General features: G+C 42.9%; 1 protein-coding gene and 2 long non-coding RNA genes across 6 annotated transcripts; 2 read left to right on the top strand and 1 right to left on the bottom strand.

Annotated features, from left to right (window-relative positions):
* Positions 1-13,607: 13,607 nt before the first annotated feature.
* Positions 13,608-31,517, top strand: LOC125367192. The gene is made up of 3 exons (XR_007214005.1): positions 13,608-13,739; positions 26,620-26,626; positions 31,507-31,517. It is a non-coding gene; the product is annotated as an uncharacterized LOC125367192 (long non-coding RNA).
* A 34,443-nt stretch (positions 31,518-65,960) lies between these two features.
* Positions 65,961-126,437, top strand: Larp4b (La ribonucleoprotein 4B). 4 transcript variants are annotated; one of them, XM_048367444.1, is made up of 18 exons: positions 65,961-66,270; positions 87,432-87,551; positions 89,216-89,275; positions 102,021-102,168; positions 102,383-102,523; positions 106,873-106,954; positions 108,826-108,962; positions 110,836-110,939; positions 113,406-113,516; positions 114,519-114,572; positions 114,662-114,871; positions 115,297-115,403; positions 115,834-116,085; positions 119,983-120,028; positions 122,817-122,978; positions 123,811-123,935; positions 124,198-124,306; positions 126,097-126,437. In XM_048367444.1, the coding sequence occupies exons 2-18, from the start codon at positions 87,471-87,473 to the stop codon at positions 126,397-126,399; spliced, it is 2,232 nt and encodes a 743-aa protein (XP_048223401.1). In that variant the 5' UTR covers positions 65,961-66,270; positions 87,432-87,470; the 3' UTR covers positions 126,400-126,437. The 4 variants fall into 4 exon arrangements, with proteins under 4 accessions (XP_048223401.1, XP_048223400.1, XP_048223399.1 ...); XM_048367443.1 differs by having other exon boundaries at positions 66,000-66,033; positions 87,463-87,551; XM_048367441.1 differs by lacking the exons at positions 65,961-66,270; positions 87,432-87,551; positions 89,216-89,275 and adding an exon at positions 92,242-96,232.
* LOC125366751 lies at positions 85,887-96,580 on the bottom strand. The gene is made up of 3 exons (XR_007213966.1): positions 96,404-96,580; positions 94,344-94,352; positions 85,887-85,904 (listed from the first exon to the last, which is right to left on the bottom strand). It is a non-coding gene; the product is annotated as an uncharacterized LOC125366751 (long non-coding RNA).
* Positions 126,438-126,773: the final 336 nt, after the last annotated feature.

Genomic DNA, 126,773 nt, shown 5'->3' with positions numbered 1-126,773 from the left:
ATATCTTCTCTTGTGAAGTCTCTCTTTAGCTCTTTTGCCCATTTCCTAATAGGTTTATTGGGCTTGGAGGGGCTTAGTTTTTTGAGTTCTCTGTAGATGACAGATATCAGGCCTTTGTCTGTTGCTGTGCTGGTAAATATCCTTTCCCATATCGTTGGCTGTCTTTCTATTTTGGTGGCTATGACCTTAGCTGTGCAGAAACTTTTTAATTTGTAGTAGTCCCATTTGTTGAGTCTTTCCCCTATTTGTTGTGCGCCTGGGACTCTATTCAGGAAGTTCCTTCCTGTGCCTATAAGTTCTAGTGTCTTTCCTACTCTGTCCTTCAGTAGTTTCAAGGATTCAGGTCTGATGTTGAGGTCCTTGATCCATTTTGAGTTGATCTTGGTGCATGGTGATAGGCTTGGGTCTACTTTGAGTTTTCTGCATATGGCTGCCCAGTTCTCCCAGCACCAGTAGTTGAAGAGGCTATGTTTATTCCATTGTATGTCTTTAGCTCCTTTGTCGAATATCAGTTGGCTGTAAGAGTGCGGTTTTATTTCTGGGTCTTCAATTCTAATCCACTGGTCTTCCGATCTGTTTTTATACCAATACCATGCTGTTTTTGTTATGATGGCCTTGTAGTAGAGCTTGAAGTCTGGTATGGTGATACCTCCTGCACTATGTTTTTTGCCTAGAATTGCTTTGGCTATTCTAGGTTTTTTGCTGTTCCATATGAACTTATGGATTGGTTTCTCTATTTCAGTGAAGAATGTGGCTGGGATTTTGATAGGTATTGCATTGAATTTGTATAACAATTTGGGCAGTATGGCCATTTTCACTATATTGATTCTGCCTACCCATGAGCATGGGAGGTCTTTCCATCTCCTTGTGTCTTCTTTGATTTCCCTTATTAGATTTTTGTAGTTTTCATTGAATAGGTCCGTCACGTCCTTGGTTAAGTTGATCCCTAGGTACTTTATTCTTTTTTTGGCTACTGTAAATGGAATCGTTTCCATAATTTCCTTTTCTGTTTGTCTATTGCTGGTGTACAGAAAAGCTGCTGACTTTTGTGGATTGATTTTGTATCCTGCTACTTTGCCAAATTGGTTTATTAGATGTAGGAGTTTGGGTACTGAGTTTTTTGGGTCCTTGAGATATAAGATCATGTCGTCTGCGAATAGGGATAACTTGATTTCTTCCTTGCCGATGTGGATCCCTTTGATGTCCTCCTCTTGCCTTATTGCTATGGCTAGGGATTCCAGTACTATGTTGAACAGAAGTGGGGAGAGTGGGCATCCTTGTCTTGTTCCTGTGTTTAGGGGGAATGATTTAAGTTTCTCTCCATTTAATATGATATTAGCAGTTGGTCTGTTGTATATGGCTTTTATTGTTTTGAGGAATGTTCCATCTATTCCTGTTCTCTCCAAAGCTTTTAATAGGTATGGATGTTGTATTTTGTCAAAGGCTTTTTGGGCATCGACTGAGATAACAATGTGATTCTTGATTTTAGTTCTGTTTATGTGGTGAATTACATTGATTGATTTACGGATGTTGAACCATCCTTGTGACTGAGGGATGAAGCCTACTTGGTCATGATGTATGATATTCTTGATCACTTTCTGGATCCTGTTAGCTAATATTTTATTGAGGAGCTTTGCATCTGTGTTCATTAGTGATATTGGTCTGTAGTTCTCTTTTTTTGTTGGATCTTTGCCTGGTTTGGGGATGAGTATGATATTAGCTTCGTAGAATGAGTTCGGGATTTTTCCCTCCGTTTCTATTTCGCGGAAGAGTTTGAGGAGTATTGGAATTAGCTCCTCACTAAAGGTTTTGTAGAATTCATTGGTGAATCCATCTGGGCCTGGGCTTTTCTTAGTAGGGAGGTTCTTGATTACCTCCTGTATCTCACCGTAAGTTATTGGTTTATTTAGTTGATTTATTTCTTCTTGGTTCAGTTTGGGCAGTTTGTACTTCTCTAAGAATTGATCCATTTCTGTAAAATTATTGTTTTTTGTTGAGTAGAGGTTTTGGAAATAGCTCCTTATGATTGTTTGAATATCGTGTGTATTTGTTGTAATTTTTCCTGTGGAGTCCCTGATTTTACGTATATGAGTCTCTTCTCTTCTTTTTTTTGTGAGTCTTGCAAGGGGTCTGTCAATTTTGTTTATTTTTTCAAAGAACCAGCTTTTAGTCTTATTTATTTGTTGAATGGTCTTTCTATTTTCAATCAGATTTATCTCTTCTTTAATCTTTGTAATCTCTCCCCTCCTAGTCATTTTAGATTCTGTCATTTCTTGTTTCTCCAGTTGTTTTAGTTTCATCGTGAGGGTATTCACCTGCTCTGCTTCCATTCTTTTAATGTGGGTACTGAGTGCAATGATCTTGCCCCTCAGTACTGCCTTAGCTGTGTCCCATAGGTTTCTTTGTGATGTGTTTTCTTTGTCATTGTGGTTTATGAATTCGTTGATTTCATCTTTAATTTGATCTGTGGCCCAAGTGTTGGATAGCAGCGTGGGGTTTAGCCTCCAAGAGTGTGTATAGGCTCTGTGGTATCCTTTGTTGTTGAGGGTTACCTTTAATCCACTGTGATCAGATATAATACATGGGATGATGTCAATTCTTTTGTATTTGCTGAGGTTCTTTGTGTGGGCTATGACGTGGTCTATTTTGGAATATGATCCATGGGCTGCTGAAAAGAAGGTGTATTGGGTCTCTGTAGGGTGGAAGGTTCTATATAGGTCTGTTAGATCCATTTGGGCAATGGTGTTATTTAGGTCCTCAGCTCCCTTACTAATCCTCTGGGTGTTGGATCTGTCTCTTGGAGAGAGAGGAGTATTAAAGTCACCCACTATGATTGTGTTTGCATCTATCTTGCTCTGTAATTCTGTGAGAATTTGCTTGACATATGTCGGGCCTCTTTTGTTCGGTGAGTATACATTTATCACCGTGATGTCTTGATTCTGGATTTTTCCTTGTATCAATATGTAGTGTCCTTCTTTGTCTTTTTGAGTGGACTTTAAAGAGAAATCCAGCTTGTCTGAGATCAGGATGGCTACACCTGCCGTTTTGGTGGGTGCATTTGCTTGGTAGATCTTGCTCCATCCTTTCATTCGAAGCCTGTTTTTGTCCCTTGCTGTAAGGTGGGTCTCTTGTAGACAACAGATGTCAACTTTTTGCTTGCGGATCCATTCTGCCAGTCTGCTCCTCTTGATCGGGGAGTTTAAGCCATTTATATTTAAAGAGATCAAGGATAAGGGTGTTTTTTCTCCTTCCATTTTCTTGTTGGGCTGTTTTTTCCTGTTGTTTTTTTTTTTTCTTCTTGTCTTTAGTGAGCTTGTGTTTCTGCTGGACTTTGGCTATTGAAGTTTCTTTCTGAATCTGTCTGTGTGTCTTTTACGATCTCTGTTGGGTGGGCTTCCCCTCTTAATATTCGCTGTAGGGCTGGTTTTTTATTCACATACTCCTTTAGCTCCTCTTTGGTGTGGAAAGATCTGGTTCTCCCTTCGAATGTGAACTCCAGTTTCGCTGGATATTTGATCCGAGGTTGTAAATTGTTATTCTGAAGTACTTGGATGGTGTTCTTCCACTCACTTCGAGCTTGGTAAGTTTGTGTGGATAAGTCGGATGTTATTCGAATCCTCTTCCCATTGAAAAAAGTTTCCTTCTTCGCTTTGGCTGAATTCAGAATTTGCTCTTTAATCTTGAGGTCTGTAGTCTTGAATATTATGTGCCTTGGGGTGGTTTTCCTGGGGTCTGGCCTGCCAGGTGTCCTATAGGCTTCGGTTACCTGGATGGGGTCCCCTGTGAGATTGGGGAAGTTTTCTGCAATAACTTTATTGAGAACATGATTAAGCCCTCTGCTCTGATATTCGGCTCCTTCTTCTATTCCAATTATACGCAGATTATATCTCTTGTCTTTGTCCATTAGTTCCTGGAGTAATCTTCCCTGAAGCTTCACCTTTTCTTGGAGTGTGGTCATTTTCTGGTTGTTGTCAGCTGCTTCATCGTCCAGGCGAGAGATTCTGGATTCCATATGGTCCACTCTTTGTGTTATGGTTTCAATTGCGGAGTTTATGGATGTCAGAGAGCTATTCATGGTTGTCATATCAGCTCTGATCGTGGAAATTTCTTCCTTTAAAGAGTTGTATTTTAAATCTATTTTTTCATGCATTTCAATTCTCAGGGTGTGGAGATTTTCTTTAAAGGCGGCTTGCATTGTATCCATTTTTGCTTCCATTTCTTTAAACGAGGCTTGCATTGTATCCAGTTTTGCTTCCATTTCTTTCTTGGCTTCCTGGGTGTCCTTCCAGATTTCCGCTCTAAACTCCTGGAATTGTTTTCTGATTTCATTTCTGACGGTTTCGATCATTCCTGTTAACATGTCCTCATTTGCTTTTTTATTCTCCATCTCCTCTCCAGTCGTGCTGCTTTTTGGAGCTGGCGAGTTGGCTTGTCCTTTGATGAACTGAGTTATGTTTCTTTGTGATTTGCGCATCTGGAAGTCTGTGTAGTTCTTCCCTCCCTTCTGTGTAGGCGTGTCTGCGTCAGCAGGTGCTGTCGCTGTGGCCCCGCCCACTAGTGCAGGGCACGCCTATCAGAGCGGGCGCTTTCGCCGGGGCCCCGCCCTCCTGTGCACTGTGAGTCCCCTACAACAGGCACTTAAGTGGGGTCTGCCTCCCAGAGCGAGCCCTGGGTTGTTGGGTTGTGCTTGCGCCCTCCCCCGAGTCCGTTGGGGGGGGGGAAGCAGTATGTGTGGGGCCCAGTGGGATCGACTGTCCGGGTGTGGCTTGGCACCCTCAGACCTCGCCTCCGCTTCGAGGAGGGGGAACGAGATCAGGCTCAGGTGACCCTGCTGGGCTGGTATTGCCCACCAGCGCCTGTGATTTTAGTTGTAAGAGTCCGCAAGGTCTAGGCGCCTCGGGTGGGGCTTGCCCTGCCGGCCGTCCCTGGCCCTTGTTGGGAAGGGGACGGGGCCGGTTCTGCCAGTTCAGGAACCTTTGGGGGCTTGGGGCTGTTCCGCCCTTCCCCTGCTAGACTGGCTTCCCAGTGCCTGCTGGGAGCTTCCCGCCTGATTTGGGGAATCTTTGTTCCCACGGGAGTGGGGAGGGGGAGGGAGGGAGATATATCGTCTTTGTCGGGCTTGGGTCTCCCGTTGGGGGAAGGGATTATGGGGGACTCACTTTTGCTGCTTTGTGTGCGTGTCCCGCACCGCCGTTGGCCCTTCAGGGGTTGGCGAAGTGTCGTGGTGGCTCCCCCGTTCCCTCTTTCTGCCGCGCTGGGTTCCCTTGTCCGAATCCGGTGTGGACCCGAACTTCTCGTCGCTGCTGGGTGTGTCTTGGTCCGCACCCTGCTTTGTGTCCGTGGGGTCTCCCGCTATATGGATTCTGCGCTCCTGGCAACCTGTCTGCCGATCGCCGGGTTTCCCTTTCCCAGCCTGACCCTGTTTGGGCCAGGGCCGGCTGGTGGGGGGAGGGTGCCCCGATTAATCTCCGGCTCCGTGTAGGTTTTCGGTTCTTCTTTTTTGCTCCTTTTTGTTTTCCTGCGTTTCTCCACTGCTTCTGGATGCTGGTTTTGCTGGGTTCTTGGTGGAGTGTTGGGTGTTGGAGTTCCCAGCTCGCTATTCAGTTGGTGCGAGTCGGGGTGCCTCCCTATTGTCTCGGCGCCATCTTTCTCCTCCCTCTGCAATGTCTGAAGGATTTCTAACTACCAGTGTAATCCACATATGTCAGTGCTATATATCTCAGAATCAAAACCTACTACCTCCTACTCTTCCTAAGTGAGCTGTACTGTTGGACAGAGCAGGCCACACCTTAATCCCACTGAGACTCCAGAACAGGATGGGGGCACCAAGCCAAGATTAGGGCTAACCACCTGAAGTGGATGGTGATGCAGAGAAGTTGGACAGGCATCTAGGGGTGATCAGGAGCCTAAGATGGGCCCAGAGAAGTACAAAATTCTGAGAACAGAGCAGAGAAGGAGAAGCTGATGTGATACAAAGATTAGAGGCTGGCTTCTTATCCAGCCTTCCAAGGACACAGCTGTAAGTGGCAGACAAGACTAGGCCCAGCTGAGGCCTGTTGTCCTTTCTATTATCTCATAAATGCAATCATTCATATACACAGTAGGCATGGGAGGTACAGAATTCTCATGCGGCTCTATAACATTTCAATAGCTGTGACTGTCTTCGGTTTGTGCAATGCCATTGAGGTCTACTTTTTCACATAGAGCACTCATTAAAAGCAACAAAAAAAATAACCTCGACGAAGAGAAAGTATATTGATATTAATGTCAGAAGTCCTATGAACAAACAACTGACACATCTTAATACTTTTACTATTTTCTCAAGAATTCAAACATATTTGCTTAAAGAACCTAAAATTTGGGCTGGGAATGTGGCTTAGCAGTAGAGTGCTAGCATGGATGAAGCCTTGTGTTTGATTCCTCAGCACCACATAAACAGAAAAAGCCCAAAGTGGTGCTGTGTCTCAAGAGGTAGAATGAGAGCTTTGAGCAAAAAGAAGCCAGAGAAAGTGCTTAAGCTCTGAGTCCAAGCCCCAGGACTGGCAAAAGAAAAAAAAGAACTTTTGTGACAGAAACTCCAAACTCAGGGTCCAGCTGAATCACGTCACTTAATTCCTTTGAGCTTGTTTCCGCTTGCAAAATGGAGGAAATTGTATTTACCCCCAATGGATTGTTTGTGTCACCTAAGAAAGATATGAATGCAAAAAAAAAAAAGGTACAAGTAACTGGTACTGGTGCTGCTGGCTCACACCTGTCATCCTAGCTACTCAGGAGGCTGAGATCTGAGAATTGCAGTTCAAAGCCAGCCAGTTCAGGAAAGTGTGTGAGAACTCTTAACTCCAATTAACCACCAGAAATCTGGAAGTGGCTCAAGTGGTTGAGGGCTAGTCTTGAGCTAATTAGCTCAGGGACAGCACCCAGGCCCAAGAGTTCAAGTCCCGTGGCCAACAACAACAAAAAGTGTTTGTGACACTTAGGGGAAACTGAATAAAGTCTCCAACTTTCCTTGTTTTAAGTCACTAGTTCTGGAGGTCATGCAGTTGACCAATATATTAGCCTACCAATAGCTTTTCTGTAAGTAGCACCTTTGATATGTGGGTCATAATAATAATGGCTCAGTTGCCTTTCAGAGACTTAAAAGCCACTTTGGATGAACTCACTGATTGGTTACTTGGGCTTTCTCAAGTGTTCATTGATGACCCTTTGATGTCAGGCAGCTACAGTTTCCCTCCTCACATCCATCATAATGACAGTATTTTCAGAATGTATCCTATGAAGAGACATGAAGATTATTTATGTATGGACAACCAATTGTTTTAGTTGGACTCACTGTTGACTGTGCTTTAAATTACCCTCCCAACCCCTGTCTTGGGTGAGATGGTTTTGAGATTTGGGTCTCTCATCTTCTTACCCTTGGCACTTTATGAATAAGACTTTTTTTTGGCAGTCCTGAGGCTTGGACTCAGGGCCTGAGCACTGTCCCTTGCTTCTTTTTGCTCAAGTCTAGCACGTTACCACTTGAGCCACAGCGCCATTTCTGGCCTTTTCTGTTTATGTGGTGCTGAGGAATCGAATCCAGGGCTTCATGTACGCAAGGCAAGCATTCTACCACTATGTCTTATTCCCAGCCCCTGAATAAGATTTTTGAAGGGCAAAATCATTTCAATAACTAGCATGCTATACATCAGCCAAAACAGGTCTTGTTCAGTAACACATGGGCATTTAGAGCCTAATTTATTTGCTAACTTTTCCATAACTAGTGCATGACAAGAGACATAAAATACCACTTGTCTGTGTATCAGTGAGCATGAAGTTAGAAAAGAATGGATGGGAAAATGAGACTGTTTAGTAGGAGCTATCTGCTTTTAAGTTGTTTAGCTATGCCTAGGATGCTTACGAATGCATGACTTTTCCATGATGCCAGAGATATAGCACCAATGATGACCTGCATGTTGGTGAAAATTACTTCTTTTCTCTCTTCTGCTTGTGTTTCTCCAGCTCTGTAGTAGCTTCTTGTGGGTAGCTGTGTGATACGAAATAATGAGAATGAGTTTTGGCATGAATTTTGTCTCTGGGGAAACCAACTTGTCAAGGGCCCTTTTTAAGGAGAGCTGGAGAAGCCACCTGCAACAGAAGCCAAATGACCAGTTCAGTATCATGATGTGCAAATCTCCAGTTACCAAGACTGAGCATGTGTGCCCTATGACAGAGAAGTGAGCTCTGACTAGAGTGAAGAACATTCTTGAGTGTCTTCTAAGCTTTTGCCTACACTTCATGGTAAAACCCCTTATTTTTCATCCTTACGTTGTGGGGTTGGTCTTGTGTTTTGCTTTCATATTGCTGTAATTCTGACCGATGAAAAGTATACTTTGTGGTAGAGTCTGTGCCAAGAAAATGTGACCAGACTTTTTCTCCTAAAAGGAGCCTTTGTGTAAGGATTAGCCATAGGTAGCTGTCCAGTCTTAGAAGTTGGAAGGAATGGCCCACATTGCCTGTAAGTCATTTACTAAGTCTTCTTAGCAATATTTTACTTACGTCTTTACTTAGGTCTTCTTGTGTTCTGACACTTCATTCAGCATAAATGAGACACTTCTTTGTAAAACCTAAGTGTTCTCGTCTGTATATGTCTTATTTCTAGAAGACACAGCCAGCTTCTTCAAGGTCAGGGATGGGGTCTGTAGCCATTATTGCAGTGAGCATTATGTACAACAACTGTAGGACTCTATTGACTGAAAGCTGGGGTGAGTAAATTCCTGGTGCAGTTGGTACTAGAACATCTGGAATCTGTGGTCTCTATCTTCTTCAGGTTGTCTTATGAATTAACAATGCTGTTGAACCCCCTGTGCACAGTTCTGAAATAAGTCAGAACTCCAAACTACGACAGGAAAAAACCCAAGAGCCCACCAGCTTAAAGCCAGCCAGGACCTATTCCCGGAAGGGTGCCCTGACCATGAGGCATTCTTGCCTCTAGTCCTCTGAAGGGAGGGAGGTGTGGGGGGGCTCCAGTTTAGGGGCTGCAGCTTGAATCCTTTGAGGTAGACTCCTCAGATGGGCTACATTCAGTAAAGTGTCAATCCAGCACCTTTCATACTGAAGTAAAAACTGCAGACCCAGAACCTTTGGAACAGCACAGATGACCAGGTATGCATACCCCAAGCAGTCAAGATCTACTCAGCAGTGTTGCTTCTGACTCTTGACCCTAAATTAAGGTTTCAACTTCTGGGCAAGGGGCCATAAGCTGAGTCTGCACAATGTAGGCCTGCATATGTATGCATCCTTCAGTATCAAGGTAATTGGTTATGAAAAGAATTCACTGAAGGATAAAGAGGTGAAAGATTTACTCATCATAGTTTTCTTTTAATGTGATACTGAAAATTCAAGTTAAGAGGAATTTCGCCTGAATGACACTACTTAGTGGTAAGATTTCATTTATGTAAACACCAGCTTTGCATGTATCAGCCCAGTTCTGTGAGTCTTGTTGAATCAGTGTAGCTACCAGACAGATAGGATCTTAATTTCATTCAGGTTTGCATTCCAAAGGGAAGTTACTGAAAGTACCCTGGTTTGTGGAAGGCAGTAATGGCATTAGGGCCACTGCCAAAAGTAGCAGCCTAATATTCTCTTAAAAATTGTATAATAATTTAAGAGAGTATGAGCTACCATTTTTGAGACCTGGATTCACCCCCATGTGACCCTGGAGAATGTTTTCACCTTTACCAAACCTCTATTTCTTCATGCATAAATTGGAAGTAATAATAATATGTTGAGAATGAACAGGGTTACAATAACGCTAAACTAATAAATGTCAGGAGTTTGTTACATGCCTGTTATACAGTAAATGTGCAAAAGTTCCATATTATTAGTGTATTATATATTTATTATCTAGGTTCTTGTGAAGTACTTGATTACAGTTGTATTCCCTCTCTGGTCTTGTTTTGTTCATTAGATCCTCACTTAAATGTTAATCATTGCAGTGTAGAACATCTACTACATGCCAGGCAACCATTTTGTTTCATTGAGGTGGGCACAATTGCTTCTATTTTGTAGACAGGAAGGCTGATTTTGGAGAGGCAAGTATCTTGCTCACTGTCATATCACTAGTGAGTAGGACAGCTGGAGATTGTCTCCAGATCATTGAATTACAAAGCTACTTTTTACTACTATATGGCCTTCCAGGAAAGACTTGATTCTTGACCCCTTTGGCATTACTACCCTTGTTTGGTATTCAAATGGTAGTGTATGATGGATTGCACTTGGGGGGTCACATGTGTAAATAATCTCACTGCACTAAATGTTTCACTAAAGTGGGATTGTACATATAGTTAAGGAACTATGTACTATATGACAGTGCAGTTCGTGTCATTAAAACATGATATACAGCCAGGAGCTGGTGGCTCACACTCCTGGCTACTTAGGAGGCTGATAGCTGAGGATTATGGTTTAAAACTAGCCTGGACAGGAAACTCTGTCTCTTATCTCCAATAAACCCCCAGAAAACTGGAAGTAGACCTGTGGCTCAAAGTGGTAGAGTGCTAGCCTTGAGCAAAAGAGCTCAGGGACAGTACCCAGGCCCTGAGTTCAAGCCCTACAACTGACAAAACAAAAAAACAAAACACAAAACATGACATGCAAGTGGAATCATTGCTACCTGTGCCAAACTTCTCTCTGCCTTTGCTCGGACCATTAGCTGTTGATAGGGGGGTTTCTATGGGTTAATTACATCATCAATATATTATGTATCCTATTATATCAACATACTATTACAAACATTCTTTTCATTTTCATTTCCCTAAATAAAGGATAAATAAAGATTTCGAATCTCAATATCTGTGTTTGCATGATCAGTTTCCAAATAGCTACAGGTAGAATTTCTTAAGATTAGAATCCTGTGCATACCTAAAATTGAGACTCAAGATTTGTGAAGACAGATTTCATGTTGTAACAGATATCTGAATTCTTGGTATTCATGGAAGCTGGTTATACAGCCAGTTGTCATGTATATCCCCCAAGGTAAAACAGAAAAAAATTATTTTGAAAATGTGATACTATTGTCACAAGTTTAGAATTTGATTAGGAAACTCTTCATGAGAAAATGATAATGTTTTGGCTTTTTTTTTTTTTTCCTGGTCCTGGGTCTTGAACCCTGGGCCTTGGCGCTGTCCCTGAGCTCCTCTTGCTCAAAGTTAGCACTCTACCACTTGAGCCACAGCTCCACTTCTGGCTTTTTCTGTGAATAGCTGAAGATAAGAGTCTCATGGACTTCCCTGCTTAGTCTGGCTTTGAACAACAATCCTCAGATCTCACTCTCCTGAGTAGCTAAGATTATAGGTGGGAACCACAGGTGGCTGGCATTATTTTGGCAATTTTTGATTCCTTGTAAGGGAACATTTAAGTTTAATTCTCCTCCTGCCACTGACTCTCAGAATACCAGTAAGTCACAGTAAGTGCCTTCATCACAGGTTTTTGTTTTTGTTTGTTTGTGGCATTAGTGACTGAAGCCAAGGCCTCCTGCTTGAGAAACCCTCAGGATTTTTAAAAATTAAAAACGTTACATTTGCGTATCAGAATTTGCTTACCAGTCTGGATCCTTTAAGTTTTGCTCTGGTAGGTAACGGACAATCCACAAATCTCAGCATCATGCTACTTTTTAAGGCCCACTGCTGTGGACTGAATTATGTCCTCTTTAAATACTTTGAAGCCCTGACTCCCAATAGGAAGGTATTTGAAGATAGGGTCTTTGGAAGGTAGTTAGGTTTTGAAGAGATCATTTGTCAGGGCCCTCATTCTGAGATTAGTGCCAGGTGTTAGTGGCTTATACCCTGTAGTCTTGGCTACTTGGGATGCTGAAATTGGGAGAATTTGAGGACAGCCTGGCAGAAAATTGTTAGACACCCCTCACTTCTCCATCAAAAGGTTGACACATTGCTTGCATGCCTGTTGTCTTAACTGTAATGGAAAGGTTGGAAACGGGTAGATCATAGCCAAGCATGTACTTGGGAAGAAGTGAGATCCTGTCCAAAATAACTAGCACAAAAAGGTCTGAAGGCACGGCTCAGGAGTAGAGCTCCTGTTTACCAAGGACAAGACCCTGAGTTCAAATCCTAGTGTAATCTACATGTGTATACTATGTAATAGTAGCAGCCCCAAACTGAATTTGACTAGCACATATACTAGGATTTGCTCCTACCTTACTGTTCAGAGCTTCAAATTATTTCTGTGCTACTCACAAGAACAAACTGTGAAGTAGGAAAGTTCTATTTCTTTCACATAGTCAGCTAGGAATCCAGACCAATCTCATACTGGAAACAATGTTAGGTGCCCAAAATAATTTTAGAACATGGTGTGAGATTATCTAAAGGATATGCAGAAATAACTTTGCAGTAGATGTACAAAAGGAAGGTGATACTAAGACACAGGGAAAAGAGAGCAATGTGAGTGGAGTGGTCCATATAAAAGCTAAGGAAGTGCTATCTTAGAATATGTGAGGTGCTGGATTCCAGTCCCAGCATTGCGAGAAAGAAGAAAAAAATGGAAAAAGGCATAGAGTACCAAGGAGGGCTGGGAATATGGCCTAGAGGCAAGAGTGCTTGTCTCGTATACATGAAGCCCTAGGTTCAATTCCTCAGCACCACATATATAGAAAATGGCCAGAAGTGGTGCTGTGGCTCAAGTGGCAGAGTGCTAGCCTTGAGCAAAAAGGAAGCCAGTGACAGTGCTCAGGCTCTGAGTTCAAGACCCAGGACTGGCCAAAAAAAAAAAAAAAAGTACCAAGGATCATAGACAAACACGAGAAACTGGAAGGGACATGGAGGGACTTTTGCAGATTTTTCAGAAAGGAGGCCATTGATTTTTACACTTTCAGGCTCCTAAACTGGATAGTGAGCTTCTATTGCTTTAAGCCAGCTCATTTTTTTTCTTATATTTTGTTATAGAAACTCTAGGAAACAAAACATGAATATATGAAAACATTAGGGTTTTTTGTTGTTGTTGTTGCCAGTCGTGGGGCTTGAACTCAGGGCCTGAGCACTGTCCCTGGCTTCTTTTTGCTCAAGGCTAGCACTCTACCTCTTGAGCCACAGTGCCACTTCCGGCCTTTTCTGATTATGTGGTGCTGAGGAATCAAACCCAGGGCTTCATGTATAGAGGCAAGCACTCTACCACTAGGCCATATTCCCAGCCCCCATTAGGATTCTTTTTTTACTTTGTTCTCAAATGCTTTGTAAATACCTTTTGCTATCATTTAATGAACAAAGTATGAAGTACAAAATAAAACATAGCATGTATTTTTAGAGCATGCTTCATTTTCTACCTAGTTACTGGTAGCTCATGCTTGTAATCCCAGCTACTCGGGAGCCTGAGATCTGAAGACCCAGGTTCAAAGGAAAGTCTGTGATACTCTTACCTCCAATTAACCACCAGAAAACCTGAACTGACACTGTGGCTCAGGGTGGTAGAGCTCTAGTCTTGACCAGAAGAGCTCAGGAACAGCACCCAGGGCCCTGAGTTCAGGCCCCATGACCCACAATTCATCAATCAATAAAAGCTCAGGGACAGGGCCTAGGTCCTGAGTTCAAGCCCCAGGACTGGCAAAAAGAAAGAAATTCCTCGAAGAGTAACAACAGAAACACTAGCTAAACATATGAAAGCAACATTACACTTTCTCTAATCGTGGTGGAAACACCAGGTATTGTGGTGCACATGGGAAATGGTGGCAGAAATCACGTGTCTTTATTCTAACCGTCCTCTTACAAACTGTTAAATTTCTCGTTGTAGAAGTATTTAAGACTCTTTCATACACTGTTGTTTGTGATGCCCTATGTTTTACTTACAAAATAACAGAAATTAAAGGAGGGCATGAAGATACATCTGTGAACCCAGTTCTTGAACTTTGTGGCTACACAGCAAGACTTTGTCTCAAAACACCAAATTATAATAGTAATAATAACCATACTAGAAAGTAAATGAAAATTTACCTCTAAGTGGGTCTACCTGATCTCATCTGCCTAAAAGCTGACATCTGGGCTGGGAATATGGCCTAGTGGCAAGAGAGCTTGCCTCGTATACATGAAGCCCTGGGTTCAATTCCCCAGTACCACATATATGAAAAACGGCCAGAAGTGGCGCTGTGGCTCAAGTGGCAGAGTGCTAGCCTTGAGCAAAAGGAAGCCAGGGACAGTGCTCAGGCCCTGAGTCCAAGGCCCAGGACTCGCAAAAATAAATAAATAAGTAAGTAAATAAATAAATAAATAAAATAAAATAAAAGCTGACATCTAACAATACATAGTGGAATTTAAATTCCTGAAAGAACTTAGGTTTTTATTTTTTTATTATTATTATTTTTTTTTTGGCCAGTCCTGGGCCTTGGACTCAGGGCCTGAGCACTGTCCCTGGCTTCTTTTTGCTCAAGGCTAGCACTCTGCCACTTGAGCCACAGCGCCACTTCTGGCCATTTTCTGTATATTTGGTGCTGGGGAATCGAACCCAGGGCCTCATGAATATGAGGCAGGCACTCTAGCCACTAGGCCATATCCCCAGCCCAGAACTTAGGTTTTTAAAAAAATAGGTGTAAATAAAAATATCAATTTTTTAGCGTATTTACTTTATAAAAGATCAGCTTTGGAGGACTGTAATGATTTCAAAGAGTTGAAAGTTTAAAAAACACAGATAGTGCCATTAGAAGTCGCTGAAGATGTGAAACACACTTCACTGTCCCAAGGTCCTGCCTATTGTTGTGAGAGGAGGCAGTAGGTGGTGCCTTGGGGCAGGTGATTCACAGTTTACTGTGCCAGAAAATGAGATCTCAGATCAGCTGAGTGGTTCTGAACCAGAGAAAACACTAGTTAAGGGGCTGGGAATATGGCTTAGTGGTAGAGTGCTTGCCTCGTATACATGAAGCCCTGGGTTTGATTCCTCAGCACCACATATATAGAAAACGGCCAGAAGGGGCGCTGTAGATCAAGTGGTAGAGTACTAGCTAGCCTTGGGCAAAAAGAAGCCAGGGACAGTGCTCAGGGCCGTGAGTTCAAGCCCCAGGACAGGCAAAAAAAAAAAAAAAGTAAAAAGAAAGCACTAATTAGGCCCAAGTCCCAGATAGACAATCTTTACATGGAGTTTCCACCTTCAACTTAACAATACCTCTTGAGTAATTGATATTTACCAGTCTCACAGGAGTTTAAGAAGTAAATGTGATGTTATTCTAATACCCTACTATTGATCTATGAACTAAAGGTCATGACTCCTTTTCATAAGTACCTGCCAGCAGTAGGCCACTTTCATGCATGGCAGAATCTTTTCAGAGCCTTAAAATTAAATGACAGACCTAGATTCTCCTAGTCTCAGCCCACAGCTCTTGAGCTTCTGTTTGCTCTCTATTTTATTCTTTACCATACTCCCTTGACTCAATTATATCTACCTAGCAACACATCTAAGCTGTGTTGAGTGTATACCCAAATTATTTGTCACTCAGTGGAGATGCCTCAGAGTTATTACTTTATTAAATGTTAGAAAACATTTATTTCCTTTAGTCTAAAGCCTTGTATGTGAAAATCTTATCAAGGGGCTGTGTGCTAGTTGCTAAAGAAAGAGCAGGTACATGAAATTCTAGGAGTATACCCTATGAGTATTCAGTACGTTGTAACTCTAATACATATTTATTAGATTCCAACTGTGTGATAGGCACTGTTCTAAGCACTTAGAAGACATCAATAAATGAAACAGGACAAAATTATTCCTGCCCTCAGAGCATTCATTCCAATAGGACACCACAGGTAGCTGCTAATAATTCAATGAAGTCTGGAGAATTAAGTAAAAATAGTACATAAATTGGCAATGTATTATAATCCATTTGTATTTAATGAATTTGTTCTTTTCCTAACTGCTGACCATAAAGGTAATTTAACTATAAAAATAATTTGTGTATATTTCTAGTTTAAGTGTCAATCTACAAATTATTTTTTTTATTTTTTTTGTGCAAGTCCCGGGGCTTGGATTCAGGACCTGAGCACTGTCCCTAGCTTCCCTTTTGCTCAAGGCTAGCACTCTGCCACTTGAGCCACAGCACTACTTTTGGCTTTTTCTGTTTGTGTCTTGTTGAGGAATCAACCCAGGCCTTCATGCATGCTAAGCCACATTCCCAGCCCCACATAGTTTTAGCTGTGTAGATTAGTTGTGACTAAGACCAGGGGCCAAAGAAACACATTGGCACTGGGATTAGAGATGGCCAAGCCCACATTCCTAGTCAAGGAATGGTGCTAGATCCTTGGTCTTCAGACTCCTGGTCTTGCCCCACCTTCCATAGCTATTTTCCCAGTTGTTCTGACAAATCATACCTGTTCCCAAACCCTTTAATGACAGGTTAAGAGAGTTAAGCATTTGCATAACAGCAGCAACAATAATAGCTAACATTTGTGGAATATATGCTGCATACCAAGTTACATTCTAAGCATTTTTGTACATTAACTCAGTCTTCACAACCACCCTTCAGATATATGTTAATGGGATAATTTGTAGTTGACATAAACTATAACTTTTTGTGCTTTTGTAAACACCAGATTATAGTTGTAGCTTTATGGCTACAACTGAGAAATCAAACTAGTGTCCTATCGGCGTTCCAATGCTCTAAGATATAAATAAATAAATCAGGAGTAATACTGACCATTTATGGGGAATAGCATGTGGGCCTGGCATTTTGCTTCACATAAATTATTTCTAATTCCTCACAGAAAGGCATCAAAAGACATTTATTATTCCTGATTTTTTTGAGTCCTTTTGCTCAAGGCTAGTACTCTACCAATTTGAGCCACAACTCCACTTCTGGCTTTTCTGGTGGTTAATTGGAGATAAGAGTCTCATGGGGACTTTTCTGCCCCAACTGGATTTGAACCTTGATCCTCAGATCTCAGCCTCCTGAGTAGCTAAGATTATAGGTGTGAACCACCGATGTACGACTTTATTCATGATTTATAGATAAAAAAACCAACACCTCTCCCCCCCAAGGAAGCAACCTATTTGAGACACACTTGTTCAAAGGGGCTGAGGTCATAGAACCTCACCATCTGTGAATAAAACAAAGACACTTTCTTGTGATGAGGCTCCCTAGGAAGTGCTATTTTAGGAAGCTCACAGTAGAAACAGTTAATGGGGGAAGAGGAAAACCCCACAGGGAAAGCAACTAAGAGAAAGAAAACAAAATCCTACAAACCCCCAGCATCCAATCAGCATTGGATCTCCTGGGCCGTGCCCTGGTAGAAGCTGCTGCTTGGTTCTGTGCTGAGTCATTCCTCCTGGGATCTTGACCAGGCTGCTCCCTCCCATTGACTAAACCTCTGTGGCTTTGTTTGGTTGAATCAATGTGGTGTTTGCCATTCTAAACCAGCTCTTCCAGACCTTTACAGAGAAGGTGTTGTGTTTCATTAGCCTTATGGAACCACCCTCTTTCCCCATATTCTCTGACTTTTAAACTCTTATTTATTTGTTATCCTAATCTTTAGTTCTTTGAGATCTGTGGAATTTATTTGATGTGTGAGTCAAGGTTGGTTCATCCTTTGAAGTCTTGAAGGTCTTCACAGTACCAGTGGCTACCAGAAGCCTGAGTTTGTTCCAATTCCCAGAGACTATTTGGAATACTCATCCTTTCTTAAACTAAACTCCACCTAACTTCCAGAAATAGACCATATTTAAGGGGACTAGAAATATATTATTATACTCAATATGAGTAATAGGCCACAAATCCTGGACAATTATATTTTTGAAGCTCTACAAGGTAGGAGATTCCTTGAAATCATCGAATTTTTTGTTGTTATTGTTGGTCTTGGGGCTTGAACTCGGAGCCTGGATATTGTTCCTGAGCATTTCTGTTCAAGGCTAGTGTTCTGCCACTTTGAGCCACAGCTCTACTTCCAGTTTTCTGGTGGTTAATTTAAGATAAAAGTCTCATGGACTTTCCTGTCTGGGATGGCTTTGAACCGAATGAAATCCTCAGCTCTCAGCCTCCTGAGAAGCTAGAATTACAGGCGTGAGCCAGTAGTGTCTGTTACAGCAAGCATTGTGTTATATATGAGCATTAAGCGTAGACCCTAGTCCACATAACTTCTGATAATTCTTGGCTATAATAGCAATACCATTTTATTTAAAATTTGGCTAATTAAAAAATATGTCTGTGACTAGAACACGAAGAACTGTCTTTAAAGAAAAAAAAAAGCAACCTAAAACAGATGACGTTCAGATGCTTAAGTAAGGTTTGAATGATTGGCACAGTGAAGTAGCAGTGGGGCCCGACTTGCCCAGAGCAAGGAAAGTCCTGTACAGTCCTGTGTTTATCAGTTCTCTGCCCTGGTCCTAGGCCCATGAAATCGGAAGGTTCCCATGCTCCAGAATCTGTGCTTATTTCATGAAAACCCTTCCAGGTTGGACTGTAATGTGCTTATTTAACCCTGCTACTGGACCATGAAGCAGCCCGGACCTCCTATGTGATCTTTGAGACAGTTGGCCCTCAACACATGGTGAATAAGTGAGACCATCAATCAGACAATTGCCCTTTGACTTTCACCTATGGGGCTCCTCTGTTAGCACTGTACAACCTCCTGTGTAGCAGCAGAATCACTGTTGGTAAGGACTGTCAGCTCAAAGGGGAAATCCAGTGCTTTCAACACCAACCTATCAAAGCTGCGCTCAATGGATTGCTTGACGTATCACTCCAGGAGGCCCAATGCAGCCAAGAAACGAGTTCCAGAAACAGAACATTAGAAAGAATAGTCAAGTGTTCAAACCCCAAGACAGTGCTCAGGCTATGAGAAGAGAAAAGAAGGCAAAGACTAGTGGTGGAGTCTCTGTTCTTTCCCAGTTGTGATTCTCTAACTTTTGTCATTTATGTATTTACTAAGATATGAGTGAGGCACAGGATAGTTGATATTTTCAAATAGCTGCTTTCTAGCACATGTTCCCCTCATATAAGTCAAAGAGCTTATGCAGAAACAGAATTGCTGATTACCTTGAAATCGCTGAATACTCCTGCCTCACTTGCTCACTGAGGCTGTGACTGACTTTGAATTCTTTGGCTTTCCTTAGCTTTTAAATCTAGCCTCCCTTCTTTTTCCCTTTAGTACTGGGATCTATGTTACTCGAACTGATCTTAAAATCTTGGGCTTAAAAGACTCTCTTGCTTTAACATCTTGAGTAGCTGGGACTTCCTGGCATGAGCTACTGCACCTAGGTCTTTCTTTGGCTCTTAAACAAGTGGCCATTTACATCTTTTCAATCACCTACCCTTTTGAGGCTATAGCTAGTTATAAACTCTGTCCCACCACAATGAAAACAAGCTCATTTCTCTCTATGTTTTTGCAGACGATCTCAGAGGTTCACAGACACTACCTTTTTATCTGACTCCCTAAAACCTCCTCATTTGGGGGGTGTAAAAGTTCCTAAACAGTTTGGACAGTTTTTGTTTTGTTTTGTTTTGTTTTACTTATCTTATGGCAGCCTGGCTGCAGGGTGGCCTGAGGTAAGCGATTTGTGTTTCTTAATAGCTGTCTTGCTGTTGTTAGGATTACAATAATTAAACTATTTGAAGCACTTGGCACAGTTCCTGTTGCATGAAAATGCTCCTGAAAGCACTGACTGAGTATCATGGCTCAGTTCTGATTTCTTGTGTTTTTCTCTAATTCTCAGGATTTCCCAGTACTATTCCAAGTGTCATCTATTATTCTTTGGACATACCAGAAGCTTTTAACTGGGCTCTTATTGTGATAGGGAGAAAAGCTGAGCAAATGCTCAGAGCGCACATTGGAGCTTTTAGTAGTGGGAGTTCTAAAGTGGTGTTTCCTTCTTCCAGTAGGCCTTTATGGCATACCTGTTATTAACTCCTTATTATAGGGAGGGGAAGAAAAAAAGCACCTTTTTTTTTTTCTACTTGTGCAGCTTCCAGAATTTTTTCTCCAACCCAAGCACTTAAAAGTCTCATGATGTGCATTTTGCTCATGTTGTAGTGACATGTTTTATATTCCACGTATTCCAGCAGTAAAAGCGACTTCGAGATTGAATCTAAATTGAAAACAGCATTCCCAGGCTATTGTACCCAGTGATACTGACCGTACTTCAAATAACCATCATCCAGTTTTTATCACCTCAGGCTTGGCTGCAGCTACCACACTAGGAACACCTTGAGAAGGACTCAGATACTAGGGAAGCAGGACACAAGCCCCCCTGCCCCGACATCAACTATTGTCACTGTTCCTTGGCCCCTGAAGTCATGGACTTCTGCTTGTTGATGTGTCCCTCTAAGACAAACAATCCTTTTGTCACTCTGCCAGGCTGCTGCCAAGAGTGCCAATGAACAGAACTTTACATTTACAGAAAAATCATATATAATTTTTTTTCCTTCCTTCCTTCCTTCCTCCCTCTCCTTCCCTCCCTCCCTTCCTCCCATACTCCGTCCTTCCTTCTTTTTTCTGCCTCTTCCTTCCTTAGCCCAAGCTTTGGGATCTTCCTAGTCTGTCTTCCAAGTGTTGGGATAATAAGCATGTTTACCACACCCAACTTGGACACAGATTTTTTTTTTTTCTTTTTGTCAGTCATGGGGCTTGAACCCTGGGTCTGGTCACTGTCCCGAGCTCTGCAGCTCAAGGCTAGTGTTCTACCACTTGAGCCACAGCGCCACTTCTGGTTTTCTGGTGGTTAACTGGAGATAAGAATCTTATGGACTTTCCTGCCCAGGCTGGCTTTGAACTGCGATCCTCACATCTCAGTCTCCTGAGTAACTAGGACTACAGGTGTGAGCCACTGGCACCCAGTGGCACACACATCAAAGATGCTCTTAATCCCAGAACCTGTGAATGTGAACACTCCTGTTTCTATACCATGAGGAATTAAGGCTGCAGACAGAATTATGGTTCACATTTAGCAGAGAATAAGGTACTCTCCAGATGAAGCAATCAGAGGTCCTTTGTACATGGGAAGAGGGAGACAGAAGAAGATCAGGGTGATGCGGTGGGAGAATAACCCTACCTGTCATCGTTGTCTTTGAAGATGGAGGGAAAAGCAATGAGCCAAGACACGAGGTTAGTCTCTAGAAGCTAGAAAAGGCAGGGTTTCTCCCTTCACCCTCCAAAGTGAAATCTACCAACGCCTTGTTTTAATTTCAGTGTAAAGAACCATAATATAATAACTTTGTAACCTGGTTTATTGTAATTTGTTGCAGCAAACACCATTTACTGATTTAGTCAAAATGTGAGCTTATATTTATCTTTTCTTGAAAAACAGGTAAGACATGATTCATGATCTGAAAAGACATTAATAACCAATTATATAAATAGTTCACACATGCATGTGTATGCGTCTACAGGTTTATGGAAGGGTTGAACACAATAGAAAAATGAGCAAAGGCACTGTCTGAGGGCAGCTTCTTTTCATTCAATAAAGAATGATCTCAAATGATATATAGAAAATTCATGGAAATGTAGTAGTTACAAATTCCTCTCCATTGGATACTAGAGTTGGCCCCTGGCCCATCTCTCCTTGACTTTCTCTGTGGTAGAACAGACTGTAATGTGTTCTTCCCAGAAAAAAAAAAAAAAAAAAGCCTTTGCATTCTCACTGACAACTCAAACAAGAGGACAGAGTTCTTGCTGTAAGAGCCATATGCCTTCACGGTGATAAGTGAATAAATGAAGCTTGTGTATGGAAGGACGTCGGTGTCGAGCAGAGATAGGCACTGGCACTTCCTGGAAAGATTGCACCACTTGCTGGATGTGACAGCAAGTGGCAGTTCATCACATGATGATTGCACGCCTTCTTTCCTATACAGAATCCAGGCCTGTGTGTGTAGCATGAGTATAAATGGGGGACTGTTGGAGGAGGGTGACATAAGTGAGAGTAGAGAGAGGAAAAGGAGGTGATGGAAGGTGAATAGGACCAAAGTGCAGTTTTCCACCTTGAAAATAACATTGATGAAAGCCATTAAAAACTAAAAAAAAAAGAAAAAGGTGGGGGGAAGGAGGGTAAGAAACAATAATAGATGAGGTAAATTGGCTCCACATGTGAGTACTTCCTGTAAGGAAAAACCACAATGAAATCTCTTTGTCCAGTTCATATATGCTGATGTTTTAAATTAGCACATATTGGCTGTTCTTCCTAGGTTTGATTGTTATTCTTGTGGCTGTGGAGTTCTACTCATTCCTAACATATTTTTCAGTGCTTTGGTCTCTGCTAGATAAGGCAATAATACCAAGCAGATTCTTTGCCAAAAACATCAAAATTGTCACCATGGGAATGTGCACCATCCATTTTCAACTTTTAAAAACTATTTCAAAGCGGGGCTCCAGTGGCTCATGATTGTAATCCTAGTTACTCAGAAGGCTAAGATCTGAGAACCAAGATTCAGAGCCAACCCAGACAGAAGTCTGTGAGGCTCATAACCCTGCTAAACTACCAAAATGCTTGAAGTGGAGCTGTGGCTCCAGTGATAGGACAGTAGCCTTGAGCAAAAATGCTCAGGGACAGCACCCAGGCCTTGAATTCAAGCCCCAGGACTGGCACACACACACACACGTGTACCTCCTGCCACCAAGAAAGACAGTCTAGCATGTCAGCACTTAGTCTACATCTGAAGAGCCTGGTTCTTCAGAATCTTATGAGACAGAAGTAGCTATCTCATGAGAAACCTTTAAATATCTTGTCTCATACTTACCATGTATTTCTGTGGCTTCACTAAATGCTCATTGTCAAGAAAACCAAACTCTAGGATTAAAAGCTTCCTCTGACCAACTAGGACAAAGGAGATTCTGAGCAGAATCTAAGGCCTGTGGACTGGGTCAGAGTTTCCGTGTCTACTCTTAACTCTACCTTACCCCCCACCCCCCGACTGCTGTTGTGGGTAGCACATGCCCATGGTTAGAAGGGAAGTGACACTGCAGGCTGATTCTTGTCCCGGAGCAGCTCCTGGACACCTGCAGGGCTGTCCTGTTGCTCACCATTCCTGGAATGTTGTTCGGCTCTCTTGCTCTTGTCCTTCTCTGGGAGGTGCTTATTAGCAGACATCAAAAAGAGGGAGACATTGCCAATATCTCAGCAGAGTGACTCCCAGGAAGTGGAAAGAAATTAAACTGCAACTGGCATAAATGCCTTTTGTGATATGAAATGGGTGGAGGCCAGGGAGAAGACGGAAATTCCTACCTCTGCCAGTGTCTCGACCTTTCCTGCTATTGTTCATGGCACAGCCAGTCAGTAAATAGTTCCTGAGAATCCAGAAGGTAGCTAGCCCAACTAAATCAACTCAACATTTACTAAGTTCCTAAAGGTGAGCTTACTGCTAACATTTTTATCCTATTTAAAATGCCTTCAGTAAGATCATATTTGAGCCACGAGGTGAACTCATAGCTCTGCAACTCTACTTTTCCACATACCTACATATGAAAATGAATATATAGTATATCTGCTAATGCCCATATATCTTGATGTCCATTAGTAACTATATAATAAAAATAACATATACAGTGGTAGATTTTTAAAAGAAGAAACCAAACTATGTCATGAGGGTAATCTATATACCTAAATACACAAGAGAAAGCACCATGAATTTGATGAACAGTTGTAGGCAAAACATAGAGGGGCCACAGGAGGGTTCCAAGTTTGGGAACACCTGCAGTCTCCATAGCTGTATCAACAATGGACACCCCGACAGCCTCTTTGGCCTGGTCCTGTTGCACATCCTGATGCCTAGACTGTCCCTTAGCACAACTGGGAGAGATTTCTGGGTGACAGATCTAGGGATACCTAACATGTATTCAGGTGGGGGATAGTGTCACTGTAAGAGGTTCATTCACAGTGAAGTGTAGGAAGGTAGGGAATGTTGATTCCACCTTCATAACCCACCACCTACACAAGATTATCCATATTCCTCATTCTCTGACCTTGCCGGTCATCTTCCACTCATCTGTTCTCCAAATACAAACCTTGTACAAGCTTTGTCCCTTTCTTCTCTGAAGCTCCTTGGCCTTTATCTTAGGCTGGAATGATACATCCAACACTGATCAGTGGCCAAAAGGAGCAGCTGATTGTGTGGCCTTCATGGGCTAGGCCTGTAGTGTTCAGGAAGCATAGCCACATCTCACCCTAACGGGCCGCTTAAAGAGTGTAAAACATATTCATGTTATTTGGATTATGTCAAAAAGATCATATTTCAGTTATATCTGATTAAATACATTGTTAAAACTAATTTGTGCTTGTCTTTTGCTATATATTTGTGCTTACTATTTTGTTTAAACTTATGAATATGGTGAGTTACATTTCTACAATGGGTCTAAGATGCTATTTTGTTTTTGTTTTCTGACCAGGGCTAACACAATATTCTTCTAATCATGTTTTTACTCTTCCCAACTCAAAATCCACTCAGAACAAATCTAGTTACCTCACAATCTGCCCCTCATGTCATTTTGGGACCAAGTTAAAATCTTATCACACCACACAGACATCGTGTCACATCTGCTCTCTGTTTGCCTACTTGGTGTACCCTGTCCTGATGCACCTGGAGCTTAGCTTTCCCACACCCTGTTTTCTCTTCTTGGAATTTGTAGAGGAAGTTCTCCACCTATCAGTGAGCATTCTGACTCATCTTTCACCCACTCCAGCCAGCAGCTGGAAAGTGCAAACTTCTCTGTCCTGGACCTCAAGAAGCCAGATACTTTGCATATACATTTCCTTGCATTGGTCCAGTGCAAAGTATCATACTTGGTGTGTATTGTGTAGCTGCACATCTTTATTCCTTGAAGGCAGGGAATTAGATACTTCACATCATCATGCTGTACTTTCTAGGAATCCAAAGATACTGGTTGTTGGGAGAAAGTAAATGAATATGAATGATTCAACTGAAAACAAGAGGAGGAGGAAACGGAAAGAAGGAGAAATGTATCCATTCTAATATCCCATATTTATGCCATTACTTATTTCTGAATGAGGTATTAGCTATACACAAATGGTAAGTAGTATTATTAGGTATTTCCTACACTGTTACTTTATTCCAGTGGCTACCATACATGTATCATTCAGTCATCCATCACCAAGAGGCAAAGTAACAGATGCTGCTATCCACTATGAAGGGTTCCCAGCCCTGGTCCCAGTACCTTGACAGGATTTGGGAGCAGAAATTTTGGAAAATGACGCTTCAGGCCTCACATTTGTATAGTATGCTTACTAAGGGGGAAGGAACGGAATGTGGAGAATAAGAGAGCTGAGTATCCTAGTAGCTGTCATGCAGTAAGGAATAAGGAATAAAAATACAGAGGAGAGGTTTCCCTCCCCTTTTTTGTTGTTATCAGTTGTAGGACTTGAACTCAGGGTCTGGGCACTGTCGCTGAGCTCTACCACTTGAGCCACGGTGACACTTCTGGTTTTCTAGAGGTTAATTGGAGATACAACTCTCACAGACTTTCCTGCCCAGGCTGGCTTTGAACCTCGATCCTCAGATCTAAGCCTCCTGCACCCAGCTACTATTTAGGGTTTTTTTTTTTTTTTTTTTTTTTTTTGCCCGTCCTGGGCCTTGAACTCGGGGCCTGAGCACTGTCCCTGGCTTCTTTTTGCTCAAGGCTAGCACTCTGCCACTTGAGCCACAGCGCCACTTCTGGCCATTTTCTATATATGTGGTGCTGAGGAATTGAACCCAGGGCTTCATGTATACAAGGCAAGCACTCTTGCTACTAGGCCATATTCCCTACTATCTAGTTTTCTAAGTGCAATACATCTTACTCGATGCCACCTCTACCGTCATTCTCCCCCAGGACAGTGATTCTTAAATATGGTCCATGATGACTTCTCAGAAGCACAGTCATCAACTCATTAAATTGATCACAAATAAAAGTGTTCAGACTCAACCCCAGGTCTGCGACTTCACTTAAACAAGGAGCACTAAGAAAAAATCATTACCTGGTTGCTTAGGGCTCCTAACCAAATTACTCCCCCGCTCTTCTTGTTATATGGCTATCCACGGGCCGTGAGCTGAACAAAATCCTACTCCATGTTCACAAAGACATCCTGACCTCCTGAGCACATGTTGATCTTTAGGACCACTTGCTAGACATCTGCCCTGCTCCAGACAATTCGTGGCATGGGAGGTTTATTTCCCTATATAATCCAGTCCACTAAACCTACTCTACTCAGGCTGTCATAACAAAGTATGCTAGACTGAGCATGTTAACAGTAGAAATGAATTTGCTTATCATTCTGGAGCTTCATCATTCAAGGTGAAGGTCGGGATTGGTTTGGTTTCTTCTGAGACATTTCTTCCTAGCTCATGACCATTGTACTCTCCTATGGTTTTTTCCTCTGCCTCTAAGTCACCTTAATGTGTGTTTTTTGTTTGTTTGTTTTTACTTTTGTTTTATACCAGGGATTGAAATTAGAGCCTCACACTTATTTGCTAGGCAAGCACTTTGCCATGTAAGCCATCTTCCTAATCCTTTGCCTTGTTTGGCCTCCAACCTTAATTCGCCTGTCTCTATCACTCAAGATGTTGAGATTACAGGCATGTGCCATTATGCCCGGCCTACTCCTTTCTTTTTCTTATAGGATATAGCATACGTAGGGCAAAAACATTCTCTTTCCACATCTTGCACAATCATAGAAGTCTGACAGTCTTTCTGTTTTCTGAAATCCCAGCTGACAATGTCTATTCATTTATGGCTCATACTAATACAGATTTTTAATCAAATGATCATTCAGCCTTACCCTTACTGTTCTCTTTAGAACAAGCTTTCTAAATTTGGAGGAAGTTGATGTGATGGTAAATCTTGTCAACTTTATTTGATTGAGAAGCACTTAGAAGATTAGTAAAGCATACCTCTGAGTGTGTCTGAGGCTATTTTTGGAGAAGATTAACTAATGGGGAAAGACATGTCCTGGATATAAATGTTACCATCCCATAGGCTGGAGGCTGAGATAGAACAAAAGGGGAAAGGAGGCAGCCCACTAGCTCAGGATTTTTCTCGCTGCTCCCTGGCTGCCTTATGAGATAATATAGGCTTTGCTATCCTGCCATGCCCTCCCTGCTCTGATGATTTGAAACCTTGAGCAAATAAATCCTTCCTCACTTGATTTATTTCTGACAGTTTCTGTTTCCTTCCTTCCTCCATTCATTCATTCTTTCCTTCCTTCCTTCCTTCCTCCCCCCTCCCTCTTTCCCTCCCTCCCTTCCTTCTTCCCTTCCTCCTCCTCTCCCTCCCCCCTCCATTACAGAAACTCTACTAACACATGGGTAGTCTAAGAATTTTTCAAATCTTCAAATTTTGATCTCTTAGCAGTTTCTTCTCGAATGTATTTGTATTCTCTCACATTTTACAATAATCACCAAGGGAAAACCAGGCCATGCTTTCAACAGCTTGCTTAGAAATTTTCTCTGCTGAATTCAGCATGGTTCATTGCTTTTTCTTCATTTTTCCAACAATACGTTCATTGTTTCTGTATGAGATCTCAGCATAATCATCTGTAACATCCACATTTCTCTTGTCAGTGTCTTCAACATGATCTAAGGTTTTATTAACAGGCAACTCAAAATTTTTTCAGCTTCAGCCCATGATCTGGTTTCAAAGCCAGTCTACCTTTCATGGATTTGTTATTACAACATCTCACTTCTGGGTACCAAAATCTGTGTTAGTTAGGATTCTTCAAAGAAGCAGTAAGTAAGTATGTTGGGGGGTGGGGAGATAGGAAGATAGAAAGATAGATAGATATGTAGATATGCAGCTACAGGTTTAGACATAAAGAAGTGAAGTCCAATCTGCTGACTGAATTCCTTCTTTTTAGAGCAGAGTCTTTTATTCTGTTTCAGTCCCTCAGTTGATTGGATGAGATCCACCCAGTTATGGAGAGCATTCTGTTTTCCAAGGCCTGTCCATCTAAAATGTTAATCTCATCCAAAAATATCCTTACAGAAACATCTAGAATGTTTGACTACATATCTATCTCAGCTACACTGACCCATAAAACTAATATTTATATCCACTCTACCTCTCTTTCATTTGTTTATTCTTTTTATCATTATCACAGCTGTTTTCTTGTTAGCCCAAAAGAGAAGTAGAAAGCCAGAGGGGCAGGCTGGCCACCTCTCACTCCATTCTCTCCTCAAATGAAGGAAGTGCGACCGCAAAGACAGCAGAGAAATGTGTGATGCCTCCTTCTTTAGGTTAAATACCTTTCTTCCCAGAGATGAAAGTGTAGGACAAATTGCCTACAACTTTTTGGAATTTAGCCTCTTGAAGGTAAAATTGGCCAGGAAAGCTAACAGAAGATCAAAGTACTTTTGTTTTAGGCCCAACTAAAACAACACTCACAGTGTTAAGTCTCTGAGCAAATATTTAATGATCAGTGTTCTTTTTTTTTTTTTTTAATTGGTTGTGAGGCTTGAACTCTGGGCCTGGGCGCTGTCTCTGAGTTCTTCAGCTCAAGGCTAGCACTCTGCCACTTGAGCCACAGTGGTAGTTAATTGGAGATAAGAGTCCTTTTGTGCCCTGACTGGCTTTGAACCGTGATCCTCAGCTCTCAGCCTCCTGATTAGATAGGATGACAGGTGTGAGCCACTGGCACCTAGCCAGTATTCTTTTTTCGATCTTATAAATCTTAGGCTACTCTGTAAATTCTAAAGGCTTGGTTTGGGGGCTGTTTGGATAGTAACCCCACAAGTCTGAACTATTCTTTCTCAGTGAGTCACCAATATAATATATACATATATAAAATGTGTGACTGTACATATATATATAGTATGATATGTCTATCAATGTACTATTAGAGGCAATAAATAGGTTCTGATGCCAGCTTTATCATCATTAATTTCAGTGTCCTTGCACCTGGACTGGGGTTCATGTGGTACCTTATGCTCCAGATGAAAGTAATTCATTTACTGTTTTATTCTAGACAACTTTATTTGAGAGGGGTAGCCTGCTGATGTAGCCCAGATTGGCCTTCAACTCATGATCCTCTTGCTTCAGCCTTCTGTAAACATAAAATCAACTTCCTCCATATTACTTAATTTTGTGAAAATTACAAAGAAATGAGGTTTACTTTGACTCGTAGTTCTGAATTGATGTTGTTGGCTAATGTTTGGCAGAGAAAGTACAGGAAATTCCTGACGAGAGAGGAGTGTGTAATATATGTTTTAATATTCTAGATAAAACCTTAAAAATGAAACAACCGGCTTATTGTTCTCAGAATAATAATTGATTGATTCAGTCCTATCCTATAATTTATTGGCTTATACCCAACTGGGGCAGGTTGGAGGAACTTCTTGTTAGTGGACTTTTCACTAATAGCAGGCATTATTACACTAGAGATGACTAGTCTGAGAGTACTGCTCATTCGACAGACATCAGTGTTGACCTTGTTAAACCACTGGACTTGTTATATCATGGACCTCTATGTATTACTAGGCCCAGCATTCCAGATTAATCAGTTCCAAATGGAATCAATGAATGAATGTTGCAATTACTGTATGCCAGTCACTGTTTTTGTTCCTAAATTATTAAATAGTTAAAAACATAGTAACCATATGTGTAGATAAAATTATTAGTGTTAGTTTACAAATAAAAAAACTAGATGCACAGAATAATTGCTTAATCTGCAGCTTATTAGAAGCAGAACCAAAATTTGGATTTAGTCCAGATGCCAGAGTTTATCACTGCAAGGAATATGGATGAGGTTGTGTGTAATGACTTGGAAGTTCTTAAGTACCAGAGGTTGATTTAGACACATTAATGACGGGGCATCAGATTATCTTTGACTAAAAAAAAAAAAAGTACCTATACTAGCAACATTCTCTACCCAGACTCTCATCTCCTGAGTGACGAGGAAAATCCATAAGCAAATTAATGGTCAAAGCTGGATGTGGTGGCTCATGCCTGTAATCCCAACTGCTCAGGAAGCACAGGACAGAGGAGAATCACCGCTCAAGGTGGTTTAGGTAACTCTGAAAAGGGATGGTGGGAGCAAGAGTAAGGAGAGATATTGGCACTCTGAGCACAGTTGAAGACTTGGCTGAGGACTAGCTGGATTGATGGAGAAATTGGAGAGTCTGGGGGTGCTCTGCGGGCTGTCCCAGGATTCGGGAAGAAAGCACTGCGAAATAACTGAGTGGTGTGAGCTAGCTCGAAGGGGGGCATTGTGGGACAGGGCGAGTGTGAGAAGCCTGTGAAGCCAGGTGAGATGTCAGGTTGAATATAAAACTTGGATTCGGTGAAAAGGTCTGGGCGGAAGATGAAATGTGGGCGTCAGTGACATGTTGGTGACATTTAAAGCCGGGAGAATGGATAAGGTTATCTCAAGGGTGAAGGCAGAGTGTCAGGGGAGGGGAGGGGAGGCCGTGGAGAAGGGAGAGGGAAAGGAGAAGGGGACAGTCTTCCTGGACCCTGCCCGCAGTGCCCGCCCCCTGCTCCCCACTTCATTAGCCTCCGCTCGCCCCCCTCGCAGGGCCCCGACTCCTGCTGTTTTTCTTGCCCGGTGTCCAGGCTCCGGCTCAAGGCTGGCCCCCAGCCTGCTTGGCTCCGGTCCTGTGACTGCCTGGGTCCGGCGTTGCCCCCAGGGGTCTGGCTCATGGCTGCTTCCTCTGTGAGGACGCGGGTTCTCCAGGACTAGACAGCTGCCTCTCTCACGCTGAGCAGCTTGTTTTTCCAGAAAGCCTGGTCCTGGGCTCCCTGTCACACATCTTGCCAGAGGTCCTCTGTGCAGAAGATCTAGCTGCTCAGATTGTGGGTTCCTTCCTCACCCATGCTGCTTTGTAGTGAGAGTTCCTCTCCTGCCTCACACCTGCACCCAACCGTGTAACAGTCGGCGGTGAGATGTGCACATCCCATTTGATCTCCCGTCTCCAAGGGTAAGGCGTGTCTTCAGAGTCTGGGTCTAAGGAGGAACTCAATAGTGTTTGCAATGGTAAGGAGGAAGGGAAAAGAAAGAAGATGGCAACCCCTGTGGAGACCAGCCCTTTGTTAAATACTTTTGGGTATTTATATAATGAACTCTTGCAAAATCCTATGGGATAGGTTTGATTCCTGTTCAGTAGATGAGGAAACTGTGATTTACCCAGCCACTTGGCTAATAAGTAGCTGGACTCAAAGTTAAATTCAGACTGGACTGGTTCGGCAGCCCATATTTGCATTCTACCATTTATGAAGACTTTCTCCCACAAGGCACTGCTGCTTCCCTGATCAAATAACTGAGACCATGAGCTTTTAGGAAGGAAAGGCTTACTGTGGCTCATGGTTGTAAAGGTTTGGTCCGTGCCCAAATGACCCCATTGCTTTGGTCTAAGAAGAGGTAGAAAATAATTACAGGGATTGTGTAATTCATTGGTGCAACATAATTACAGGCAGAGGAAGTTGCTCACTTCATGATGAGCAAAGACAGACAGGAAGGATATAGGGTCTTCATATCCCATTAAATATACCTCCCCTCCCCCAAGACCTGACTTCTCCCAAGTGAGCCTCATTTCCTAACAGTCAACCACTTCCCCAGAGTGCCACAAACTGGGAGACAAAGCTATTAATGTATGGACCATGGAACATGGTTCACATAATCCGTAATTAGAGCACTCAGATGGATAAGGCAGGAAGATTATGAGTTCAAGGCCAGCCTGGACTATTCACAGTAAGACTCCCTAAAGAGGCAAAAACCAAACCAAACAAAACCAAACAAATCATGTGGCCTTTGGGGGACATTTATCTGTATCATGCCTATCAGTTTATTTCTAATGGCATCCTTCCAGTGCTTGTTCATTTTTCTATGATCCTTGATGTCATCAAACTATTCTTTTTAATATTTAGTATAGTTTATTGTTATTTACTCTGGGAGAGTTATCCCAATAAAAGCAACTGCGCTGGCCTACAACAGATTGTGCAGTGTAAATGTGGAAGTACATTCAGGCCATGGGATGTATAGTCAAAATCAGAAATCCTTAAAAACAGAGGAAAATATTTCCCCACTAATATTATAAAATAATTTGGTCGCCTCTACTTCCTAGCATCCCTATGGTGTGGAGGAACCCAAGCGGCTTAATATACTTGGCACCCTCTCCATCTACAGGGTATTAAGTCAAAGTAATTTCCTCCTCTCTTCCAGCCTAGCTTTCTTTGTATTTAATATCTGTGGCATTCCATACTCGTATGACAGATCATCTGAGTGATCATTTTCATGAGCATGTCAAAATGAAGGGAAAGTGACTGTTCCATGCCCACATTTGTTTCAAATGCAACTCCGGAAGTGGAGAATAATTATAAAGATAAAAATTCTGCCTGGCAATTTCTGCCCAAGTAACTATTTTCTAAAGGTCTGCCGGGACTTGACTAACTTCCGGAGGCAATGGGCACGAAACCCTGATTGGGTAGCTTGTTGTGCATGTGTGTGTGCTTAATGCCACGTTAATACTGGCAATGACGTATGTCACACAGCAGAGCAAGACTAGCAGGCCAAGGGCAACATGCAGAGAGCCCTACCACTTCCTAACATAAAACTGTGGCTTGTTTTGGAACTGGTATTTGCAGTGTTTCCATTCTTTCCTCTCAATCCCTGCCTTCCTTTACTTTGCCCTTCATCTTTCCATTTGTACTTCCGGCAAGGTCTTCACATTTCTTCTCTTTTGATGCCGAATCTAGTTTTCTAGTTACTACACAAATAAAACACATTCCTCAGACACGAGAATGACAAAGGAAGAAAGAAAAAAGAACTCCCAACTTTGAGAACAATCAAAGCTGACACAGCTGTCTTTTCCCTCTTTCACAATGAATTCACAGGCCCATTTTAGGAGCCCGAGTAAAACAAACACTTCAGTTGCTATTCAGAGCTAAGTGTTAGGGTACAGAATGCCCAGTGATTGCTTTCAAAGGCTCCTGTGCAAATATTTACTAGCTACTTGGTTTGCCAATCCTTTTTGTGAATCTAGTGCCTCACAAAAGCTCCAGAACCCCAACCCTGGGAAGGGTGGTCAATGTGTGCCACATATTTCTAGATTTTCCCTTAACATACCTCCTCTAATTCAAGCTAGTGGCTTCTCACATCAGTCCATTCTATGCCCGAGTGAGGCCAGTGGTTAGAAATTTCTTTCTTGGATTTACTAAAATTCAGAACATTTTTCTTACTGATGTCCCTAAGCTATATAAACGTATTGTGCCAGAACTAGTCATATCTTAGACTGGACACTGGTGGCTCATGCCTGTAATCCTAGCTTCTCGGGAGGCCAAGATCTGAGGATCATGGTTCAAAGCCTGCCCAGGGAGGAAAGTCTATGAGACTCTTATCTTCAATGAAGCACCAAAAAAGGTAGAAATGGAATTGTGGCTGAAGTGGTAGAGTGCTAACCTTGAGCAAAAAAGTTGAGGGATAGCAATCAGTCCCTGAGTTCAAGCCCCAGGACCAACACACACACACACACACACACACACACACACACACACACACACACACACACACGAAAAGAAACAGTCATACCTTTAAGTCATCTTTGAGACTCCTTGGGCAATGATGGTGGCAATATTGAGTGTAAGTCATTATCATGTTCCCAACCACTTCCTTATGACCCTAGAGCAATGAAATGGTCTCAGAAATGTATGCAGAGCTAAACATTCAAGGACTGTCCCTGAGTCCTGTATAATAGCTCCATGTCTGATACACTGAAATGCTCATAGTTCCTTGAACTTCCATAGTCCATTCAGAGCTTCAGTGGATAGCAGGCCACTGGGACCCTACCCAGACATCAGTGACATCATGCCACCTCACACAGACACCTCAGAAAATGGGGGTCAGGACAGGCTCTCCTGCTCCTCTTCTCTTTCTCCCAGAATATTGTTTTCTTATTTTTGAAAGTATTACTGTTCTCTCCATCTTACCACTTGAAACCACTTATTCAATTCCTTGCAAGCTTTTATAAAAATAAAGAACACTTACCATCAACTACCCCCCTCCTAAAACAAAATCACTAGCAGTAGAATTCAGTATCTCACATTCACCTAAAATGGGCTTAGCTAGAAGGGAAGACCAAGAAGGGAGACCAAATATTGGTTGTAACTGCTTAGTGAAAACTGTTTTTTTTTTAACTTGTGCCAGTACTCGAGTTTGAACTCAGAGCCTTATGCTTTCACTCACCATGCCACCTCTGTAGCTGAGATTACAGGTTTGCACTACCATACCCAGCTAGGAATACGTTTTCTTCACTTCATTCATATTTGTGAATACCTAAAATCACCTCCAATCCAGAAGTTATCCTCATTTCCTTCAGTTTTTTTTTTTTTTTTTTTTTTTTTTTTTTTACAAAATACAGTTTGCAGAATTTTTTTTTAAAAAATCTCCATCTCAAACTGCTTTTACTATTTGTCCAGGTCTCTGTTAAAATATGATACCAAGGGGCTGGGGATATAGCCTAGTGGCAAGAGTGCCTGCCTCGGATACAAGAGGCCCTAGGTTCGATTCCCCAGCACCACATAAACAGAAAACGGCCAGAAGCGGCGCTGTGGCTCACGTGGCAGAGTGCTAGCCTTGAGCGGGAAGAAGCCAGGGACAGTGCTCAGGCCCTGAGTCCAAGGCCCAGGACTGGCAAAAAAAAAAAAAAAAATGATACCAAGAACTAAGCACAAGTCCCAAGATGTGGTCTGATTCTGGACAGAGAACTCAGAGAATCATGAGGTTCTTTGCCTAGTCATTGTTTTAAGAAATACACAATAGAGCTTAAGCAGATATCAATTTCTCCCCAGAAATATCATACTAGTATCTGTAGCCAAATTAGACCTGCATAGTCTCCCTTTCTGGAGCTTTCTCCAGGTTGTATGTTCCCAGTTATTTCCACTGCTACTACAAAGTCCAAAAGCAGAAGCCATCCTGCCCAATGTGTGCTTTCAGCTAGGTTCTTTGCGGTTCAAGGTAATTTGATCAACAAATTCAGTGAAATAATCAGGCACTGAACTTTCAGGAGAGTCAGATATACACATCTTGTGAGGAAACCAGTCTTCATTTCCAGACTTGGTGTTACTTTGTATTACTTGCCTTTGTGTTACTTTGATTCGAAGAAACCTCATTAAAACCATCTTTCTATGAAGCATCTTACATGGGGGCAAAACCTTAGCAATTTAGACTAATTGGAGGAAGGCCAATGACATTAGTGAAAAGTCAAGCACATTTAGTACTAAAATTATGCTAATACAGAGTTGCTAAGTTAAAAAATTCTAACAAACTTTCTCTAAGAAGCATCTTAATTATCATACCAGTTATTCATATGGTACATCTATGTTTGACCTTGGTTTGCTCGTCTGCAGCATTTACCTGTTTAGAAACCCTTTTTTTATTAGCTCAGAAGTATGCTACAACTTGAGCCCCATATGATTAATGCAAATTTCAGATTAGCAGGCTACAACTCAAGGAGGTTTTTGTGCCACCTTATAAGGATTGTATGTTCTCAGGATCAGAATGAACTGTAGTGGTATGGATTACAATTTTCTGTCCATTTCTAGAAGCCTGCTTGAATATTTCTTGAGCCAGAAACATATATGATCCATTTTAAACTTGCTGTAGAAAATAGAAAAATGTATATCTTGGGAAAAACAAATTTGGACTTACACATCCTATACTATAAAAACGAATAAAAGTGAATGCTTGATTTGCCAGGACCATGTGTTTGCCTCATATTTGAGCTGATGGACCTTCCTGTGTACAAAGAATATAAAATATGAGTATTACCATCTTCTTTACTCTCTTTCTGTTCATAATGGAGAGCAAGCTGATTCCAGCTGATAAAAATGGGTATTTTCACCAGAGAGAGCTATTGAAAGAGCGCCATCTGACTCATTTCACAAAAATGCTGTTCAGAAAAGAAAAATGCAGGTGAAGCAAAAAGCAATTACCCAGAATATTCTAGACGATTCTAAAAGATGGTTGTCCTGATCTTCTCTTCATATCCTGACTGATTGTGTCCAATGAGGAGTAGGGCCCGTATGCCTGTTCACCTGGAGCCCCAGCAGAGCAGAGGGGGGCAGGAGAAGGGGAGGAGATGGTGGGCAGGGAAAGGGAACGGGACAGAGGGAGATCCATTCAGTGGGTGTCACAGATACCTGTGTGGCAGGACTTTGGCCCAGAGTACCATGTCAAGAACCCAGAGCCCCCAAACCAGACAGAATTAAGAGAAACATTCTTTGACACTTTGGGCAAATAACTCTGATTTTTTTCAATGCATCTATTTCTTGACTAGGTGAGAATCATATTTCTATGCTAATAATATCAGAATTATAGGGTGTCATGGGGATTATAACATATGTATATAATGTTAGCACAGTGCTTAGTACCCATTAAGCACTCTGAAGTTGCTCTTTATTATTTCAACACAGGCTGGAAGCCATTTCTGAAGCAGCACCAAAGCCTTTGTTAGGAGAAATGCCAGTGGAAATACCTGTTGGGGTTGTGTAACTGACATCAACCAGCACAGAATTTCAAGTCTTCCTCAGACCCCTTCTGGTTACCCCTCAATGCCAACACCAAACTGTACTTCTTTTTCTTACTAATTTAAGCTTTGCTTTGTCACGGATCTCAGATGTTCTGTTTGCTCTATGCTCATTATGACAAATGCTGGTTTTGATAATAAATAACCTATTTCTAAAGGAAGACCGTATGTTTATGAGTTAGGATAGTATGACATAATCCAAGGGTTTTAATTAATCTAATTATAATTCTGTGGGCACAGGTATAAAAACGCATCTGTGCAGGTTGCCAAGTCTCCTATCCACCCCACCCCACTTCTTTCAATATTTTTAGCTGGCTTGGGGAGGAAAGGAAAATAAGGGGATACTTACCTCCACATCTCTGAGTAAAACGAGGCTTTTAATACTGCCCATTGGTCCTTTAAGTCTTGGGGTTCATCTTGTACGCCGGGGTACTGAGTGATTGATTCCGTGCTGGCTGCTGCTCACAATAAAATACACACGTGTTTACTTATGGGCTCACATTTACAAGCATGCACGTATCTTCCCTCACAGTCAACATGTACTACTATAATGATTACAGTATTTGACTCACATCCATGTAAACATCTACATGCTAGACTATGGTTCCATATTTCCTTTCTCCTACACTATCTACCCCCTCCCAATAAATTAACATTGTTTCCTTTCGGTCATTTACCTTTCTGTACACCTACCATGAAGGTATCTCCAGACATACTACCAGGAACATCAATCCCCTCTTCATATGGACAGACAACTGAAGTTGACTGAGAATTTTTACTTTTCAGTCTTTCTGTTGAGGTTGGTATTTATATGGTCATAGATGTTTACTTTTTGGCAAAAGCTTTGAAAGCCTGTCAGTGTGTTCTTTGTGAAGATACTGTTACTATTCCATGGATACATTGTATCCTCTCTAAAGATGTGTTCATTGTTACATTTTTATTGTAGAGGGGTCTCCTCTTCTCACTTTGTATCTGTTTCCTTTGCATGTCTTTCTATTTGTTCTGGTGTCTGACTTCAGCACTGATGCTGTCTTCGAGGGAGGGCTGATTTGGGGCTGTCCACTCACCAGACCAGAGTGCCACAGGCCTGTCTGCTGGCTCTGCATGGACACACAGACATATGGCAGTGGCCTCTAGGGAAAGGCTTTCTTGGGGATACCTCATTGTTAGACCTTTGAGACTTTTCTGCTAGTCCAAGGAGAATCTTCCAAGGAAAGCATTCAGTGTTTCGCCTAGAAGATGGGAATTCTGTGGCTGGTGGTGTTCTCAGAGTGGGGTTGCATGGCACTTGAACCACCCCAATAAGGATTTCTTGGACCCCATCCCAGAGAACAAACTCTCTCTGGTCTTCAGCTGTGATAGGAGAGAATCACTTGCCATCTTGTGAGATGGGGTAGGAAGGGGCTTCTTCCTCATTGGAAACCGGCTTTCCAATGAGCCATTCTTTCGCGGGCCTTGCTACCATGTGCTCGGTGGTGGCTCTGTGGCTTCACAGGGCAGGTAGGTATGCCTGCTGGCCGGCTTCTCAGAAGGACTCAGCTTTCATCGGCGGGATGAGTCATTTACCATTCATCCATTCGCTTCCTGGTTTCGAGCACATTCTTGATCCTACCTCCTCCTCCATTTGCTTTGTACTCAAACACCAGGCCACAATCGTCTTCCTTTTTCTCCTTCTCCCCCTCAGTCCCAACTTTCTTCACTTCTATTATTATTTTAGAGAGGTTTCAAAGAGGAATAAAGGGGGAAAAACACGATGCATTCAATTCACTTAGCGTACTTAAGTTCTTTTTTAGTCTGCCTTTTCAAACAATGTTATGTTCTAAGCAGGAGAAATTAAAATAATCAATGAGCCCCTTGTGGAATGCTGAGAATTTGCTTTTTCTCTTTTTGAGGACATTTTACTCTAGACTCTGACAGGCCTGGCGCCTCCTGCCTCAGCTTCCCAAGTCGCTAGCAGTCCAGGCACATCAACTGGGCTTGGGAGCCTTTGCTCTTCTGAGGTGCAAAATACAGCTGCTGGAAAGAAGCTGGACCTGTGTTTTCATGAAACATTTCTCTGGTTATTTAATCAAAATCAGTTGGTGATTCTGAGACATTACCATGTCATCTGCGAATTACATTTAGTAATTCACATAGCTTCTCTGCCAAGAGAGCTGCCCCTCTCAACTCAGCCACCTTGCTGTGTTTTCCTCGTATCTTCAGGTCTTGGCATCTAGTAGGTGCCAATTAACAAGTGTTTGCTCAACAACTTGGTGAATATACAGCAGGCTTGTCCATTATTTGACTGTTCTGCAACTGGTAAGTATGGAAGTGACCCAACACAGCAGATTACTTTGGTTTAATTGGCTCTTCCTGCCTACAAATATCTCAAATTTGCCGGGTTTTTCTCATATATTCTGCTGCATTTTTTTTTTTAATCTCGCTGACTAGATTTTAAACTCTTTGAAAGTATGTGTTGCCTTAGACATAGAGAATCACGAAAAGATTACAGAATACATTCCAGGTCATCAAAGAGATCGGATGGCTAGTATAGTGTAATCAGCCACGGCTGGAGAGAGGCAGGGCCTGGAGTCAGATAGAACACAGAACCCAGGTCCCCTGGGCCTGGAAGTCAAGATGAGAACTTGGTCTTTGAGTAAGCGCCACTGTCTTCTAGCCACTGGGCCAATGTAACAGCCAGCAAAGCTCATAGCTAGGCCTAAGTCTATTGACTCAGCTGGCTTTACACACCCTGCTGACCCTTTCCCTGCCACCAGACATGGCACGCAGGACCTGTTCTCCAAGGGAGACCAGTGCTGTGGAGACGACGCAGGCCCGCTCACACTGGTCTGGTCCCTTCCTTCGCTGCTCGTCTAACTGACAGTACACCCATCTCAGAGCCTGGGGATGGTAGGCAGAGGATACGCAGAGTGCAGAAGTGCTGGCTTGGTGTCCTGTGTCTTTGTCAGTGACACCGAATGCGTGTTGGGGTTTCATAACGTCCAGTTTCAGAACTTCCGGTGAGCCCTCTGTCCCAGGGTGGTGACTTGTGCTTTCCTCCCTTCCTTTCTAAGAGCTGTACCTTCCCGAACTTCCTGCTCTGGCCTCGCCCCACCCCCGCCGCAAAGCCATTGCCTAATGAGGTCTTGCTGTCCCGCAGCCTTAACCGCAGTCAGCAGTCAACGCAGCCTGGCTGCGGTCACCTTCTCACCAAACTCTGGCACCCACAGTGCCGCTCCCAAAGACAGGCACCGGGAAACTGAGAACCACTCTGCGCTTGGGCTTCGGATGCTGACCCATGACCTTTAACCCTGACTTGGCTTTTGACTTCTGCCTTTGTTGAACCGCTAGTTAACGTCAGTGATGTCTAGTTTTACTTTGGCCCAAAGCGGATGTGTGCTGCAACAGTATTTGCATGCTGGCTTCAGATCCTTTCATCTAGTCTTAGCCCTGAGCTGTAGGTTACTAGGACTTCAGAAGTAAATTGCTGGTAACTGACATTCTTTCTTTAAAAAACTACCCGTATGACTGTCAGTTCCGAGCCGGGTTTGTATATACAGCCATCCAGGTTTCAGGAGAATGGGTTGCAGGAAGCCTTACCAATCCCCAAATCCATGGCTGCTCAGATTGCTAATGTAAGATGACATGGCATTTACATAGAATCTAGGCAATCTCCCTGACGACCTGAAATCATCACAAGTTTATTTATTTATAACACCTAGCACAGATGTAAATCTGCACGGTTGCTGTACTGGTATAACGTAGGGAGGAGAACACAGAGGTACAGCTGGGTGGAGTAGAAGTCGGCCCTGCGGCAGCCGCGGTGGGAAGGCTACACAGTATTAGAAACAGAAGCCTCGAAAGACAAAGCCCCACAAATCTAGACACCTGGGTCCAGTGAAATTTCCCCCTGAGAATGAAGAATACCTTCTCCGACAAACAAATACAGATAACTTACTGCTGGTATACCTGCTTTGTGAGAAAAATCTGTTAAAAAGAAGTTCTTTGCAGAGAAAGAAAAATAATGTGGAGCAGACACTTGGCTCTACATACAGGAAGGAGGGATGTAAGGAGGAAGGGAAGGAGAGAGAGAAAGGAGGACAGAGGAAGGTAGTGGTATTGGCTATTGAGTTAATGGCCTGCCTCTTGCTTGGTGGGCACTCTACCCTTAAGCTACTCTTCCAGCTCTTTTGCACTCGTTATTTTTGAGACAGGATCACATATTATGCCCAGGAAGGCCTGGACTGTGATATCCGGTTGACTCTTCCCTTTGTCACTGGGATGATGACAGTTGCATACCACTGTGTCCAGCCATTGACCAACATGAAGTGTGTGTGTGTGTGTGTGTGTGTGTGTGTGTGTGTGTGTGTGGTCTAAGCTGGCCCTTACATTATGTTTCCCACCTCTCACGAAGCTAGCAGGTACCTCACCAAGGATGTGTTGAGTTTTGCTGACTGCTAGTTAAACATTTCACTTCCTTTCTGATTTCCTCCCACTGGTTTAGAATGGAGTCTCTTGTCTTTCACACTCAAAAGGAATTAGGGATGGAGGTAAGTAAACCCCCCTGGAAAACTGAGATGTCTTCTTAATCATCCTATGATTTCTTGGTAACTAGTCATGCGAAGACTGTCTTGGAAGCTCAGGAGCTGATAAGGTCACTAGAACTAACCAAAGCATTTCCTGAGTCCCTCGGCCTCAGACAGTCCTCCTCAGGTTAGATGAGTTTATCTGGCTGTGACTCTGCCTGGCCAGGTACTCAATTTGAGCAGACCTGCTGCTGGCTGTCTGGCCTGCCTCCATAAACTACCTGCTGCTGACAGACTCTATCACAGCGACTCTGATGATAGACAATACTGGCCGCCTTTGAGGTGTTTCTTAGGGCCGTATGAGTTTTCTTTCAATATTTTTCTTCACAAAGATTCTGTGCTTTATGCTTTTTTTCTTTCTCTTTAAATTTTCTCTTTCGAGTTTATTTATTTTCCATTCTTTTATACAATTTATTTCCATTTTTTAGCCTTTGTTCTATGATTCCCCAAAGGTGGTGTGATAAAAATTATTCTAGCTAACTGCCAGTGGCTCACACCTGTAATCTTGGCTACGTAGGAGATTGAGATCTAAGGATGGTTATTCAAAGCCAGCCTGGGCAGGAAAGTCAGTAAGACCCTACTCTTCAATTAACAACCAAAAAGCTTGGAGCGGAGTTGTGGCTCAAGTGGTAGAGTGCTACCCTTGAACAACAACAAAAAAGCTTCAGGGACAGAGTGCAGCTTCTGAATTTAAGCCCCAGGATGGGCACACACACACAAAATGTAATCCAGTTTCCATCGTTCTCCAATTTACCATTAAGTTTAATGTTTATGCTTCATTCATCTTCATCTACCTTCAGAATTGGTATATTTACTGGAGAAGCTGAGGAAAGGCTGACTTCCAAAGAGATAAACCTCTTGTTCTGCTTCTTCTAGATGCAGGCTCTACCACAACTTACGGCTTCAAAGACAGCATGGTCATTAACCCCTCAGAAATGCAACTTTTAAGCCATGTGGCCAGGTACAGAGATCCAGGGAAACTAACAAGTCAGCCTAGTGAGTGGAACCCAGAAGCTGAGCAGCTGCTTTGAGTAAACCTCTCAGAGACGGTGAGGTTAGAAGGCAGATACCCCAGTCACAGATGGTAGTGTGGTCTTCACCACATGATTCAACCTGTTCAACCCACTGTACAACCATCAAAGAACAGTCAACCAAAAGACACCCTGGCTCGGGGGCTGGGGATATAGCCTAGTGGCAAGAGTGCCTGCCTCGGATACACGAGGCCCTAGGTTCGATTCCCCAGCACCACATATACAGAAAATGGCCAGAAGCGGCGCTGTGGCTCAAGTGGCAGAGTGCTAGCCTTGAGCAAAAAGGAAGCCAGGGACAGTGCACAGGCCCTGAGTCCAAGGCCCAGGACTGGCAAAAAAAAAAAAAAAAAGACACCCTGGCTGCTACCCACTGGTTAATGCTACCCATGGAACCTTTTTTTTTTTTTTTTTTGCTGGTCCTGGGGCTTGAACTCAGGGCCTAGGCTGTGTCCCTGAGCCTCTCTGTGTTCAAGACTAGAGCTTACTACCACTTGAGCCACAGCCCCACTTCTGGCTTTTTCCGCTTATGTGGTACTGAGGATTCACATTCAGGGCTTCATGCATGCTAGGCAACCACTCTACCACTAAGCCACATTCTCAACACCCCCCCCCCCCGTTTTAATCTTCCATTTCCACACAGGAACAAATTCATAATTCTCAATGATCATTTCCCAACACCCCTCCCCCACACCTCTGCATTTCATTCCTTTCACTCCACTGAAACAACATTGAACAAATTCGCCGGGGCATACTGCTTGCTACATTCCAGTAGCTCCCTGGAAATCCTAAGAGGTCTTGGTATTTTGTTTCGCGTACATACTGTTGCCAACTGAGTTGACAACGTTCTCAGAAAAATCTCTTTGGCTGCCTCCTCTTTGTTTCGCTTCTCTTCCTCCTCCTCCAAGTAACCCAGGCTGCATTTGAACTCACGAGTCTCTTGCCTCAACATTGCTGAGATTACAGAGGTGTACCACCTCACTCACCCCTCTTCCCCTCCTCTGTGGCACCAACCTCTGCTAGTTTCTGGGAAATCTAGCAGTGCCCATTAGCCTGTTGCTGCCAATCTCATTCTCTGCTTGTGGAAACTTCTGGTATCATGTCCTCAGCCAACTGTTCTCACCTTATGCTCTCTGGTGACCCATAGCTTGAGGTACCATCTACACATGGATAAGGCACTTATCTCCAGTCTAGATCTGTTATCCACGTTTCAGAACCGGAAAAGCAACTTCCCCAACAGCTTAGCCACAGGCACCATAAGCTTAGAATTTCATCAAAAGTTCTTCCTGCCATCCCTTTTCAACCCTGTCACAACTTTTGTTTCTGGTGTCTTCAACACTGGCTCTGCCATCTTTCGTTTTTCTGTAGTGTTAATATTTTACATATACAAAGAATTCTAACAAAATGAAACATACAACTTCAGCAGGCAAGGGAGCAAAATAGATGCATAATCCAGATAACCATCTAAAAACATTCATCAACCATAGTGATTGCAAAATTGCCAATTAAAACAGTGAGATGCCTTCCCTTCCTTTTCAATTTGCAAAGATTAAACAGCATGATCACACTGCATATTTGGGAGTGGGTTCAAGGAAACAGCTACTTTCAAGACTGGTTAGGTCTTAATTAGTGTAACTTTCCCAAAGCATACTGAGTATAGATGCATCTACAATTTCATTTGCTACATAACACATAACCTAGTCATTTGACTCCTAGAAATGTTCCTTATGTAAGTAATTATGCACAAAGCTGTATTTATAAGGACACTCATCGTAGCATTATTTATAGGGCCTAAATGTTCCAAGAAGCATCAGTGTTTTAAGAAAAGGAGTTGCTTTATTGAACTATAGTTTGTGCAGACTGTGGACTATCTATACCATTGTAGTGTATTTCATAATGTGAAATGGTAGATGTCATATAGAAAAGGAGAAAGCCATTTTACAAAGCTTCAGATGGTTCTTTCCTTTCACTTTTTACAAATACACAAGCATTCTTAGAAGGGCTTACACCAACAACTAAACAGCTCTTGGATATGGGGTCATGGAAAGCTTTTGCTACTTCGGGCTTACCTGTATTTTCCATATTAATGGCAGGAGACATGTATACATGACTTTTTGTAAGCGGAAAAATGCAGTACAACATTTCAAGACAACAGGGGAAATGTCTTCGTCATGAGGGTAAGAATACAATGATGGAGGCAGACAGAAATCAGGAGGTTTGGAACAGAGCAGAGTGGGCTGCGTAAAATGAGCAGGTGATGAAGAGAAGGATTGGCCCACTGGAAGGACCAACTTACTGTGGATTGCCAACACAGTTTACGACTAGGGAGGAGGTGTGGGGTTTTAGGATTCATTATGTTTTAATTGGGGACTTATTCCTTTTACAAGACAGAATATAAAGCAGCACAACACAGACCACATCGTAGGCCACGGGTCCGGCCAAAAATGTGACAGCCAGAGTCTCTGAGAATCTCACTGTCCTTTCCATGTATGCCCACATTGTAGCTACATTCCATCACCTTTCTTGCCTCTCTCTCAAGTGAAGAGCACTTGTAAAGTTTTCCAGTCACTTCTCTCTGCTTCGCAGTGGCAACCTCTCAGCCACATCCTAGACCTCAGAGGATTTCCTTGTTGGCTAACAGGAGTTTTACATACGGTTTATGTGGTTCTACTAGCTGTGGAGCTGTGTGGTTCTACTAGCAGGATAGGGGTGTAGCTCAGTTGCCTGTATTTTAACAGCCCCACCAGGGGAGCAATCCCGCAGGAACCTGCTGAGTTCAGGTTGAACAAAATTATAAGTTAAAGACTTTCTGAATTAGACTCTCTGCTCCCTAAGCCTCTTGGATGTGGGTGGAGCCCTGGGCACATAGACAGGAGCCCGATAAGTAGTCTTCTGACATAACTATGTAGTTTGTAGTTTGTGGTGCAAGTCAAACGCCAAGCTGCCATTACATTTAGCTGTAAGGGTCGGTGCATGTATAATTTGATTTAATCTGTCAGGGTTCATGGGGTCATTAACAGTTTGGGAGCAGAAAGGCAGCCTGAGTCAGCTCCTGGAGCAGCTGTGCGAAGAAGGTGCCAGTTTGGTGGGTAGACCAGAAACTTGGCCTGGAGCCTCCTCTCCCACAGAGCGGGGTGTGTGTGCGCCCCTGTGCCTTCTTGGGCTGCTTGACAGGCACTGTTGTATACAAAGCGAGAGATGTATATTCTGGGGACCAGCGTGGGGAGGGAGAGAATTCCCAGCCGGCCAGGAAGAGTGAGTGTCAGGTGGGAGAAATAGAGGCCCAACCTTTCAAATAGCTTCACATACTTTGTGTCTTGTAAGGGGTTTTCAAAGGATTATACTCTTAAAAAATAATTCACAGTGTAGTTTCAAGTCATTCCAGTTAGCAGGGCAGCATTTACTTTGTTTTCTGCTGCTTAAAGTAGAAAGTATTAAGTGCTGCAGACTTTGAAGTCAGGCTGTCTGGAAAAACTCTTTTAAAACCACGGAGTTAGAAAACACAAACTACCTGGGTATCTTTACCCAGGTAAAGTTATGTGTTGCTTGGGAAGTAAAAAATGTTATTGAAAAAGCAATGACTTGATCAAAAGCTCTTAGTTTATCTTAGTAGTAAAAGTATGGTCACATATATAGGTTTACCTGTTATTGTCATTCTTTGGCTAGCATGAAAACCACAGAAAATGAAGTATCTCGGGGCACAAAGCCATGTTAGAAGTCCTTCTTGATCCTAGGAGGGACTGAGGGCAAGGAAGAATAACCTAGAGTTTAGTAGGTACCTTACCAGCCTTCCTCTGTGAGCTTGACTGGCAACTGTGGTGATTCATTCATAACTGGCTGAAATCTGGGCACAATTGTTGCTGAAACCAGGATGAACAAACCCACGTAGGTTAACCCAAACTTGGAGTCCTGCATTCATGGAAGCAACATCAGTCAAGTTCACAACATCATCACCGGAAAGGAGTTTAAGAAGCTGGGTGCCAGTGGCTCATGCCTGTCATCCTAGCTACTCAGGAGGCTGAGATCTAAAAAACCGTGGTTCAAAGCCAGTCTGGGCAGGAAAGTCCATGAGATGTTTATCTCTAATCAAGCACCAGAAAACTGGAAGTGGTGCTGTGGTCCAAGTGGTAGAGTGCTAGCCTTGAGGAAAAAGGGAGCTCAGGTACAGTGCGAAGGCCCTGAGTTTAAGCCCGAGGACCAGCCTAACAACAACAACAACAAAATGAATCTTATTAGGTAAGACGTTTAAAGTTGTTTTATGTACTAAGGCAGAAAAAAAGCATGTTTCAGTGTACTGGAGATGTGGGCACAAAAAAGTTGTGCCAAGTCCTTTGTGGATGGAAAAGTTACAGGATTCAAGCCAGTCTTATAGGTCCTTATCTCTGTGCTTACTTCTTCATTTTAATTGCCTGACATGCTAATCAGTTGCTGTGACAACCTTCCTTTAATTACATTTTATGTTCTAGGAATTTTTAAGTTTGAGATGTCCAGAGCCCAAGTCTCTTAGGTGATAAATGCTTGAGAATCTCCCAGGTGCTATTTGATTAGGATAAAAGAGCTCATATTTAGGAGATATTTATTTTCCTTTCACAAGGTCTTCTTTCTGTTCAAGACCAGATGTTTTCCTTGAGGTATTTACCCAGGAAGTACTCATCTAGAACTCAAGGCAAATCATTCGTGTAAAGTTAAAAGCATGACTAGGGGGCTGGGGATATGGCCTAGTGGCAAGAGTGCTTGTCTCGTATACATGAGGCCCTGGGTTCAATTCCCTAGCACCACATATATAGAAAACGGCCAGAAGTGGCGCTGTGGTTCAAGTGGCAGAGTGCTAGCCTTGAGCAAAAGGAAGCCAGGGAAAATGCTCAGGCCCTGAGTCCAAACCCTAAGACTGGCCAAAAAATAAATAAATAAATAAAAGCATGACTAGCTGCTGCTATAGCCTATTGGGGAGGGGGATACTTAAAGTTACTTCTTATTACTCTGTTGATTTTTAGCTCCTGGCTTTTGGTTACTGTTGCTTCTAGGTGCAAGGACATAGGCAGAGTGGGAGGAGAGGAATCAGGATAAGAGCAGAGGCTGGGGTTCGGGGACCTTAGTTCAGAAGTTACAGTATTACCTCCATCATGTGTGATACGCTACCTGGGGTGAAGAAGGAGGGAAGTAGATTCTCTCGTGTTGTTCGTGTCACAGTCACGCTGTAATAGCTGCAGGTGGGATGGGAGAGGCTGTTGGGCAGATCTGACTCATTTCACAGGCAGTGCACTGCCACGCTGTACTGTGTGACCGCAGCTCCTTTCACCTGAAGAGGCTCACAGCCGTGCTTGCCGGGACTTTGCAGCCTGGGATTCTGGGCTGCTGACGTGCCCTGCGTTCTGCCTTCCCCCAACACCCTGCCAACCAACACCCCATCCTGAGACCCCCCACCCCCCACTGCACCCTGACTTCTCTGCAGCTCCCTTTGCAAGCTGTCAAATTCAAACTGCCCTCCACCCCCGTTGTCTTTTCCATAACACAAGTCACTGCCCCAATGTCATTTTTATGTATTTCCTCTCTAGTTGTGGGTTATTATAACTCCCTCCCTCCTAACCCTACAGAAATTGCACAAAGTGGGCACCTTCAGTCACCTGACTGGAAGCCGGCAAACTTGAGAGGCTCTGTGCTGCCTCCGCCTTCCGCACGCAAAGAACCCACAGAAGGCGTGAACGAATGACAGTGTGTTCTGCAAGGCATGGGCTTCTGAGGCCACGGAGACACCGCCTCTGGGCTGGGCCAGGGTGCAGCGAGGGTACGGCCGTCCCAGGGCACACAGGGCTGGCAGGTTAAGCCTCAGCCTGGTGGGCAAGTGGCCCTGCCCTTGTTCAGCTCACCTCCAGGCCAGATGCAGCCCCATCGTGAGCCTGTATTCCAGATGAGCCCGTGTCTCCAGTGCTGAAGCAAACGGCCCTCTTTCCCGGCAGCCTGCTTAGGAATTCCTCATTATCTTTCATGTTTTCTGAAATATATTTATGTAGTGTATAGGTTCATCCTGAGGCTTGAACTCATGGGCTGGGCACTGTCCCTGAGCTTTTGTGCTCAAGGCTAAAATGCTCTACTACTTGAGCCACAGGCTCCACTCCAGCCTTTTTGGTCGTTACGTGGAGATAAGAGTCTCATGGGGCTTTCCTTCCCAGACTGCCTTCCAACTGCGTGGCTCAGATCTCAGCCTCCTTACAGGCATGAGCCACTAGCACCTGATGCAGCTTTTGAAAGACTTTTAATATGCCTTGTCTTCTCTGTTAGGGGGGAGATTGATCAGAACACCCAGTATACAGTAGTGAAGCAGAAATTCTAGCTTTTCTATCCCTTAAGCCAATTCTGCAGAGTATACACTAGAATCGATTACACGTTTCTGGCATTATTTATTTATTTTTAATTAAGTAGCTGTTCCACTTCCAGAAGTCTATTTGTGAGTACATTGCAATGATGTTTTATCCCTTCCATCATTCTCTCCATCTTTCCTCCATTGTATATGCTTAAATTTTTGTAGTTTCTGTCTTGTAAAAGTTATACTTTTATACTGGAGCTGTGGCTCAGTGGTAGAGAACTTGTCCAGCATGCCCAAGGCCCTGTATTTAATTTCTAACACTGCCCCCCAAAAACCCACCTATACTTAAAATTCCTTAGGAGCTGGCCATCAATGCCTCATGCCTGTAATCCTAGCTACTTGGGAGGCTGTGATCCGCTGGTCACAGTTCAAAGCCAGCCCAGGCAGGAAAGTCCATGAGATTCTTATCTCTAACTAGCCACCAAGAACTGGAAGCGAAGCTGTGGCTCAAGTGGTAGAGAGCTAGCCTTGAACAGAAATGTGAAGGACAATACCTGGGCCCTGAGTTCAAGCCCAGTACACATGTGTATATATACACAGAGGCACAAAAATCTCTAGAACTTTTTTTTTTTTTGGCCAGTCCTGGTGCTTGAACTCAGGGCCTGAGCACTGTCCCTGGCTTCTTTTTGCTCAAGGCTAGCACTCTACCCCTTGAGCCACTGCGCCACTTCTGGATATATATGAGGAATTGAACCCAAGGCTTCATGTATGCAAGGCAAGCACTCTACCACTAGGCCATATTCCCAGCCCCCCTAGAACTTTTACACTCTGTTTCTTCTGGCAGTCAGCTTCAACACTCTGATCAACATCAATTCACTATCTTGGATCTTAGTTTAGTACTTTTAGTTTAACTCTGTTTAAAAGGTTTTGCCTGTTTTCTGAATTAGCACCAGTACATTGCTGGTGAAATGATCCTAGTTCTTCCTGTAATTGCTCCGTTTCATGCCTGTTTTTCTCCCTTCCTTAGAGGTCCTCGGAGGTCTATTCAAATTTAGACATGAGAAATGAGGTTCCTCAGCCTTGGTTGCCGACGTGAGCTTCCTGTGTAGGTTGTATGGCTCTGTCGTATCTGTTTGCTTCATTTTTCCTCATTCTACTGTTTTGAGACTGACTTGCCTTTTGGCTCACAGATCAACCACAGGCAAAGCTGAAACTATAAATAGCCGCAAAAGCCCAAAGATAACATTAGGGCTTTGTGTATTAAAGAAAAAAATGTTTCTGAATCATGCATGAGTCAAAGTTTTAATATTCAATTCTTCATTCTTTCTGGGAAAAGGACTGCTAAGTAGAAAGAAGAGACTCTACATTTATATCACACTTAATTTACATAGCCTGCTGTTTGTTGCCAAGTCCCCTTTTCATCCAAGAAAGAGAGGTGTGTATGTAAGTATGGCAAGGTAGACGAGTGTCCACAGAGAAACCAGGTTCAGAGCCCTTAAATAGCAGTGTTATTTGTCTCTAGCTGCAAAATCTTGTAAGCAAACACCACATATTTCCTTCAAGCAGTTTCCACTGACAGCACAAAATATAAATGCATCTGCTCAGCGTGAATATCTGAAATGCTACGGTTTACTATTATGCTATAATTAAATGAAATGTCCCTGTAGGAGGAGAAACCTAGAGTAGCTGTCACAAAAATCTAGAGTAGCAATATTTGCAGCAGCTGGTTAGTCACTACCCTCCAGGAATAAATGGCTCAAGGCAGAAGATTATGTGCCACAGCTTACATAGAACTGCTTTCATGGTGTCGAGTTCAGTCAGTTAATCAACTATGGGACCGCAATTCCGATTTCAGGCTTTCTCAGGGAGCTCACTGCTGTGGGTTTCTGTCTCTGAAGGTGGAGATGTTTCAGAGACATTTGCTCAGAAACACTGCTCAGGGTCCTCAAATTACAAAGCAGTCCTTATCCCAAAGATAATCCCTCTATGGTATTCAGAATAATGTTAGGAATGGCATTTCCATTCCAAGCTCAGGGCTAATCCTATGTCTTTTAAAAATATCTTTGTGTGCATAATTCCCATCAAGGATATACAGCAACATAGAGATAATCAAGTCTTTCTAGATGAATCAACAAGAATTCTTTAATGAGTGACACCTGGATCAGTTGCTCAATGCAGAAAACCTTCTAAGACAGTATGGTACTCCCCATTTTATAACTGAAGTTCAGAAAAAAATACATCACAACTTCACGTTCCCAATCAAGGCAAGAAGCCAAGACAGCATCTGAACTGAGTCAGTGAGACTAGTGGGACTGAACCCTTCCCCCAAACCTCATGGCTCCCTTCATGTAATATTCTATAGATGTGACCAACCCCAAGTCTGGATCCTGTGAACAGAAGTTTTACAACTCAGGGAAGAGGAAGAGAGCCATTGAAAGAGAATTCTTATGCAAGTGGACTTGGGCAAATGCTGTAGTTCTCTTTGGACACTTGTCTTTGAAATGTCTAGGTTGCTTTGCAGAGTTCCCAAGGCTTGGCTGAGTGCACCAGCTGGGTAGAAACACTCCAGACATCATAAAGCTAAGAGGGAATGTGGTCCAAGGAAGAGGAACTTTAAGGTATCTGGTGGATTTTTTTTCTCTGAGATTACAGAGTCCCTTCACACACCATATTTATTTACCATACGGGTAAGACTGAAGAGGTTCATGGCACTTGTCTTTTAGACTGATAAGCCTGGGACTGCCTGTGGGCTACCACTAAAGAAAGGAGAGGATGGCTTTGTATGGGAGTAGAGGAGAAGGACCCCTTGGAGGTAGTGATTCTCCTCCTCCTCCTCCTCCTCCTCCTCCTTTATTTTGCCAGTCCTAGGACTTGAACTCAGGGCCTGAGCACTGTCCTTGACCTCCTTTTGCTCAAGGCCAGCTCTCTACCACTTGAACCACAGTACCACTTCCAGCTTTTTCTATTCATGGGGTACTGAGAAATAGAACCCAGGGCTTCATGCATGCTATGCAAGCACTCTATCACAAAGCCACATTCCCAGCCCAGTAGGAAGCCCTGCTTTCTAACTAAGTCTCCTGAGAGATTTTGTAAACAGAGACCCTGCAGTGTGTAGATGGGGTCATGCTCTGTTGTTCTGACTAGAGACAGTGGTGCCCATTTCATCAGCAGCAATCTCTTTGGCTTACAGTGCATGGTAGGTTTCTCCTGCACCATGGCCGTTCTCCATAAGGATGTGTACTCCTCTTGTCAGCAGCTGTGTTTGTAAGACTTTAATGGGTACACCATGTAATAATGGCACAGCTTGCTGTACTACTAGGGAAATTTTGTAATAATGATAGTGTGAGGTCTTCAGAACTTAATAGGCAAGGGGAAAAAAAATCCCTACATGGTCACATAGCATGAGTTACAGAGGAAATTATTCAAGGATAGCTGTTCAGGTCCAGGATCGCCGACGTGAGGGCCTCTGCAATGGGGTCTTGGAGTGGGGGAGAGAGTTGAGCTCAGTTTCAAATACGGCATGTGTAAGTGGGGATTTATAACCAAGAATCAGGGCAGCGGTAAAGGCATTCGGGGTGAGCTGACTAAACAGGACTCTTGCTGAAGATAGGTCAGCAGGATAGGATGTTACCCAGGGGATGGCAGAGGACGAGGACCCTGACCAAATTTGAAGGATGCTCAGATATTCAGGATGCGGATATCTGATTTCAGCAGGGTGCTTCGCCCAAACTTGCTTCTACGAAGAAATGCACAGAGGGCACCCAACAGAAGATCCAGAAGCCTAATTAACATTTGGCCAAACGAGAATCTTCCTGAGATGTTGATGTATATGACCACTCACATTATGCTACAATACTTAGCAAATATTAATCCTGCACCAGATTGCTATGGAGTGCCACAAGCACCAATCAGCAAAGATCCTCAGCAGTGCCCCATGGTGACTAAGAGTTCAGAGTCACTGTCCAGCGACTTTAGAAACTTTATCATACTAGACCTGGGCCACGTCAGCCTGGACAACTTTCACTAACACTGTGACCCCCCCCCCAAAAAAAAACTGTGCATATCCCATTGATTATTCTAAGAACAAATGAACATCAGTATTTCCCATATTAGATATTTGGTAAGTAAGATCTCAATGCAGCTTTAAAGAAGGATTATATTTTAAAATCCAAATCAAGATGATATTTTAATGTAGTAAATATCACTTCTGTCAACTTTAATTATTTGGTCCTTAAGAGTTTGTCTGATTATTAAAGTTTCAAAGATGAACACCGAATGAATATTAATGAACGAATGTAGGTATGCCTCGGGGCTTTCTGCTGCTTTCTTTCTAGCTTTCTCTTTATAGACCCCTGAGTAGTACCTCAGATCGGATGGTTCCCAAATCATTGATGTGTCAAAGACTTCAACTTTTTTAAAACGTGGCTGACTTAAGGCTATCTTAAACAAGGGATTTCCAAAATGCAAATTTCAGCCTCCTCCGGCCCCTCCAAAGCACAAATTTCCAGTTCTCTCCACCTGAGTCAATAAACCCACTGTGACATGCTTGTTTGATTTCTGCTTTCCTTTCCATCAGCCATATCCTGCTTCCCCCCTTTCATGATGCCTTCTGCCTCCAACCACCAGTTTGCTCTGTCTATGTGGACACCAGGAGTTAATAGCACTGCCATTGCGCTTACTCCACATCAAGGTTTTCAGCAGCAGCTCACTGGATAAACCCAATAGAAAGGACAGTTCAATCAGAGGCAACAGCACAGACAAAAAGTCCTCCAAGAGGAAAAGACTGTTTCAGCAAGTGAGGATGAGGACTGAGGGGGGGAGGGGGGCAGCGCGGGGAAGGTCACAAAAGAGCCTATAAGACTATCCTGTGGGTTGCGGTGACCCAAGCCAGTGCAGAGCATAAAGTGTCTGTTTCCTCAAACTAAAAAAATCTAAATGTTAGAAATAAGAAACACAGAAAGTGGAAGATATTCTTGGATTTGTTTGGTGGTTTGGTTTGGTTTATTTATGCATCTACAGTATTTCAGTTTCAGCTTAGGGCTTTATGCTTGCTAGACAAATGCTGTATCACTTGAGCAAAACCTGTAGTCCTTTTCACTCTGGTTATTTTTGAAATAGGGTCTCACTTTTTCCGAGGCTAGCCTGGACCATGACTCTCCAATTTGTGCTTGCTGCATGTAGCTAGGATTACACACACACTTCATGATGTCCCGTTGTTGTTTTTTTTTTTTGTAAGGATAGGGTCTCAGGAATGTACACCCACCTTTTTTTTTGCCAGTGTTGTCCTGGAACTGACATCTTCCTGATTTCAGCTTTTGTTGTTGCTTTTGTGACAGGTGTATATTACCGCAACCAGCTGTTAGTGGAGAGATGTCCTTTGTGAACTTTTTGTACAAGTTGAACTAGAACCTCCATCTTCCCAGTCTCTGCCTCTCAAGCAGCTAGGATGACAGGCATCTGTCCGTGGATGCTATTTTGTTTGTGTGTGGGAGCCAAGGGTAGTGGTGGTGGCATGGTATTATTGTATAGCCCAACTAGTTTTATGATCTAGATCCTTCTGCCTTTTATGTTCCATAGTCCTAAGAGTTGAACTAAGCAGAAATCCACTTCCTGGAAGTGGACAAGAAGAATGGGGGTCACAGCACAAAAGAAAACAATAGATGACTCTCAAAGCCCTAGGTTGGTGGTAATACAGTTCCAGGAACAATAGGAAAGGATGAGGACCAGGGGTGAAGGCCAGGCTGGCAAAACAGGGTAAGGCTTCAGCCAGCCAGGCCAGATTTCTGGGCATGATGGGTTGCAGTAAGGAGCTGAAATTGAAGCCTGACCCTAAAGCTTAGCCAACACTGGAGGTAGGAGCCTGCTACAGCCCAACAGGCAACAGATGCCCCAAGGACCATCAAGTGGCCCTAACAGTACCAGCCCTGACCTAGGGGCACAACAGAAAACTTATTTGATGCATGTATTTTTATTTATGTCATTTTTCTATTTGAAAAAGGAATGCCACATGTACAGTGAAATATATATTCAAAATAATGTATAATAAAAACAGTTAAATTTCAATGGCAAGATCTTCAGGCCACAATATTTTTCCTGCAGCATTCTACCAAATATTTAAAAGATCACTTCCAACTCTATGCAGTATCTGGTAGGAAACAGTATTTTTTTTTATAGTCTGTCATTGTTTTATTTTTTATATATTTTTTATTATCAAACTGAATTACAGAGAGGTTACAGTTTCATACATTAGGCATTGGATACATTTCTTGTACTGTTACCTCGTCCCTCATTCCCCCCTCCCCCTCCCTTTTCCCTTCCCCCTCCCCCACCATGAGTTGCTCAGTTGTTCAGTTCATTTTCACCAAACAGTTTTGTAAGTATTGCTTTTGTAGTTGTTTGTCTTTTTTACCCTGTGTCTTTCGATTTTGGTATTCCCTTCCAATTTCCTGGTTCTAATACCAGTATACACGGTTTCCAATATACTCAGATAAGATTACAGAGATAGTGTAGTTACAACCACAGGAAGGTGATACAGGACTATCATCAATAATAGAAGCTACAGTTACATATGGTACGTTGAAAGTATTTACAACTGTGATATAACAATTGTTTCCATAACATGGAGTTCATTTCACTTAGCATTATCTTATGTGTTCATAAGGGTATAGCTATTGGGCTCCTGTGATCCTCTGCTGTGACTTGCCTAAACCTGTGCTAATTATTCCCAATAAGAGAGACCATATAGTCCATGTTTCTTTGGGTCTGGCTCACTTCACTTAGTATAATTTTTTCCAAGTCCTTCCATTTCCTTACAAATGGGACAATGTCATTCTTTCTGATAGAGGCATAAAATTCCATTGTGTATATGTACCACATTTTCCTGATCCACTCATCTACTGAGGGGCATCTGGGTTGGTTCCAGATTCTAGCTATGACAAATTGTGCTGCGATGAACATTGTTGTGCTGGTGGCTTTAGTGTGATTATGTTTGTGGTCTTTTGGATAGATACCCAAAAGTGGGGCTGCTGGGTCATAGGGGAGCTCTATGTTTAGCCTTCTGAGGAATCTCCATACTGCTTGCCAGAGTGGCTGAACCAGTTTACATTCCCACCAACAATGAAGTAGGGTTCCCTTTTGGCCACATCCCCTCCAACAGTTGTTACTGTTAGTTTTCTTGATATAGGACATTCTTATTGGGGTGAGATGGAATCTCAATGTTGTTTTGATTTGCATTTCTTTTTTTTTTTGCCAGTCCTGGGCCTTGGACTCAGGGCCTGAGCACCGTCCCTGGCTTCTTCCCTCTCAAGGCCAGCACTCTGCCACCTGAGCCACAGCACCCCTTCTGGCCATTTTCCATATATGTGGTGCTGGGGAATCGAACCAAGAGCTTCATGTGTAGGAGGCAAGCACTCTTGCCACTAGGCCATATTCCCAGCCCAATTTGCATTTCTTTTATGGCCAGTGATGTAGAGCACTTGGAAAGAATATTTTCATTAGATCAGAAATCTTGAGCTGGGGTCTAGGAATTTGTGTTTCTAACAGCTCTACGTGTTTTGTTTTGTCTCTTAGTTTTTTTGGTCAAGACTGATGTTCTACCACTTGAGCCACAGCTCCACTTTCAGCTTTTTGGTGGTTAGTTGGAGAATAAAATTTCACAGAGCTTTCCTATTCAGGCTGGCTTTGAACCTCGGTTCTCAGATCTCAGCCTCCTGAGTAGCTAGGATTACAGGTGTGAGCACCTGGGCCCAGCCTCAGTTTAAAGAAGATGTTACTATTAATCAGTCAGGAAAATCAGGGCTGGCTAAGCTCTGCCCTCCAGAGCAGTAGAACCTTAGATTCTCGAGGGCTTCAAGTCACATGACTTCCCTCATTCCTAGGACTGCAGCACACATGCTTGCTAACTGGGGCAGTTTGAAGCCTTCTGTTAGAATATGTGGGTCACTTACTGCCCATCCTGCCACCCCAAGAATCACCATATTTTGCTCTTTGTATTGCAAATGCAACTGTGCCATAATTTTCCATGCCTGAAAGAAGCAGAACAAACTTTTTATCTGTTTGTTGGCATGAATTGGCAAGATACCCTGGTTTTAATGATGAAATGTTGGTTCTTGCTCCCTTTTCAGTCTGAATTACATTTGCTTCAGGAGCCCAGCAGATCAAAATGATTCAGAAATCATTGTTACATAAGTTCCTATTTCCAGTCATCTGGAATCTCTCATTGATGAATGTTTTCCAAAATTATTTTTTTAGTTTTTTATTAAAATCTTAAATTAGGCATTCAGATATGGTGGTACAAGTCTATAACACCAGTCACTCCGAAGATGGGAGGTAGAAGTAGATGAATCTTGAACTCCATGTATCATCAGCAAGGGCAAAGTTAGCAAGACCCTATCCCAAAAACAAAATACAAAGTGCTGGGGGCTTGACTCATAGGACAGAGCACCTGACTGGCATTCTCCAAACAATGCTTTCATCTTCAGTGCCACGATACTACTACTACTACTACTACTACTACTACTACTACTACTACTACTACTGCTACCGTCTCTGCTGTTTAGCTATTGTACAGTTTCTAATTCAGTCCTTTGATTTAACAAGTGGAAGAAACAATGCCAAAAGAGATTACAGAATTTGGCAAAAGTTAAGGACAGCAATGGAGTCCCCTAAAGCCTATACCTTTGCTTATATGCTGTCTTCCACTCTGCCATCACCATGAAGTAGAGGACTTGCTTTATTTTCCTAACTTTGTTTTTCTTTTTTTGTTGTTGTTGTTGTTGGTTTGTTTGTTTCCCAGTCTTGGGGGCTTGAACTTGGTTCACCACAAAAATATGTGTTCTGAAATCACAAGAAAAAGCATTGCTGTATGTGTGTGTGTGTGTGTGTGTGTGTGTGTGTGTGTGTGTGCGCGCACATGCGCACACGCAGATACTGAGATTCAAGGCCTTGTGTTTTTACTCAGCTTTCTTGCTTGAGGCTAGTACTCCACCCTTGAGCCACACCTCCACTTCCATCTTCTTAACTGAGTAATTGGAGGGAAGAGCCTCCTGGACTTTTCTGCCTGGGATGGCTTCAAACCAGGACCCTCAGATCTCTGCCTCTTGAGTAACTAGGACTACCAGGTGCAAGCCAACTTTGAATGATTGCTTTGCTTTTCACACATATTGTATTACGCCAGAATACCACAACATGAATTGATAGTGCAACTGGATTACCATACCACCAAGTAGTAAAAACAATCACTTTAAAAAAATGGCAGTGGTGGGGAAATTGGAAGCTCCCTGTTCAACCAGTCTTTGACCACATTAGAGGAGTTTGCATAAGTTGAACACACAGAGACTTTGAAGGAACAAAGCAAGCCAAGTCCCTAACATGTGTACAAGCGACTGCTGTAACGATGACCTTATTAGCACTCACTTTCTCCCACGTGCATTCTTCCTGGCCAGTTTTACAGACCTCACTTCTCCAAGTGGCTAGCCCGTCCTTTCCATCCAACAACCTAACTTGCTTGTGGCCTTGATTGGCATTCAGGGGACTGCGCCCCCTCCTTCCTGGCCTTCTTCAGCCTTCTTCCCTGAGCCAGAGTTTCAGCTAACTTGGGGTCATGATAATCTGAATGTTCCACCCACCAGTCAGTTCTTTCCCTGAAGCACGTGGGTCGGTCTCTCCTTGTCACCTACACTAAACAACTTCCCAGGGAGGCTCACAGTTCCCAAGTCTTCAAAATGGTCTTCAGGATGTAGCTGAACTTCTCTCTAGTGCTGAACATGCATCCAGCCCTGCCTGGCTTCCACCTCTCACTTGACCGCTGGCTACTACCCCATCATGCCATCCACCAGCCACAGGGTCTAGTTTGCTCCTTGCGCTCCATTAATGCCAACCTCATACAATTTTTTCTCTTTCAAATGCTTTGCTGTAAGGAAAGCTGCCAGTTCTTGATGTTCCAGCACTGCTGGCTAAATTCTTCTTCTATATTTCATATCCCTAATACTTAAGAAAACATAAAGCTCATTTTGTAAGTTTTTTTAAATAATTTAGTGTTTTATGATACATCACCATAATGTCTCTTCTGTCCACAAACATTATAACAGCTCTGAAAACGCAGCCCATATTACATTCAGGTTTTGGTATATTAAAAATTAAGTACTTTTTTGTACATCCCATAATAAATAGCACAGTGCTTAAGGTCGGGATGAATCTTTATGGATATGCATTGAATCATCCTGGGGTGATCATTGTGTTTGGAGAGGGGCGGTGTACACATATTGAGATAAGCCACATCTGCCCGAATTTAAGCACATTGATTAGGATATAGTGATAGGCCCAAGATCTCAAGAATGAAGGCATTTTGACCTCCAAGTGATGTCAAATAACTCATCTTCATTTAGCAAAGGTTATATAACCAGAACCGAGCTCACAAGACACATTTATATCTTCCAGTGGAATTGAAGCTATTCTTCTCTGAACTAAGATATCACATTCTGGCTGAACTATCACAGAGCAATATATTAAGTCTGATTACTTCTTTATATAGAAAGCTATTTGTCTTCCACTTTGCTATGTTAAGCAAGGTATATAGCAAAAAAATTTCCACTGAGTAAAATGTGAAATTTCCATACTGGGCTGGAACTTCCATTCTGCTGGCAGAGAACATAAAACACAAGATAGTGTAGTCTAAAATGCATAGAATCTGGAGTTACACGGGCCTTTTCTTTTTGATCCGAGACCAGGACTTGAACTCAGTATCTGAAGCTGTCCCTCATTGGTTTCCTATCAAGTGAGTCATTCCTCCAAACCCCACTTTGGCTTTTGGTTTACCTGCAAGGAAATCTTGGGTAAATTATTTCGTCTTTGGGTTTTACTTCCCCTATTTCTTTCTTTAATTACCTTTACTAGTTGTACAAAAAGGTTTCAGTTCAACATGTGAATTTATGAGTAAAATGCGTCTTGATCAGTGTCGCCCCTTTTATCATTCTCCCTTCTCTCTCCCAACCCCAGCCATTTTCCTAGTTCCCTTTTCACATATCAACATTGAATATCATGACTGCATTCTCCCAGCCTTCCTCTCTGCCTTCCCCTCCCGCCCCCTGGCCACCTCCTTCCCCATAACCTCGAGTTCCAGCTCTCTGATATTTATTTTGTTAGACTACCACTTAGTTGTTCTCTTCCCTTATTGATAAGACACGATAACTTACATTCCAGCATCATTTTGAGGATATGAGATACTGTCTATGAAAACCATTGTATTTATCTTCAAAGCAGTAAGTAAATGGTATCCATGTTTATAAATTATTATATATTACATAAAATTATTATTATAAATTACATAAAAGTTTATTATATATTACATTATATTATTATACATTACATGCAAAGTTTGGATTGATGATAAAATCCCTGCAATGTTAGTAGAATGTATCAGTTGATGTTTTTGCCAACCTTAGTATCATTACTTCAGCTAGACAATCAAACCAAAACGCAGTCATCGTAGTTCTTAGCTCTACCCTGGTCTCTATACTCTGTCTGTATGGGCAGGTCTATCTCATGTTCGAAACCTCTTCTTTGACTCTATGTTCACGCATACACATATGATAAATTTAGCATTTTAACTATTTTTAACTGTACAGCTTGTTGGCATAGAGCATTCATGATGTTGCGCAATCGCCACAAACGTCATATGAAAGGTAATTTTCCCATAGGTAAATAATCGATAATTCACTGACTTCTATGGGGCGTGAACACTGGAGGAGTACTCTAAACCTAAGACACTCAATGTTTTTTTTTTTTTTTTTTTTTGGCCAGTCCTGGGCCTTGGACTCAGGGCCTGAGCACTGTCCCTGGCTTCTTTTTTTTGCTCAAGGCTAGCACTCTGCCACTTGAGCCACAGTGCTGCTTCTGGCCGTTTTCTGTATATGTGGTGCTGGGGACTCGAACCTAGGGCCTCGTGCATCCGAGGCAGGCACTCTTGCCACTAGGCTATCTCCCCAGCCCGACACTCAATGTTTTTAAACACAAGGAGTCACTTCTGAGGAATAAAATTTAGCTATTTGTCCTCATGAAAAAATTTGAAGTCTGGGTTTGTCTGTGTGCATGTGTAGGTTGCATATTTGTTCATATAACAAGTGCATGGAAATTCTTAGCTCTAAGAGCCAGAACACTCCCAGAACTGGGGCCAAAGAGAGCCAATGCTATTCTTTGGAAATGAAGGTAAGAATGAAGGGAAGGATGGCTTAGATTCCCTGGTGACTCCCACTGTGGGACTGGTTCACCCACGAGCCTCAAGTCTACCACCAACCAAATCAAGGAAACGCTTTTCCAAGTCTTCTTTTCTGAGGCAGGGTTGCTGGGTAACATAGCTCAGTCCATCCCGGAACTCAAGATCCTCCTGCCCTCGCCTGTGAGGCCCTGGCATCTGTCCCCGGTACCGTCAAGAGAGCGAAGAGGTCCTCCCGGTCCCAGGTGGGCACGGCGGGGGGGGGGGGGGCAATCCACGGTGCTAGAGCATAGTCCTCCCAATGCCCAGTGCGGACCTTCTCACGTTCCCTAAAGCTTGTTGGGTTGGGGGTCATTTTCTGAGTCAAAGTAAGGAATTAGGGTATGTTTTGAAAAACACCTCCACGTGAAGTAACACGTCAAGTGTCTCAACTAGCTCACATAATCTCGTTTTGATCTCTTTGAGGCTTCTAAGTCCTTCACCTGGACCCAAACATTGACTTATCTTTTTAAAATCATATTTTCAGTATCTTTAAGTAGTTGTACAAGAGGGTTACCATCAGCATTTCAGTTTATGAGTACAACACATCGCGATCAATATCATCCCTTTTGCTTTTCTCCACGTTTCATAATGTACCCCTCTTTGTTTCTCAAATCATACTTACCTTTTACTATTGTGATTATTATAATTGCTACTTTTTTTGGGGGGGGGCCAGTCCTGGGGTCTGAACTCAAGGCCTGAGCACAGTCCCCTGGCTTCTTTTTGCTCAAGGTTGGCACTCTACCACTTGAGCCACGGCGCCACTTCTGGCTTTTTCTGTGTATGTGGTGCTGAGGAATCAAATCCTGGGCTTCATGCATGCTAGGCAAGCACTCTACCACTAAGCCACCTTCCCAGCCCTAATTGCTACTTTTAATTGACAAATACAATGTATACATATATGGGGGGGGGTGGAGAGAGAGAGAGAGAGAGCGAACCCCCCAAAAATAAAAGATTGTCCTTTGTCTACCTTCTAACTGCTGGGGTTACAGGCATGTGCCACCACGCTCAACCTGTTTTCCAAGTCAAATCGAAGTGACTAAAATATATTCAGAGGAAAACATGACTGTAATACAAGCGATGTACTAGTTACATGGTATCTATGGTTATAAAGTTGACAAAACAAAGAAACAAAAACAGTCACCTCCGTGGAATTCGGAAGGGGAGAGGAAATATACAGATGGCAGGCCACGCTTCCCACCCAGGATGGTAGGCGAGAAGGAACCCCGCACCACGCATGACTTCCTTTCATCTCCGAGGCTCCGGGGCAGAGCCTGGATGAGCTGCTGGGGGGCTGGGGAAAGAAAACAGGAGGAAGTCAATGGTAAGAGAGGTCATAGTACAGACTGTGGAGAGCAGGCATGCGCTCTGGACATTGTCCTTCCCATCAGAGGAATTCCTTTCTCTCCTCTCTTCTCCTCTCCGTCTCCCTCTCTTTCTTTCTTTTCCTTCCTTCCTTCCCTCCCTCTCTTCCTTCCTCCCTCCTTTTTTCCTCCCTCCCTCCCTCCTTCCTTCCTTTCGTTCTTTGTCAGTCGTGAGGCTTGAACTCAGGGCCTGGGTGCTGTCCCTGAACTGTGTTCAAGGCTAGCACTCTACCACTTGAACCACAGCGCCACTCAGATTTTTGAGTGGTTATTTGGATGTAAGAGTCTCCTGGGTACTTTTCTGCCTGGGCTGGCTTCAAACCTCCATCCTCAACTCCCAGCCTCCTGAGTAGCTAGGATGACAGGTGTGAGCCCCCGCCCCCCCCCCCCACCCCGCACCTGGCTCCTTTCATTTCTTAAAGAAGATGAGAGTCCATGAATATTGAGTTCAAAACTGTGTCTACTTTTCCCGGTTTCTTTCTCTGCCCAAATCATCTAATTCCAAGCTGGCATTGGGTGACTTGTTCACGGTGAACATTTGATTTTTTTTTTTTAAATCGAGAAGCAATTAATTCGCACAGGAATATTGCACATAATTGGTTCCTGGGTAAACTTTTCCCCCCAATGCGTTTTAGCATTTATGAATCTTACTAGCACAAATTCTATGATAGTTGCAACATAGTGGTTTTTTTGAAAAAAATTATTTCTTCATTTATTAGCCAACAGTCTGCTATATAGAAGCACTTTTCCTTTTCCTTCCTCATCTTGACTTTCTTTTTTGACCTACCCATTTTCTTAGATTTCCCAGTATTGGTGTGAGCTCACGGCTCTTTTTAATTCAAAGTATTCTAATGTAACTATTCATTGTGAAACTTCCACTTTCTTTGACAACACCAACTCCTTACTGTGTTTCTCTTCTGCTTCCTTGTGTGGCACGGGGTACTCCACAGCCAGAGCCTAGATAGAACAGCATTTTCTTGCTTCATAACAAAATCTGGACTCAGTGAACAGGATAGGCTGGTCTGCTGCTTCCCACAGTTGTTCCTTCTGGGTAGAAGGCTTGTCTTTGAGTTAGATATCATTTTCTGCTTCCTTCTTAAGTAGGCTTAGAATCTCCCCTTGTAAGTTCTATACTTACTATTGTTGTTGTTGTTGGCTGTGGGACTTGAACTCAGGGCCTGGGCACCATCCTTGAGCTTTTTCACTCAAGGAGAGCACTTGACCACTTTGAGCCACAGAGCCACTTCTGATTTTTTTGAGTGGCTAATTGGAGGTAAGAGTCTCACAGACTTTTCTGCCCCAGCTGGCTTTGAAACATGATCCTCAGCTCTCAGCCTCCTGAGTAGCTAGGATTACAGGTGTGAGCTACTGGTGCCTGGCTATTTATTATTATTATTATTAATCTGTGTGTGTACCGGGGCCTGAACCTGGCGTAGATGCTGTCCGTTACATTTTCATTGAAGGCTGGTGTGCTATCACTTGACCTACAGCTCCACTTCCAGCTTTTTAGTGGTTAATTGGAGATAACAATCTCAGGGTCTTTTCCTGCCCCAGTTTGTTTTGAACCTCTATCCTCAGATCTCAGCCACCTGAGTAGAGAATATTACAGGCATGAACCACCAGTGCCTAGGTTTACTCTATTCCTGCGTTACTGCTGTCTCTTCCATGTGGTTCTTCTTTTTCAGCAATCTCTAAGGCAGAGTAAGTACTTAGTGAATATTTGCTTAATTAATGGGCAAACAAGTAGTTCTAAGTCATTAGAAATAAACTTTCAAACAATGATTCTAAGTAATAAATTTGCTAACATAAACTTCATTGATATACCAATGAGGAAAAAAGATTTATGCCAGAAGAATTTTTTTTTTTTTTTTACAAAAGGATAATGTTCTCAGATGTCAGTTAAAACCTAGGTCTTTGCTAAGGGAGTAACATCATTCATTCATTCATTGGGTAATACCTGCTACCATGTGTTATAAAGGTTGCTGAGCTGCCTTTGCCCCTAGAGAATTTATTCTTTGGTTGGGACAACAGCAGTGTCAGCTGAAATTCATGCTAAGAAGACCCAGGAGGGAAATTGGATTGTGGAAAGAGACTTGTATGGTTGATGTTTGACCTGTAAGAAAAGTGAGCAAGATTTGACCAGAGGCCAGGAAAGGATGCTTAAGTAGGGGAACCACCCTTTTAGGGCCTGGGGTGTTCAGAATCCCAAGTCCGGTGAGGGCACTGACTTTTTTTTTTAAAGTCAGTCATGAGGTCAGTCAGGGCCTGGGCACTGTCTCTGAGCTTTTCTGCCCAAGGCTCTATCACTTCAAGCCACAGCAGCGCCACTTCTGGTTTTCTGGTGGTTAATCGGACCTAAGAGTCTCATGGACTTTCCTGCCTGGACTGCCTTTGAACTGGAATCTTCAGATCTCAGCCTCCTGAGCAGTTACAGGTGTGAGCCACCAGCACCCCGCCCTTCCCTCCCGCCCCCCCCCTCCCTCTCTCTCTCTGAGTTCTGGGGTTGGAACCTAGGACCTCATACATGATAGGAAAACACTCCACCACTGAGCCATGTCCCCGGCTCCAGGCTCTTTGTGTGTGTGTGTGTGTGTGTGTGTGTGTGTGTGTAGACCTATCACATACAAACTGATTTGGCTCTCAGTAAAACGGTGCTTAAATTATGGAAGCGGAGACCAAGAAACTCATGTAATGTCTTAAACAATGTCTGGCATATGAATATGGTTGGGAGTAGGAAAGGGGACCCGGCTGAGGTCAGGCTAGGGCTGGTTTATGAAGGGGATTCTCTCCATGAAACCTAACTTGCGCTTGAATCCTTCGGGGAAATTAACAGGGTAATGAACAGGTGGGGAGGTTTTTTGTTGTTGTTCTTTTAAGGGATGCCTGCTGGCATTATTAATGATGGGCAGGAAGTGAGCCTGATGGCCTCGCTTGAAAGTTAGAAGTAATAGTAGGCTAAATGACTAGGGGCGGGGGGGGGAGTTTTAATCCCCCCCCCCCAAATATGCTTTGGGAGGAAATCCGTCTTCCACGACCATTTCTAGAAACACGGTGATGAATAAAATTACTTAGCTCACAAGACTTCAGCTACCCCGTGACAAGGCACCGCGAGCACGGACGGCAGGACGCGGCCCACCGGGTGGGCGTCCGGGGGCGTCCGGGGCGCCGCCGCCCCGGTGGAGCCCTGCCGGGGTCGGAGGAGCCGGCCGGAACAAACGAGCAGCACGACTGATTACGTCGTAAACCCGGGCGCCGAAGCCGCGAAAGCCTCCACCGGGGGCAACGTTCAAACTGGGCCCCGCGCACGCGACCGGCGGGGGCCGGAGTGCGGGGAAGCCACGCCCCGGGCGTGAAGGGCAGAGCCCTCGGCGGGGTGGAGGGGGGTGGGAGCCCGGCCGCGCCCACCTACCCCGGCGCGGCCGGGCCTGCGGGGCTCAGGGCCGGGCAGGCGGGGCGCGCGGGGGCCCCGGGGCGCGCGGGGATGGGGGCCGGGGAGGGAGGTGCGGCTTCAGGACGCCCGCGGCGGGGCGGGGGCCGCGGCCGAGCTCCCGGTCCGACCCCAGCGCAGGGCCCGGGCCCGGGTCGCGGGGCTGCGCGCGGTGAAAGGACGGCGAGGCGCCTCAGGAAAACCGCAGGAGGAGCCCGGGGCGCCGGCCGCTCTCCCAGCCGCGACCCGGGCGACGGCGCGGGGCGGGGGCGGGGCGTGCGTGGGCCGAGCGCGTGGGGCGGGGCGGGGCGGGGCCGGGAGGTGTGCGCGCCTCGGGGGGCCGGGCCGAGCGGCGTGCGCGCACGCGCCCCTCCCCGATGGCTGAGGACGGTGCGCGCCGAGAGGCCCCGGGAAGCGGGGGAGCCCCGCGGCCGCCGCCGCCATCCAATCGCGGCGCCGAGCTGCCGTGACGTGAGGTCCTCCGGGGCGCCGAGGGCCCGGCGGCCGGCCCGGCGGGTGAGGGCGCCGGGGAGCGGGGCGCGGGGGCGCGCGGGGGCGCGCGCGGGGCGGGACTTCCGCAGGGCCCCGGAAGTGAGGGCTGTGTGTTCTCATGCGAACGGGAAGGAGCGTTGGGGATCCGGAGTCTCGAGGTGGAGACAATTTCGGGCCCGAAAGGGGAAGAAGCCGCCGCCGCCGCCGCCGCCAGCCAGCCAGCCCGCCCGCCGCCGCTCTCCGTTCCTGCCCCCGGCCCGGCCCGGCCGTGCCGCCTCTTCCTGCCGTCTCCCTTCTCGGCCGTCCCCGCGTGTTGCGCGGTCGCCGGGTACCGGGGCTGCGGCGAGGAGCCCGCGGGCGGCCGGGCGGGCGGGCGGGGCGGGCGGCGCTGACAGGTGAGCCGGCCTTCCCCGGCCCCCGGGCCCCCCCGGCGGGGCGGCCGCCCTTCCCCGGTCCTTCCCCGGCCCCGCACCCGCCTGTCACCGGGCCGCCATCTTCCCGGAGGGACGCGGCCCGTGGCGGTCAGGGCCCGGCCCGGGGAGGACTGGGGGGGTCGGGGAGGACCGCGGCCGGGCGGCGGGTGGGGAGGAGCGCACGGGGCCGGGCCCCGAGGGGGACCCGCGCGGCTGGTCGGGGGTCCAGCCGGCTCAGGGGCCGGGCCGGGCCGAGCGAGGCCGGGCGGGGAGGACCCGGGGCCAGCCGGGGTCGGACGGGACCCGCAGGGCTGGGGCCGGGCGCGGGCGCGGGCGAGATCCGACGCGCCCGGGGCGGGGGGTGGGGGGGGCCCGGAGGCCTGGTCCCCGAGGCTTTTCCGGTGCGCCCCGGTAGCCGGGAGGGGCTGGGCCGGGGGCGCGGGCCGAGAGCGCCCCCGGGCCGGTCGGGCGCCGGGACCCGCAGTGCGGCGCCCGGCCTCGCCCCCCTGGGTCCCGGCGGAGCCCGGCTGTCGGCCGCGCTCCTCCTCCGGGAGGGCCCGGCGTTGGGGAATCGCATTCCTCCAGAACCAGGAAGTTGCGATCCTGTTGCTCGGGCGCGTTCGGAGCGCTCCCCTTTCCCGCTCGGACCCGACCGGGGCGGATCTGGAAGGAGTCAAATAAAGTCAACGTTCCGAAGGCGCTCGGTGTTTGTCGTGGGGTGGGAGCCGGGCAGGCACCTCTCACCCCCTGGTGTGCCGTGGTGTGCCGTCGGAATGTCCATTTCAGTTTTTCGGAATTCAGGACCTTGGGTCCGGGCAACTTTTAGTGGACGTGAGAGGTGGTTTTCTTCCCTACTTCTTGACAAAACAAAACGGTCCCGAATCTTCACTGACGTGAGCGATGAGAAACCGGAGATTTTTCTTGAAGTTTTACCTGCCTTCCAGTCGAGATCATCTCATCGAGGGCAAAATAACCCTGCCCCGTTCATAAGCGGGAAGCTTACAAGTTTTTCCGTAGTTGACTGATCAGAAGCATTTCACCCCCCCCCCCCCGACTGCAGTGCAGTCACTTTGTGAATGTAAACATTGGGTGTGAAGTTTGGGGCAGAAGTCACAGCAGTTTGGATGTTACAAGTAAATGTTCAAGTCGTCTTAACGCTTGAGTTTTTTCTTTTATGGTTTTTGCGATTCTCTTCAGTTAACTGTTTTAAATGCGCTTAAAATGTGTACTAAGTTGTCGTTTTTTTTTTCTTTTATGATGCTTACGATTCTCTTATTTTCAGTTAACTTTTAAAATGCGCCTAAACTCTGTGCTAAGTTGTAGTTTGCAGAGACCACAGGGCAGAGAAGAATGATGTTCACTTCTTTTGGCGGTCAGATTGTCTATCCAGTATGCAGTTTTCATACTTCCCCAACCTTGCTGGCGCTCCTCATTTACAGTCAGGGTAATTTACAGAAGTTGAAATGGTTGTGGCTTTCTCTCTAGTTTAATATACCGACAGGCAGTTTTGTAATCAAGCTATACAAGAAATAGCTTACGGTGGTTTGCTTGAGTTGTTAAAGTGAAATACTTTGTGAAAGCACGTATTCCGAGTTTATTATTTAAGCATAAATTTGATTTGTGTACTTTACACTGGTTAGAAATGAAATTTATCCTGTGTTTTCAGGTATTTAATGTGGCTTATTTACATAAATGAAAATGGCATGGCTTCTTAGTCATTAGAAATTATCGTCTTGGTGTTTCAGTTTCAAGTCAGGTAATAACTTCATAGGACTGGCATAATATGTAGAATTTAACTTTTTTTTTTTTTTTTGTCTATCGTGGGGCTTGAACTCTGGGCCTGGGAGCTGTCGCTGAGCTCTTCAGCTCAAAGTTAGCACTCTACCACTTGAGCCACAGCACCACTTCCTGTTTTTAGTATTCTACTGCCAACTTATTGTTGATCACATGTGTGAGGAGAGAAGACAGTTCTGAGGACAGGATGAAAATTTTGAGAAAAGAGTTATACTGTGTTGAGTAGGAGCCAGAGAAAAATAGATATTAATGTAGAAGTTCCCTATTAATCATCAGACCATGTTCTATAGAGGATTAGCTGAAAATTAGCCACAGTAAATTCAGGGAGAAATTAGATTTTATTTAGTGTTCATGGGCATTGATTTTGGTTTTTTTTCCCAGTCCTGGGGCTTGGACTCAGGGTCTGAGCACTGTCCCTGGCTTCTTTTTGCTCAAGGCTAGCACTCTACCTCTTGAGCCACAGCGCCACTTCCGGCTTTTTCTGTTTATGTGGTGCTGAGGAATCAAACCCAGGGTTTCTTGCATGCTAGGCAAGCATTCTACCACCAAGCCACATTCCCAGTCCACAGGCATTGATTTATTGGACTTACCGAGTTTAAAGTTTTTTCCATAAATAAGAACAAATTCTGACTTAATATCTAAGCATACTTTTCATAGTCACTTGTCTTTATAAAACAAATTTGCAAGAAATATTAAAACAATTTATAAATGCAAAACGCAGTTTTGGACATTGAGTTAATGGCAGTTACAATAGATGAAATTTTCAGGTAGCTGCGGCTATTCAGTTTTCAAATTTTTGTAGTGAAAGACTTGGTGTTATAAGAAGTTACTAATAAACTACTGTTAAAGCCGTCCTATTGGTATTCATACTTTCCAACAGAATATGAATTTGATTGTGACCTAGGCCTTCATGTTGTCTTGGAGATGATCTGTTGAGGATGGAAAAATGCTGTGTTACTGTATGCATGTTACTGTAGATTCCATTTGTTCTTTCAATTAAGGGCAAAAGTTTTAACTACACGTGCATTATGAAAGCAAAAGGTCTTTCAGAATGTTTTCACATTTGAGGAAGACTCAAGTTTATAAATTCAAGAAAAATTGGTGTATTTTTGTAATTTCTCCTACTGAATAAGCATCAAAACAGCCTTTTTCTAGTGTGGTAGAAGAAGACAGGAAACTGAAGTTTTGTATGTGGGAAATGCAAGGTTAAAAATGGACACCAGGGGCTGGGAATATGGCCCAGTGGTAGAGTGCTTGCCTAGCATGCACGAAGCCCTGGGTCCAATTCCTCAGCACCACATACACAGAAAAAGCTGGAAGTGGTGCTGTGGCTCAAGTGTAGAGTGCTAGCCTTGAGTGAAAAGAAGCCAGGGACAGTGCTCAGGCCCTGAGTCCAAGCTCCAGGACCAGCCAGAAAAAAAAAAAAGGATATCAGTGCAGGGTTTGCTTCTACTTCTTTTGAAACTTTTTTCATGTAAAGTGTTCTCCTTTTTCTCTTGGAGTTAATTTTAGAGTACACAGTAAATGAGGCCATACTTTCAGAAAGGGTAAAATTCACCATACCTGAGTTTAGTTCAACTTAAATGTTCTACTCTTAGTTGTTACAATTGTTATTATCTTTGGAGTTACTGTAGCTCTGAAGTTGCATTAGACAATGAATTTGCTGGACATTTGGGGCCTGACTCAAGGAATACAGTGGGCCCTGAGTTCAATCCTAGTAACACATACACACACACACACAGACACACACACACACACACCATACAAAGAAGAGAAGAATATGACATTAGGACATACAGTTGTAAGATTGGAAGTCGTTAGGATCTCTTACAAAGAGAAATAAAATAAATTCCACTTGGAAAAATTTCCCCCTGTAATGTGCTGTATTTACCCATGTCTTCCTTAGGAACAGGGAAAATTATTAGTTGTGTTTTCTTCCTTTGTCTTCCTTTACCATTTTTCTCCCATACCTTTTGTGTCTTGGAGCCTTTATAGACTCTTTGCCATTTTTCTGTGGAAGCTGACATGACCTCTATTTTAATCAAGAAGGATCTACAGTGATGCTGCTGATTTTACATTTTTGTAAATCTTGTTCTTTCTTTCAGCCCAGCTAGTGTGACCTGGGTTGTAGGAGTACATTTTGCTATTCAACACCAAGTCGAAAGTGTGCTACTTAATTTTTTAAACGTAATTTAATACTTGATATATGATTAGTTTTCACTGAAATTTTGTTTTACAAATTCTGGTCTATGTAAGCTTCATCTTAAAACTGATAAATTGTTTGCTTGATCAAAATACTCTTTAATTGGCACACATTGTTTTAGTTGATTTAATTTAGTTTAAGAGATTTCTTTAAAAGTATATTCTTGCCAGTTGCTGGTGGCTCATACCAGTAATTCTAGCTACTGCTGAAATCTGAGGATTGTAGTTCAAAGCCAGCCCAGGCAGGAAAGACCATGAGACTCTTACCTCCAGTTAATCACCGGGAAACTGGACGTGGAGCTGTAGCTCAAAGTGGTACAGTGTTAGCCTTGAGCAGGAGCACTTGGACAGAGCCCAGGCCCTTATAGTTCAGGACCCACAGCCAGCCCCCAAAAAGTTATGTTCTTTCTGAGTGCGTGGCCCTCTTTTTGAAAGTCATGAGGACTAAGCTCCCAGACTTGCCCTGTGTGACCTGCCTGTCTTCGTCTGCGCTACCTGTCAGGCTGGATCACTGCTCTCCTCTCGTCCTTGCCTGCCTGCCTGCCGACCTCCCTTCCAACCTCCCTTCCAAACCATGCTGCTGGAGATGCTGCTGGGCCCAGCTCCTGGTAGCTCCTTACCCTGTAATGGAATACTCCCTCTCTTAAAAACTCTCAGCTTTTGCTTAGCACTTTCACTTGTCTATAAGGAGTTTTTCAGCAGCCATTGCCTTAATTTCAGAGTTTAGGCTAGAAGTGCTCCTTCCACAGCACCCTTAAATGTACATTTGCCTTATTTAGCATGCAATTAATTAATGGGAGCTGCTGTGGGAAAGACTTATGGTTATAACCTTTACTGCTATACTATAGACGTTTAGTAAAATTTATTCAAGTAGAACAATGCATAAAAGCTTGCCTAAACATACTTCCGACCTCAGTTTTAGAGAAATTGCTTGCTGATCATGTATTTGCATGTGTGTATAAAAACATGTGAAAAACACTTGAAAAGTACATTGGAAAGTTTCTTCTAGTGTATCAAAATTAATATTTGCAAAGTTTTAACTGACTTCATACCTTCATCTATGAAGTAACTTAGGTACAGTGACAGTGATTTAACTGTAGGAGCTCTAGATTTTACTGTTTTCTGTACCATTTAAAAATACATATATGCCCCTTTTAGGCCCTGGAATCCTAGCTACTTGGGAGGCTGGGACTGGGAGGATTGTCATTTGAGGCTGGCTGGACAGAAAAGTTCTTAATACCTGTTCTTGACGGGGTGTGCACGTGGTGATATGTACCTGTTACCCCAGGTAGAGCTGGTAATTTAACGTGCCAGATGGCATCCAGGAAAGCAAGACTGTATTAAAAGTAGCCAGTGGGCCCTAGTGGCCCATGCCTGCTGTTTTAGCTCCTTAGGAGGCTGAGATCTGACGATTGTAGTTTGAAGCCATTCACTGTCTCCATTTAATGAACAAAAAGCTGGAAGTGGAGCTGTAGCTCATGTGGTAAAGAGCTGGGAGAGAGAGAAAAGCTAAAGGAGAGTACGGGGTCTGTTCAAGCCCCAGTAACGGCAACCCTCTCCCACCCCCCCTCCCCCCGCCCCAGCAAAACACAAAGGAAAAAGCAGAAAGGGGGCTAGAGGTGTGGATTAGTGTTGAGCCTGCTTAGTAAAGCTTGAGGCCCTGAATTGAAGGCCTTTTTGCCTCCCACCAAAAGATGTATTCAATAGTGTTTTGATTGCTATAAAATTCCCTTACATCCAGGTGTGGTGGCTGGTGCTTGTAAATACCTGGTTAGGAGGCTGATCTCTGGAGGACTGCTTTTCCAGGACAACCTGGGTAAAAAATTGGTAAGTCCTCATCTTAGCCAGTAAAATGCTTGGGGCAATGATGTGAACCTGTTATCCCAACTTCATGGGAAGAGAGGATCACAGTCCAGCCTGGTCCCTGCAAAAAAGTAAGACCATATTCAAAAAATAACAGGAAGGACTGGAGCCATGACTTAAAGTCATATAGACCAACATTTGGATGCTGATAGCTCTTAATTCCATGTTTCCTCAGATAGTCACTTTACAGCTGTCACATTTATTATTACATAGCCTGCCCCAGGGCCCATCTGCCTCCCTCTCTGCTTTGTTTTTCTTCATAGTACTTGGGACATTATTTAATGTGCTGTATGAGTTACTTAACTGTGATCTGTCTTATACTTGGCTCTGTAGAGAACAGGGGAGTTTGTGGGTTGCCTTCACTGATATGCAGGCCACAAGGACAGTATCTGGCACATAGTATACACTCACCAAGTTTGTTTATGTCTTTCTGTGCTGTTGGCAGTTGAACCTAGAACCTCAAACATGTTAGGCAAGTACTCTGTCACTCAGCTAGGAATTGCTCCAGCCCCCTTAATAGTTGGTTTAGTAAACTCCAAGGTACTAATGATGAACAAAAGAAATTCATTGTCCTCTTTTTTGGAGCTTGCAGTGCATTGAGGCAGGCAGAGAACCATAAAATATAAAAGCGCAGTGTACAGAGCAGGCTGTATATGTAGACCTGAAGGGATGGGATCAGGGAGACTCCCCTAGGTGGTGCTGTGACAACCGGGGGACGCAAAGAACCCTCTCAGCAAAGAAAGCCACCTGGGCTGTGACTGAGGTGGGAAGGAGCCGAGTTTCCCAGAGACTAATGCAGACATGGAGTAAAGAGGGAAGTAGCTAGAAGTAAATGGGGGGCAGGATGCCAGAGGGCCGAGGATGCCCCATGTAGGTTGAGAGTTTGCTTCTTTATCCTGAAAAACAGTGGGAAGCACTTGGTGAGCTTTAAATGGGAGAATTGCACGCTCCGATCATTGTGCTTTGTGGGAAGTGACGTATAAGAAGTAGGAATGGGGGGCTGGGGATATAGCCTAGTGGCAAGAGTGCCTGCCTCGGATACACGAGGCCCTAGGTTCGATTCCCCAGCACCACATACACAGAAAAAACGGCCAGAAGCGGCGCTGTGGCTCAAGTGGCAGAGTGCTATCCTTGAGCAGAAGAAGCCAGGGACAGTGCTCAGGCCCCGAGTCCAAGGCCCAGGACTGGCCAAAAAAAAAAAAGAAGTAGGAATGGGTACACCGGTGGATAGTACTTGGCAGCCAGGTAGACAGCCTTCTTCTGGTTTATACTTCATTGTAGTTGAAAAGGGAGCAGGTCTAGTCTAATAAGATAGCTTTGCTTAGAACTCCTTCAGTTTGTATTGTACGATTTGTTAGTCTTAAACACTACGCTTGTTTTAAAATACTTAAACATAGCTTTTAAAATGTCTTAACTCTAGCATTTGTCAGTTGCTTAAAATGTGTCATTTCAATTTTTATCAAAGCAAGCTAATAGATGCTTTTTTAAAGGAACATCTCTGAAAAATGGGAATATTTTAATCACATTTTAAAAAGATTGTTTTTATTGTTAGTGCTCAAAATATCTTGTGGCCAGTTTCATATAAATTCACAAATTACCTCAGTGATATTTTTCTTTTGGGTAGGAGATGCAGAATCTTGCTATATGTATAGCCCAGGCCAGCCTTGTACTCAGAATCCTCCTACTTCTCCTCCTAAGGGCTAAGGTGTGCACTACCACACCCATCTCTTTGAACATGTTAAACATTCTTCCTTTAAAAAAAAAAAAAAAGAAGAAATACCAAGTACTAGTGGACCTTACCTGTAATCCTAGCTATTCTGGCTGTGATCTAAGAATCAGATCAAGGTTCAGAGTCAGCCTAGGCAGCCCGGAAGTATAACTATGGCTCAAGTGGTAGAGTTCCAGTCTTAAATGAAAAAACGAAGGGACAGGGCCTCTTACTGTAGTTTAGCTTTTTTTTTTTTTTTGGATGGGTACATGGAAATAAGAATCTCACAGACTTTTCTGCCCAGGCTGGCTTTGATTCTCCATCCTCAGGTCTTACCTCCGAAGTAGTTAAATTTACAGGCTTACCCACCAGCACTGGGCTCTTCATACTTTTTGGAAACAATGTACTTTGGCAACGCAGCATACCAGACTTCAGTCTCATAAGCTAACAGTGGATTACCTTTCCAAAGGAAACAACAGCGGAGTTTAAACCTGTGTTTGGGTATATAATCAATTACCTTAACCACTTGGCTATGACTTACATGACTTTTTTTTTTTTTTTTTTCTCTTTTGGCCAGTCCTGGGGCTTGGACTCAGGGCCTGAGCACTGTCCCTAGCTTCTTTGTGCTCAAGGCTAGCACTCTACTACTTGAGCCACAGCGCCACTTCTGGCCATTTTCTATATATGTGGTGCTGGGGAATTGAACCCAGGGCTTCATGTATATGAGGCAGGCACTCTTGCCACTAGGCCATATCCCCAGCCCCGACTTACATGACTTTTGTTTGTTTGTTTTTTTTGGCCAGTCCTGGGCCTTGAACTCAGGGCCTGAGCACTGTCCCTGGCTTCCTTTTGCTCAAGGCTAGCACTCTGCCACTTGAGCCACAGCGCCACTTCTGGCCATTTTCTGTATATGTGGTGCTGGGGAATTGAACCGAGGGCCTCATGTATACGAGGCAAGCTCTCTTGCCACTAGGCCGTATCCCCAGCCCGACTTACATGACTTTTAAAAGTAGGCTTGAGGGCTGGGAATATGGCCTAGTGGCAAGAGTGCTTGCCTTGTATACATGAAGCCCTGGGTTCAATTCCCCAGCACCACATATATAGAAAATGGCCAGAAGTGGCGCTGTGGCTCAAGTAGTAGAGTGCTAGCCTTGAGCACAAAGAAGCCAGGGACAGTGCTCAGGCCCTGAGTTCAAGCCCAGGTTTGGCAACAACAAAAAAAAGTAGGCTTGAACCTTTGGGGAAAGTTATATTTATTCAGAAAGAAAAAGGCATTCATTTTCTTTTGTGTTTTGGGGAAGTAAACTGAATTGATACATTAGTTGTGGGGCGTTTTTTTGTTTGTTTGTTTTTGTTTTTTTTGCCTGTCCTAGGGCTTGAACTCTGGGCTTGGGCACTGTCCCTGAGCACCTTTTTGCTCAAGGCTAGCACACCACCACTTGCCACAGCTCCACTTCCAGCTTTTTCTGGTGGTTAATTGGAGAGAGTCTCAGGGCCTTTCCTGCCTGGGTTGGCTGACACAGCCCTCAGATCTCAGCCTCCTGAGTGGCTAGGAGCACAGGTGTGAGCCACGGGTGCCCAGCTGTTGTCTTTTAGTGAACTTCTTGAGAGCTACTTTTGTGGATGTGTGATATCAAAGGCTTGAACAAAACCATCTGGCATGATTTTTAAGTTCTGTCTACCTTGATTAATGTCTGTACCTTGGTGATACTTGTTATCAGCTAGAATGCTAAAGGGCAACCAGCCCTTTAGCAGGTCACGTGTTGCCAGTACAAATGAGTAACTGGTGAATCAGCAGTATTTTTTTCTTCAGACCTTAACTATCTAGTAAGGGAAGGGAGGGCCAGGAGGGAGACTGGAGGGTGAAATGCATGTTTCTGTGAACACATGTACCCTGCAGTTTTCCACAGCTATTTTGTATACATTGATAAACTTAATCTGTTCCACTGAAGTTATCCTTTAGGGCTGGTTTGGTGCAGTAAACTAAGCACAAGTAGAAAATAGGATTGCCAAAAAACCCATGCAGAAACATTCAAGCTCATAAAAATTTCAGTCTCCCAATTTTCACTCTCTGTGACCTGTTTTGAGTAAATTTGTTTCCTGCCGAGTGAGTGCCCTGGGATTCAAAATGACTTAAGTTTTAGTATGTTTCAGTGAAGCCTACAGAGAGTCTTGCAAATTGTTTCTTTCAATGTTCCATGTGTTTGTTTTATAGGTTGTAATCTATTCTTGTAAGTTTTTCATGAACTCATATGAGATTGCAACTTTATAAAAGCTATGTAGATATTTTCACAGAGCCATTATATACTCCCAGATTGTATTCCTAGATCATTTAAGAGGGGCATAATTAAAGAGGAGACAAATAAATACTGGATTATTGAACTCCCTGTTTATAATTTAGTGTGCGCGCACATGTGTGTATGTAGACAGATTTTGTAAAAATACATATACTTACCAATTGTGTAGTAATAGTTGGCATTTACTAATACATAATTGTATTTGTTATACTTTCACACATCTGGCAGTGTGTGGTAGGTTTGTTTACATCAGCATCACTCCAGACCTGAGTAATGCCTTGTGCTAGATGGAACGCTGTGACATGGTGTTGCAACAGCCTCAGTGTCTCTAGGCAATAGAAATCTTTTAGCTCCATTATAATTTACACCACCACTTTGTATATGCTGCCATTGTTAACTTTAATGTCATTATGCAGCGTATGACTACACAACTCTAAGAAAATTAAGGGTTTTGTCATTTTTAGATAATCTCTTAACCTTATGGCAGTAGCAGTAGGTGGTCTAACATCCTTACTTTGTTGTTGTTTTTTTTATTTTTATTGTCAAACTGATGTACAGAGAGGTTACAGTTTCATACATTAGGCATTGGATACATTTCTTGTACTGTTTGTTACCTCCTCCCTCATTCCCCTTTGCCCCTCCCCCTTTTCCTTTCCCCCTATGAGTTGTTCAGTTCATTTACACCAAACAAAACATCCTTACTTTTTTACTAGACAACCTACAGTTTACAGTTCATCCTGGAGAAATGCTGTAAGAGATTCTTACACATTTTTTCCCCTGAAACAGGCAATTTTTAATACCCACAGTGCTAACACAAGGTCCATGTGCAGATTCAGGTGTTCAATATCTGCATCTTGGATTCATACTAATGCAAGAGGAGGTCAGAAAAAGTGACTTGTGCTGCACTTTTTCTGGCCCGTATTTGTTTCCTGTCTATCTAAACTGTTGCATGTGTCAGGAGTCTCAGTATAGCAACATAAAGCTTTCCTACAAAGTGAGAGGTGAACGTTAATTGCAGTATCTCCCACTCCTAACATATTTGACTTACAATTCAAGTGATAGGTTTTTTTCCTTTCATCTTTCAGAACATTGGTTGCACTGGTTGGGAATCTGAGGCCTGGGCATGTTTCCCTTCCATTATGTAATACAGGAAGAAGAAAAAATGGCACCTTTCCTTTTTGACTTCTTACTGTAAGCTCATTGCAAATAAAACACAATTCTTCCAAAAAGTTGACATCCTCTGCAGCACCGTGGATGCAAATGACACCATAAATACTCTAGCCAAATACGTGGGACACACACACAAGTCATCCTACCACTTGAGGTAGAGACGTGAGGATTGAAAGTTAGAAGCCAACCTGTACTATATACAGTGAAATCCTGTCTGAAAAAAGAAATTAAAAAAAGGGCAGTTCTAGCCTATTGAGTGAAGCTGACGGTATCCCACACCATAGCACCAGGAAAAGTCACTTTCTTAGAGCGAATAGGGTTTTACCATGCTTTAAAACAACCACAACCCTCGGTGCTGACGGTCCTCCCAGACCCTTGCACTTACTAGACAGGATCTGTACCACCAATTAGAATTTTAAGTGGTTGATTCTAATCCTCATAGTTCTCCTGAAGCTTATTACATTATTGATATGCATAGAATCTACAGACTTGGCATGTAATCTAAATGCCTATAAGTTGTAATCCAGTTTGTGAAATAGAGATATTATGCCTAGGACATGTATCTTTGAAAATAGTAAACCAAAATATAGTGTGCTTTTGAATTTTTAATTTTGAAACTCCTTTTTCCTGTCTCCTGTCTCTTTTATGTTAAAAAAATATTTCAGTATAGTGTTTGCCTTGTCTTTTGGAAAACCTGAAAGTGTCTGGAATTATAATGCTTACTATTTCAAGATTGTTTTTTGTTTGTTTTTGTTTTTTGTTTTTTTGGCCAGTCCTGGGCCTTGGACTCAGGGCCTGAGCACTGTCCTGGCTTCTCTTTGCTCAAGGCTAGCACTGTACCACTTGAGTCACAGCGCCACTTCTGGCCGTTTTCTGTATATGTGGTGCTGGGGAATCGAACCCAGGGCCTCATATATACGAGGCAAGCTCTCTTGCCACTAGGCCATATCCCCAGCCCTCAAGATTGTTTTTTTTTTTTTTTTTTGGCCAGTCCTGGGCCTTGGACTCAGGGCCTGAGCACTGTCCCTGGCTTCTTCCCGCTCAAGGCTAGCACTCTGCCACTTGAGCCACAGCGTTGCTTCTGGCCGTTTTCTGTATATGTGGTGCTGGGGAATCGAACCTAGGGCCTCGTGTATCCGAGGCAGGCACTCTTGCCACTAGGCTATATCCCCAGCCCCTCAAGATTGTTTTTTGATTCTGTGCTTAGACTCACTAGCTCTGACTTTGTGAGCAGTTTTTCAGAACTCCAGCAGAGTTTCACTAGGTTTGTCTGTCAGACCTGCTAATAATAGTTGTGCCTAGGTGCCTTTTAAGTATGTATTGTGTATCAGGCATTGTGCTATCTACATATGCATCCTGAAAGTCCTCATACTAGAAGTGAGGAAACAAGATGGGGTGCGTCCCTAGGGTCACGTGGGAAGCCATGCGTCCAGTCCATGATATATCTATAGATAGATAGATAGAGATGTAGATTTTTTTTTGGGGGGGGGGCCAGTCCAGGGGCTTGAACTCAGGGTCTGGGCACTGTCCCTGAGCTTCTTTTCACTCTGCCACTTGAGCCACAGCGCCACTTCTGGACTTTTCTATATATGTGGTGCTGAGGAATTGAACCCAGAACTTCATGTATATGAGGCGAGTAATTTACCACTAGGCCATATTCCCAGCCCCTCAAGTGTGCTTTTATACCTATACACTACTGCACTAAATCCAGAAAAATCTAAAATGAAATGGAAATGAAAAATTTACTCAAAGTAAATTTATCCTAACATAAATACTGTTTTTCCTCACATTAACCCATCATTTGGAGTGAGGTTTTTTACAGGGAATTACATCTTATTCTCTGTGTTACTATTTTAATTGCTAGGCAATTCTTCCCATGTTTATTGCCACACACGATATTACTAAACATATACTTAATTAGAGTCTGCTCTATTAGATACCCTTTAGAAGTGCAATGATGAATAGAATAAGGCATGTTTGTGCCGTCCCATTAATATAATTTTTTTGTGTTGTTGAGATGATGGTAATTTGGTGTACTATATTCCAATATATGAAGGATTTATAAGCGCATAAAATTTCCAACGCAGACTTTGGATGGAGGACGAGTAATGCCTTACTACCTGTGCTTATTTTGGTTTCGTTCTGAGTTTACGCCAGCAGGGTTTTAGTTGAGGTGTTGAGACGAGTCTCATTTAGGTAGGTCATTCCGAAACCATACGGTTCAATGAGGAAGGAAGAAGAAAAACTGCTTAAGAAGTGGGGGTAATAATTCTGTTCAGAGATGAGTGGTTTTGTTCAAGGCTAGCACTCTTAACACTTGAGCACAGAACCACGTTGGGCTTTTCTGTGTGTGTGGTGCTGAGGAATTGAACCCAAGGCTTCACGCATGCTAGGCAAGCACTGTACCACTAGGCCACATTGTCAGCCCCATGTATACAGTTGTTTTTTGTTTCGTTTTTTTTTTTGCCAGTCCTGGGCCTTGCACTCCGGGCCTGAGCACTGTCCCTGGCTTATTTTTGCTCAAGGCTAGCACTCTGCCACTTGAGCCACAGCGCCACCTCTGGCCATTTTCTATCTATGTGGTGCTGAGGAATCGAATCGAGAGCTTCATGTATATGAGGCGAGTTCTCTTGCCACTAGGCCATATTCCCAGCCCCCATGTATAAGGTTTTAAGAGATAAATTTGTGTGTTGTTCCAAGAGTACAGTTTATGCTCTAGAAACTGGAATTCATTTTGCTCCCTTAAGAGTAGAAACTTTATGTTCTAGTTCTGTTTCTTCACTTCTATTCCTAGGAACAAGAGTCCAGCCGTCAACTTGGGCAATGTGGGGTTAAAGCAGCTCTGAGTCCTTCTTCACCTCTAACATTGTCTCTCTTCTTTGTTGTTGTTGTTGTTGTTGTTTTTGTTTTTGGTTCCCACACCGGGAGTCAAACCCGGGCCACCTGGTATCTCACTTCTTAAGATGTTGAGTTCTGAATTTTCTCACCACCACCCTATCTAACACTTTGCAACTTCAGCATTTTCACCTGAAAAACTGCCCTAATAAGCCGGAAAGTACAATAGAGTGTTGCCTGGGTGAACACATAAGGTGAGGGGAACACAAACTTTTCCCATTCAGCAGAGTGAAGGGACACACTCTAAAGAGTGGATTTCTCAGCACTATCACTCTACCTTGAGCCATAGCTCCATTTCGGCTTTTTAGTAGTTAAATGAAGATAAGCATCTCATGGGCTTTTCTGCCTAGCCTGGCTCCGAACCGTGATCATCAGCTCTCAGCCTCCTGAGTAGCTCAGATTACAGACGAGCTACTGGCACCTGGTGACATACTGAATCTTAAAAAAACAAATAACTAGAATAACAGTTTTCCTGAAAGCAGCAGTCTGTTGCTGTAAATGTTTCCACTGTTCAAGCCTACAGATTCATTTGAGCAAGGTGTGTGGAAGGAACATATAATATGTCCTAAGATACTCAAAATTTTTGAATGAGTTAAGAATATGCATTTTAGATATTGTAGAACAGTGGCTGGCAGCTATAAGATAAACCATATCTTAACAAAGCAAAGGAATGAGGAATTATGATTCCTATTTTATTTTCCTCCCTCTCTCTCTCTCTCTCTCTCTCTCTCTCTCTCTCTCTCTCTCTCTCTCTCTCTCTCTCTCTCTCTCTCTCTCTTTTGCCAGTCCTGGGGCTTCAACTCAGGGGCCTGGGCCTGGGCACTGTCCCTGAGCTTCTTTTGCACAAGGCTAGCACTCTACCACTTGAGCTACAGCGTCACTTCTGGCCTTTTCTGTGTATGTGGTACTGGGAAATCGAACCCAGAGCTTCATGCATGCTAGGCAAGCACTCTGTCGCTAAGCCACATTCCCAGCTCCATTAGGTTACGTTTTAAAAGTATATCCCTGGCAATGATATATCTTTTTCTCTGTGTGCCACAGAGGTAAGGAGCCACAGGAAAGTGAATGGTGCCAATGTGATTGATGTTGTGATGACCCAAGAATGGTTGTGGGTGCTTGGACTAAGGACTGAGGGAAGTTGGAAGACTAAATTTAGAAGAATATCAAGCAGAATGTACAGAGGAGGGCAAAAACAGAGAATGGGGAATGGTCTGCATAATGGAGCGTTCCTGACTTCAGTGTGACATTTTAGATCCAAGAAAGGAGGTTTTACATTTGGCTACTATACAATAGGATTTTTGTCTCATTTAAAATATATGTTGTAAGACAGATCCAAGCACTTCTTCATATGTACATAAAATAATATATAGACTGAAAGGAACTCCAAAGGTAAGGAAACAGGGACCTCTTCTTAATTTGTCTTGCGTTTTTAGATGACTATGTTCTTTACCTCTTATGGGGTATGTGCATGCACATCTGAGGGAAGCTGGGAGAAGGGCACAGAATGAGTGGAAATCAGGGAAAGAGATAGAGCAGAGGGGCCCAAGAGCTGCACTGGACGTCGATGAAAGTGAACCAAGCAACTCAAGAGCAGTGATGGGAAGAAGGGAGGGAGGGAGGGAGGGAGGGAGGGAGGGAGGGAAGGAGGGAGGGAGGGGAGCAGATGATACTAGCCTAAAGGAAAGAAATGTACATATCATCACATGATCTGGAAGAAATAGTCTCATTATTAATGTTTGTAGAGTTCGTAAGCTTTGTAGATTAGAATGAGGGTGTTCATCATTGTGAAGGTTAAAATGTGTACTGTGAAATGTATGTAATTTCTTACTCTCAGTAAAGAAGAAAAGTAGAACATTTCAGAAAAAATGCATGATATAAATTCAATCCACGATGAAACAGTTATCAATAGATTTGTTTACATCCTCTACTGAGGTGCATTAATTTATCTCTCAGTACACCTCATTTTAATTTGGGTATTGAATCAGATCACTGCTCTTGTTGTCTAAAAGGAAGTACTTAGCCTGTCTTCCCATGCTAACACCATGATAGGCACATTGACAGAATGAAGACACACCGGGTACACTCCTGAGGTGGTATTCATTGGACTGATGGGCGAAGTGCCTACTCTACCTGCAGTCTCAGAGCACAGAGACTTGGGTATAATTCAGCCGTGAAGTTACCTGCTTTCTGGCCTTCATTCATTATTTCTGAACTCATTTCGTACTCTGCTAAATGGACATGAGACCTAGCAGGATTTATTGAGTACCTTGTGAAGCAGTTAGTCGTTGCATAATAGTAATTCAAATACTTCTTTGCCTTCGTAGGTTTTTGTTTCAGAGATAAGTTATTTACGTTTCCACACCACCCTTTTATACTAAGAAAAAAATGTAATGCCATTTGGGAGAAATGATATCTTTAATTTGGAAATTATCAAATTCTCAGATTATAATTTTCCTCATTAATGTTTTTAAATCAATTGAATTAAGCCAGGCGCATTTATAAAAGGCAGTTGTAATCGTTTATCACTTTTTGGTTATATGAATAATGCAATGAAAGTTTGTGTGCTAGATTTTATGTTAATACATGTTTTCACTTTTCTTGAATATGTGTCTAAGTGAAATTACTGCGTCATATGATAACTCTGCTTTACATTTTGAGAAGCTGCCAAACTGCTTCGAGTGTGGAAGCACAGAGTTTACATTTCTTTTTTTTTTTTTTTTTTTGCCAATCCTGGGGCTTGAACTCCGGGCCTGAGCACCGTCCCTGGCTTCTTTTTGCTCAAGGCCAGCACTCTGCCACTTGAGCCACAGCGCCACTTCTGGCCATTTTCTGTATATGTGGTGCTGGGGAATTGAACCCAGGGCTTCATGTATACGAGGCAAGCACTCTTGCCAGTAGGCCATATCCCCAGCCCCAGAGTTTGCATTTCTACCAACAAAATATTGTGGACTTCCTGGGTACCTCAGGCTGACCTTGACTGCACGAACCTCCTGAATAGCCCCTCAAATCATTGGGGCTCCAAGCACATGCAGCTATGCCCAGCTTATGTCTCTTCTAGAGAAGGCCTTTAAAACAACAACAGCAACAAACAAAATAACTACCACCTTGAATGAACATAGCAAAATCACTTCTGTAATGTTTATTATCTATTCAGTCTTTAGTATTTTTGTGTCCAAAATGTCATAAGTTTGATTTATTTGACTAAAGATCCAAACATAGTTCTCACATTACATTAGGTTATTTTGGTTAAAGCTTTCGTGTTTTATAGCAGTAAAAATGAGGTCATTTGTTTTGCCCTACATTTTGGACTTAACTGATAGCTTTTGCTTTGTGTTATTTAACAAGTACTTCCTCAGAATTGCCTTTAAATTGCAAGTCAGACCTAGAGGCATGATTAAATATAGTTCCTTTTTGGCAAGAATACCTCATAGATGGTCCTTTTTTTTTAATATCAAGACAAATATGCCTGGAGTTCCAATTTTAATGATATGACTGAAAAGTTGCTTCACTCAGTATCTGATCTACCATTTATAAAATTCCCAGCAGTAGATGTTGGGATATGTTTAAATTCTTTTATTTTTTGTCAATACTAGGATTTTAACTCAGGGCCTTAAACTTGCTAGGCTGATGCTCTGCCACTTGAACCATGCCTCCAAGTCTCTTTTGTGCTGGTTATCTTGAAGATAATGTCTTGAAGACAAAAGGCAAAACCAACCCCCCCAACTCTGAACTAACAAGCTGGACATGGTAATATACAATTTATAATACTCGGTACACAGGATGAGTAAAGAGTATTGTGGTCCAGACTAGCCCGAGCACAAATATGAGTCTCTCTCTCTCTCTCTCTCTCTCTCTCTCTCTCTCTCTCTCTCTCTCTCCCCCTCCCTCTTCTCCCCCCCCCCCCCCGTCTCTAACTCCCTCCCTTCCTTTTCTTTCTTTTTTTTGGGGGGGGGGGTCAGTCATGGGGCTTAAACTCAGGGCCTGGAGGTGGGCTTTTGTACTTCAAGACTAGCACTCTACCACTTTGAGCCACTGGACCACTTCTGGTTTTCTGGTGGTTAGTTGGAGATAAAGAGTCTCATAGGCTTTCTTGCCCAGGTTGGCTTCAACCCATGATCCTCAAGTCTCAGCCTCCTGAGTAGCTAGGATTATAGGCGTGAGCCACCAGCACCTGGCATAGAACCAGATATTCTTAAATTTGTGTCCTGAAGTTCATAACATTCTTTCAAGACTTTTTCTATTTTAATAACATTTTCACTATTGACTAATGTATTTCTTTAAATGAAGTCACATTTTTACTTAGTTTAGTAAGACATTGGTACTACGTACGCATAAATAGAAGATGCACATAAATACAAGGCTTAAAATTTAGCATGTTTGCCTTTATTTCCACATTAAAAAAAATCTAAAACTTAATTCCTTCCTTACCTTTCTTTTCTGATACTTTACATTTTCAGGTGTATCTTACAGCATTTGAATGTTTTATGCTTTTGTGATTGATTGTTTTTTAAGGTTCTTTAAAAAAATCTTTATTATTGTTTTTTGTTTATGTGGTATTAAGGAATTGAATGAACCCAGGGCTTCATGCATGCTAGGAAAGCACTCTACCATTAAGCCACATTCCCAACCTGATTGATACAGTTTTGACAATCGGAGATTGCCTTCGATCATCAGATTATTTCATTAGCAAGAGTTTTGATGATATTTTGTGTAACATTGAAAATGGGGAGAAGCAGCCTTACAGAAATGGGAAATATCTTTGGTTACCAACATTAAAAAGTTTTATTTTGAAATCCTATTTTTGGCCCTCTGTAATTATTTTCAGAAAAATCTGAAAATATATCTGGGTTAGAGTTGAGCTCTTGTTTGTGAAGTAGTGTAATGTGCAGTAAGAAAAAGAAATACCTTAAAAGGCAGATGTAGAAAGCCTCATGATAGAGAATTAGAAGAGTTATCCCTTTGTAAGTGATTTGGGGAAGGTAAAAGAGGTATTATATGTGAAGTTCCATATGTCTAAACATTGTAAAGTGGTTGTTTTTTTAAATTATTCTTTGTTTGTCTTGACAACTTTTGGCCTTGAACAAAATAAAACTAATGGAGCTAGTCAAAGCTATATATACAAATTTGGAATTCACCAAAAACTATATACTTGTTTTGATGTCTGAAATTCTGTTTTTCTGGAGTTTTGTAGTACTATGTATTTGATGAGGTGAAGTAGTTACAGTAGTCAACTCAATAGATCCATCATCTTGATTTGTTCCCTGCTTTTTGTGTGTACTAACAGCACCTAAAATCTTTCTTAGCAAATTTCTAGTAGTGTTCATGTTGCACTTTAAATGAGTAGGCTTATTTCTTAAACATATGTGTTTGGGTTTTTTTTGTTTTGTTTCGTTTTGGGTTTTTTGTTTGTTTGTTTGTTTGTTTTGGTGCTGGTTCTGGGGCTTGAATTGAGGGCCTGGGTGCTGTCCCTGAGCTTTTTGCTCAAGGCTAGCACCACAGACATAGCTTGGCTTAATTGGAGATAAGAGTCTCAGGCTAGCCTCAAACTGTGATCCTTAGATCTCAGCCTTCTAAGTAGCTAGGATACTAGGTGTGAACCATCCAGGCCTGCCTTGGCTTATATCTGAAATTTTGTGCCTTTTGACCCATGTTTTCCCCATCTCCCCTTCGTGTGTGTGTGTGTGTGTCTGCACCTGCACATGCAAATGCATATCAGTATTAAGACCTAAGCATTGAGCCTGGGTGCTATCAGATATTTTGGTTCAAGGCTAGTGCTCAACTTCTTGAGCCACAGTTCCACATCCAGCTTTTGGATGATTAATTGGACATAGGAGTCTCATAGGGCCAGCCTCTGTATAGCTAGGATTAAAAGTGTGCATACACATACCACAGTTTGTATATCCATCATCTATTGATGTTAACTTTGGCTTGTTTCATATCTTAAGCTGTGAAGAACCTGGGATAATGTTATAAGGGGTGATTTCATTCCTTTTAGGTGTATATCAAGAAATGGAGTTACTGAATGTATCACATAGTATAGCAGCCTCTTAAATTTTTGGAGAACCTCCTTTATGTATGTGAGTGCATGCGTGTTCTGGGGCTTGAGCTCCGGGTTTGGGCTCCATACATGAGCTTCTTTTGCTTAAGATTAGTACTCTACCACTTGAGCCACAGCTCCATTTTTTGCTCTTTTTTTTTTTTTTTTGTGATGAAGGCTTCATGTACTTTCCTGCCTAGGCTGGCTTTGAACTGCACTCCTTAGATCTCAGCCTCCTGAGTAGCTGAAATTACAGGCGTGAGCCACTGGCACCTGACTGAGGAAGCTTCTGTTTTTCAAAATGGTTGTACATTGTTGCCAGCAGTATATATGGGCTTCCCTTTGTCCTCCACAAGTGTGAGGTGGTATCTTGTTGCGGTTTTGATTTGTCTTTCCCTGGTAATTAGTGATGTCAAGCCAGGTACAGTGGTTTACCCTGTAACCCTAGCTACTTGTAAGGCAAGTAGATTGGGAGGACTGTAGTTGGGAGGAAGTGTAGGCAAAAAGTAATAAAGACTACATCCCAGCAAACAAAATTCGAACATGGTGACATACACCTGCCATTCTAGCTACTTAGAAAATATGAATTTGAGGTTCACAATCTGGGCCAGCCTGAGCAAAACCCCACCTAAAAATAACCAGAAGAAAAAGGACTGAGGGTGTGGCCCACGTAGTACAGCCCTGCCTAGGGAGTGTAACACTGAGTTCAAACCCAGTACAATAATAATAAAGTGATAATGAGACGCTAGTTCTTAGATAATGTCTACAATTTTTACATCTTGGGGAAAAATATCTACTCAGATAATTTGACTATTTTCAAAGTAGGTTTTGTTTTTTTTTATTGTATGGTAGAAATTCTTCATATATTTTAGATGTTAACCTCTTAATTATCTGAGTAGATTTTCTTCCATGGTTACTTTTTTCTTATGGGTGGTAATAGGGTTTGAACTTAGGGCCTTGTGCTTACTAGGCAGCACTTTACCACTTGGACCATGCCTCCCATCCTTGTTAGTAAGTTTTCCTGTGTTAGTATACTTGCACTGAGTTTTCCAATATCATCATTGCCACCAAATTGGTATGAAAAAGAAACTTAACTGAAGAACCAAATATTATTTCGAGAACTGGTGATGTGCTATACCCCTCAAATGAGCCATTTACTGTCTTTGTCATTTTGCAGCATCCTGAAGTTAGCATCCATCTTTTTCCAGTGGAGCCCATGACTTCTGATCAGGACACTAAAGTTGTGGCTGAACCGCAGGCGCAGCGAGTCCAAGAGGGCAAGGACAGCTCTCATCTGGTAGGTGTCATCGGAGGGAAGGGACAAGGCACCTCTTTCTCTTTCTGACAAAGTGTCTTTGGTCTTGCATATAAATAATACAGTTTCAGTGAGGTTCGTGGCTTATACACTCCAAACGCAAGACAGGTGCATAAGAGAAAAATGAACCTATGTGTTTAGTAAGGTATTTAATGTAACACAGGAGCCCTTAGAAATGAAGGCTCTGAGACAGAAGTGCATAGTTATGGAAAAGCATGTAGAGAAATAGGGGGCAGGATCTACTGGAAATAAACAGAGAGAACTAGGGCCTATTTCTGTTTTTCTTGGCATCTGTTTGTGACAGTCCTTTCCTTTGGGGGTTGAATAGAACCCACACTGGAATAAGGGACATAGGACCCATATTTGTGGTTGTGGTTTTTTTTTTTTTTTTTGGCCAGTCCTGGGCCTTGGACTCAGGGCCTGAGCACTGTCCCTGGCTTCTTCCCGCTCAAGGCTAGCACTCTGCCACTTGAGCCACAGCGCCCCTTCTGGCCGTTTTCTGTATATGTGGTGCTGGGGAATCGAACCTAGGGCCTCGTGTATCCGAGGCAGGCACTCTTGCCACTAGGCTATATCCCCAGCCCATAGGACCCATATTTAAGACAAAGACAACTAGGAGTTATGGTCCATGGTGAGAGAGAAAATAAAATTCTTATAGTTTCTGTTGTCTGATAAATTTGTTTTCTCAAATGCCTAGGTGTAGTATATGGGCTGCTATGTTTTGAAAGTTGTTGGTCTGAAAAAATATTTGAGCGCTTACTATGAACTTTAGGTCATAGGAAAAACAGGGTATCTGTAACTCCATAGACACGTTGAGAGCTTTGTGTTTTACTTTTTGGCAGTACTGGGGTTTGACCCAACCGTTGTATTGGCCAGGCAGATGTCTTACCACTGAGCCACAGCTCTAGCCTCTTGGAGCTGGTTATTTTTTTGATTAGTCTCACTTTCTGCCCTGGCATTGTCCTAGACTAGATCCACCACTTCTAGGCTTCCTTTTGTAGCTGGGATGACTAGTGCACACTTCATGGCACACATCATGCCCAGTTTCTTTCTGTTAAGGTGGAGTCTTGTGGAGTTTTCTGCTGTGGTTAGCCTGGAACTGAGATCTTCTGTCTACATTAGGCCGACAGGTATAGGCCACCATACTAGCTGTAGGTGGAGAAAGAAGTTTCACAAAGTTTTTCACCCAGGCTGGCCTTAAACTGTGTTCCTATGGATGTTACTCTTCCAAGGAGCTAGGTGGCTAAAGCTTTCTATTTAAAATCAAGAGCATGCAGTTACAAATTATGAATATTTCACTAAAATTGCAACCATTATAGTAAAGTATAATTGAAGAGTTAATTAAGCTTTTATTCATATTATCCATATTTAATTTTGGCTACCTTCATTTTATAATTTTATCCTGTCAAATAATAATAGTCAAAATTTCTAAATGGCTTTGTGAAAATGGAAATACTTGGGAATTAATTATTAGTTACAATTTCAAAATTATTGATTGTAAGTTTTCTATGTTCTTGTAAATACATTCATGCTTTTTTTCATGTAAAAATGTATTTTTCAATAATTTTTGTTTTGCTTAATGGCTGTGGTTGAGATTGTTTTCTTAACATTGTAGTTACAGTGTTTTGATGTTTTTAATTTTACAGATGAATGGTCCGATATCTCAAACCACTTCTCAAACAAGTTCCATCCCAGCTTTGAGTCAGGTAATTTACTTCCCATATGAATTATAGCTTAGATTCTTAGGTAGCTCCTTACTTAAAATAATGCTTATCGTGAAAAGGCTAGGAAGTGTAGATGTTTTTCAAAAGGAGAGAAGATCCATTCATTTATCACTGTGCCCGGGGTACAGTAAATGTCAGACTGTACTCTTCAGTGTTTAAAAGCACACAGTTCACAAATCATATATATATATATGTATGTATATATATATATAATTTTTAATCCTGCATTTCATCATTTGTATATATGAAGTAATTATCTTACAGCTTTTAAATAACTTACAGTAAGCACCATCTAAGGCTCCAAATAAGCATTTCATGTAGAAATTAATTGAGAGGTTGAATAATTTCATTTACTCTTTTTTGGCAGGAGAGAGGAATATTGGGGATTGAGCTCAGGGCCTTCTGTTTGCTGAGATAACGCTAATGCTTTACCACTTGAACCAAGTACCTATCTCTTTTCACCTACTCTTAATTATATATATATATATATATATATATATATATATATATATATAAAATGGAAGAATATCCAAACCCTTATAGTTCATCATTTTATTATTTATGTTAGATTGAAGGTATAGAATTTGATGCTAAGTTGTGCATTCGTCACTGTAATGTTGATATAGACATTTATTTTGAAGGAGTCCATAGATGGGATCTTATTGTATGTGGTCTTGAGCCTGGAATTATTTTACCTTAGTCCCCCTAATAGCTTGGATTTTAGGTATATACAAGTGGTCTGGTTTCAGAACATTTTCATTATATTTATCGGTTCATTTACAGTTCAACTCTCTACCTTCTCTAGCCTTGGGTAATCAGAACTATACTTTCTGTCTCCCTGTTTTCCTTTCTGTGTCCTGAATCTAGCTTAGTGCTTTATGTTTAATAGGCAGGCAGTTAATATTTTTCACTAAGGTTTGAGTTTTTATTCATTCAACAAATCTGAGTATAAGTGATAAAAACAGGTAATCTCTATTGAGATTGTTCACTAATGAACATGGGATTCACAAATATTACTACTAGTGCTAGTATAACCTGCAAGATTGTGTTACCAAATTTTATGTAAGCCTTTGATACAAAAATAAGTATAGAAAGCTGGGAATATGGCCTGGTGGTAAAGTGCTTGCCTTGTATACATGAAGCCCTGGGTTCGATTCCTTAGCACCATATATATTGAAAAAAGCCGTAAGTGGTTCTGCTCAAGAGGGTAGAGTGTTAGCTAGCCTTGAGCAAAAAGAGGCCGGGGACAGTGCTTAGGCCCTGAGTCCATGCCCCAGGACTGGCAACAAAAACAAAACAAATAAAAAAATAAGCATACATAGGAAATTAGGAGGCATTGAGATATAATTGTGTCTACAGAAGAAATAATCTTGTATTTCTTGAACTCAGGGCCTGTGCCCTCTCCCTGACCTTCTTTTGCTTAAGGCTAGCACTCTACCACTCCAGCCACAGTGCCACTTCTGGCCTTTTCTGAATAATTTATTGGAGGTAAGAGTCTCATGGACTTTCCTGCCCAGGCTGGCTTCAAGCTGTGATTCTCAGATCTCTGCCTCCTGAGTGAGTAGCTAGGATTACAGGTGTGAGTCACTGGCACTTGGCAGTAGTCTTCTATTTTGTCCCTAGCAAAGGAGTGTCTTTCTGAATGTTCTATCTAACCTTGATATAATAAGTGGCTTCAGTTTGAAGTATATTGAATTAAAAAGTTAACGTGCTAAATTTGCATTAATTTCTCTGCATTTGCAGACAGGAAAAATGATGAAACTCTGGAGCTTGCCAATATTTCAGAAACTGCAAGGAAAATAGAAAGGAGAGTGTTTATAGAGATGGGCAGAATACCAGAGACAAATGGAGAAAGAAAATGGCTAACTGAAGTGAAGTGAAGAAGGAACAAATGATTTCACCTTAAGTTATGACCTTAGCAAGAACAGCTCCAAGGGATGCTGTAAGCAAGAGCTAGATTTCAGTGGTCAACAATAGGAGAGTACCAGATATAGACAATGACATTGTGCCTAATACCTTGATTTGATGCTAAGATGAAGGATAGTACAACCAAGAAAGGGATTTGCTGGGTACTGGTGGCTCACATATAGAATCTGACTATTCAGGAGGCTGAGATCCAAGGATGGGGGTTCAAATGTCAGTCTGGGCAGGAAAGTTGGTGAGACTCTTAACTTTAACCACCAGAAAGCTGGAAGTGGAGCTATGGCTCAAATAGAGTGCCAGCCTTGAACAAAAAAGCCCAGGGTCAGCTCCCAGGCCCTGAGTTTAAGCCCCAGGATAACCCCCCCCCCACACACACACACACCAGGGCAAATAAAAAGGAAAAGAAAGGGATTAAGAAGGCTTTGAAGGTGTTGGGGGTAAAGAGACAGCTACTTTTGACAGTGAATCACTTCTTCTCTGTAGAAAAATATATTACCTAGTAACTTGACATTTATCAGTGGTGTTAAAAGTTACCTGTTAGGACTACAGATTCCATCTATAGCAAACACTCATGTCAGATGATTTTTGTGCTCATGCTAAATCCCATTTGAGGATTCCAGATTCTAAACCCTGCTGTACACTTTGGAGCCACGTTGCTTGATTCCCTTAGAGTAGCTACCTTGGCCTCAGGTATTTTCTGGTCTAATGGTTATTGCATTTAACATAAATGAACAAAGAAGGGAGGAGTGTGAATGTGATGTTTAAGTTTCAAGTAATTTGTTAAATTACCTCTGAGAAGGAAGACAGTGAGTTATGCCAGGTCTTTTCTAATCAAAATGTGTAACTAATAAGCTTAAATTGAAAATCTGACTCTCCTCTCTGCAGACAACTCAGTTAAACCTGAACTGTCAGAATATAATGTTTTAAAACTTCTTAACAGATAATGATTTTGGAAAAATAGATGCTTACCCTTTGCTTGTTTGGCTGGAGACACAGTTGCGTGGCAGAGCACTGGCTTGCATGAACAGGTCCTGGGTTTGTTTGATCCTGTTTCACTGAAACAAAATGGACAACAAACAAAAGTATGTCCTTTTGCCTACAGTTTTTGAATGAATACTTAGTAATAATTCATGTTGATTATTATAGGTCTAAGTCCTGAAGAATAGCAGTGTAGCAATCAGAAAGCTTAAATTTCTAGGAACATCCCCTTTACATATATTCTGTGTGCAAATGACATCTGCCTGCTTTCTTACACAATATTGATCTTTCAGGTTAACCATTCAGCAGTATAATATGCTTTTGGGAGCCTTCCTATTATGAGTACTAGTGGGTGTAGATTTTTTTTCTCTTGTTCTTTCCTTTTGTCTTAGTTATAATTTTCAAGCATCTGCAGAGCAGAGAGAATAATGCAGTGAACTCCAGTGTACCAATCATGAACTTGAGCAATTACCCACCCTCATATCGGGTATTCTTGTTCCATTGTTTCTTTCCCCAGCATATACGGTTATTTAGAATTTCATGTTTGTCTACATTTACTTTATTTTCTGAAATATTTAAAAGTAAATTCTAGATAACTTGTCATTTCATCACAAGCACTTTAACACGTATTTCTAACTGGCACCATTCCATTTGCATTCTTGACAAAATTAGGAATAATTCCTTAATACAGATATTATTTATTGAAGCTAGAAAATTTGTTACAAATATCTAGTTACAAACTAGTTACAAATACTATAAATATCTAATTTTTATTACAATTAGAAAAATAAGAAAAAATACTGTGTAGTTGTGTTTGGCTGCTATTTTGAACCTTCAGATTGCATGCACTACTTGGATTTCAGCACCAGGAGTATGGTAGTTGCCGGGCAGGGGCTCTGTTGTCGTTAGGATTCGCATTTGAGTGGCAGGAGCATGTGACTGCTATGCAAGGAGTTATTTTTGATATCTGGGTGTTGGCTTCTCTTCAGAAATCATAGCAAGTTAGTGTGAGACGTAATTGTAGAGTCTCAGAAAAGGACAAGCATTGTAATGTGAGTTTTTGAACTTGCAAACATGGGTTGTTGCTTCAGCAAAGAATTAAGTGACAATGAGAAAATGGGCCTGTTACAAAAATCTGTGGAGAAGAAGGAGTCGGAAAACAAGATAAGTAAAACTTTATCTTCATTATTTGATACCCTTGAAGGTGAGGAGCTTCACAGTGTTGAGAATGGGACCAGCAGAGCAGCTGCTGGTGTGAATATGTGGACTAGAATTTTTACAAGGCCTGGGCACAAACAAGATTATGGACGAAAGCAGTCATTGAATTTTGTTTCCTCTTCAACATCTAAGTTGTTCAATAGATATGGCAGTTTAGGTGAAAGTGACAGGAATTCAGATAGTTCTGTTCTTGAGCAGAATTCCGAGAGTGTCGGTGGCACGAATGGTGACAGACAGGCTTATTCTGAAGAGGACCGGTCTCTCTCCCGTGTGCCGGTATGTTCTCACCAGGCCCCTCCGAGCTGTTACACGGCCACTTGTAACAACTCTTTAATAGAGAAAGAAAGCGTGGTAAATGCTCAGATCAGTAGTTTTAATGATGATAACTCTTTCGATGCATCCACTCGGGAGTTGCAAGATGAAAGCCCGATTTATGTGGGTAACCAACAATGTAAGAAATCACGAGAGAGCACCTTTTATAGCATTTGTGTTATAGACCCCGAGTGCCTGACTGTGGAGGAAGGACTGCACCCTCCCATCCACGGAGCAGCTGCAGGAGAAGAATGTCATTCAGCTGTTACCTCTGAAGTTTGCGGTGTGGACTGGCCTGTAGATAGCGGGAAGGAATGTGCAGTCTCTCAGGCCTTCTCAGCAGCAGCAGCGCCAAAGTTGCAGCAGAATAAACCGTCACCTCCACACATGTTGGACCCAACTGAAACAGAAGTAGTCAGTGAAAAACCTGAACCTAATTCTGAGCTTTTAATTGACAGTAATCCGTTTTGTGAAGCAAACATTGATAACTTGCAAGCTGAGTCCTTAAAGGCAGAAGCTTATACCAAATTTCCTAAAGATTACACAGAAAGTAGTACATTGCATAATATTGGCCTACTCCCTGAGTTAACTGTTAACACCACTAGTGACTCACTAAAACGTGTGTGTGCTGTTACCAGAGGAAGGGTAAGCCATGCTTCTGGGATAGGAAGTCAGATAGATGATTCACCTGCTCCTTTACCTAGTGACGCTTCATGTGTTAAGGAGAATGATGAAACTGAAGCTGTGTCAGTAAACTCTAAGAGAGAAGGAGAAAATAGCCCTACAAAACCAATGCAAAACAAGGATGATTTCCACCACAATGTTATCCTTTCCTTTGGTCTAGATAGGATTGATTTAAACCCCAAAAGATATAACTCTTCAGAGAGTTTCGGAGACGATTGTCATGCTCATTTCGGAGAGGTCACCCTGAGCAGACTTGATCCTGCACCCCTGTCAGGGCTGGCTCTAACAAAGGAACAACTCTCAGGGGATGGCAGCCTGGAAACCGAAAGTGCCCAGCTGGCACACAGAGGTAAACTATCCTTCCAGCAGCCTGAAAATTGTTCTTCTTGCCAAGATGAAGACAGAATGAGCATTTTAGAGGCTGAGGATCATAGCAAGAGGGCGGCTGAGTTGAAATCTTGGTGTCACGAAGATCCATGTGTAGATAGTGGGACAGACAAGGCTCAGACACAGGCTTGTGATTTAACTCATGTGGAATGTAAATCAGACACTACTAAAGGGGTGGGCCAGAAGGTAGACACCGCAAAACTTGAAATTTCACAAGCACTGTCGCCAGATAACAAGTCTCATGATCATTCCAGATCTCATCCGGGTATCTTTACATCTTCTTCTGTTTTCGTCTATAACGGTAAAGAAGAAAGAGAAATAGACCAGAGTGAAGAAATAGAAGATGAAACATGTGTGAAGAGTCCGATCATTGTGTTACATGACCAACTCAGTGGTCCTCATAAGTTGGAAAATGCTGGAAAGGAATCACAAATAGCTAATTACAGAAAGATAAGTAAAGAGGACATAGAAAACATCAAGTCAGATTCTGCAAAAACCTTTCACTGGGAAACACCTTGTATTAGTTCAAGCATAACAAGTCCTGATTTTGAAACTAGCCAAATAGAAAATAATTATGAAGAACATGAAATGAATAACTACAAAGATAAAGATCTTAAAAGTATACTACCTTTAAGCCAAAGTTCAATTTCATTTATACAGAAGTCAGAAATAGTAGAGAACTATATTAATAATGGTGAAAACACAAAACCGAAGCCAGAGATTTCTGGTACCTTTGATAATAATGCATCAGAATTGAGTAAAGCAAAACTAACGTGTAAAGACGAGATCAGTCCTAACAGCTGCTTATGTCCATGTGGGACAAGTGGACAGGCGTCCCATTTCAGAGAGAGAAATGCCAGGTCTGCTGTGGAAGAGTCTACTTTAAATGGTGAAATGCATTTTGTGGGAAATCCAGAAATGACTGTTGAAAATCTAGAGCTATGCAGCATTTCTAATGGGCTTCCTTGTTTGGTTGATGTTGATCCAGTCACTCTTGACGATGCATCCCAGTTAATTCCTGCCATTCCAGTTGAGAGCAAAGAAATTATAGTATCAAATAATGACCATGTTGCTTTGCTCACAGAAGATATCCCAACTATATCGGAAAAGCCTTCAGAAGTGGATTGTCAGAGTTTTCCAGAGGATTTCTCCCAGTTTTCGAATGAATATTCCTATTACCAGACAGGAGGGTTAGCAACTCAGATTCTGTTTCCTGAAGGACTGCCTGAAGGTTGTGGTAGCCATCCAGTGGGCTCTCTGTGGACTCACACAATCACAAACGATGTGTTGGAAGATGAGCAGATGCTTAGTCAGGATCTTTACCATAAGCCACAAGTCTTAGAAAGCACTTCATTTTCGTTGGAGCAGAACCCTTATCAGCTGCCAGTGTCAGAAGATGGTGTTGTGTGGGGATGGCAAAGCAGAGGTGGACAGTTAGTAAGTATGTTGTATCATCAGTGTTTATTGCTGCACTATAATAGGGTAGCTTTACCTTTTGGTTTCTATTTACTTAAAATTAATGTTTTATTGACACTTTGAATGTTTATTGCAAGTCTATGAGGTTACTGTAGCATCAACTTAACCATTTCCAACTTGGAGCATATAAACTGTGTTTTATTTAATCCAGTGTGTGTGTGTGTGTGTGTGTGTGTGTGTGTGTGCGCGCGCTCTTTGTATAGGATTAAAGCCTGTCATTAATAACCACAGCACAGTGTTGATCAGACCGTTCTCTGTAGATGTTGCCCCTTTTCTGTCTTCCTTTCGTTGGTGCAGTTGGAGCCCTTTCCAGAGGGAATATTGTCACAGTGTGATATATTTCACCAAGTTTTTGACAATGTGTGTGAAAAACTGACTTACACACATTGTCATTTTGATGACACTGTAGGCCTCGTTTGCAGAGTGTGAACTGTTAATTTGTGTATGTGCTGCTTTGGTCAGCTGTAAAATCTTGGTCTGTCTTCACGCAGAATCACTTTTGAGCACTTCCTCAGGTTCCTGAGGTAGGGCTGGCCATCTCAAGGGTCTGGAAGAAGCTTTGCAACTGAGGATAGTTCTAGCATAGCATCTAGAAATACTGTAATAAATGAAAACATTATTTGACAACAGGAAAATAACCTTGCTTATTAAGCAGACATGTTGAAGCAGATGTAGCTTAAGAACTTTCCCTCATCCCTTAGTATACACAGAGAATAGTTCCAAGAGTCCTGCAGAACTAAAGTCTGCATTAATTGTCCTGTCTGTAAAATACCATAGTATTTGCATTTAATTGAATGCCTTTCCCCCCTCATACTTGAATTCCTCTCTAATTTACTTACAATATCTAATACAAAGTAACTAAAATGCTAGGGAAACAGTGTACTATATTGTTTAGGGAAAAAAATAACAAGAAAAAAGTTTGCAAATGTTAGTATAGGTACAATTTCTCTAATTTTTTGAAGCGAGTAGGATGTCCATAGTTCATTAAATCTTTGGATGTAGAACTCATGGATACAGAGAACTGACTACTTGAAATACAATGTCTCACTTATTCAACTAGTAGTTTATAAGTGTTTTTTGTGGTATTAGCCAAGAAAAGCCATTGGTAATATTGAAGTAGATATGGCTCAAATATAAAGATGTATAATGTGTATATAAACAAATAGAAATCCTTCCTTCCTTCCTTTACATACTTACACTTGAGAATGTTACTAGAAAGAATTTCTTTCATGTTCATTAGTTTTTCTCCTTAAATAGTTGAGGAGTAAGAAAATCTACCAAATTAATGTTAAGCCTTTAAAAATGATATACATAGTGTCTTTAAGTAAATAGGTGGGTATACAGTTAGTATTTACTCATTGTTTACTGCTTGACACATCTATGCAGAGGGCAGATACTTCCTGTTTCTGTCTTTCCAATATGGCTTTAAGTTGGACACAGTCTTTCTGTTTTAGATTAGCTTTTTTTTATTAGCTTTTTTCCCCCTTGTTTATGTGGTGCTGAGGAATCGAACCCAGGGCTTCATGTATGCTAGGCAAGCACTCTACCACTAGGCCACATTCCCAGCCCTAGATTAGCTTCTCAATTATGAGATATGCCCAAACAGTATTGTGATCTGAGGTGTTGCTATAGTCAGTGTACTCATTACTTGATCTATGTAACTATGTAACCTTTACAATTAAAAAAAGAGATGTATAATAAAATATGTGCTATTTTATTAAACAAAGTAATGTTGCCTTGCTTTTCAAAACTTGTTTTAAAAGTAGTTACAATTTTCTTAAATCTTACGTAGCTGTTTCTCCATTTTTTTTATCCTATATGTCACCTATTTTATTCTATTTCACCCCCCTCCATTTCTCCTTTTCTCTCAGTCATCTCTCTAATTCCTACTTTCCTGCTGAACTTTTTGTCTCACGGCTATAAAACACAGATTTATGGCTATTATTATTATTATTATTATTATTATTATTATTATTTTGCTAGTCCTGGGGCTTGGACTCAGGGCCTGAGCACTGTCCCTGGCTTCTTTTTGCTCAAGGCTAGCACTCTCTACCTCTTGAGCCACAGCGCCACTTCTGGCCTTTTCTGTTTATGTGGTGCTGAGGAATCAAACCCAGTGTTTTATGCTTGCAAGGCAAGCACTTTACCACTAAGCCACATTCCCAGCCCATGACTATTATTTTTTAATGTAGTATAGTGTTCTGAGGGACAGAAGTTTCTGTGGTGCATCAGAACTTGGGGACATCCCATTCTTGAAAGTAACACTGGCCATTGATGTAAAATCACTTTAGAATGTGGCTGTTAAAGTCGATTTGCTTCTGGTTTTAGTAAGAATTGTTTACCCATTAACTTTCAGAGGAAGAACAACACTTCTGAAGTGAATCAAGTAAAACTAGATTTAAATTTTTTTTTAAATTTTGTACATTGCTGGGGTTTAAACCCAGCTTTGTTCTTGCTGGGCAGATATTCTGCTATTTGAGCCATGCCTCCAATCCTGAAACTGGAATTCTTGATTGTCATTCAGAGGTACCATGTGATTGCAATGGTAATGACCATATTTCAAAGAAAATGATAGTCGATTTAGATCTTCATTTAACAAAAATCCATTTCTCGTATAGATTTTGAGAAATTGGTACATTGAGAAATAGGTAATTCACTGATGACAGTGAATCTTTTGTTTTTGCTGATTCAAGAACACAGTTTTCTCATTACCATCTTTGTGGACAAGTTAATTCATGTTGGTTTTCTTGTGAAATACGGGCAGTGTATGATAGCTACCTTAGTAGACTTTTTCTGACTGAGTACCTAGAAGTGTGTAGACTGTAGTAAGCTCTCAAATGTTTGTTGTCATGTCATTAGGTCTTAGAAGTCTCCATGCTTCATCCCTCTCACATGTCTAAGAGTATTTATTCTGTGTAAGCTCCTGACACTTAAGGTCCCACTCATTTCTGATAGAAATATTGCAGAGGTTGTAAGATAATGGGAAATAAAATTTCCTGTACACTATGAAATATTGATTTGTATAGCATATTTCCCAAGCACCTCCCTACTAAGTTCTTAACTCTTAGGTATTAATGGCATAATGGTGAGCAAAATGGATGTGGATGCCATCCAAAAGAATGTGGATAACAGACACACTCACACTCTGGGCACCATGGAGACCAGCCCTGCTGTGCTTTAATAGCTCTGAGAGTGCTGCCGTTGACACTGGGTAGTCAGGATGTCATGGAACCTGTCTTAGTGAACTACAAAGCATAGTATTGTTTATGTAGACAATTAACTGCAAAGATGGTAGAAATGAAAAAGATTGATGGTAGTGTTGGAAATTTTAAAAACATGTTATGCACATGAAACAAGGAGTCTTAAATAATGGAATAGAACTGAGCAAGAAAACTTTGATTGTGTGTTGAGTACTAGAAAGAACACTGGGCCTAAACAGAAAAGGCAGTTTATATAAGTGTCACAAAAAGATGCAAATATTGACAGAGTATGAAAATGGAGTGTCTTCTTTCAGTGAGAACATGTGCACTGAGTGATTAGCACGGAGCTTGGTACTAGTGAGCATTCAGGATGTCCTTGTTACGTGGATGCATGAAAAGAGAGAGACTAACACACAAACAGAAGCTAAAGATCATCTTACATGTTTCGGTGGAAGTTGAAGAATCAGTGGTTCTTGATTATAATATTCTTGAAGGATCCAGGGAACCCTGTTCTTTGCCCTATCACCAATACTTAACAAAGCAAAAAGAACTCCGGGTAGGTACTTATTACACACCTGGCTTCATAGGCATGGTGTTTTAATGATCGATCTGTGAGTAGGAGAGCAGAAAATAAACAGTTGCTTTCAAAGCATGAATGTATATATTGCCATTTTATCCAGAAGCTTCTCAGTTTCAGAACTAGTTTATTATTTTCATTGCCTGCTCTGTTACTTGAAATATCATGGATTTATTCTATGTTTAAAAGATTTTTTTGTGGGGGGAAGGTTGTTAATCGAACTCAAGACCTGGGTGCTATCTTTGAGCTTTTTTGTTCAAGGCTAGTGCTCTACCACTTGAGCCACAGTTCCACTTCCAGCTTTTTGATGGTTAATTGGAGATACAAGTCTCATGGGCTTTACTGCCTAGACTGGTTTTGAACTGTGGTCCTTACATGTCAGCCTCCTGAGTAGCTAGGATTGCAGGATCCCCACTCAGTATATTTTTTATTTAATAGTTGTACAAAGTGGTTCCAATTTGACAAATCAGTTGCTAAGAAATACATCTTAATAATTGTATTTAATTCTGTTTTATTTTTTAATAGCTAAACTTCATGATCTCTTGAAATAGCTCATTAATGGTGTTTCTTTATCCTGTCACATGTTGTAGAGTGTGGAAACTAAGTACTGTCTGTGCAGTTTGCTACCTCCTCAGGGCCCGAGGGACACGTGGAACCAAGCCCTGCTCCCTTCTTTAGGTGGTTCTAATTCCTGGCACCATGGTGTGTGGAAGTTGGTGTGTTTGAAAAGGCAAATTGTCTAGGTTTATTGAGGGATTGTGGTGGCAGAATTGGGGTTAGAATTTGGGGAGTAATTGTCACTGGGACATTCAGTTTTTCTTGGGGAAAATTTTCTTTTATAAGCAAAAAAAGATTACGTCAGAAAAATGAGAGGAGTGAGGGGATTCAGCGTTGTGGGGTGATTAATGGGATTTTGTCAGGTCCATGCCATTTCCTCTCTCTTGGCTTGTTTGGCCACAGCTGGCACTATACCACTTGAACCACACTTCTAGTCTGGCTGTTTTGCCAATTAATTGGAGACAGAGTTTCTCAAACTCTCCCACCCACCTCAAATTACAGTCCTCCAGATCTCAGTTGACTGAGCAGTAGGATTTCAGGCACCAGTGCCTGGCTTGTTAAAGGGTTTTGTTTGGTTGGTTGGTTAGTTAGGAATGTTAGGACTTAGGCTTGAGCTCAAGGCTTTATGTTCTTGCTTAGCTTTTTCCACTCAAGACTGGCATTCTGCCACTGAGCCATATCTTCATATCCACCTGTTTCTCTCTCTCTCTCTCTTTTTTTTTTTTTTTTTTTGCTGGTTAATTGGAGGTAAGAATCAGGGCAGATCTGTGTGCTGGGGTTGCTCTGAGCTTTAATCCTAGATCTCAGCCTCGGAAAGCAGTAGGATTGTAGTTGTGAGCCACCACTGTCCCTTTTATTGAAAGTTTTTAGGGTATATTAGGAAAGACCACAATTCCTAGAGAGAATGAAGGAGTGAGCCCCACGCGTGTCTGTAACGAGCATGTGAACAAGCAGGATAGGAGCAGCAGGTGCTAGCAGACTTAGAAACAGGGAGGAGGTTGGTGACCGGAAGGGAATAAGTCTGATGAGGTTGTGGTCACAAGAAAATGTTCCAGCTTTTACCTGACTGAATTGAGCAGCTCTTTGAAGGGAGGACTCCAGTAATTGAGCACAGGATTTCTGTAGTCTTAATGAATATTAAGACTGTGTGACCGTGAGACACGGAACCCTTCCTGAAGGCCTTGTGCTAAGTTAGGAGGAATTTCAGAATGTAAGGGAAGATTAGATGGGAGTTCTGACTGCATCAGCCTGTGTTACTTTTTTTAACCTTTTTTTCATCCCAAAGGTATGTGTAATAGATTGGCTCAGATTTTTTAGCTGGAATACTTTTAACGTAGGTATGATTTAACTCTGTTAATAACGTTGCTCTTGGTTGAAATTTACATAAAAATATAAATATAACATTTTTCCCCAGGTTGCAACAACTAAGGTTTCAGAGCTAAATCCTAATGCAAAAGTATGGGGGACTCCTATGTTACACTTGGAAGCGAGTAATGCAGCCGTTGGTGTGAGTGCCGCCTGGGAGGAAGTCCCCAGCCAGCATGCAGACTGCGGCCAGCAAGGTGAGCTCCCAGCCAGGCCGGGGCCAGAAACAGCCCCCTTCCCAAGTCTGCCTGTGCTGTTTACTACCTTAATCCTCAGGAAGTTCCTATCTCACGTTTGTCCTAGTCCAGCTAAACCAGCTGAATAATTCCAGATGTGAGGTTTATTTTGTTACGTTTTAAGGGAGAGCTGTGCTTTCTAATGTTGTCTCTTGGCTTAAAATTGGGATTACAGGATTGGATGCCAATGGAGATGGAGACAAAAGCCATGAGAATGCAGCCTTACCAGACTTACAGGAGTCCACTCAGACAGACATGAATGCTTTGGCTCTGGAGCACTCAGAATATGAACCTCTGCCTGAAAATAGTGAAACAGGTAAAGCCATGTTATCAGCTCACTTTCATATAGACTATAGGTTTTGTCTGTATGTCTATCTTTTTCCTCCCTTCCCTTCCCTTCCCCCTCCCCTCCCCTCCTCTTCTCCCCTCCCCTCCCTCCCTCCCTTTTCAGTTTGAACTCAGGAACTTGTGCTTTGTCATGTAGATAGATGCTCTACCACTTTGAGCCACGTCTCCAGTTTCTTAGTTTTTTTCCCTGGCTGGCCTGGACCAAAATTGTCCTATTTATAATTCCCATGTAGCTGGGTTGAAAGCTATGTCCATCTTTTTATTGTTTGAGGTAGGAGTCTTGCACATTTTTTTTTTTTTTGTATAGACTGGCCTTACACTAGAATCTTCCCACTCTCAGGTTCCTGTCTAGCTAGGATTATAGACATGAGCCACTGCACGTCTTTTTTTTTAATAAGTCTTTCCCCCTAAGAGTGTGGGTATGTGGGTGTGTGGATGTATTTCCTCCTAGTTTTCCTTTAAATTTAGTCACTCTTATCTAACCACAGAGATGAGGCCCTGGTAGGGAAAAGGCATCTGGGAGATATAAGGCATGAGTAGTTTCAGAGTTGACGTTTGGTTAGAAGTGGAACATTGTTCATGAGATGAAAGTGTGGTTTAAATCAGAGCTGAACAATTAACATAGGAATCCAGACTATAAAAGGATGGATCGAATGATGGTATAGGTAGAGGGTTGGTAAGGGCATTGAAGCCATATTGAAGAGTCTTAGAATCCAGGAGGATTTGAACTCTACTACAATTGTCGATGGAGTTAGTGACATGAGGATGTTTGGAGGATGTATTATTTTGCAGAGGTATGAAAGAATGGTTTTGAAAAAAGAAAGACTAAAAACAGATAAAATAAGAGGCCAGGACTGTGGGCCAGTGTAGAAGTGTTTATCGGTAATAAGAAACTGCTCACCTCTAATTTGGTTTCATCTGTGCCTTTTCTAATTATCTCTCCCTTCCCCATCTCCTAACAACCACTGTTACTTTTCCCGTCTCTCTTTTCCACAATACTATAGAATTGAAATCATACAGTACGTTGCCTTTACAAACTGGCTTCTTTTGTTCAGTAATATACATTAAAGGTTCTTCTGTGTCTTCCCATGACTCATTTCTTCCTAGTGGTGAATCATTCCATTGTTTGGCAAACCACAGTTTATCCCTTCACCTGCTGTAGGACATCTTGGTTGCTTCCAAGTTTTGGCAGTTTAAATGACTGTGGTAAACATCAGTATGCAAGTTTTTATATAGACATGACAGTTTGATTCCTTAAGCTCCGGAGTGCAATAGTTGTATCTTACAGTAGAAAGTTTGTTTAGTGTTATACAAAAACAGTTTGGAAGACCAAACTGTTTTCCAAAGTGTTTGTGCTAGTTTTTCTGTTAGGCTCACACATTGTTATGTCTTCTTAAGAGACTTGACTCCTTTATCATTAAAGCAAATTTCCTTTCTTTGAAGTCCATTCTTTCTGAAACAAGTGTAGCTGCCCTGCTCCTTTGGAGGGGGAGGGAGAGGGAGGGGAGGGGGAGGGGAGAGTCCCAGGGCTTGAACTCAGGGCCTAGCTACTGTTCATGACCTGTTTTTGCTCAAGGATAGCACTCACTTAAGCCACAGCTGGTTAGTTGGAGATAAGAGTCACATAGACTTTCCTGCCCAAGCTGGCTTCCAACCACAGTCCTCAGATGTGACCTTCCTAAGTAGCTAGGATTACAGGGAGCCGTCACCAGTGCCAGCTGATAGTATCTGTTGATGGATAAAAATGTCTTAATTCTTAATCTATTCTTTTTGTTCCTTAGACTTTAGTGTCATATATAAAACACTTTTTTTTTTTTTTTTTGGCCAGTCCTGGGGCTTGGACTCAGGGCCTGAGCACCGTCCCTGGCTTCTTCTTGCTCAAGGCTAGCACTCTGCCACTTGAGCCACAGTGCCACTTCTGGCCATTTTCTGTATATGTGGTGCTGGGGAATTGAACCCAGGGCCTCATGTATATGAGGCAAGTTCTCTTGCCACTAGGCCATATCCCCAGCCTGGATCTTACTATCTTTATGATGGGGTTATCCTCTCATATTCTACCTCTCAAGTAGCTGGCATTGCAGGCATGTACCACTATGCTCAGCCCAACATATTTTAAATCCAAAATACATCGAATGGCTTTACATCATTTGACCATATAATAACTTATTTCTAGGTTCTTTTCTGTTTGGATAGCTGTCTGTCTGCATGCAGAAAGGCAAAGACAGGAAAAAAAGATAGTCTTTTCAACAAATTGTTCAGTAATAGTAATCTATATGCAGCCCTGATTTGGTTTCCTGTTGTATTTAGGCTAAAATTCTATCATCCTGCTTGATCTTTATTAAAATACTATCCTACTCTTACTCTTTTCTCTCTCTTCTGGGTTATGCCAGCTTCCTTAGCATTTCCTGACTAGCTCTTTAGGAGCCTTTGTTGCAGCACACCTAGGACTTACTTCCCACCTTTCTCATACCTCATCTCTCTCAGATCAGATCAGACAGCACCTCCTGTCCGGAAGCTCATGATGTTGCTCTGTCCCCTTGCCGTTTCCGGTCTCACATTATATTGTACAGTGACTTTCCTAACCACTGCCTGCCTCTTGCACTGGAATGTTGACCCGCGGAAAAGAGGCTTGGCCTTATTTAGGCTGAATGCTTTATAATATTTTCTGGAATGCAGAATATCATTAGTAAATACCCCTTAAATGTTGAGGATGGAATGTGAATTTAAACGGAATGTCTGTAGATTAAGGCATGACAGGTTGCGTTTCATCTCAGGTCTCCTGGTGTTATGTACAGTATTTTTCTTTTTGATGGTTTTAGCAGTTTTGTTTCCCTTTTTCATTTGGAAGAGTGACATGAGCTGTGCTGTTCTGTTCTTAATGTCCCTACTCTGCCTTTGCCTTTTCATGGTTTTTAACCTTGACTTTTAAAATACAGTGTCTGTTGTCTGAGCCTGGCACATGTATGCTTATTCCAGGTTAATTTGTGTAAGAGCATATGAAAACATTCTTTGTTCTTAGCACTTCAATGCCCTTCATCTCAAGGCTGTTATTCAGTGTCCAGTATTGTGGCAAAGGCAGGGGCTCTTCCTTTAGTCTGAACTATTTCACTCCATTAGAGGCCTGTCATCCATGGTCTAGTGCTGTTTGTGACTATAGGCTTCTAAATTACCTGATGTTTCATGAGTTGCTTATCCCAGGATACTTGGGGGTCATTTTAAACTGACTTATTAGCATACTGTTACCAGACAGTTTCTCATTTGTCCCTTTGACTAGTTGGAAATGCAAATTTCAGGCTATAGTGTAAAAACTTATGATCTACAGCATTTATTTATTTTTTTTTTTTTACCAGTCCTGGGGCTTGGACTCAGGGCCTGAGCACTGTCCCTGGCTTCTTTTTGCTCAAGGCTAGCACTCTGCCACTTGAGCCACAGCCGCCACTTCTGGCCGTTTTCTATGTATGTGGTGCTGAGGAATCAAACCCAGGGCTTCATGTATACGAGTCAAGCACTCTTGCCACTAGGCTATGTTCCCAGCCCGATCTACAGCATTTACTTTTCACCTTTATTTATCTTTCCCTCCTTCTTATTCTTTATATATTACTTGATGTATGTTTATCTGTTTTCTTTTCCATTACCTGCAAATTTTTTATTGTTATTATAAAGGTGATGTACAGAGGGGTACAGTTACTTAAATCAGGTAAACAGTGACTTCTTTTTGGACAATATCACCCCTTCCCTGGTTCTCTCCCAGTGCAAATCCATTTTGAAGTGATTCAAGACATCAGCTATTTATTCCAGCTATTTTGTGCTAAAAAGTCACAGGTTTATTTTATTGATGACATTTTATCAGATTATTTTCTAAACTGTTTGTGTTTTGATTCTTGAGTTTGAATTCAGGCGTGTGCCACTTGTCTTGCTTGTTCAGCTGGTGCTCTACTATTTTAGTCATGCCTCTTGTTCAGCTTTTTGCTGATTGTTTTGGAGCTGAAGTCTTGTGGACTTTTCTTCCTGGACTGACTTTGAACCATGATCTTCTGGAACTCAACAGCCGAGTCACTAGGATTACAGGCTTGACCAACTGGGGCCTGGCTTTCAGCTGTTTTTGTTTCAAAGAAAAGAGAGGGGATGTTTTTTGTTGTTGTTCTGTTTCCAGGATTTTTGTTGTTTTGTGGGGCTTTTTGTAACATTTTCTTCTCTGTGTACATATGTAGGTAGGTGTGTGTGTGTGTGTGTGTGTGTGTGTACTGCCATATTAAATTACTTTCTTGCTAAAATTTAAGCCATTCTTTCCCTGAATTGATCTTTACCTTTATGTAGGAGGAAATGAGTCTCAACCAGAAAGTCAAGAAGAAGACCCTCGAGAAGTTCTTAAGAAAACATTGGAATTCTGCTTATCTAGGTAAGTTGTTCATAATTTTTCTAGTACCTAGTATCTGTGGTATTAGTGAGTTGGTTATCTAAAAATGAGATTGATCAGTCTATTCATTTTGTAATATTGTGATTTGAATTCAGGACCTCACGCTTGCGAAGCAAGTGCTTTACTGCTGAGCCATGTCTCTAAAACATGCGAATGTGATTTTTTTCCCATAGGAATGTATGTCTATTAGTTATCTCTGTATGTATGCTTATTAATCAGAAAGCTAGTGTGTCATGTAGGTAGCCTTTTGGACAATGGATCATAATCATCTGTAGACGCATCTAGAATTTTATCTTGATTATCTGAATTGTATGGATTTCTGGACACACACACACACACACATGCATGTGCACCCCCCCCCCCCCATGCATGCCTACTCCCTGTAGTAAGGGCTTAATTTTCCATCTCACTGCAGTTTGAAAGTAAAAGGCTTAGCCTACATTGTTCTCAAAGTGTGCTGAACACTGTAGGAGCAACTTCTTTATTATAGCACTCATGTCCTTTTTTTTCCTCAGTAATAATGTTTCTACTTAAAAGTATGGTAGAACCTTTCATGTTAAATGACAAACATGGATGTACAGGCTTGGGTTCAATGTAGTTTTCTTTGAGTTTGAAGATAGCTTGTTGGCCTTGTGTAAAGTTTTCTATGAATGCTGATTTTTCAAGCATTCTCTCTGGAACTCTGAAAACCTTACAGCATTGTCTGATATAGGCTCCTCAAAGATAATGGAGATGCTTTGAAATTGAGGTGAAGCGCCTCTGTTTTTAGGCCTTCCTTCTGCTTCCATTTTGTCACTAATTGGGGACACTGAGTCAATTACATAATGGCATAATGTGAAAGTAAATGCCCAGTGGCACAGTTGAAAATCACAGCCCCTTGCTGTTCACGAGTCCTTGTGTAGCTCTCCGGTGGCGACCACCCACATCTCAGCAGTGATTCGCTGAGAGGAAGGACAGAGCAGCACTTCCCTCTCATGCGCCAGTCACTCGGGATTCTGCAGTTCTCATTGGCCGTCCGTGGGACATTGAAAGAAGAGGTCCTTAGGAAACCCACATTGTGTTTTTCCTGAGAATTCACCAGGAGCAGTTGTATGTGGCCCAAGATACCAGGAAACAGCCCATCTTAGTGATTTATGGCTTACCTTTTGATCTTGTGGGTAAAGTTACTGATTATTTTCTTTATAATTCTGGCTGCTAGAAAGCCAGACATAAATTTGCAGCTTTTCCAGCCAAGTGTTCCAGACTTTATTGCTTGTACTCTGGGTATTGACCATATCCCAGCCTTATCTGGATTTCCTTACTTTAGAAAAAAAGTGTGTGTGTGAGTGTGTGTGTGTGTGTGTGTGTGTGTGTGTGTGTGTATACACTGAGGGACTGGATGCTGTCCCGGAAGGGTTTTTTGTTTGTTTGTTTTGATCAAGGCTAGCGATCTACCACTTGAGCCACAGTTCTACTTCCAACTTTTTGGTGGTTAGTTCGAGGTCAGCATATCATGGACTTTCCTGCCCTAGCTGGCTTAGAACCAAGGTCCTCAGATCTCAGCCTCCTGAGTTGCTAGGATTACAGGCATAAGGGCACTGGTATTGTGCTTGTGTATATTTTTAATAAACTGCACAAGCTTTTTGAGCTCTTACTTTATCTTGAAAAGAATTAACTACTCATCAAGTTCAGTGTATATCTACTTTTGCTCTCTGCCTCTCCACGTGTCTGTAAAAAGTGTACTTAAGGACAGAGAGCAAAGATGGGGTTATGAGTCAGATTCAGATCTAAGTCCAAAGCAATAGAATACCACAGTTGTACCTCCTGTGAACCTCCTTAAAAAAATAGCAGTTATGTTTGTTTTCTTTCAACAGGGAGAATCTTGCTAGTGACATGTATCTTATATCACAGATGGATAGTGATCAATATGTGCCAATTACCACGGTAGCTAACCTTGACCATATCAAGAAACTCAGTACTGATGTGGATTTGATTGTTGAAGTGCTAAGATGTAAGTAAATAACAATTTTAAATGAAAACTGGTCTATATACCATTTCTGTTATACGTGAGCCTTTATACCTGTAGCCATCTAATAGTACTTAGGTGCTGCCAAGTCAAACTGCCTCTGGTTTTCCCTTCCTTTCCCGAAACCTATCCACATACTGGGAGCACTGAATGCAACATTATGGATCATTTGAAGGACAAAAGTATTTTTAGGGGCTATTTTAATGACAGTTGTTATGTTCATGAAAATAAATACTAGTGTTTGTCATTAGAATAAAATACATTAGCATTTTTACAACTGGAGAGAATTTCAAACTGCTTGCTTAAGTGTTGATGAAATCTTAACGTTTTTCCTTAGAAGGATATTGTGGATGAATTTGTTTCTTCGAAATTTGGCAACAGCTAATGAATGTTTAAGCATTACATCCAAAACCCACAGAGATTTCAGGAAATGTAAATCCTTGAAGTGTTACCTATTGGGGCTGGGAGTATGGCCTAGTGGCAAGAGTGCTTGCCTCCTATACAGGAAGCCCTGGGTTCGATTCCTCAGCACCACATATATAGAAAATGGCCAGAAGTGACGCTGTGGCTCAAGTGGCAGGGTGCTAGCCTTGAGCAAAAAGAAGCCAGGGACAGTGCTCAGGCCCTGAGTCCAAGGCCCAGGACTGGCAAAAAAAAAAGATAAAGAAGTGTTAGCTGTTGTGTCACAATTTTCATTTACATATCATTTCACAACTGTAGTTTATTTGCATCCTAGTTTGCTTTGCAGACTTAGCTTCTACAATTTGTTTCATTTTTGTTTATTTGTTCTTTAAAGAAAGGAAAACAGCTTTTCTTAGGTATAATTGATGATAAAGTGCTCATCTTGTGTGTGTGTCTGTAGTGGACTTGAACTCAGAGCCTCGGTTCTTGCTTGGCTTTTTCACTTAAGGCTATCACTCCATCCCTAAACCCATGCCTACACTTCTGGCTTTTTGTTCTTTAATTGGAGGTAAGAGTCTTGAGGATTTGTCAACTCAGACTGGTTTTGAACCTCAGTTCTCAGATCTCAGCCTCCCAAATACGTAGATTACATTCTAATAATAGATACAGGAAGTGGAGCTGTGGCTCAAGTGGTAGTGTTAGCCTTAAGCAAAAAAGCTCAGAGAAAGCACACGGGTCCTGAGTTCAAGCCCAGGACTGGCACACACACAGAAAATTTCTCTTACATATATATAAGTTGTCACATTTATTAGTGTGAAATTTTTGTGATATTCTCTAGTATGCTTTTAAATATTGTAAGACAGATAGCAATGCCATCTCTTCCATTCCTGATATTGGTATTTTGTGTCTTTACATGAATCAGTATTTCTGAGCTTTGATTACTATCATAGAATGCTGAATTCCAAAACATAGATTTAGTAGATAGGTTCATGTAAAACTGGTGAAATCTGGCCTCTTCCTGGGTTAGTAATACAAGATGTTATCATTAGGAAAAATAGCATAAAGGGCACATGGAAACTTCTTGTGAATCTTAAAATGCTAAAATATAGGAATGTCATAGTAAGACAAAATTATTTTATTTTAGGGACTTGTAGAAAGGAGAAAGCAGATAAAACTAGTGTTTCAGTATACTTCTGGTGTTTGAGCTGTCTAGGACCTTTGTTTCATAGGGTTACATATGTAATAACTCTTGTAGTGCCTTTTAAGTGTTTCATCTTTCTTAGCTTTGAAAATTTAACATGCAAGATTGTTTCAAGCTTTTTGGTTTTATTCTAGAATTTCAAAACTTTTGATAGTTTGCTGTTATATATTGGCTTTTTCTGTGCTTAGTAATACTTAATGCTTGAAATACTGAGAAACATTTGAGTTTTGCCATTTATTTTTCTTTTCTTCACAGCTTTACCTTTAGTCCAAGTGGATGAAAAGGGGGAAAAAGTAAGGCCAAATCAAAACCGCTGTATCGTGATACTGCGTGAAATATCGGAATCTACCCCTGTAGAAGTAAGTCATTTTTCTTTTTTTTTGGCCAGTGCTGGGCCTTGGACTCAGGGCCTGAGCACTGTCCCTGGCTTCCTTTTTGCTCAAGGCTAGCATTCTGCCACTTGAGCCACAGCGCCACTTCTGGCCGTTTTCTGTATATGTGGTGCTGGGGAATCGAACCCAGGGCCTCATGTATACGAGGCAAGTTCTCTTGCCACTAGGCCATATCCCCAGCCCATGTAAGTCATTTTTCTTCTCATAGGTACATGGACATTTTCCTGAGAGTTTTTTGTTATTTTTTTTTATTTTATTAAGTCTGTGTTTTATAGAGGGTTTAAGAATATGGTAATATTTCCCCCAGGATTTCCCCACTTTGATAGTGATGGTATGATTCATTTGTAAGAAGAAATGACTCATACCTTTTGGTTTGGGTACTGCTTTCCATCAAAAGGTAGTAGATGGTTTATATGTTTCAATATCTAGAAGTTAAGTGTTTATTCACTAAGAAAAAAGAATAAGCCCAGCACTGGTGGCTCACGCCTATAATCCTAGCTACTCAGGAGGCTGAGATCTGAGGATTGCAGCTCAATGCCAGGCCAGGCAGGGAAGTGGCGCTGTGGTTCAAGTGGTAAAGCAGTAGCCTTGAGCTGAAGAGCTCAGGGACAGCACTCAGGCCCAGAGTTCAAGCCCCAGGACCAACTAACAATAAGAAAAGAATAATAAACCCCACAATAAAGATAAAGTAGTTTTTATGATAAATATATTTATAAGAGGGCATTGTGAAGAGAACAGCAGCTTCTTGCTTTTGACTTCTTTCAAAGAACCCAGTCAAGTTGGTTAGTCTTTATTTCATGTCTGGTGTGATTTCACCCAGGGTCACTCAGAGGAAAGTCATTCCTCTACTTTCAGAAGAAATTGACATTTCTATTTTGTCCCAGTAGAATAGTGTGAAAGCTTGTTAAGGAAAAGTATTTGGAAAATGTAGCAACTGCCAGGATTCCAACAAGGATATATCCCCAGGGAAAGAAATCATGATCTTGTTTACTTTCCATTCAATACAAGATACTATATTTCCTGATTCTGCATTGCAACATGTAAAGAAACCAAATGTTAAATGTTTTCCTTCATATTTTTATTAAGATTCTGAATAATCTTACTAATTTATATGTCTTTATTCAAGATAATTTGGACATATATCCTAATTTTGATGACTTTTAAAAATGTTATAAAATGTACAGCCAAGTAGAATTTTCCATATTCAGTTTTATATTTCTGCATATAAAAATTACACAGATTCAGTATGTAAAGAGAAATGGTTCAGAGTAAACCTCATAATAACTAGGAAAAGTTGAAATATAAAGGAAAGTAAATAGTCCAAAGCGATCTGAGTGAGAAAATTAAAGGAAATAAGTTTCCAAGGACTCTTATGTTGCAGGTGCCATCTGCTTGGGCTTAAAAGAACTAGCTAGAAGTTTCTAGACACTTCTGTGTTTCTTGCATGTAGCCACATGTTTGTCAGTGATTAGAATAGACATTTTAGATACTGATCTAATTTTTGTACCATAGTTTAGAGAGGATTCTTCCAGAGACAAAAAGGTAAAACTTTTTCCACATCAACAGTCTAGTAGCATTGTTTGAGTTTGCAAAGTTCTAATACTAACTTAGCACTAGTCAAGTGGCTTCTGAGTTGATGTGTTATTTTCTCTTTTGGCAGCACTAGAATCTGAACACAGGGTCTTGTGCTTGCTAGGCAGACACTACACCAGTCGAGTCATGCCCCTCCCCACCTATTTTGCTGTGGTTCCTTTTTAAATAGGGTCTCAGATTTACACCTGGTCCACCCTGAACCAGATCCTAGGGGGTTTTTTGGTTGCAATGTGAGTTCTTTTCCATTTTTTGCCTAGGCTGATCTCAAGTCACTCCCAATCCCCACCTCCCTGGTAGCAAGGATTAGAGGCAGGAATCATCCCATTTTACTTTACTGGGTACTGGGCATTTTTTTTTTTTGGCCAGTCCTGGGCCTTGGACTCAGGGCCTGAGCACTGTCCCTGGCTTCTTCCCGCTCAAGGCTAGCACTCTGCCACTTGAGCCACAGTGCCCCTTCTGGCCGTTTTCTGTATATGTGGTGCTGGGGAATCGAACCTAGGGCCTCGTGTATCCGAGGCAGGCACTCTTGCCACTAGGCTATATCCCCAGCCCGGTACTGGGCATTTTTATATTGTTGGAATCTTTCATATGTTTGATTCTGAGGGGGAGTTAGGATACTTGATGGGAGCACAGTTATTCAGGAGCCTGAGACATAAGTTCAAGGCCAGCATGAGCAAAAGAGTTTTTCCAAAAGAGTTTCTTGGAGCAGTTTGAGCATTAAGGATTTGTTAGATGGAGTCAGCGCAGCCCCTCCTCTAAGGTTCATTTTCCCATTGTTGGGGCAGTACCTTTCTATCTCATGTCCCAAGAATTCATGTCTTATTTCTCTGTTTCCCATAGGAAGTAGAAGCACTATTTAAAGGAGATAATTTACCAAAATTTATAAACTGTGAATTTGCCTATAATGACAATTGGTTCATTACATTTGAAACAGAAGCTGATGCACAACAGGTAGGTCATTTCCTTCACTGCCTGTGAAGGACTTGGTTTATGAATGTTTGATATTAGTGCACAGTGAGACTAAGGCTGAAGGCTGTGGTTATCATGTTAACTCTGAATATAAAGAAGAGAAAATTGAGTTGTAGATATTTTTTGATAGTTTTTGTAGCAATATAGAAAAGTGTGACATTAGTTTGTAAGGTCATTGAAGGAGAAGCAGCCTCTGTTACTTGGCAGAGAAAGGCTTTACTATTTGCAAGTAGGGAAATAATCTTTTAGAGGGTATCATTTGTGCTGCAAGGCGTCTTTAAGGTATGGTTGGTAAGCTTGAAGATACAGATGAAGGCAAGGTACTTGTCTCATTGCTCTTGAAGGAAGCATCTTGTTTGGAGGAAACAAATAGACAACTATAAGTGTTAAATGGTCCAAATGACGGTTCAGAAGAGAAAACATAAAAACCTGCGGATCAGGTTCTAGTTGAGCAGAAGGGGATGGGGGTGGGGCAGGGGGGGGATGAGGGGTGAAAAGCACAGCTTGTGGAATAGTTAGTACCTGCACTGTTAACCTGCCCAGTCAGTATGGCTGGACATGTACTCAGAGTTTTACAGAGGGCTTGATGTAAATTTAATTTGGAGGAATGTAGAGCTATAAATAAATAATGACTTCAGTACTTTAGTCCACATTTTTTCTCCTTCCTATCTAGTGTTGCCTGAACTACATAATTCCAGTTTCATATTGTGATTAATACTAAGACTCTATTCATTGTTTCATCCTACATCAGGATTCTTAGCCTGTGGTATGTGGGAGGGTTTTCTGATTATTTATTAGTTCTTATAAAGTTATAGACAAATCTTGGTGGGATTTTGTGTAGAAGTTCCATAACACATAAGAGGTTATTCTAAGGGATCTCTGGCCCAAAGAGAAGCACAATTCTTTAAATTATGGAGTGAACTACCAAGTTTATCTTATTTATAAGATTAACACAATGGTATTTTGGATGATTTTTTCCCTTAGGCTTACAAGTATCTGCGAGAAGAAGTCAAAACTTTTCAAGGAAAACCAATTAAGGTAAGCAAGACCATTAGTTATGCCAGATTCTTTAGTATCTAATCAATGTTCCTAAGTATTTTGCTAGTAATGTAAATGTTTTCAAACAGGCACGGATAAAAGCAAAGGCAATAGCTATAAACACATTTTTGCCAAAGAATGGATTTAGACCCCTGGACATGAGCCTTCATACACATCAGCGTTATACAGCATCGTTTTATTTACCTCCAGTATACAGTCCCCAGCAGCAGTTTCCTCTGTACAGCCTGATTACCCCCCAGACCTGGTCAGCAACACAGAGTTACCTTGATCCTCCCTTGGTAAGTTGCTTTTTGTTCTGTTTTGTTTGGGGAATCTGCTTTACAGATGTTTAAATTACTGACACTGTACTAGACAGTTGGAAATTTTTAATCTAATGGAAACAAAACAGACATTTATGCAGTTTGCTCTAGTAAAACAAATCTTCAACTCATGTTCTGGATTTTACATTTACTTGGATAATAAAGATAGCTGTAGTCATAAAAAAATAAATGATAGATGTAGTAATTGCCCTAGAAATTGAGAAGGTGGGTTCATGTACTGGAGGATGTTTTTCTTAGCTGCAGTTCTTTTTATGTATTTTGATGGATCACAATATTTGACAAGAGGAAGAAATGACCTAGGTTATCCCCAAATAAATGCAATAGTGTTGACCAACTTGACGTCTGGTTTCATGGTGTTTTCAACTGTTTGTTTCTTAATCTAGGTAACTCCATTTCCAAGTACTGGATTTATAAATGGGTTTACATCACCAACCTTCAAACCTACAACTTCCCCTCTGACATCGCTCAGACAGTACCCTCCTAGAAGCAGGCAAGTGCTAAGAGTGGTCACGTGCTCTAGAACTCCGTGTTGCTGTTTTTCTTGTTATTTGTAATAAGAGATGCAATTTAACTACTAGTAATGCTCATCAGAGATAAAACTATTTAGATAAAACTATTTGAAATGTACAACTACAGTCTTTAAAGATCAAACACCATTATCTGTTGCCTACCTAAACAAGTAGATCCTCTTCAGATTCAGCCTGTTACCTTATATAGCTGCTTTTTAACATGAACCTTGACTTAGAAATAGCAAACCTTACAAATAGGACTTTGGCTCATGATTGACATATTTGCATTATCCTAAATGGTGTTTGTCAGTTATTCTAAATATAACATTTTTATATTAAACACAAAGCAGATTTTTAGCTTAAATATTTCATATTAGCATACCCTAAACAGTGGTTCTATGTTATTTACAGGAATCCTAGTAAATCTCATCTGCGCCATGCGATTCCCAGTGCAGAGAGAGGGCCGGGACTACTAGAGAGTCCTTCCATATTTAACTTCACTGCAGATCGATTAATTAATGGTGTCCGGAGTCCACAAACGAGGCAAGCAGGGCAAGCTAGAACACGAACACAAAACCCTTCCACTTATACCAAGAGAGAGGTTGGAACTGGGCGTGTGGAACCAAGTAGTCTTGAATCCTCTCCTGGTTTAGGAAGGGGAAGGTAAGTGGTTCATCTGTTTTGTTGAACAGATACTACATACCTATTGTAAACGATAAATATTTTTACATATCTCTAGATGTATTTTAGAATTATTTTCATATATGCCTCAGAAAGTCAAAGGCTATAAACATGAAAGATTTTATATAGTTACCGTGAGTGGTTGCTAATTAGAAATAGTTTCATTTTTCTTGGAGTATTCACTTCTTCTGAACATCTATTGACACTTGACTCCTTCTCATGGGTCACAAATGTTCTCAGTGGTGTCCCTAATGATGAGTCTTTTCCAGGAGGCTCTCAGTTTATTAGGAATGACGTATCTATATCTGTCAGAGAAGTCACTGTCTATGGCAGAATTTCCCTTATGAAATCTATTTCACAAATATTAAGACTTGAAGCCACGTGCCAGTGGCCCACACCTGTAATCCAACCTACTCAGGAGGCTGAAATCTGAGGATCATGGTTTGAAGCCAGCCCAAGCAAGAAAGTCCATGAGACTCTTCTGTCCAGTTAGCCACCAAAGTAGCCAGAAGTAGAGCTGTGGCTCAAGTGGTAGAGTACTAATCTTGAGCACAAAAGCCCAGGGATAGCGCCCAGGCCCAGAGCTCAAGCCCAGGACTGATGAAAACAAAAAAATTAAGACTTGGAAGTTAAAATTACTCCTTGATCCTTGGCCAAAGAGCGAATAAGAATCTCTGGTTGATAGAGCACCAAAATATACTATGTTTACTAATTTCACTGTTTATGAAGGCACAGATCATGGCACCCCAAAATAACTACAACAGTAATCTCAGAAGTTACAAGCCACTATAGAGCATATGTAATAATAATAACAAAAGTTGAAATATTGTGAGAGCCATCAAGATAGGGCACAGAAGACCCCACAAGGTGGGCATGGTGTCGCAGACACAGCACAGAGTCGCCGTGGAGCTTCACCTTGTAGGCTCCAGCTTGCGAAGCATGGCAGAGTGAGACACCAGAAGATGTACCTGTCTGTACATTCAGTGCAGATTGAGAATTAAACAGAGAGAAGGCCAGAAGCAGCTCTTTTCTTTTTCAACAATGAAATCAGTGTCGGTGAAGCTGTGGATTGGAAAATAGAGTGGCCACAGAGAGCATGATTTAGCAGAACTGCCACTGGGCTGTGTATCAGTCAACAAAAACAACCAACCAAACCTAAATTGCCAATTATTTTTTATTAGTATGCATTAGTTGTATAGGGGGAAATTCATTGCGACAATCCCACACGTGTATATAGTCAGTCTTTTCCCCTCTGTCCCTCTCCATTACTCCACTTCCCACTTCTCCACAAAACTTCCATCCCAGCATGCAGGGTTCCTTTTATTTTTATACCAAGTTGGCTCATCAGGTATCAGAGACTCACAGACAAAAGGGGCACCCTGAATGTAGTAGCTGCCCACCTCAGTGTTGTCTCCATTACCTTAGTGAAGCACAGTGCTCTACCTGATAATTACTTTCTGCCCCCAACTATTTTTGAGCTTTCAGATGGCAACAGTAATGGGTGTTCGTGTTTTTGCCTAGCAGATGCAGGTTTTCCCTGCTTGGAGACTTGCCATCTCTCCATCAAGGGAGCCATTCCCGTCCACTGAACATGTGGCCCGAGGGGTTAAGCTGGCTCTCCAACACGCCTCTGGCCGGTCAGGGATAGCATACCATTCCACAGTCCTAGATTCTGAATGGGATCCTAAGGCCACAGTTGACAGGCAACTTCCTTTCACTGGGTGCCTAAGGCTCTGCAGCAAGAAGAGGATCTAGACCTTCCGCTCGAGGGGAGCGAGGCTTGCAGACAATCCACCTGCATTCAGAGTGGGGAGGATGACAGGGCAGACTGGTATAACAGTGATTCTGCACCACACCTTGATGCTGTGACTTCTTTGCCTGTGGAGCCGTGCTGTGTTCTGTCTTGTGGTTTTGAACTAGGAACCCCCTCTGTCCTGTGGCCATGTCTTTGCAAAGGTGGCCACCCTGTCAGGGTAAGTAAAGAGTCTGGTAAGATCTACTGATAGCGGAGCTGATAGGACCCCATGTTCCCTGTGAACTGTTGGGGCTGCTTGCGTCAGATACCTCTAGTGGTGACGAGTAGGCTATCCACAACAAAGGGCCGCCCATGAGTATAGCCTGTGTGTGAACAGCAGCCTCAACACGCCTGCTCGGCACGCCTCTCCCACATATCACCACGCCGTGCGTCCTGTTTCTTCCAGGCTCTCATCCAGCTAGATCTCTGGCCTCTTCTGAGGCCATAGGTGTGGACAGAGAGCACAGGAGACTGATCATTAAGGGGCTAAGTAACCTGTTCCACAGGATGGTAGAGTGTTTTATTCATGACCAGCATTAGGGCTACCCACCCATGATGGGTAGCTCAAGTCTGTGATCACTTGATTATCCCATAGTCTAGTGTTTAGCCTCTAATAAGCCTCAGCCAAAAGTCAGGAGTTATTTCTGGAGTGGTCTACAGGACAGAGTAGATTTTCTACTGGAGACAGTCTAGCTTTGCTCTGGAATCCTAAAGGTCTTGGTCACACTGCTCAATTGCCAAATTGAATTCACCTATGACTTATTAAACTGTATAAACCCATGCAGTGCTGTATAACACAGCCCTGATGCCTACAGAGTGTCTGATTAGGATAATAGAAACCTTAAACACTCACTCAGAAGGCAAGCTTAAAGCTGGGACTGCGGCTTAGTGGTGAAGTGCTTGCCTAGTGTTTCCTCAGCACCACATATACAGAAAATGGCCAGAAGTGGCGCTGTGGCTCAAGTGGCAGAGTGCTAGCCTTGAGCAAAAAGAAGCCAGGGACGGTGCTCAGGCCCTGAGTCCAAGCCCCAGGACTGGCCCAAAAAAAAGAAGAAGAAGAAGAAGGAGGAGGTAAGTGTAGGTATAGACAGCTGTTGGGATTGGGAAGTCTTGTGTGGTTATGTGGTAAAGGGTCAGCCATAGTCACCTAAAGCTGTGAAAGAGGAAGGGGGACGATTGACTTCTTTCACATTTTAGCGATGAGCAAATCAATACTCATCTGATAAGCATTTGGTGTCTGGTTTTACATATATATTTTTCCATTCTATCTAAATGGCTAATCAATCTTGTCTTTGTAATTCTAGCTACTGAGTAAGTTTGTTTTTTGTTGTTTGGGTTTTTTTGGGGGGGCAGTTCTGGGGTTTGAACTCGTGGCCTTAGTGCTTGCTAGGGTGACTTGATACCACTGAGCCTTGCTTTTTAGAGTAGGGTGTTACTTCCCACCCAGCTATGTGCCCGGGCTAGTCTGCCCAGACATGCACTGTCCTACCCAACTTCCCCTCCTGTAGAGACCAAGTCCTGGGAACTTCTCTGCCCAGGCGGGCCTGGCAATCTGAGCCTCCCGTGTCTCGGGGTGACACGTATGCTATCAGCGGAGACAGGATCGCTTGTCTCTTTCAAATCACTATCATCCCTTTCTTTTACCTATTCAGACATCCGTTTAAATTTACTCTCGGCTTCTTACGTGTAGCTTCTGGAATCAAAATCAAAGCTGAGTGCCAGGAGCCCATACCTGTCATCGTGGCTACTCAGGAGGCTGAGATCTGAGGACCGTGGTTAGAAGCCAGCCTAGGAAAGTCTAGTCCATGAGACTCTTAACTCTAACCCAAAAAGTAGCAAGTGGAATTATGGTTCAAGTGGTAAAACACTAGCCTTGAGGGGGGGGGAAGGCTCGGGGACAGCACCCAGGCCCTGAGTTCAAACCCCAGGACTGGCACCATCCCCCCCCCCCCAAAAAATCATCTCAGAAAGATTACAAAGTAAGGACCAAATTGATGGATGCCTTGAATGTGTAAGCACAAACCTGTGCTTAGTTAAATTTCCTGAGTTAGAAAAAATAATGGTCTTTTTCTTTCTCCTCATAGGAAAAATTCATTTGGGTATCGGAAAAAAAGAGAAGAGAAGTTTACAGTGAGTACAGAGACATGTCATTTTTATAAAGATGTTTAAGTCTCATAGTGAACAAATGGGAGTTAACTAAATGGATTGAGAAGGAGCCTTTCAAACCCCTTTGTGGAGGATTTTAGAAGTATCAATAGGGGGCTGGGGATATAGCCTAGTGGCAAGAGTGCCTGCCTCGGATACACGAGGCCCTAGGTTCGATTCCCCAGCACCACATATACAGAAAACGGCCAGAAGCGGCGCTGTGGCTCAAGTGGCGGAGTGCTAGCCTTGAGCGGGAAGAAGCCAGGGACAGTGCTCAGGCCCTGAGTCCAAGGCCCAGGACTGGCCAAAAAAAAAAAAAAAAAAAAAAAAAAAAAAAAAAAAAGAAGTATCAATAGCTAGCTAGCTTGTACGCAGATATTTATGGCAGGAGACAGATGCAACCAAGAACTTATTCCTGCAGGTACTACTTGTGTGCGAGTCCAGAAAAGTTCCTCACTGTGCTGGGTTTATAGTAGAATTTAAAACCCAGCAGCATCGCACAGGGAAGCGTCCTGACACCGGGGTCCTTGGGCGAGGCTGGGCCTGTGGCTGCTCTGCTGGGGGGATCACCCTTTGCGCCTGTGTTCTTTGCCGGTCACAGGCCTGGCTTCCTGCTGGGGCACGAGCCCGAGCCACGACCTGTCTGCTTCATCTTCCCACTATCACGGGGATCACACAGGCACACCTCCACACCCAGTTTCCCTCCATAAAGAACAGCGTCTTGTAGACTTTCTTGCTGGTCTGTGCTCCTAAACCTGCCCTCTGGGAGTGAGGATTACAAGTGAGAGCAGCCAGGGCCCAGCTCCTTCCCATCTTCACCAAGCTCTGAGCACACACTGTTGGAAACTTCCACAGATGGTACATCAACTAGCACAAATTTGGCTTTCCTTTGCAATTTCAGCGTATAAGTCAAGAGCTTTCACCCTCTCATCTAAAGGAAGCTCTTTGTTTTTTCTTTGCCTTACCTTGATTGCCAGCATAACTACATTGGTGCCTTGGGCCCATTGTTAAGTAAATAAAGGTTACTTGAACATTGCACTGTGATACCACAGTTGATTAGCTAGCCAAGATGGCTACTAGGTGACTATTAGTTGGGCAGCATTTATAGCACGGATGGGCCAGGCAGAGGGATGGTTCTCACCCTAAGAGGACAGCCAAGTGCAGCGAGTGTCTCATCACACCACTCGAATCCAACACAGTTGAAAACCTAGGAACTCTGTTTGCAGAATTCCCTTTACTATTTTAGGCTACAAGTAACTGAAACTATAGAAAGTGAAATGGCCCAAATGGGGGTAATCAGAGCCATGAATTTAAGCAAGCAGACTAAGCTTCTCCTTCCTTGTAGGAAATTGGTTCACTTTTTAAAAAATTATTCAAAATACTTTATTGGAAATGGTGCTGTGGCTCAAAGTGGCGAGTGCTAGCCTTGAGCACAAAAGCTTAGGGGCAGTGCCCCGACTCTGAATGTGAGCCCTACAACTGACCAAACTGTACCCAAAGTATTTTAGCATCTACCCAGTTTGTCTGGTGGTAGTGCATTCTGCTATAATTTACAAACAGGACAAACCCAAAATAAGTGCTTCATGCGTGTATGAAGTATATGAGTTGCCGCTTGTGTTGATTCCACCGAGTATCTTCTGAAGAAAATGCTTGTGGGCTTTTCAGCGGGAGTGGTGGGAGAACAGAGTTGCAGAGCTGGCCGTGGGCACTGACACGGAAGGACTTAGCAGGTCCAGGGCTCCACGCGCGCACCCGCGGCCACCAGAGCAGACCTGTAGGAAACTCTCGGCTCAGCAGTCCCAAGCAACCCCATGTATGCTTTCCCATCACAAGAGGTGCATTCTGGCTTTCTTTAGAGCTCAGAAATGCTCTATTTAATAATGCCACTTGAAGCTACTTTTAGATAGACTTGGTTCCGTTTTGAACTGCTGCTCCCTGTGGCCATTTAGCCCAACAGAGTTGGCATTTGCCTGGCGATGGCTGCTGCCCTGCTGGGCGCGTCCCGAAGCAACCCCCGTCACACTCTGCTTCCTTCTGCTTTGTCTTCCTGGCTCATGCGTTCATATCTGTAGACCACTTAGACGTTCTGCAGTGACCCGGGAAATTAAAACTAGGGAGGAATATTCATACCATACAAAAGACATTCGACTCTAAGAATAGGTAACCGTGCCTTCAGAGTCAAGCTCCATCCGCAGGCCTTGTCCCTTTGTAACTCCAATATATTGCCTATCTTAGTTCCTAAAAGATTAAGCTATAATAGGCTTAATCTGAAAAGCTCTTTTTACCTCAGAAACATGTAGATGAAGTCACAGTGTCTCTGCATCACTGGATTATTTTGAGCATCTCTCATTATTCTAGATTACAAGAAGTGTACAGTAGCAGAGTGCTTAGTAAGTATAAACTAGTCCTGAGAGCCCACAGCTGGGTGAAATTAACCTGAAGGTGTGGTACTTGTGTTGCTCTTCGGGCATAAACAGACAAGGCTTTCTAAAATAGTCCAATTATTTTGTTAGTTTGGATCCATTTTCATTCTTTAACTTGCTCTCGCTGAAGTTCTGGCATTTTCCCCGGACTCCTCACATATGGGGAATCCTGTTGTAATGCATTTCTGGGGACATTGGCCCTGTAAAGTGAGGTATATTCTAGGAGTTTACTACACACTGTTTACTGACTTTTTTCAGGCCAATATTGGGAGTCAAGACTCTGTGTTTTTCACTTGTTCTGTCTTTCTCTTTCCACCTGGCATGACTTGTGGGGTGTCGTTCTGTTTCAGAGCAGCCAGACTCAGTCTCCGACTCCACCAAAGCCACCGTCTCCAAGCTTCGAACTCGGGTTGTCTAACTTTCCTCCATTACCTGGAGCGGCAGGCAATTTGAAGACAGAGGACTTGTTTGAAAACAGGCTATCTAGTTTAATAGGATCAGCAAAAGAACGAGTAAGATAAATACCATTCTTTTATTGCTCGTATTTCCTAAGCATTGGTTTTGTTTTTATATTCAGACTTAATGACTTGTTGCTTTTTCAAAATCACAATATAAATATATCATTCTGTTAACTAAAGGAGAATGGACTTGTATGAAGAGGGACTTAGGGAGTCACTGGCTCGAGTCAGAAGATCTGGGTTTATTCAGGTGTAAAACTTTGGACAGCTTATGTTCTAAGCTGTAAGTTTCCCTACCTAATAAGTTGGGATCATTAACACACCTGTTTCCAGGGGTTGTTGTGAATTCAGGAAAACTGTCTGTTTCTACCACATACCACAAGGTGTGCAAGCTGATGTAGGTGTGAGGTGTCTTCTGACTTCTTTCAGTTATGAGTCAAAGTGAACTGCGTTTGGAACTCCATACCTAGCAGATACTGAGTGTGAGTGCCAGGCTCTATTGAGTCATGAAGTATCCAATGAATAAGATGTGCTTGATAGATACTTTCTTCAGAAAACAACCTTGTCGCTGTAGTGGAAAGGTAGAGAGAACCAATTCTAACATTTGCTAAAAAGCAAGAAGGCAGAGGACAAGTGAGATGTTTGTGGGAGTAGATTGTCTTCTGAGTCTTCGTTCTGAGACTTGGCAGTTGGTCTGTTGTTCCCGCTTGTCTCTGCACTTCTGGGGTAAGGTGGTCACAGTTCCTTTGAGCATTCCTGTGCCTTCACAGGCTCTGCAGGTGTTTGATAAAGTATTTAGTTACATTATTAGACTGTAACCTCCCTTAGCAGAGATCCAACGAAAGACTCTTTACCCTATCATAAATTTTACTTTGACGATTTTCAGAGCCTCAGTACAGATGCAAGTACAAACACCATTCCTACTGTGGTCCCCAGAGAGCCCTCTATGCCAGCTTCCTGTGCTGTGTCAGCAGTGTACGAACGAGCCCCATCCCCCACCCGTTTGCCTGAGTGAGTATTGCTCCTCTACTGTTGGTGTGCTGTGTGCTCACTGGCCTGGCCTGTGGGGTTGCATGAGACCCACTGTGCGCTCATTAGAGTGGCCTGTAGGGTTGCGTGAGACCCACTGTGTGCTCACTGGCCTGGCCTGTGGGGTTGCATGAAGCCCACTGTGTGCTCATTAGAGTGGCCTGTACCGTTGCATGAGACCCACTGTGTGCTCATTGGACTGGCCTGTCAGTGTAAGACTCACCTGCTGGGTGCATTTTCACAGGGACACCAAGGCAGTAGAAAAGCAAAAGGAAACACACAGTGTGGACAGACTCCCTCCCACCCTCACTACGACTGCGTGTAAATCAGTGCAGGTGAATGGAGCCGCCACAGTACGTATCTCTGTTTTCCTCTTCAAGTTATGAGTTTCTGTGTAGTGAAAAAGACATAGTACTAGACCATGCACCGATGGCTTGCACCTGTAATCCTACCTACTCATGAGGCTGAGATCTGAGGATCACAGTTCAAAGCCAGCCTGGGCAGGAAAGGCCTTCTCTCCAATTAATCCCCAGAAAACCAGCAGTGGTGCTGTGGCTCCCAGTGGTAGAGTGTTAGCCTTGAGCATAAGAGCTCAGGGACAGCGCCCACAATGGACCAAAAAGAAAAATAGGAAAAGAAGAGGACATGGCACTATCCTGCATCTCCCTTTTTTTAAATGAAATCGAATTTTAGGGGTTGTATGTGTGCGTGCACGCGCGCATGTGTGTGTATTGTGTGTTCTGAACGAAGAAGGCTTCCTACTGCCTACTCTTTAGTCTTCTTCTTCACCACGGCCGTGGAGTCCTGTGGCGGTGTGGGTGGGAAGAGTTTAGAGTTTCGGAGGCAGTAGATCGCGTCTCCTGCTCCCCCATGGAACCTGTGGGCAGCTCAGCATCTGCTCTGTGTATCCTGTGTTTGACAAGGAATTAACTAGGCCGGGCACCCGTGGGTCACCGCCTGTCACCCTGCTGTAGTAGCTGCTCAGGAGGCTCAGATCTAGAGATTCGAGGTTCAACGCCAACGGTGGCAGAAAAGCCCAGACACCATCTTAAATTAGCCAGCAAAATGCTGGGCCGGAAGTGCAGATCAAGTGGTAGAGCACCAGCTGTGAGCAAGAAACAAGCCAGCCAGTCAAGCAGGAGGCGTTGAGTTCAGGCTCCAGCACCAGCGGAAACAAAGGAACAGAAGGACAGGGCTGCTGAGCCGTCGGGGCTGGTTTCTCCCCGTGGTCCACGCCACCACCGTGGGCACGTTGCATACACTTGGGGGCCGACCCTTCAACCCCCTCGGCTGAGTCTTGAAAGAATGTTCACTGGGTTAAAATTAGCCAGTTATTTGTCAAGTGACCCCGCGTACCTAAAAGCCCTAGTGCACGTTTTTTAGGTTTCAGTGTGAAGCCAGACAGGGCCCCTGTGTGAGAGGCGAGGCAGTCCCCCCGGCCGGAGGAGGTGGGGTGGGGGGAGGCCAAGCATCGCCCTCTCCACCTGGGCTCCGGGTCGCCTCCAGGCTGCAGGCAGCTCCTCCGCCTTCTGCAGCTCGCTCTTGGGATGGCGGCTGTCATAGCTGTGGCAGTACTGGGGTTTGAACTCACAGCCTCGGGCTTGCGAGGCCTGCGCAGGAGCTGCAGTGTATTTTCCTTGAGTTATTGGTCTTTCAATCAAGGCCTTGCACTTTTTGCCAGGACTGTGACCACCTCCCCGTGCCCCCCGGTAACTGGGATGCCATAACCGGATTGACAAGCTCTCTCCTTCACTTTTTGCCTGGGCTGGCCTTGAACTTTGATCCCTGTGATCTCGCCTCCTTAGTAGCTAAGCTTGTAGGCGTGTGACACCACACCCGGCTGACGTCAGCCATGAGTCAGAGGCATTTCTGCAGTGTGCTGCTGGGAGAGCTGCAGACCCGGGATGCGCAGCCATTGGGTTCTGCCAGCTTGTGAAAGAGAGAGCACCCCGGGCGTGCTGGATTACAACCCCTTTGTATAGCTTCGTCAAAGATAATAAACGTTGTAGCCTGAAAACCTAAAAAAACAAACACAGCGCTGCGAAGTGGACTTGTCTTGAGGTGGACCTGCTTGCCCACGCCCGCCCTCCTGGCCGGGGTCGCCCCCCGGTGTGAGTGTAACCCCACGTCTGTCTGTTTGCAGGAGCTGCGAAAGCCCAGCTATGCGGAGATCTGTCAGAGGACGAGTAAAGAGCCTCCTTCCTCCCCCTTGCAGCCCCCCAAAGAACAGAAGCCCAACACTGTCAGTTGTGGGAAGGAGGAGAAGAAGCCGGCCGAGCCCGGGGAGAGATACCGGGAGCCCCCCGGCCTCAAGCCCGCCACCCCCGGAGCCCCCCGCGATCCGAGGCGGCAGCCTGGGCGGCGGCCCTCTCCCCCGGCGGCCGCGGCGGCGGCGGGGAAGCGCCCCCACCGAGAACAGAACACTCCCCCCAAGTCTCCCCAGTGAGGCGCAGGTGCCCGCGGGAGGGGCCGGCGGCGCACGGCGGCGGGGGCGGTGCGCGTGCGCGTGCGCGCCGGCGAGGCCCGGCGGGGTGGGTGCGTGGGCCGCCCGCCCGCCCGCCCGCGCCCGCCCTGGGCGCGCCCCGTGAGCCGGATCCCCCTCGTGAAGAAAGTCTATTTTTCAGGATTTCATGACTACAAACCTTCTCTTAGGTCGGTGCTTACGCGGAGGTGACGCGCCGCCCGGGCTCCTCTGCAGGGTAGGAAGTGCGCTCGCTCGCTCGTGGATCCCGGCGGGCGGCCCTCGGCCTGGGCTGCGGCTCTCACGCGCGGAGGGCCCGCGCCGCCGCCTTGGGTGGGTGGGTTTCGTTTTGAATAACT

The sequence above is a fragment of the Perognathus longimembris genome, chromosome 18 (assembly GCF_023159225.1).
Source record: "Perognathus longimembris pacificus isolate PPM17 chromosome 18, ASM2315922v1, whole genome shotgun sequence".
NCBI lineage: Eukaryota > Metazoa > Chordata > Mammalia > Rodentia > Heteromyidae > Perognathus > Perognathus longimembris.
The sequence above is the reverse complement of the archived record's forward strand: the minus strand, read 5'-3'. Positions and strand labels throughout refer to the sequence as shown.

Excerpts from the sequence above, each read along its gene's own strand:
- Larp4b (XM_048367441.1), top strand. The coding sequence starts at position 93,269 with ATGGGTTGTTGCTTCAGCAAAGAATTAAGTGACAATGAGAAAATGGGC. Across the intron at positions 102,169-102,382 it reads TGCAGACTGCGGCCAGCAAG|GATTGGATGCCAATGGAGAT; the intron begins GTGAGCTCCCAG and ends TTGGGATTACAG. Across the intron at positions 114,872-115,296 it reads GTTACCTTGATCCTCCCTTG|GTAACTCCATTTCCAAGTAC; the intron begins GTAAGTTGCTTT and ends TTCTTAATCTAG.